The sequence below is a fragment of the Emys orbicularis genome, chromosome 2 (assembly GCF_028017835.1).
Source record: "Emys orbicularis isolate rEmyOrb1 chromosome 2, rEmyOrb1.hap1, whole genome shotgun sequence".
Classification (NCBI taxonomy): Eukaryota; Metazoa; Chordata; order Testudines; family Emydidae; genus Emys; species Emys orbicularis.
In genome coordinates, this window is record NC_088684.1 from 179,115,825 (window position 1) to 179,260,003 (window position 144,179).

The 144,179-nt window shown below is 46.2% G+C and overlaps 1 protein-coding gene across 5 annotated transcripts; it reads right to left on the reverse strand.

Moving 5' to 3' along the window:
* Positions 1-36,039: 36,039 nt before the first annotated feature.
* Positions 36,040-108,929, reverse strand: TGFBR1 (transforming growth factor beta receptor 1). Of its 5 annotated transcripts, XM_065399370.1 has the most exons (9): positions 108,889-108,929; positions 92,751-93,002; positions 90,440-90,682; positions 75,390-75,620; positions 63,518-63,685; positions 52,546-52,702; positions 43,027-43,151; positions 40,783-40,913; positions 36,040-36,453 (listed from the first exon to the last, which is right to left on the reverse strand). In XM_065399370.1, the coding sequence occupies exons 2-9, from the start codon at positions 92,890-92,892 to the stop codon at positions 36,328-36,330; spliced, it is 1,323 nt and encodes a 440-aa protein (XP_065255442.1). In that variant the 5' UTR covers positions 92,893-93,002; positions 108,889-108,929; the 3' UTR covers positions 36,040-36,327. The 5 variants fall into 5 exon arrangements, with proteins under 5 accessions (XP_065255442.1, XP_065255439.1, XP_065255438.1 ...); XM_065399367.1 differs by lacking the exon at positions 108,889-108,929 and having other exon boundaries at positions 75,390-75,479; positions 90,440-90,667; positions 92,751-94,435; XM_065399366.1 differs by lacking the exon at positions 108,889-108,929 and having other exon boundaries at positions 90,440-90,667; positions 92,751-94,435.
* Between the last annotated feature and the right edge of the window lie 35,250 nt (positions 108,930-144,179).

Below are 144,179 nucleotides of genomic sequence, written 5' to 3' on the forward strand. Positions count from 1 at the left end.
GCTGTCCGAGAGGAGGTACGCTAAGTGCTGCATTAGGGGGGCTCTGTTGGTGAGTATCTGAGTGTCTGTTGCTGGGACAGTTTGTCAGTTTGACCCTGTACTTGATTGCTGGCTTGTTTAGTTCTAAAAGTGTGAATTGGGAGTGCATTGTTCCAGGTGGGCCTGACTGGTGTATAAGGGCAGTCAGCAGCGAACCAGCTGAGCTGCGAACAGCAGAGGCTAATAGAGGGAGTTTGCCTGGGAGCTGTCTGAGAGGAGGTACGCTAAGTGATGCATTGGGGGGCTGTGTTGGTGAGTATCTGAGTGTCTGTTGCTGGGACAGTTTGTCAGTTTGACCGTGGGCTTGATTGCTTGCTTGGTTTGTTTGAAACGTGTGAATTGGGAGTGCTTCGTTCCAGGTGGGCCTGACTGGTGTATAAGGGCAGTCAGCAGCAGCCTCTGCTGTTCGCCGCTCAGCTGGTTCAACAGAGGGAGTTTGCCTGGGAGCTGTCCGACAGGAGGTATGCTAAGTGCTGCATTAGGGGGGCTGTGTTGGTGAGTATCTGAGTGTCTGTTGCTGGGACAGTTTGTCAGTTTGACTGTGGGCTTTATTGCTTGCTTGTTTTGTTTGAAACGTGTGAATTGGGAGTGCATTGTTCCAGGTGGGCCTGACTGGTATATAAGGGCAGTCAGCAGCGAACCAGCTGAGCTGCGAACAGCAGAGGCTAACAGAGGGAGTTTGCCTGGTAGCTGTCCGAGAGGAGGTACGCTAAGTGCTGCATTAGGGGGACTGTGTTGGTGAGTATCTGAGTGTCTCTTGCTGGGACAGTTTGTCAGTTTGACCGTGTGCTTGATTGCTTACTTGTTTTGTTTCAAAAGTGTGAATTGGGAGTGCATTGTTCCAGGTGGGCCTGACTGGTGTATAAGGGCAGTCAGCAGCGAACCAGCTGAGCTGCGAACAGCAGAGGCTAACAGAGGGAGTTTGCCTGGGAGCTGTCTGAGAGGAGGTACGCTAAGTGATGCATTAGGGGGGCTGTGTTGGTGAGTATCTGAGTGTCTGTTGCTGGGACAGTTTGTCCGTTAGACCGTGTGCTTGATTGCTTGCTTGTTTAGTTCTAAAAGTGTGAATTGGGAGTGCTTTGTTCCAGGTGGGCCTGACTGGTGTATAATGGCAGTCAGCAGCGAACCAGCTGAGCGGCGAACAGCAGAGGCTAACAGAGGGAGTTTGCCTGGGAGCTGTCCGAGAGGAGGTACGCTAAGTGCTGCATTAGGGGGGCTGTGTTGGAGAGTATCTGAGTGTCTGTTGCTGGGACAGTTTGTCAGTTTGACCGTGTGCCTGATTGCTTGCTTGTTTTGTTTGAAAAGTGTGAATTGGGAGTGCTTTGTTCCAGGTGGGCCTGACTGATATATAAGGGCAGTCAGCAGCGAACCAGCTGAGCGGCGAACAGAGGGAGTTTGCCTGGGAGCTGTCCGACAGGAGGTATGCTAAGTGCTGCATTAGGGGGCCTGTGTTGGTGAGTATCTGAGTGTCTCTTGCTGGGACAGTTTGTCAGTTTGACCGTGTGCCTGATTGCTTGCTTGTTTTGTTTCAAAAGTGTGAACTGGGAGTGCTTTGTTCCAGGTGGGACTGACTGGTGTAAAAGGGCAGTCAGCAGCGAACCAGCTGAGCGGCGAGCACAGGGAGTTTGCCTGGTAGCTGTCCGAGAGGAGGTACGCTAAGTGCTGCATTAGGGGGGCTGTGTTGGTGAGTGTCTGTTGCTGGGACAGTTTGTCAGTTAGACCGTGGGCTTGGTTGCTAGCTTGTTTAGTTCTAAAAGTGTGAATTGGGAGTGCTTTGTTCCAGGTGGGCCTGACTGGTATATAAAGGCAGTCAGCAGCGAACCAGCAAACAGCAGAGGCTAACAGAGGGAGTTTGCCTGGGAGCTGTCCGAGAGGAGGTACGCTAAGTGCTGCATTAGGGGGGCTGTGTTGGTGAGTATCTGAGCGTCTGTTGCTGGGACAGTTGGTCAGTTTGACCGTGTGCTTGATTGCTTGCTTGTTTTGTTAGAAAAGTGTGAATTGGGAGTGCATTGTTCCAGGTGGGCCTGACTGGTATATAAGGGCAGTCAGCAGCGAACCAGCTGAGCGGCGAAAAGAGGGAGTTTGCCTGGGAGCTGTCCGAGAGGAGGTACGCTAAGTGCTGCATTAGGGGGGCTGTGTTGGTCAGTATCTGAGTGTCTGTTGCTGGGACAGTTTGTCAGTTTGACCGTGTGCTTGATTGCTTGCTTGTTTTGTTTGAAAAGTGTGAATTGGGAGTGCATTGTTCCAGGTGGGCCTGACTGGTGTATAAGGGCAGTCAGCAGCGAACCAGCTGAGCGGCGAACAGAGGGAGTTTGGCTGGGAGCTGTCCGAGAGGAGGTATGCTAAGTGCTGCATTAGGGGGGCTGTGTTGGTGAGTATCTCAGTGTCTGTTGCTGGGACAGTTTGACCGTGTGCTTGATTACTTGCTTGTTTTGTTTGAAAAGTGTGAATTGGGAGTGCATTGTTCCAGGTGTGCCTGACTGGTGTATAAGGGCAGTCAGCAGCGAACCAGCTAAGCGGCGAACAGCGGAGGCTAACAGAGGGAGTTTGCGTGGGAGCTGTCCGACAGGAGGTACGCTAAGTGCTGCATTAGGGGGGCTGTGTTGGTGAGTATCTGAATGTCTGTTTCTGGGAAAGTTTGTCAGTTTGACCGTGTGCTTGATTGCTTGCTTGTTTTGTTTGAAAAGTGTGAATTGGGAGTGCTTTGTTCCAGGTGGGCCTGACTGGTATATAAGGGCAGTGAGCAGCGAACCAGCTGAGCGGCGAACAGAGGGAGTTTGCCTGGGAGCTGTCCGAGAGGAGGTACGCTAAGTGCTGCATTAGGGGGGCTGTGTTGGTGAGTATCTGAGTGTCTCTTGCTGGGACAGTTTGACCGTGTGCTTTATTGCTTGTTTGAAAAGTGTGAATTGGGAGTTCTTTGTTCCAGGTGGGCCTGACCAGTATATAAGGGCAGTCAGCAGCGAACCAGCAAACAGCAGAGGCTAACAGAGGGAGTTTGCCTGGGAGCTGTCCGACAGGAGGTACGCTAAGTGCTGCATTAGGGGGGCTGTGTTGGTGAGTATCTGAGTGTCTGTTGCTGGGACAGTTTGTTAGTTTGACCGTGTGCTTGATTGCTTTGTTCCAGGTGGGCCTGACTGGTGTATAAGGGCAGTCTTAAGTGCCTATACACAAATGCAAGATGCCTGGGAAACCAGCAGGGAGAATTGGAAGTCCTGGCACAGTCAGGGAACTATGATGCGATTGGAATAACAGAGACTTGGTGGGATAACTCACATGAGTGGAGTACTGTCATGGATGGATTTAAACTGTTCAGGAAGGACAGGCAGGGCAGAAAAGGTGGGGGAGTTGCATTGTATGTAAGAGAGGAGTATGACTGCTCAGAGCTCCGGTATGATACTACAGAAAAACCTGAGAGTCTCTGGATAAAGTTGAGAAGTGTGAGCAACAAGGGTGATGTCGTGGTCGGAGTCTGCTATAGTCCACCAGACCAGGGGGATGAAGTGGACGAGGCTTTCTTCTGGCAACTAGCAGAAGTTGCTAGATCACAGGCCCTGGTTCTCATGGGAGACTTTAATCACCCTGGGAGAGCAATACAGCGGTGCACAGACAATCCAGGAAGTTTTTGGAAAGTGTAGGGGACAATTTCCTGGTGCAAGTGCTGGAGGAACCAACTAGGGGCAGAGCTTTTCTTGACCTGCTGCTCACAAACAGGGAAGAATTAGTAGGGGAAGCAAAAGTGGATGGGAACCTGGGAGGCAGTGACCATGAGATGGTAGAGTTCAGGATCCTGACACAAGGAAGAAAGGAGAGCAGTAGAATACGGACCCTGGACTTCAGAAAAGCAGACTTTGACTCCCTCAGGGAACAGATGGGCAGGATCCCCTGGGAGAATAACATGAAGGGCAAAGGGGTCCAGGAGAGCTGGCTGTATTTTAAAGAATCCTTATTGCAGTTGCAGGAACAAACCATCCCGATGTGTAGAAAGAATACTAAATATGGTAGGCCACCAGCTTGGCTAAACAGTGAAATCCTTGCTGATCTTAAACGCAAAAAAGAAGCTTACAAGAAGTGGAAGATTGGACAAATGACCAGGGAGGAGTATAAAAATATTGCTCAGGCATGCAGGAGTGAAATCAGGAAGGTCAAATCACACTTGGAGTTGCAGCTAGCAAGAGATGTTAAGAGTAACAAGAAGGGTTTCTTCAGGTATGTTAGCAACAAGAAGAAAGTCAAGGAAAGCGTGGGCCCCTTACTGAATGAGGGAGGCAACCTAGTGACCGAGGATGTGGAAAAAGCTAATGTACTCACTGCTTTTTTTGCCTCTGTCTTCACGAACAAGGTCGTTCATGGAGGATGGTGTGGACTGCACTCTCAGCAAGTTTGCAGATGACACTAAACTGGGAGGCGTGGTAGATACACTAGAGGGTAGGGATCGGATACAGAGGGACCTAGACAAATTAGAGGATTGGGCCAAAAAAAACCTGATGAGGTTCAACAAGGACAAGTGCAGAGTCCTGCACTTAGGACCGAGAATCCCATGCACTGCTACAGACTAGGGACCAAATGGCTAGGTAGCAATTCTGCAGAAAAGGACCTAGGGGTCACAGTGGACGAGAAGCTGGATATGAGTCAACAGTGTGCTCTTGTTGCCAAGAAGGCTAACGACATTTTGGGCTGTATAAGTAGGGGTATTGCCAGCAGATCGAGGAACGTGATTGTTCCCCTTTATTCGACATTGGTGAGGCCTCATCTGGAGTACTGTGTCCAGTTTTGGGCCCCACACTACAAGAAGGATGTGGAAAAATTGGAAAGAGTCCAGCGGAGGGCAACAAAAATGATTAGGGGTCTGGAGCACATGACTTATGAGGAGAGGCTGAGGGAACTGGGATTGTTTAGTCTCCAGAAGAGAAGAATGAGGGGGGATTTGATAGCTGCTTTCAACTACCTGAGGGGGGGTTCCAGAGCATGGCTGCTCTGGAACCCCCCCTCAGGTAGTTGAGGATGGAGCATGGCTGTTCTCAGTGGTGGCAGATGACAGAACAAGGAGCAATGGTCTCAAGTTGCAGTGGGGGAGGTCTAGGTTGGATATTAGGAAACACTATTTCACTAGGAGGGTGCTGAAGCACTGGAATGCGTTACCTAGGGAGGTGGTGGAGTCTCCTTCCTTGGAGGTTTTTAAGGCCCGGCTTGACAAAGCCCTGGCTGGGATGATTTAGTTGGGAATTGGTCCTGCTTTGAGCAGGGGGTTGGACTAGATGACCTCCTGAGGTCCCTTCCAACCCTGATATTCTATGATTCTCTTCTCAAGTTCCCCTCTAGGCTTTCCTTGCTGCTCTGAACTTCCTACCTCGTTCTCATTCCTGTTGATACCCCAGCTGGGCTGTATCACCACTGAAGTCTGGCTCTTTAGGGGGAGGTACATAGTCCCTCACAGGTAGGGCTCATTCTGTAATCAGTTTAGCTAAGCCCCAGGCTGTTCAGCCCAGGGGGAAAGCACCCTGTTACAGGCCTGCTCTGCCCACTCCTATTGTTACTGGGCTGGGGTCCTTGCTCCCCATTTCAGACCTGGTTTCCAGAGGGGCTGAGTACACACAGGCCCCACTGCCTGGAACTGGAGTTTGCTTGTTCTGGTGACTCTGACATTCAGGTCCTTCATCATTCAGAGGCTGACAGGTGTGGTGAGGGGGCTGGAGAAACCCCACTGCTGATTGGAAGGAGGTCAAAGAGTTGGGACTCTGGGAGTTGAAGGGTTCATTTGTTCTGCTGCAGGAAGTGGAGCTGGGGAGCGGAGATGCCATGATGAGACTGCACGATGCTCTCTTCATGGCTGAGGGGCTGGAGCCTCCTGCCAGAAGTGCTCTCAGGAGCCCAGGTTCGAGGACATCTCTGGGGAGCCTCTTGCTAGGAGCAAAACAAGGGTGGCATGTTTATGGAGACATCTATGTCCCAGGGCTGGGATGCAGAGATGGGGGAAGCTCTCAGCCAGGCTATGTATCAGGGATCCCATTTCTCCCCCAAGAGACCCACACGCCCCAAGGAGTAAATGGTTCTTACCTCCACAGAGGAGCGGGGTCTTACATCTCAGCCTCTTTAAGACCCAGCACTGCTTGGTCTGATAGGACAAGATCCCCATTGCTCCCTAAGGTTGCTCAGCTGCAGGCTGGGCCCGTGTGGGAGGCTGTAACACATCCCAGGGCCTGGAAGACAGCTGGGAAGGAGGCTCCTATTCATTTCACACCCAGAGACCCTGTAAAAGGGCCAAGGGGAGAATAAAGGGCAGGAGGTGAAGCTAGCTCTGAGCCTCTGTCCCTTCTCCACCTCCTCAAAAGTGGGGTTTTCTGAGTTTCAGCTGGGCAGACGGGCTGTAGCTCTGATATAAAGGCCCTTCTGCACAATATGGGGCAGGGAGAGCTCTGCCTGGGCGCAGGGGGAAATGGGAGTGAGGGGAAGAGCTCATGCCCCAGATGTAGGAATTTTGGGGCAGAGGGAAGGACCCTGCTCCACAGAGAGAGGAGAGAGAGTTTCTGTCAGTGCCGGGGGCTCCATTTCCCCTTCCACTAGCTCCCCATTTACAGTGAGACAGAGCAGTACCTGCAGCAGAGAGAGGGAGTTGCTGAACTTGGGAGGGGAACCTTTCAAGGGCATCAGACGTGGCACAGACCCTGCAGTGCCTCGGGCACCTGGCGCAAGTGCCGGATGATACGGAGCTGGTGCATCACATTGGCCGTGACGTCGTCCTGCTGTGAGGGAACGAGAACCTGTCACAGACTCAGATGCCCCCGAGGAATCAGGGGGGGATTAACGGCACCTGGAACCAGCAGCATTTCCACCCAACAGCTGCCCGTATCTGAGGGATGAATTCACTGTCCTGATCCCCAGGATGGAGTCTTGTTGTCCTCCCTAGTGTCCAGCCCAGGTGAATGGAGCAGATCAGCAGCCCCTGCTGACTGAATCCTCCCGTTCTCTCTAGAGCGGGCCCAGCCCTGCCAACAGCAGGACAAGCTTCCCCGGCTCATGTGCCTCAGCTCCTGCCTGGTAAGTTGCCATCACCAGTCAGTCCTTGGCCTCCCAGGCTGCCAGTGATGGGAGCAACTCTGGATGGTAATTCGGGTGACACAGCCCCATGGCCACTGAGAACTGGGTGCGGCCCTGTGGGACAGGAGAGGCTCGCAGAAGGCACTTAGGGGACTCTCCTGCACCTTCCCAGGAGCGATAGCACTGTGTCCTAAGAACATAAGTCCGTGATGAGGTAATACTTGTCATTAATTAGCCTTGCTAAAGTGCTGGGTTGGAGCTGCTCTGGGGACAAGCTGGCTCCCTCCTGCTCATGGAGGTGAATTCATCTCTCTTCCCAGTAGCACCTGCTCTCACTCTCATTCCGTATCAGGATCCTTGCTCCCAGGCCAGCGAATGGCAATTAGATGGGAATGAGGTCCCGGGCCCCGCTCCAATCTCCTGAGTCTAATGCAGCTGCTTACCTTGTCCCCCATCAGCTGCTGGGCTTCCCCCAGGAGGGAATAGGTGAGGAGTAGCCCAGCCTGGCTGACACGCAGCAGGTAGTTGTGGATGGCCAGCACTGCCGTCCGGAGGAAGAATCTTCTCTGCCCCTCCGATAAGAACTTTCCGAAGACCTAAAACCACCAGGACATGAGGCTTTAGCAGATTCCCCAGAATCAGGCTCCAAATCCTGGCACTAGAAGGGCATCACCCTCTAGTGGCCCCAGGAGGCAGCCACTGCAGGGGACCCAGCCACCCCCACTCCCTGAGCTGTCTCATGCCCTGGCAGAGTGTCCTTACCTCCCCCATGCTGGCTGTGTTCCTGTAGCCCAGGAGCCTGCTGTCCTGGTGCCAATCCCAGCACCACAGATCTTCGGCCTCATGAATGGTCAGCCCTGGGAAAGAGAGAGACACACACACACACACATTTGTCATTCTGGTTGCAGTGTCTGTGTCCTTCCAATCCCACTGATTGCTGCACAGTGGGCAGAGTCCTCGCTGCATCCCTGGCCCAGTAGAATTGCAGGGGGGTGGAGAAGAACAGAGAAAGAGACAGAGAGAGACTCATCCTCCAGCTGGGGTCAGTCTGAGAGAAATTGGCTGGGGTCCCAGTCTCACTCTTCTATCGGGTGCCATTTCCCAGCTGGGTTCCTTACCCCTCTGGTGCAGCAGCAGCTGGTAGAGCTGGTAAATCCCCGCCCTGGCCTGCCGGCTGATGTCCTTGGCTGGGTCACCAATGAACAGAGCCAGCTGTGCCACATGGTGACCCATCCTGGGGAATTCTGCTGAGTTCTAATGGAAGGGAGAGGGAGAGGGGACTCCATCAGCATTTTCCTGTCAGCTCCCAGTCCCCCCTGGCCAGGATTCTCCTTCCCCTCAGCAGGAGATGCTAGAGGATAGGAGCTAGAGCTAAACCCTTAATTTTCTCTGCCTGCAAGGAAGCCTGGAGCACAGGGATGTGGGCAGGGCCCTCCATGAGGATTTGCTTCCCCAGCTGCTTCAGGATGACAGGAAGACATGAATCTGGAGCATGGTCCCCTTAAAAACCCAGAGTCACCACTTACCCAGGAAAAGAAGAACTTGACTCAAGCCAAGCTTATTCTCTGCTCTGGCTCTGACTCTGCCTCCCCGAGAGGAACACCCCCCTGCAGCAGCAGAACCTACAGCCCATCGGTGCCAACCCACCTACTCCTGGAGTCAGGAAGCTGGGGTCAGAGGTCACTTACATCAAATTCAGGGAGGGTGATGGTGAATCTGAGCAGGGCCGTGCTGCTCCTAATGGCCCTGGCTCTCTCCTGGGACACCCTGGATGGTGTGTCCTCCAGATGGCAGTGTGGGGGAAGGAGGCAGGTCAGGATCAATGGGCAGGTGCACGTGCTGTGCAAATGAGCCCCTCCCCATCCCCAGGGGGCTGAGACATTGTGTGTGGGGTGGAATATCTGAATCACTGATCACAGAGATTTAGAAGGGGATTGTTGCCCCCAAGATGATGCTTCTATCCTGCAGGTCACAACTTGTCATTGTCTCTCTAGATTGGGACAATGCTCGGTGTCGGGGCTGGTCCCTTGATTCCTGAACAGCTCAGCAGGAAGGAGACAGACCCTTCCCTCCTCCCTGGCTCTTAAGTCCTTGGTTGGATGAAGGGAGTGAATGTGAGCACAATCCCCCCAGGAATCTCAGGGCCTGTCGGAGAGAAGGGCTGATTTCCTGGAGTCCTCCTGTTTCTCTAGGAAGGAGCCTGTGCCTCTTCTCTGAGGACCATCTTCTGGATCTCACAGGAGGGGTTCAGAATCTCACTCCCCAAGCCAGCCAGGGGCCCTGTGGTTAGTGCTCAACAGAACCAGGCAGAGCTCTGGCTTGAAGTCCCAGCTCCTTCCTCTGTCCTTCAAGGAGAAAGGGTCTGACACTGCATTGTACTGACTGCCCTGACCAAGGACAGACCACCGGGGGCCCAGCTAGGAGGAAAGACTGGAAAATGGATCTAAGAGTTAAGGTAAAATTGCCCCCACCCCTGTCATCGGGCTCACCTCCAAGATGTAGTGGAGCCTGTCGGAGTTTGGGGACTCTGCCAGCAGGTTCCCCAGCATGGCATCCAGGAGGTCTGGCAAGACGCTATGCAGATCCTGCAAAGCAAGGGAGAGCCATGGGTCAGAGTTAGGAAAACTGGGGCTACACAGAGGGGTCTCTGGGAAGCACTGGAGAGACCCCCAGACACATATTCTGGCCTCTCTCATTCACATCCCACTACAGGCAATTAGCAAGGATTCGTGGCAGGGTGACAGCTGGCTCTTCAATCCATGACATTAGCATGATCTACCTGTACTGGGGTGGTGTCCTTCTCTGTGCCCAGGGTGAAGACGGCATGCAGGGCAGCTTGCAGGAGGTGCATCTCTAGCTCTGGTTCCAGGGCAGGTGTCATGGTGCTGGCAAGAGAGAGGAGCTGGTATTAGACTGTGCAGTGTGGGGGTGGGACTGGCACCAACGCGGACGTGAAACTGCAGGAAATAGGCACAGGCTGGCAAGAATGAAACTGAAGCACTGAGCCAGGGAATGACAAGCCCAAGGCCTCACAGACAGACAGGGTCGGGGCAGGAATAGCGCCTGTTCCCTGGACTCTGCTGCCTCTCCTGTATCTGATCCAGGGAGTGAGACTATCCCCAAAGCCATTGCAATGTTACTGGCATGAAAAGAACAGCGCAGCAGGGAGAGAGGGAACCTTCCCAACACCTCTTCCAGAGGAGCCACCCTTGGGAGGTGACCTGGGAGTGGGAGGGGCAGTGACTGAGCAGCACCGGGTTAGGGGAGCCGGGTCGGGTGGTCTCGGTACCTGAGATTGCTCACAGAGATCAGGGAGTTGGCCAGGATGGCGCTGGGTGGAGAGTTATCAGGCAGCTCCTCAATGAGCTCCTGTGAGACCCGAAGGAGACAGTGAGATTTGGGCCCCACTGACACTTCCCCGTGAGGAGATTACACAGCCAGCGCCCCACACATCCAGCAGGATTCCCCCACCTGCCTTCTGCTCCTATTTTTTCCTGTCCATCAAACATGTCCCACTCCCAGGATTCCTGCCCGGCTTGGTCCCATTCCCCTTCTTCCCTCCTGCCTGTCAAAACTGCCCCCATCCAACACCATCCCAACTACCAAGCTGGGACCATCTGATTCCTTGTCCCCCAGCCTCAGCTGCCCCTCCAGCCCCACGATTCCCCCACTAGTGACAAATTTCAGAATTTATCCCATCTCTTCTTCCCAGTCCTCAGCCTCAGAAATCCCTGCCCTCTGCTGCCCCCTCCAGCTCCACCCAGCCCCCATCCATTGTCCCGGGGAGATCCCTGCCCATCCCATGTCTCTCTCCTTCCTCCAGCTGCCGGACACCGTGTCTCACTCACCACAATCCTCTCCATCACAGCTGCCTTGCAGCAGTGTGGCTCCAGCATGTCCTGCCCTCTCTGCTGTGCAGCGAGACACACAGGGTGGATGGCGTGCAGGAACCTGAGCTGCTGGGCCTCATCCTGCACCCAACAGGAGTGGGATTAGGGGAGAGAGAGCCAGTTAGCCAGGGACCTCCCTGCCCCACCCACACCAGCTCCAGGGCTCAGGCCTGCATGGGGGATAACGGGGACCTACCCATTATCCAAATCACCCACGACTCCTACACAAGCAGGGTCAGGAACTGGGACAGTGCCTGTTGGAGGAGGAGATCCTGGCTGGTGTGTGACAAACACCCTCATCTTGGGAGTCCCAGATCATGGAGGAGAAAGGTCCCCATTAAGAGTGGTGGATCATTAGGGACAAGACCCTCTGCAGGGGGCTGGGAACGTTTGTACCTTTTCTCGGCTCTGCAGCTGCTCTTGGATGTTCTTGAGAGCAGCTTCCTCTGTGGCCACATCCACCCATTCTTCCTCCTCCTCGTCCTCTGAGTCCCTGGGGGTCCCTGCACCAGGGACAGAAGAGGACAGGGTGACTCCTGCTGCCACTCAGGGGAAGGACGGGGGTGGGGAGAGCAGGGTTAATGTCCCCACTTCCCAGCTCAGGGACCCAGGGCACATCAGGCCCCACACTCCCCCCTCTCAGCAATGCGCCTTCAGCCCCCAACAGCTTTAGGAGCCCATAGCAGAGAGCGCTGTCCTGGACTCCCTAGGAGGTGTCTGCCCCCTACCCTGGAGCATCAGGGACCAAAGTGGTAGCAGCTGCCCCCACTCCCCAGTTTCCCTTGCTGCAGGGGCAGCTGTGTGACTGCTGCTGGTGTCAGTGGGATTCGCGTGGCTCAGGCCAGATATCTGGTAGAGCACCTGAGCCCAGGGTGTTCACAGCCCCGTCCTCATCCTCCCTGAGCCCAGCCTGGCTCCTCACCTGGAACAAAGCAGCAGTGCCCATCAGCCTCGCTGCTGCCCGAGTCCCAGGCACTGCTGCTGTCTCATGGGGAGCGGGCCGAGCTGCTGTGCTGGGACAGGGATCCTCCACTTCCTGCCCTGGAGAGGCTGGAAGGTCCTCACTGACCGGGCAGGGCGATGCCTCCTGCTGGGAATCAGGGATGGGCTCCTGGGGCCGCTGCTGTCCACACAACAGGCCCCAGAGCCACCCTGCCCAGCTCCCCTCCTGGGCTGGGTCCCGCCTGCCAGCTGTATCCTGGGCCAGCTCCACTGGGGCCTGGCTGCTGCCTCTCCTGCCTCAGTGCCTGCGCTGCTAGCAGGTTTCCTCTGCCAGAAGGCTGGGCACTTCCACCTCCTGTCCCGGCTGGGAGCTCCTTCCCCGCCAGTGGGGGTGGAGGGGCCCCTCTGCTCCTGGGGAAGGTGGCAGCTGCTTCCCTCAGGCTCTGGGGCCACCTGCAGAGCCTTCTTCCTGAACATCCTTAGGAGCCTGGCCATCCTGGAACCAAGCGGGGAGCAGGCGTGAGTCTGGGGTCAAGGCAGCCTCTCACTAATTGGCCTTTTCGGTCCCTCCCCATCCCTGCCCCAGCCAGAGCCGCTCCTCCTCCCCCCACAGGGGTGCAGGGAGTGCAAGCTACACACATGGGCAGGAGTTCATTGCATGATCTGCTCCCAACGTTCCCCCTCGTCATCCCTGGTGCTGCAATAACCGGGAACTCCTCCTTTTCGAGCACTGGGGTCAGTCACAAAGACCATCGGTCACTTTGGACAAGCAGCTCCCTCCTGCCCTTCCAGGCCACACTCTCCCCCCCCCCCCCCTCCCAGGCTAGAGAAGGAACAGAACCCAGGAGTCTGGACTTCTCCTGGGAAACCATTCCCCACATCAAAGTCCCTAAGTATAGCAAGCCCAGGGCCCCCTCATTTCCCATTCTCAGCAGCTCACAGGGTCTGGCCCAGCTCAGAGCCTCTCAGCCTGGGGAACAGTCTCCCACAAGGGAAGGGCTGAGAGCCCCATTGCTGGGACCTTTCCAAACACACTGGAGACAGCTCTGGAGAAGCTCCTCCCCGGTCTGAGAGCGAGGGGCTCCTGGGGGCGGTTTGCAAATCCAATCTCCTTTGGGAGAGATTCTCTCCCCCTCTTTCTGCCTCTCTCCAGACAGACAGGGGACGCCACAGAGGAACCCTAATGCCACTCACTTGCTGCAGGTGATGGAGCGATGGATGGTGGATGTTCAGAGTCACCAGCCGTCCCTCGCCCTCCTCCTCACTCTCCAAGCCCAAGGCAGGCTGGAGAGGGTGGTGACCTGAGGAGTTACCCTGCCCAGCCAGCAGGCAGGGTGATGACACTGGGCGATCGACTGGCTGCGAAAACAAGAGTCTGTCTCATTGCCAAAGAAGGGAGAAACTCGGCCAGCAGCAGTGGGTGCAGAACACTGCCCTAGTGCGGGGGTGACAGCGCCTCCCAGCTCCTGACATCCCGGCACTTCACACACCTTCCTGGAGCCTCCCAACCCCCCTGGGCTGTAGGGACAGGACCCCAACCCTACTGATGGGAAACGGAGCTTGAGGAGGGGAAGCTACTGACTCAGGGTCACACCAAGTGTCAGAGCCATGGATGGGACCCAGCAGTCCTTATTTCGAGGCCCCTTCACTAACCACTGCTGCACACTCCCTCCCACAGCTGGCCATTACAACCAGGCCCTCATGTCCGGTCCCCCTGCCTTTGAGAGGGAGTGTGCTCTGCTGTAGTGACTGGACCAGGGCATTGGGAGGCAGGACTCCTGGGTTCCATTGCTGGTTTTCCTATTGACCTGTGAGACTTCGGGCAAGTTGCTCCCCCTCTATGGCTCTGTCCCCAGCAGTCAAAAGGGGATTTAATACTTTCTCACTAGTGTAAAGTGCTGAGAGAAGGGCCCAGCCATGGAGTTTGGCTCAAGGAGACCAATTCTCCAATTTGTTAAGGGTGTTTTGAATTCCAATCCTGTGTTCCAAAGTGCTTGGCGTTATTTGCAAATTTTAGAAGCATACTCTCCACTCCATTTTCCAAATCATTAATGAGAATATTGAATAATACCAGACCCCGGACTGATCTCTGCCAGACCCACTAGGTACACCCTCTCCGTTGGACAGCCAAACATGGAGAGGGACTCTTGGAGTATGGGCTTTCACCAGCTGTGCACCCACATTATACTAATTGCATCTAGACCACATTTCCCTAGTTTGCTTGTGAGAATACCCTATGGGACTTTGTCAAAAGCCTTATTAACATCAAGATAGATCACATCTACTGTTTACCCACCTCCACTAGGCCCCTAACCCTGTCAAAGAAGGAAATAGGATTGGTTTGTTCTTGACAAATCCATGCTCACTAGTCCTGATAACCCAATTATCCTATAGGTGCTTACAAACTGATTGTTTAATCATTTGTTCCAGTATCTTTCCAGGCTTTTAAAGATAGGTCCTTTCTTCATAGAATAGAATATCAGGGTTGGAAGGGACCTCAGGAGGTCATCTAAGTCCAACCCCCTGCTCAAAGCAGGACTGATCCCTAAATGGCCCCTTCAAGGATTGAACTCACAACGCTTCTTATTAATGGATGGGAAGATGATCTTTTTCTGGGATCTCAGAAGAGAACTGGTGCACGGCACCTGGTTTGTTAAGACTACAAAAATTGAGGCAGGAACCTCTTCTCGCCTCCTGACAAAGAGCCCCAGGTGACTAAAATAGTGGGACTCACATCCCTGAATGGGCTTTAAAAAGACAATGGTTAAAATTTGGTCCTGAGCATTTCTTGTTTCCACAGACCAGCCATTTTAGCAAAGTTTAGAATTTCTTGGCCCTCAACACCTGGAAACACCCCTTTCTCCTTCGCAGAGGGCTTTAACACCCAGGCTCACTGCTGCCCGGAGTTAGAGAATTGTCCCTATTCCCATGGGACAGATGGGGAGCCTGAGGTACAGAGAAGGGAAGTGACCTACCCAAGGGCCTACACAGCCAGGTGGTGGCAGAGCCAGAAAGAGAAGCCACCAGTCCTGACTCCTGTTCTAACAGACAACAACCGCCCAGAGGCAGGGATAGAGCCCAGGAATCGAGATGGTGGGGAAATTTCTGTCAGGAAATCCCATTCAGACTAAACCAGTTTGTTTCTTGAAATTGTAACAAGTGGGATGAAAATTCTTTGCAAAAATATTTGTTTGCAAAACAAAAGCATCTCCTGTTTGTCACGGTGTGTTAAATTGTCTTGTCGCACACAAAGAGGAGACACTTAGATCTAGAAAATTAGATGAGATGCTTCAGTCTGAGCTAAGTAATTGCTGCTCTTAACAATTTCAAAATAATAAGATACAAATAAAATAGAACCTTCCAATTATTATATTATGTTATAATCTGATATGACTCAACGTGATAGGACACCTCATATTCTGCACTGCTCCTAGTGACACCCTCCAATGGATCCCCATCCTCCACCCACAGTGAGGTATGTAGAAGAGGATTGACAGAGGGAGAAGCTAAGGCTGAGAAAGGAGAAGTGACTTGTCTTAGGTCACACAGCCCGTCAGTGACAGAGTTGGGAATAGGACCCAGGAATCCAAACTAACCATCACATCTTGAATTTCATACATCAAATGATCAGAAGAAAGTGCTCTCAAATAAGCTCCAGACCAATGACAGTGCACAGTAATTATTCAGCAAATATTTTAGAAGAACTGGAATGTTAGAGAGAATCATGAACTGCTCAGAGACCATTAATGCAGAGAAGCATCAAAATTACTCAAACATATGACTGGTTATGACTTATTTGCTTGGTCTTAAAAGAGAACAACAAGGACCTGAGTCTCCTCCCTGTCAATAGCCCCCTGCTCAGCCAATCAGGGTAGAGACTGAGGGGCGGGAGGCTGAGCGTTCTCACCAAATAGCCCAAAGGATGGCCAAGATCACCGGTGGGGGTCACTATCAGAGCACGATCTCAGCCCCACCTTTTTGGGTGGGCCTCCCTCCCCCTCTCACACACACACACCTCTTGGTGGTGGGAGGGGAAAGGACAAAAGAAGCAAGAGAAGAAGAGAAAGGAGGGAGGGATGGAGGGAAAACAAAAAGGACAAACCTCAATGTCCCCGGTGATTCTAAGGGACAAAATTCTAGGTGGGGAAAAAATTCTTCCACCTTAACCTAGTGTTTTCCATGCCTAGAATTCAGCGGCACCAGGTGGATCAGACCAAACAGGTTCCAAACTGCTCAGAGGCTCTTACCTTCTAAACAGGGATGTCTGTTTTTTAGTAAAACCAGTAAAAGGAAAGGAGAAAACTCTGAAGAGGTTCCCCCTAGCACTCACACACGTGAACCAGAATTCTCTCTGTCCTCAAGGAGAGACCTCGAGAAGGAGACTTGCTGAGGCAAAGCCACAGGGATCTCTGAGGTTTCCCTAGCCCTGCGCCCCTGTCCTGCCTGACTGATGTCAGCATCTCTCTGTGAGGTCACCACCTCCCCACCACCTTTGACCAATAGGCGGAGGTCCTGAAAAAGGCCCTTGTGATGTCACTGCCACACCCACCCCTCTCCTGCAGTGCTGATGTCCTGTCCCTGGCCAGCCACATTGGATGTTTGAGCTACTCTGTGGATCACCCCCCTCAATGAGTGTTCATTCTAGGAAGCAAGCCGGCTACACAGTAAAACATCAGAGGCTGCTCCCCATGCTACACTCAGTTTTTCATCAATTAGTAGACTTCATGGCAAGAAGAGACCATTAGAGCATCTAATCTGACCCCCTGCATATCACAGGCCTCCTGTGTAGCACAATAGCTAGTTTTTGTCCAAACACATTCCAGAAAGGCATCTAGTCTTCATTAAAAGACATCAAGAGATGGAGAATCCACCACTTCCCTTGGTAGTTTGTTCCTGTGGTGAATCATCCTCGCTGTTGAATTTTTGTGCCTTATTTGTAATATGAATTGGTCTCTTTTCACCTTCCAGCCATTGGGTCTTGTTATGCCTTTCTCTGTGAGATTAAAGAGCCCTTTTATACCCAATATTTTCTCTCCATTAAGGCACTTCAACACTTCTATAAAGTCACCTTTCCATCTTCTTTTGATAAGCTAAACAGGTTGAGCTCTGTCAATAGCTCACTAGAAGGCATTTTTCTCCAGCCCTCAAAACATTTAGTGGCTCTTTGCTGCCCCAGCTCCAATTTCTCGACATCTTTTTTAAATGCGAACATATTCCAATATTAGTCTCACTGATGCTGTGTCACCTCCCTATCCTACTCACGGCTCTGCTCATACGTCTAATGATGGCTTTAGCCCTGTTCACCACAGCATCACACTGGGAGCTCATGTTGAACGGCTTGCCCAGTATGGCCCCTAAAAACCCTTCAGAGTCACTGCGTTCCTGGATACACTTCCCCATTCTGTAGGTGTGGCCGGCGTGCCTTCAGGCTAGCTATAGGAGCTTGCATTTGGCTCTTATCAAACTTGTTTTGTTTGAATGGGGCCAGCTTACCAAGGGATCCGGATCGCTCTGTATCACTGCCCTGTCCTCATCAGTAATTACCACTCTGCCAGCATTTTGTCACCCACCAATGTTATCAGCAGCGATTTTATGTTTTCTCCCAATTCATTGATAAAAATTATTTTAAAAAATTAGTCCTTGAGAGCCTCTTCAGACCCCTAGTATCCAGTACCTATACCTCACAGAACAGTGAGAATAGGCCATCCAGCCCTGCTGGTACATAGGGGATAAGCACACAACAAACACACCTTTAGGAGCGGTTTTGTCCATAGACTCTGAACATCATGTGGGGGTCAGCAGCTTACACATGCACTACAGACCTGTAGTGTAGACAGGTCCCATCTGTGTCTCGGTTTCCCACCCTATACAATGGGGAGAACGAACAAAACATTGATTATCTCTATTTGATAGTTGGGGAAACTGAGGCACCCAGCGGTGAAGAGACTTGCTCATGGTCCCAAAGCCAGGAATAGAAAATGGCAGGTCTCCTGGGACTTAGCCCCAGTTATCCTGGCCTCGCTGCTCTAACTTTAGTCACAGCCTCCATGTCTCTTCCTCCCTGTTCCTTAACCCCACATCACTGCAGAAGAAAGATTTTCTCTTAGCCAGCTGGCTCTAAGGCATGTGGATGTCGTTCCAAAAGACGTGCTCTGGCTCAGTCACATGTCATGGGTTGACTGAGGGAACCACTCAGTGACATTCTAGGGCTTGGGTTATACAGCAGGTCAGACTAGATCAGGGGTTGGCAACCTTTCAGAAGTGGTGTGCCAAGTTCACTGTAATTTAAGGTTTCGGGTGCCAGTAATACATTTTAACATTTGTAGAAGGTCTCTCTCTATGTCTATATTATATAAACGAACTATTGTTGTATTTAAAGTAAATAAGGTTTTTAAAATATTAAAGAAGCTTCATTTAAAATAAAATTAAAATGCAGATCTTATCAATTTAGTGTGATCCTTGCCTGGGATCCTTGTCTGGGGTTCCATCCACCAGCCCTGCTCAGCCCGCTGCCGGTCTGGGGTCCAGCCGCTGGCTCTGCTCAGCCCGCTGCTGGTCTGGGGTTCCATTCACTCAGCGGCAGCGGGCTGAGCGGGCTGGTGGTGGGCTGAGCGGGGCCAGCGTGGGGCTGAGTGGCTCAGTCCGCTGCCAGTCTGGGGTTCCGGCCCTGCTCAGCCTCCTGCCGGCCTGGGTGAGCAGAACCTCAGGCTGGTAGAGGGCTGACGGGGGCCGGCGGCCGGGACCTCAGACCAGCAGCAGACTGAGCCACTCAGCCCGCTGAGCCGCTCAGCCCGCTGCCGGTCTGGGGTCCCGGCCACCGGCCCCGCTCAGCCTGCTGCCAGCTGAGTGAATGGAACCCCAGGCCAGCAGCGGGCGCTGAGTGGGGCCGGTGGCCGGGACCCTGGCTGGCAACGGGGCAGCAGCCGGAACCCCAGAGTGGCAGTGGGCTGAGCCGCTGAGCCCGCTGCCGCGTGCCATCAAAAGTCGGCACGCGTGCCCTAGGTTGCCTACCCCTGGACTAGATGGACAGAATGGTCCTTTCTGACCTTAACATCTATCAATCTGCATTTTCTGCTGCTAGGAAGATAACTCGGGACCTATTTTCTCTCATTCACTTTCAGTTGGAATAATTTAAATCCAGGGCAAAGGATTTCCTCTTCCATTGTGTCTTCAACATCTTTGAGAGCAAACAGTTACTGTTAGCCCACAGGTTTCCAGTTTCAGCCTGTCCCAGGGTGAGATGGCCATTAAAGCGGTTGGAGCTCAACTGAACCTAGCCCAGGTTATGCAAACTCCCTAGGGTGAAAGGAATAAGTGACAAGAAGCAGCATGAGACTAGGACCCAGGCCAGCTGAGAGATATAAGGGCAGCCTGTGTTCAGCCAGGAGAGAAACCCCAAGGGGAGCAGGCATGGGAGAGGCTTGGATAGTCCTTTGAAGGTCAGGGACAAGCCAGGAAGGGACCAGGCTGAGCACTTAGGACAGGGCTCTGGGAGGGAAAGACAGGGAAGTTTAGGTGATGGGGCAGATAGTCCAATTGATTTAGGCTCCCAGGGCCAGACACCCAGAGTGAAGGTGATTGTCGGGGCTTATGTCCTTCTTGCCCAGGGTAGATTTGATAGTGGAGAAGACTGATGCCCTAAAGAGAAAGTGAGTTAACTCCAAGGTCACCCAGTGAGTTTGTATCACAAATACATATTCGGAAGGATACAATGGAAACATGGATTTTCCAGTCTCCCATTTCTAGGAGTCCCCAGGGCTAAGGTAAAACTCCTGCTGCCCCTCCCACCTCTAACATGTACTGGAGTTTGTGTGTCCTGGGGGTTGCTGTCAGCAGGATCTAGAGCACGTCATCCATGTTCTCTGGGCAGGCCTTGCTCAGAGCCTGCCAGCGGAGGGAGATCATGGGTCAGGGTTATGGAACCTGGGGCTACACCGGCCAGGGTGACAGCTGGCTCTTCTATCCTTGCCCAGGGCAGCTCTCTGCAGAGGGCCTGGTGCACAGCAGGGTATGGAACAGCCAAGCTGCTAGGGATGAGAGCTGGACTTCCTGGCTGAGTCCGGGAACCAAAGCACAGCCTGAGGAAAGAAAGGATTGCTAAGGAGGGACATGAAGGGAAGAGGCTCTCCCCACCATTTCTTAACCTCATGGGCTGTTCTCATGCTCTGCCAACCCCATCTCTCAGCAGCTCCAGCTATCCGAGGGAGCAGGGACCAGAGGCCATCCTGCTCCTGGGACAGAGGCGGAGGTTGATGTTCCACCTGCATATGGGTGTTGTCCTTTCTCATGCCCACGGTGAATACACCATTCAAGGGAAGCTCTCAGGACATGCGATTCCAGCTCCAAACCAAGGGGCAGCTTCAGCTTGCTGGAAGGAGACTGTGTACGAGATCTTGCAGTTGAGGGGTGAGACAGGCACTAACATGGGCATGGACATTTGGGGAATAGGGCAGAGGCTGGGGTGTGGCAAGAGCAGAGGATCAAACACTTTCTGAATGTGGGTCAGGATTCTCCCCACTTCAGAGAGGGGGAAAGTGAGGCACCAGGTGGGAGCGGGACCTGGCCGATTTAGCTGAGCCTCTGAATAATCGTTACAGCGAAAATATACAAGCTATTAAGTGTCAGAAGAACATTCATCAGGGAATTGGAGAGTTCAGGGCTGACTGGAAAAGGTGCAGTATATGGCATAAATCGGTATGTGCTCTGCCACCTCACTACTCTTGGAGACAGGGGTACATCTCTTGGACAGGGGTTAGAGGATCTTTTTCTCAGACACACAACTGTCAATAGTTTGGAACAGAAACCCCATCTGCTATTTTGCTCACTGCCCCTGCCACAAACTCCACCCTCCAACCATTGTGAACCAGAACCAGGAACACCATTCCACTGTCATGTCTACATGGACCTGTGCACCTGCAGACATTGCAGTTGGCACATGCACTGGTGATGGCGCTGTGACGTGAGCTGGATGAACCATCCAGCTGGCCCACATATCCAGAATTCTCTCCCTAAAGCAATCGGTCCTGCCTCCTGCTCCTCCTGTCTTCATCCAGGAACCCATGGAGCAGTATCTGTTTATGGACCGTGTCCCTCTCCTCCTTGGTTCTTTTGAAAGAAAGGTGGTTTTTGCTCCTCCTTGCCCGTCTCCAAAAGCTCCTGCATGGTCCTCCTCCTTCTGGCCCACTGCTGGTCACTTGTAGCACCCGCAGTCCCAGGCAGCAGGCTTGGCCCAGCAGGTGTGGAAGTGTCTTCCAATGGAATGAAACAGAGGCTATATTCATTGTATTGCCATGGGAGGGGGGAGAAAGAATCCCCCACTTTGCTTTCTGTCTGTCCACAAAGCCATGAATTGCAACGTTGTGACATGCTTCTATATCACTCTTTCATAAATTCTCGTGTACACTCCATCTCACTTCTGTCCTTGGAAGATTCACACATGCACACCCTATGCAGGTGTGTGACAGGGTTGGGACTTACCACCCGGCGCCTCCGGCTGGTGACTTCCGGGAATTAGCTCAGTCCAGTGAAGCGCCCTCTTCTGGTGGTGTCTCGCCCTTGGTTGGCGTCTGAGCCCACGTCGCTCTCCAGCTCGCGGCGTCCTCTTCAGGACCACTGCCCTCCGGCAGTGCCCCTCAGTCCATCCACACCCCCTTCTGGGACAGACTGACTGCTCCCTTCCTGAGCAGCCATTTTATAGGGCAGAGCCGGGCCTTGATTGGCTGTCTCCAATCTGGGCCCCGATTGGCTCCCAATTAGCTCTTCTCTAATTGGCTGCCCGGCTGCGCAGGCCCACTGGCCTGCCGCAGCCCCCACTCTCAGGGAGTGGGGCAGTCCGCCCGACTACAAGGTGTGTCAGTAACACTCATTTTATTTTAAAACAGCACAAAAGAAATTAAGAGGCTGGATCTGGCTGATGCAGGGAAGGCTGAAGTCCTGTTTTGGGGACATTTACCAATACTGACTCTGACTTTGTTTCATGCTCCATGAAAAACTTCCAAACATCACCTGCCAGGAAATGAAGGAAATCAGGACCCAAATTAACACACTTTTGGATTAGAATGCAGCCTTTTGCAGGCAGCAGAGTGGATCCTCACCAACCCTCCTCAAGCAATAGAAAAGCCAGGACCACACAGGGCAAAAGAATGCCTGCTGCATGGAGCATCATTTAAAGCTGACTTCCAAGGAGTTAAGGAGAAGCCAGGATAAAAAAGGATTCAAAATTCACATTGTTACTGTTGGATGGGATAAGAATTTGCTACTCAAAGTATGCATCTGTAGCATTAGATCGCGTACCCAAGATAACAATAAGCTCCCCTTGCAAAAATAGGCCCTCAGGCCTGCTAGGCCTTTTAACCATGGAGCAACCATGCTGTCAAGTGAAGCGTGGCCAGGTTGGGATGGAGAAGGCATCCCCTCTCCTGGGAAAGGAGAGCTGGGCGGAGCGGCAGCCTCCATGGGGGGGCCGCTAACAGTTGCAGAAGGGTCCCGTACCAATGCTGGCAGGCCCAATCCGGGGCTATGAGGTCTCAAACCTGTCCCGGGGAAGAGAGGCTGTGGCCTCTAGGGAGTCTAGCAGAGCCCCTATGAAGTGTATGAGCTGAACTGGTACTAACATGGACTTGGCCTCGTTCACCACTAGGCCCAGACCTGCGCACCTACTGTGGAATACACAGGAGCAATCACTCGAAGAAGAACCTTGGTTCATGTGATCATGAGTTAATTCAGTTTAAACTAAATCGCAGTGTTGGGTAAAAATCTGTTTTTGACCTGTTTTATGTAATGTCCATTTTGGATTAGTAAAAGGACAGCTAAGCCTCCATCTTGGATACCCTTCTCCTCAGATGATTTAGTGCCCTTTCAGCCTTTTTCAAATCAAGGAGGGGAAAGGTCAGGGCAGTTAGAGTCATGTGACAGCCATAATCTGCCTAGCAACTGCAGGTTATTTAGTGAGTGGCACGCCTGTCACTCGGGGCTGTCCATCTGGGTGGCAGCCAGTGTCCCACACAGTTCAGCTAGCTGCAAGGAGCCCCAGAGGGATCAAGACTCATAGGACTTCAAATTCTTGGTCTCTATTAACATACTTGCACTCAACTGCTACACACCATTAGTGAGCACATACTTGCGCTGGACGACGAGGTCAAGCAGAGACTGTGTGGGCAAGCACTGAAGACCTACCTAAGGGAGAAGATCTGCCCAGAGGGCCTGTCCAGAGGAAGAAGAATACCCAGTTCCTGTTTGGTGTCCAGTGCCCCTGATTTTCACCACTATCCCTGTCGGTATCCTGAGTTTTTGTCATTGTGTCCCTGTCCTCAAGATATGGTATTGTAATACCCATTGTGGTTTCCTCTGTTTTACATCCATAGGTTAAGGGGGTTTAAGGGCTCTGGTAACTGTTAACAACCAAGTGTGTCTTGCTTATGTTGTTTATTGTCTGAAGGGGTCCTTGTCTAGTTTAATGACTAGTGGCATAATAAATACATGTATGTTACATCTTATTCTGCCTCTGTCTTAATAAATCACCCGATGATAGATGCAGGAGGGGGTGGGATCTGCAGACAGCCCATCTTCTGATTTGTGTAGACCATAGTTAAACTGTTTTGGGCTAACAGCAGGATGAACAGAAATAGATCTGCAACAAGGATCCTAGATTTCAAAAGAGCTAACTTTTAAAAATTAAGGGAATTAGTTAGGGACATGGACTGGACTGAGGAACTCATGGATTTGAATGTGGAGGCATCTTGGAATTACTTTAAGTCAAAGTTGCAGAAGCTATCTGAAGTCTGCATCCCAAGCAAGGGGAATACATTTGTAGCTTCTTGAACCTTCTCCACAGGAGGCTCTGGCAAGCGAGTTTGGTCTTGCGTTAGTACCAGGAACAATGTCCCAAGTCTCTTGCTGAGGATCTGGAGGGAGGAGGATCTAGAGGTAGGAGGAAATCCTCATGGTTTCCAGTAAGACCATGGGTAGGGCATGGAACCCCAACCTCTACCAGAGATTTGAGTCTCTGGACCAGTGTGGACCCTCTGTTGTGTACCAGAAATGCAGCCCTCTTAGTGAAGGTGAACAATGCTTTCAGTCCCAAGAGCGAGGGGCAGAAGAGCCTACTTCTGGCTCCGAAGGTGAGCCTTTGTCTCCCTATCAGGGAGGTGCCAAACCACTTGATGCCGAGGTCTGCCGGTGTGCCTCTGGAGATGTAGGCACAGGGGAGAGCATGCTGGGCTTGCCTCTTGATGGTACTGGGCAAGAAGATGCTGGATGGACTGGAGTAGACCCAGGTAACCAGAGATGAACAACCCTCACAAGCTGCTTATCCACTGGTACCGGACGAGTAGACTCCTGTGCCGCCAGAGAATCTGGTGCCAAAAGTCACAGTAGATCTTGCACTGCAGCGTATGCCTCCGGTATTGTCGGTACCAAGAGGGTCTGCTGCTGCTACATCAAAGGGGTCAGTACTGTGGACTGTACTCCAGAGCAGTCAGTCAGTCTCAACAGCATCAGCTATCAGCACCGGAGTGTGCCTCCTCTCTGAAGACACTCTACCTTGTTTCCCAGCATGCTTGCTGGTCAATGGTGCCAGGGACCTCTAGCTTTTATAATATGAGTCCTTTGAAGCACCGGGCTGGTGTTTCTTTATTGGCACTGGAGAAGAGAGCAGCGCCAAGACTCGGCAATGTCTGGACGAGCATTCTTTACAAATGTAGATATGCTTGGTACCCACTCCAAGCAGACAGGTTCCAGAGGCAGGTACAGGGCAGCCTCCATGAGATGGTGATGAAGTCTCATCTCTGTCTTTTCTGGTTTAGGGCTTCAAATCCCAGCAGATCTGGCACCTGTCCCAGATGTGACCCTTGCTGAGGCACTTTAAACACTGAGAATGAGGGTCACTCACCAGCATGGATGGAGGTTTAAAGCTTGGAGACTGAGGCATACCTCAGTAGAGGGTGTCAGTACCCAGAACAAGTGAGAACCAACAGATCCACTAAACTACACTATAAAACTACAAAACCGAATGCCAATTATAAAAGATGAACAATTTCTTTGAAATGGGAGAAAAACACTTGTAGAAGCAAGCCAGTATGCTCTGACTACTGACCATGGGTAAGAAGGAACCGAGGAGGTTGTGGGCAGCTCCACCCTTTATATCATTGTGTAGCAGCACAAGGCAGCAGAGGGCACATGCGCTGCCCTGATGGGTATCACTAAGGGAAAAATTTCCAACATTGGTGCCGTGGACACGCACACCTGAAGTGGAATGGACACATGCAGTCACTAGAAGAACACCCTGCTCAGCACCCTCAAGACCTGGGCAGGATCATGTCCAGCATGGACCAAATCTGAAGAGAATTAAGTTAAATACACTGGTCTACAATTTTTGAGAAGTCGTCTGCTTCAGAGATAAAATGTGCTATTTATTATGTATTTTGATGTGCTGAATTCAAATATGACAATTAAAACAACTGATTGGCTATTGTTTCTAAGATATTTAAGTTTTTACATTTTATGTCTATGTATATTGTGTAGATAGTAGAGTTTTAATCATAAATTGTAAACCTAGGTCTTTTCATGTGTTTATGGTTGCTTTACATGATAATATTTCACCTGTCCTGTTTATGTAACACTTTAAAAATCAGCAAAAGGGTTATATAAATAAAATTTATTATGAAACAAAAGGCAAAAAACTATTATGTACATAGTTTAGTCCTATTCAGTGTCTACTCGGCGCTTCTTGGCTTGTCTCTTGTATTCATTAAATGGAGCATCTCTTGTCACTGTCCAGCAATAGTCTGCAAGCACTGATGGGCTCCATTTGCCCTGATAGCGTTTCTCCATTGTTGCAATGTCCTGGTGAAATCGCTCGCCGTGCTCGTCGCTCACTGCTCCGCAGTTCGGTGGAAAAAAATCTAGATGAGAGTGCAAAAAATGTAACTTTAGTGACATGTTGCAACCAAGGCTTTTGTATGCCTTGAGGAGGTTTTCCACCAACAACCTGTAGTTGTCTGCCTTGTTGTTTCCGAGAAAATTTATTGCCACTAACTGGAAGGCTTTCCATGCCGTCTTTTCCTTGCCACGCAGTGCATGGTCAAATGCATCATCTCGAAGAAGTTCACGAATCTGAGGACCAACAAAGACACCTTCCTTTATCTTAGCTTCACTTAACCTTGGAAATTTTCCACGGAGGTACTTGAAAGCTGCTTGTGTTTTGTCAATGGCCTTGACAAAGTTCTTCATCAGACCCAGCTTGATGTGTAAGGGTGGTAACAAAATCTTCCTTGATTCAACAAGTGGTGGATGCTGAACACTTTTCCTCCCAGGCTCCAATGACTGTCGGAGTGGCCAATCTTTCTTGATGTAGTGGGAATCTCTTGCACGACTATCCCATTCGCAGAGAAAACAGCAGTACTTTGTGTATCCAGTCTGCAGACCAAGCAAGAGAGCAACAACCTTCAAATCGCCACAAAGCTGCCACTGATGTTGGTCATAGTTTATGCACCTCAAAAGTTGTTTCATGTTGTCATAGGTTTCCTTCCTATGAACTGCATGACCAACTGGAATTGATGGCAAAACATTGCCATTATGCAGTAAAACAGCTTTAAGACTCGTCTTCGATGAATCAATGAACAGTCTCCACTCATCTGGATCGTGAACGATGTTGAGGGCTGCCATCACACCATCGATGTTGTTGCAGGCTACAAGATCACCTTCCATGAAGAAGAATGGGACAAGATCCTTTTGACGGTCACGGAACATGGAAACCCTAACATCACCTGCCAGGAGATTCCACTGCTGTAGTCTGGAGCCCAACAGCTCTGCCTTACTCTTGGGTAGTTCCAAATCCCTGACAAGGTCATTCAGTTCACCTTGTGTTATGAGGTGTGGTTCAGAGGAGGAGGATGGGAGAAAATGTGGGTCCTGTGACATTGATGGTTCAGGACCAGAAGTTTCATCCTCTTCCTCTTCCTCGTCTGACTCAAGTGAGAATGATTCTGGTGCATCAGGAACCGGCAGTCCTTCTCCGGGGGGTACTGGGCATATAGCTGATGGAATGTTTGGATAATGCACAGTCCACTTTTTCTTCTTTGACACACCTTTCCCAACTGGAGGCACCATGCAGAAGTAACAATTGCTGGTATGATCTGTTGGCTCTCTCCAAATCATTGGCACTGCAAAAGGCATAGATTTCCTTTTCCTGTTCAACCACTGGCGAAGATTTGTTGCACAAGTGTTGCAGCATATGTGTGGGGCCCACCTCTTGTCCTGATCTCCAATTTTGCAGCCAAAATAAAGGTGATAAGCTTTCTTAACCATAGTGGTTATACTGCGCTTTTGTGATGCAAAAGTCACTTCACCACAAACATAGCAGAAGTTATCTGCACTGTTCACACAAGTACGAGGCATCTCTGCTCACTTTAGCTAAACAGAAATGTGTCCCTTTGCAAAATCAAACACTGACAAATAAGAGAGCACGACACTGTATGATTTCTAGAGCTGATATAGGGCAATTTGTTCAGCAGAGTGATGTAAGCTTCGTTATGATTGCATCATCCATGACTTCTAGGAATAACATGATGCAATTCATATCATGTATCACACAATACCAGCTTCATTCATTGTTTTGCCTAAAAAGCAAGTACTGTCCAAACCCAGTCATAGATTTATTCATAGATCCAGTCAAAGATGTATTTTAGTCATTTCTGGTTTAAATTGAGATCCCTTCCCTTTATAACTCACTTTTCCTCCGCCATTCCCAAGTCAAGGGTCGTATATACTGACCCAATAGCATATCTTGAAAAATAGAGCCAATCAACAATTTTAAGCATCATTTTCGTTCTCAGTGACCCAAAATTAGTAAAGTTTGACTACATTTATTTCAGAAGCATTTTGGCTGTAGAGCAGTGATATTAGTAAATCTCTGACCATGTGCAAACTTCAAAAAGGGGATGCTAGAGCTTCAATGTAAAGGGCACCAGATTTTCCCCCCTCGCTTCGTTTTCAGCAATTGCTGAACCACTTCAGCTGAAATTAAAATATAAAAATAAAGCCTGAGGCAGACAAATCCAGCATAGAAAACTTCAACCCAAATGGTTGGAGTTTACCAAAGTTAAGTCTTATAATGGGAAGCGTTGGGCAATCTTTATACTGTAATATTATGCCATACAACAACGAATGGTGTAGCCTGTCTAGAATACTATGTGTGATATTGGTTACCCTCAGTCAAAAAGGATACTTCAGAATGGCAGGGGAAGGGGTTCAGAGAAGAGTGATTTGAATGATCAAGTGCCTGGAAAAACTCATGAAGGAAGACTAAGGTCATTTACCTTAGAAAGGAGTCAAATAGGGACATGATAGAAGTATATAAAAGTCAATGGAAAGCAGATGGGGAACATCTTTCTTCTATTAAAAGACAAGGACATTCAATTAAAAGGTGGGAATGTCAAAGGAAATACTTTTTCACACAATGTGATATTAAGCTGTGGAACACATTGCCACAGGAAGTTGAGGTCAAGAAGAAAACATTTACTCAAAAACTGCTCCACTTCAGGTGTGCATGCGCCTCTCAAACCTCTGGATTGGAGATTTGTCAGCCATGTCTGTTCAGTCCACACACCAAAGCTATATAGGGCTATGTGGGAGAACCACCTTCAGTTCCTCGTCTATCCAAACTTCCCACAGAGAACAGCCTGACGCAGAAGGGAAGAGTGGGTAGTGGAGCACCCATGCGGGGGGAAGGTAAATCTCAAAAAAACAGGGTTAGTACACTGGGTTAGTAATCTTTCTTCTTATTCCAGTAGTGTCTCTGTGCATGCTCCACTTCAGGTGACTCCTAAGCAGTAACCCCACAGGGAGGAGGGAGCGTCAGAATTGAGTTCAGAACTCAAGACAGAATTGCGTTACCCAGTGCTACTTTGGATCTAGTGGCATGGATCAAGGCATAGTGCTTAGAAAATGCATGTATTGAAAACTATGTAGCAGCCTTACATTACTCAGATACTGGAATGTTTTTGAGTAATGACATGGACATTGCTTGCGACCTGGTAGTATGTGCTATCATCCTGCGGGGGAGGGAGGGAGGGAGGGAAGGTTTGAGGACCAGCTTCATAACAAGCAACAATACAATCTGAGAGCCACCTCAACAGTCTATGGGTGGAGACCGTGGACCTTTTGGATCTATCTGTGATGGAAACAAACAGTCTAGGTGACTTCTGAAATTGCTTGGTTCTATCTAGATAGAAGGCCAAGCTGCTATATGACCCAGGAGCTGTAGCCAGTTCCTTACTGAGGTATAAGGACTCCCTAGAATGGTACTTACCAGATTTAATAAGGTTATGAATGGGGAGGTAGGCCCTGGCTATCAATGAATTCAAGGATGCCCCTACAAAGTCTATTTTCTGTAGAGGGGTTAATGTGGATTTTCTTACATTGAGCTGAAGATCCAATTGCAGGAAAAGGGAAAAGTCCATCTAAGTAGATGACAGTACTGCTTTGTACCATGGACTCTTGATCAGCCAGTAGTTGAGGAGAAAACTATAGAATTGAAGTGGATGAGATCTCTGGACAGTTTGTGATTCTGATTGCTTGATAGTTTCCCATCTGGAATTGCAGGGTTGTGGGTGAGCAGGACTTAATTGGAGTCAGGTGTTCTCATTAGCCTGGAGCAGCCCCTGCTCTGGTCAGTCAGGGAACAGAAAACTGTTAATCCAGTGGCCAGTATATCTGCCTTCTGCTATTCTGCTGTACCCAACTGGCCTGGGCCTATCACACCTCATAGACAATAGAGTTTATAGAGTCCTGATCAAATCTGGGGAGGTTTGCTCTCACCAATCCAAAGACAGATTCCTGTCAATGCAAGCAGTGGTGCACCAAATACAGATCCAATGATGACAGTGCAGATACACTTGCGGCTGCTAGGCTTCATTACTGCCCACACCAGTTCTGACTTAGGATGGTCTGTCCTTCAGCAAAACACCAGATGAATGCGTAGTGGTGATTCTACCTCATGTAGCAGATCTGAGCTGGTGAAAGGAGCCCAAAAACATGTGGGGGAAGAGTACCAAAGAAGTCCGAGCACTTTCGGGTCATGATCATATGGGGTAGACTTGGATAGCATTGCTTACCCAGTTTCTTCGTGGCATCTACCTCTAGAGAATTAGGTGATAGGTGGGAGAAAAATAATTCAGAGTCATTGGAGGGAACATAGTATTTTTTATCTGCCTGTTTGCAAGCTAGCAGAACCATAGCAGGTGTTTGCCAAACAGTCTTTGGGGGGCCGTTAATAGGTAATGCAACTCTGGATGGTGTTGCTGATTGTAAAATGAAAAGCAACTTGTGTTGGAAATCCTTGAGCTCAAGAGGTATTTGAAGAGTATTGTCACCCATTCTGAGGTCCTGAAATTGCTGGAAATCAGCCATCCAAGACAGTTGACAAGGAACTGAGGGCAGTTTGCCTGTGCAGCCTTATAAAGCCTCAGTGTGCAGCATGAGGATGTAGAGGGTGCATGTGTGAGCTGAATGGACACCGCTAATGAAAAAAATCTGTGATCGAAGGCTCAAGAGGTACATGCACAGGTGAAGTGGAGCACCAAAAGGGACGCTCAAAGAACCTAACAATATTCAGGAAAGGGATTGGATATTTATATTGATCAAGAATATCAATTGTTAAAATTAGGAAAGTTTAGAAGCAATATTAAATCTTGTGCTTCAGGGCATAAGCAAATTTCTAAAGATCAGGATGAGACCTCTGCAAGAGGGAGGTTATCCTACATCTGCCAACTCCAGGATATGCCTTCCCTGAAGTATCTGGTTCTTGCCCTTGTCAGGATTCTAAACTAGATGATTTGGGTGTGATCCAGTATGACAATAACCATGTTTCCATCCTGACAAGAGAGGTCACTTGAGTTTGGGTAGTAGTTTGATTTTAAGAAAGTGTGAGAAATTTCACAGCTGAGAGGCAGGAATGTAAGAGAAGTTCTTAGTTATAAAATTGGGGCAGGGAAAAAATTATGGAGTAGAATGGATTAATAGGCTGTGGAGGTGGAGACCTAAAGGCATACTTAGTTGGCTATCCAGCCTCCTAGTGTTTTGCCATGTATTCTGAATAAAATTCTCCCTCGCCCAAGCTTTTCTCCTGTGGTTGCACCTATGTTCCATCTCTCCAAGGTGGAATATTTGTTTATAAAATGGGTTTTGTAAAGCAACAATCCATTAGAACATCCTCAATTAAGTTAATTAGAATTACAGTTTGGGAACTAGTGTATGTAATACTTATTTGCTTCCCAGGGAAGAAAGTTAAATCCCTATTTGTAGTGCTTGCAGTAAGCCAAGCAGTCCATTTCACTTTTGAGTGTGGTAGACCTTCTACTACAGTGAGCTAACAGCCTGGCCAATTTCCTCACTATTTCTTGGACATAGTGGAGAGTGGCAGCCTTCCACTCAGCCATTCATCTGCAGCAGACAAAGCAGCAGGGCGCATACTCTTTTATCACTGATATAAGGTACTTAAGATCAGTTATGCTGGTGGAGATTCAGGAACCCCCTCGTTTCCCTTATGCCATGGTGTGGAGTGGTTGGCACAAGCATTTGCAAGCCACCTCTGCCACTATTATACCAGCAGAGATTTCCCCTACAGAAGGGGAATTCTCCACCAACTACCTCCCCATTTTATACCACTTACCGGGCATAGAGTGGCCATAGTAGATCAGAGCATCCTGCTCTCTGTAACTATTATATTTACATAATGTTTCCACTTTTTCTCCAAAAGACAAGACACAGCTCACTTATCTACTTTGAAAAAAGTAATTTATTTTCATTGCTTTAAACTTTCTACTGTAGTGTTAGCACTTAACATAAGCATCACTCTTCTACTTTCCTATTTACAATCCATTGTACTGTATACTCTACCAATACAATACATAATTTTCAGAAATGTAAGGGAAAATGCACAAGTTTGTAAGGCTTAAAAAAAAATGAAACTCATCTGTACAGGATTCTCAAGTTTAACACTGAAAATGCAGAATTTATACAAAGCATTATTCTACACAGCTCTGGAAGGGCAGATGCTACATTGACAAAGCAGCAACGAACTTACAGAAATACAATAAAATACAGAAAATAAAGAGTGCATATTTTGAGCATGAGAAACAATACAGTTAGTACCACTGAAGTTGTAAATTTAGCAATACCCATATTTTCTAGAAACATGTAATTGCAAACTTGGAGAATGTTGTGAAAAATATTAAACATTATATACACAATGAGGTAAATGTACCTTGGTCTTTTAAGAGGTAACTTAAGTTTAAAGCAACTGACATTGAAGCTTTTCTTTTACATGTATAATAATTTCAACACCCTCGTAATCATTTCAATGGCACAATATAAACAAGGAGCTAACTAAAGAGAAGATTTCATGGCACTCAACTCACAATTATTTTGTAAAAAAAATAAAATAAAAAAATAGCCTCTTACTTCATTTGATAGCTTAAAGTCCTCACAGAGTCAATCCCAATGTCATTATCCCTATATACAAAGTCCGCATTAGGATTACAAGTGAAAATAGTTTAATTTGGGGGAGAAAGAGTGCGAGTGCTGAACAGACAGCTTCTAAAATGTCCCAGAATTCCAGCTTTCAAGGTTGGAGGGTCCCTGAAGAATTCCAGTATCCCAAGTGGGACTTTTCAGTCTTTTCAGTACCAGTCTGTTTCCAACAATCCTCCTTATGTTTGTCCATAGCTGTCTGGCCACGTCTGTAATCTGAAGTGAGGCTTTAGTGCTACTAATATGCCAATTTAATAAATGCATGAACCTTGAAGAAATGAATGTATAGTGTATGTATATTTACAATAAACATTTGCATCAGTATTTCTTATATCAAATTGTTTTGGTATACCCTTGAGATGATATAAAATTAATATTTTGAATGCTAAAATATTTTGGTCCCCCTGGATGTCCCAGAGCAAATCTGGTGATTTACAAGCTTAGTTTAAAAAATATTAATGTGCGCACATATATGATTTTTACACAGGTAACATAAAAAGCTGCATGTAATATCCAGACACACCCAATTCAATAAAGGCGTTCAGACTGTATAATGGAAAAACACAAGAACAAAGCTTAAACTATTTGTGATGTCATCTGAACCCAAGGTACGTACAGGCTTATTCACAATTTTTCTGTTGTGCATTTTATGATATCATTCACGTTTGTCCTCAAAATAATCTTAATTAAAATTGGACAATATATCAATCCACCTTCTTTTTGCAAATTTCCACTACAAAGTGTTGAAAAATTCAGAGGACAAATTTAGAAAAAAATGCAGCTTTCAAAAGAAAGCTATGGTTAGTAGGTGGGGAAGACAATGTTATCTATATATCTCAGTGTGCAGCTGACTGCAGCAAATTGCCTGCTGCAATCCTGTGTATCTGGCTCTAGTTCTTTTAGCTTGATAGTATTGTATTTTTTATAACACAGAAGTGTGTAATATTTTCTAAAATCATAGCTGTGAAATGTATCTATTTCACTGCTATTGTAAAGGTCAGATAAAATATGGTTTCACGAAAAATAAACCCTAAAATCACCTATCCCCAACTATCAAATCCCAAAATACAGATTACAGAATAGAAAGTTGTGGACACACCTGGTGGGTACTCCATAGTTAGCTTTGCATCTAAAATGTGACAAATACCTTTCTCTCTAAAATAGGCAGCCAAACAGTGTGAAATATCACCCAGGGTTAGAAAATTCAGAGGGTGTAAGAACTATGCAACTTTTTACTTGGTTTCGCCTCAAATTTTTTAAATGGGAAGTCTTTGAAATTTGGTTCGGGCTCTAATTTTTCCCATGGTAGTCCTACTTTGTATTGTTGACCAATCTCTTAAAAATATATCACATATCTACAAAAAACCTGCTAAAGAGGTGGATACTGAATAGATCTGATGCAATGGATAGTTTGTTTTTTAAATATTGTATTTAGGGTTATTTTTACCTGTTCCTGTTATAACTGGAAGTTGATGTGCCGTGCACCTAAACTTGATTGATGAGTCCAAGTCCACATAGACACGACTGATTATGCATACAAACCTCACTGACTGATTATGGCCAAGTTTACACAAATTTGATTGATGGGGCTGAGGACATGCCAGCCTGATTGGTTGGATGGGGCAGGAATATGCAAACTTCAAATCTGTGTGTGCTCAGATCCAATCAATCATTCTCCATCAGGAGCTTCACTTTTCTGCCAGACTTTATCCTATAGCAGAAAAGGGGGTTCGCGCTCATCAGCTGATAAAATATTCAGTCAGCAGTTGCACTTCTATCCCCATACCAGGAGGTCTACAATCCCCATTTTATTTACACTTTACCCCCAGTTAAGCATTACAATACCAAGAAACAAAAAACGAAAGCAGTTAGGGTTGCTATACATTGCACAATTCATAGCAGACACCTCAGAAAGCAAGGCAATTAAACCTTATGCCACCCTAATAGTACATATCCTCTTCTCCTTCACTCACAGGCACAATACACCTTCCTCTTACTACAGCTAGCATATATCACAGAGCAAGCAACACAACTTTACTTGCAATTCTAAAATCGCTTCTCCAAATTACCTTTTCTCCACATAGCTACTTCTACTGGTGAAAAATTCCCTAAGCAGGCATATGAAGGCTTAAAGGGGAACAGAGTTAAAATTGCAGTGTGTGGTGTACGATTAAGGTGTGTGAGTGTGACTGAGAGATGACTCTGTGTGTGTGTGTGTGTGTGTGTGTGTGTGTGAGTGTGTGTGAGAGAGATATGTTGTGCATATAGCAATCCTTTTTTTTTTTTTTGTGCATTAGTAAAGTTAACATTAGGCAAATGCCTGCTACCCAAGCAGATATTTGTAATGGTTAAAAACTTAGTTTCAGGACAAAGATTATTCTCCTGATTTCCCGCTCGCCCCCCATGCGTTTAACAATTTTAAGAGACATTCAGACAGGTAGTGATACAATCTGCATCTTAAAAGTTTGTTAAAATCCTGTGAAAAGATATACCTGTTGGAGATTTGAAGGTTGAGTAAATCTGTGCATATTTTTTTCAGGGTTCTAATGACAACACAAACTATCTTTGCTCTTGTAGTTATAACAAGGGCACCAGAACCTTCTGGTGTGTGTATCCAAAGTCTTGCAGCTCACCACTGTGTGTATGTCACATACACACAGTATATGCATGTATAATTTGAGAGCAGCTTTTAACTTCCTAATAAAACAAGCCCAAATATTACAGTTAATCATCTCTAATTATAGATAAAGTTAATTCTTGTCTTTGCAAATAATACTGTTCAAGAAGAAAAAGGAAAGACTTTGAGGAACTGAAAAGTAAATCTCTCAAAAATGACTTCAAAGAGTAAAACTTCTTTTCTTTTATCTTAAAAACCTTTAGTCCTCTTGCTAGTGTAGACCAGACCTTAGATAAGAGTATGACAAACATTTTAAGAGTGCCAATTCATTAAAAAAAATTCTTATTCGATATAATAATTAGAACTTATTACATGTGATGCACAGTTCTAGAACATAACACTGAATTAACTAACTTGCATACCATTTAAATTCATACAGTGGTTTAAGAATCAGATCTTGGTAAAAAAGTTATTCCAAGAATGATGCAGCTACATGCCAAATAGAGAGTTAATTATGTCATTAAGCAAAGGAATAATTCCATTTTTGAACTCTGTTTTGAAACCACAAGTACCATAAACTTTGTATGTTCCTATTGATTTGCATTATAAAGACTCAGAAGTGGCACTTACTGGTATAGTACAATCTATTTTGAAGGCAATGCAATGTTCTGAATAAGTGAAAGCACAGTAACAGTATACAAAATATAGTTGCATAAATTATGTTCCCCACAAGTGAATGAGGTCATTTTTGTAAATCAAGGTAGGTGTCAACAGATGTAAGCTTAATAGCTAGAAAGTTATACTGCAATAATACATTCAAAACCTGAATCAAAGAAAAATTTTGCAGTGGTTCAGAATACTCAGTTGTACCAACCACAAATAAAATCACTTAAGAACCCTCAATGCACTGTATACAATGTAGTGAACCAGCTCCAAAACCTTAATGATCTTCATGTCTTCAGCACAGTTAATGAAAAGTTAAGACCAGTAATCAACTTTTAAAATAGAGTTACATGTTAATAAAAATAAAGCTAGACTACACAATGTTTTGTAATTGTCCTGGGAAAGAGGTGTTCATAGTGCACAAAAAAGACCCAAACAACTGTTTACCATGTTCACAGAAATCCCGGGGCTAACAACTGATGTTCCTATAAAGTATCAAAAGGCAGCAATATCCTTCTGTTCCCTCAGTGAGGTAGAGCTATTAACCTTCTGAACATGCCACCCAAATTCAGCTATGGATCTTTAAAGCGCTCTTCAGTAGTAAATCCAGGATTACATTTTTATGCCCTCCTGTTGGCTGAGCTGTGATAATGTTTTCTTAATGCGTAAAGCTGTTAGCCTGGCTGCTCCATTGGCATACCAACATTCACGCATAATTTTGGCCATTACTCGTAATGCCTGTAAAAAAAAAGAAAAGAAAAGAAAAGGAAAAAAGTCTATACATTTCTCTATCCCTGAATAATCATCCTTATTGTGCCTTAGACTCTTAGAATTCACATTTCTGAAATTTTTGTCATTGGTGCTACTGTGATATGCAAAAAAGTGTGTTGTGGTGGGAAATCCAGATTCTCATTTTGTTTAAAAAAAATAAAAGGTCTCTAAAAAGTTCTGAGGTGAACTGTAACACTCGTTTCAGTACACTTATTAGGCTCATATGCAGAATAATAAAATATTTATGAAAAATTAGCTTGCCTGGGAATTGTTCTCTCAAGTTCTGTATTAGATATGTACTTCTGGTGTTTTGTGCCTCCAGTTGAAAAAACTCAAGAGAAAAACATTCATATGTTACCTAGAACTGTCATGTGGGAATATATTGTGTTGCATGCTATTGAAAGACTAATTAATACCTTCTTTTAGTTATCAATTTAGGAGAAGTCTGCATGGCTTCAGAATACTCCATAATTCAACTCAAGGGGGAAAGTTATTCATGCTCTTTGTTTAACAATGTTCAAGAACTACTGCAGACATTTTATCCTTTCAAAGAAAGTCATCCATTTTTTGAGATCAAAACTGAATAAAATTAAACTATCATCCCCTTGTAGAGTTAAGTTCTATAAAAACAGTCATGTTATAAAGTCACATAAATTTGAACCTTAGCCAAGACCTATGACACCAGAAAATGAACGTCTGTAAAGGGTTGAAACTGCAGTACTAAAAAAAAAAAAAAAAAAAAAAAAAATGCTGGTCCAATGGAAAGATGGCGATAATCCTTATTCCCAAGTAGTACAAAAACTCCTGAATCATTGTTCCCGGTGTGTTATTTAAGTCAGAATGCCATGGCATCAAGGTGCTAGATGGCCCAGAAATACCAAACAGAAAGATCCCACTCAAGTAAGAAATGATTACTTACCTGTACAGTCACTATGGTTCTTTGAGATGTGTTGCACATACATTCTACTTTATGTGTGCATGAACCCAGTGCACTCAAGCCAGAGACTTTTGGTCAGCAGTATCCATTGGGGCAGCACATGCACCCTGAGTGTCCCTCATGCCTCCAACCACAGCCTCCAACTAATAGCCACAAGCAGTGAGAAAGAACTGAGGTGGGATCAGGACAGTTCTGCCCTTTGTGTCTTCAGTTGAAGGCATGAGGACACTCAGAGCACATGTGCTGCCCCAATGAGTACTGCTGACCAAAAAAAAGTCTCCCACTTGAGTGCACACACCTGAAGTGGAATGCGTATACACAACTCATCTTGAAGAATCCTAGATATTCTAGCTTTACAACCAATATATTCTAGAGGGCATGGGGGAGTGGAGAATACATAGAAATAAAGGGCTTGAAGGGACCTCAAGAAGTCACCAAGTCCAGCTCCCTGTGCTGCAGCAGAACCAAGTAACCCTAGTCCATCCCTGACCGGTGTTTATCCAACCTGTCTTAAAAGCCTCCAAAGATGGGAATTCCACAGCCTGCATTGGAAACTCATTCCAGAGCTTAGCTACCCTTATACTTGGAAATTTCTTCATAACATCTAACCTAAATATCTCTTGCTACAGGTCTACTTTCTATGCCAGTCTACAAAGGAGGCAAATGTGGTTACGCTCAGTGTCTGTATTACTAGACAGAAAATATCGTAATGGCATTATATAACTCCATGGTACACCCACACCTTCAGCGCTGTGTACCGTTCTGGATGCCCCATCTCAAAACAGATACATTAGAATTGCAAAAGGTACAGAGAAAGACAACAAAAATGATCAGGGGTATGGAACAACTTCCATATGAGCAGGGCTTTGGAGCACAGCCCAGAGCTGGAGTGTGGAGCAGCGGAGCTGCAGGTTTTTGCCTGGAGCTGGAGCGGAGCCGGAGCACAGCTCCAAAGCCCTGCATATGGGAAAAGATTATGAGAGACTGGGACCTTTCATCTTGGGGGGGGGGGGGGGAAGAGGCATAAGGGGAGATACAATAGAGATGTATAAAATCATGAATGGTGTGGAGAAAGTGAATAAGGAAGTTTTATTTATCCCTTCACATAACACAAGAACTAGGGATCACTCAACAAAATTAATGGGCAGCAGGTTTAAAACCAACATAAGGAAGTACAGTACTTCATACAATGCACAGTCAACCTGTGAACTTGTTGCGAGTGGAAGGCCAAAATAATAATGGATTCAAAAGATAAATTCATGGAAGATAGGTCCATCAATGGCTTTTTGCCCAGATGGTCAGGAACACAACCCCATACTCTGGGTGTCCCTAAAACCTCTGACTGCCAGAAGCTGGGACTGGACAACAGGGGATTGATTACTTGGTAATTGCTTTGTTCTGTTCTTTCTTTGAAGCATCTAGCGTTGACCATTGTTGGAAGACAATACTGGGGCTAGATGGACCATTAGTCTGATCCAATATGGCTAGGATGACCAGATGTCCCATTTTTAAAGGGACAGTCCTGGTTTTGGGGCCTTTTTCTTATATAGGCGCCTATTACCCCCCACCCACTGTCCCGTTTTTTCACAGTTGCTATCTGGTAATCCTAAATATGGCCATTCTTATGTTCTTACTCATAATTTAATAGTTTTGAACTGTAGGAGGTAGAGTACTCAAGCTAGAGCTTTAAAATATAGTCTGGAAAATATTTTTTGGTAAAGGTGATACACTTAGATTACACAGATCTAAGTAGCAGACTTCAAAAAAACATGGTATTGCTTCTAAGCTTTTTACCCCTCCATGCCAATCTCAGTTTACTCCAATCAGTATAATGTCTTGTGTAATTTAATTTGTAGTACGCTGAATTTCAAATTTGAGGCCACTTAAAATAATTGGTTTAATATCAGACTTTTGCATCAGCACTAAGTAAATGTTTGACAGTTGAGTAGGAGACAAGGAGGCTTTAAGCATCCAGGAAGGCTTGACATTTTAAATTAATGTCACTCAACACCTACTGAGATGAATGGGGTTAGCTCAATGGCTCTCAAACTTTTTTACTGGTGACCCCTTTCACATAGCAAGCCTCTGAGTGCAACCCCCCTTATAAATTAAAAACACTTTTTTAGATATTTAACACTATTATAAATGCTGGAGCAAAGTGGGGTTTGGGGTGGAGGTTGACAGCTTGCGACCCCCCTTGTAATAACCTCATGACCCCCTGAGGGGTCCCGACCCCCAGTTTGAGAACCCCCAGATTAGCTAAATACCCTCAGACTTTGGGCTTGTCTACACAGGCATACTCAGGAAAATTAAGATGAATTAACTAAAGGTGTAAAGTTAAAGCGCATTAAACTGACATAGATAATCTCATTCAGATGTAAAGTGCCCTTCATTCACTTTATCCTACCTAAGACCTGGTCTACACTTAAAATTTAGGTCGACATAGCTATGGCACTATGGGGTGTGAAAAATCCACACCCTAGTGCAGTACTTATGCTGACCTCATCCCCAGTGTAGTTGCACTTAGGTCAACGAAAGAATGCTTCTATCAACTTAGCTACCGTCGCTTGGGGAGGCGGTGTTCCTACAGCAACAGAGAAATCCCTTCCACTGTGACAGGCTGGATCTACATTACAGGTCCTTAGCTATACCACTATAATCCCCATAGTGTAGAAATGGCCTTAGTGTACAGAAGGCTCTAGTGTTTCTTCCCTGCATTTTTGCCACCATGTCACTGTTGTAAATCTGTCTACATTAGGACATTGTAACACAAAAGAGACCCAGAGAATGGAAATGAATGATTTCCATTATATCATATTTGGTGTTTTATACCTTGAAGACTGCAAACTAAGTACAATCAGCACAGATTATTTTCACTCCTTGGTTAATATTCTGGTAATTTGCCAGACATTTATATGGTCCTGCAATTGTAGATAAAAATTGTCCTCTGGAACATGTGTTATTCAGTTTCTTATATTTTTAATTAGAAGTAATGAAATACATTTGTTGATCTGCAGTGAGGTTTCCTGGATAATTTTGTTTTGTGTCATTTGCAGTCACACATTAATTTCATGGACAAGTAACTTTAGCCACTGTTCATGGGAAGGGCTCTGAGAATTCTTTTGTCAAACTAGCCAGCCTTGGTAAGACAGTTTTAAATTTTTGTGCATAACCACATCCACTGACCAGCATCATATAATAAATTCATAATTATCACAAAGCCACTAAAGTTCTCTCAGAGGCACATATGCATCTCCATCTACAAAAATCAAGACAAAAAACTGATTTAAATACTTAAAATATAAAAGCTGCAGTTTTCTTGAATTATTTTAGTTTTTTGCACTTTTAGTAATACTCACCTCACAACTTTGCCATCTGTTTGGAATATTGGGTCTCAGCTTCTGCTCACAAACAACTTTCCTCATTTCTTCAACTGAAGGATCTGAAGGGACTAGGTCATAGTATGGTAACTGGTAGTCTTCATGTATTCCTGTAGTTTTGATTGAAGTATTTAGCATTTCTTTTTGTTTAACACCACAACTACAGATTTTTTTTGTTAACTCATTCTCAAGGGTGTTTTTTTTTTTTTTGGGGGGGGGGGGCTGATATAACTCAGTACTTATTTTATACAGTACTTTTAAACGTCAGATTTAAAATCTCTTTACAAAGGAAATAAATATTATCCAATTTTACCAATGAAGTGATTGACCAAGCTCACACAACTGCCTTAATTTAGTGCTTTGTAACTTTTTCGTAAAATGTTTACAGGCTTGTGGAAATTGTGTCTTCCTGAATTTGAACAGAAATTGGTTTCATCAGCAATGAAACAAATTAAAGATATTCATAAAAGCTTTTAAAAACAGCTTAATTTGCGTCTGATCTTTTCATTCAGTATATTACCACATCTACTTACAAATAAGTGAATCACAAAACATAAACAATTAATAATACAGGTTGCAATTTACATGGGACAACGTAAACAAAATGCAAATTCCATTGCAAGTACCTTTGCCCATTTTCTTTGTTTCTATTTTAAAAGTTTTATTTGAAAAGTGATTCTTTAAAGAGCATGACTGATGCTGTTCTAGGCTTAAACTGAAAATGTGAATCCCAATACAAGAGCAACTATAACCACCCTCCAATATTGGGAGAGTTTTCCATATTGCACTTGAAATACTTAGGAATAAGTCTTAGTACTGTGTGAGGAAGAGCAGATGTACACTTCCCATTACTGATAGACTCCTAGACTTTAAGGCCAGAAGGGACCATCAAAATCATTTAGTCAGACCCTCCTGCACATCGCAGGTCACAGAACCTCACCTACTCCTGCAATGGGCTCATAACCTCTGGCTGAGTTACTGAAGTCCTCAAAATTGGATTGGAAGATTTCAAGTTAGAGAATCCACATTTACGCTAGTTCAAACTAGCAAGTGACATGTGCCCCATGCTGCAGAGGAAATCAGAATCCCCCCCTGCCCCAGGGTCTTGGTCAATCTGACCTGGAGGAAAATGACAGTTAGACCCTGAGCATATGGACAAGACCCACCAGCCAGCCACCTGGAAGAGAATTCTCTGTAGTAACTCAGAGCTCTCCCCATTTAGGGTCCCATCCGCAGCTGCTGGAGATATTTGGGAACAGCAGATTGCTTAAACTGGCATATGGCCAATCTCATCATACCGTCCCCTCCATAAATTTATCAAGCTCAGTCTTGAAACAAGTTAGATTTTTTTGCCCCCACGACTCCCCGTGGGAGACTGTTCCAGAACTCCATTCCTCTGATGGTTAGAAACTCTAGTCTAATTTCAAGCCTAAAATTTGTTGAGGGCCACTTTATATCCATTCGTTCTTGTGCCAACATTGGCCTGTAACTGAAATAAGCCCTCTCCCTCCCCGGTGTTTATCCCTCTAATGTTTTTATATAAAGCAATCCTATCTTCCCTCAGCTTTCATTTTATTAGCCAAGCTTAAGTCAAGTCTCCTCTCATATGGCAGGTTTCTCCATTCATCTAATCTTCCTAGTACTCTCTCTGCACCTGTTACAGTTTGAATTTATCTTCCTTAAAGATGGGAGACCAGAGCTGCTCACAGTGTTCCAGAGGAGATCTCACCAGTGCCTTTTACAACTATAAAAACACTTCTGTCTCTTCCCGAGATGATTTGTGTCAGAAAAATTGCATTTTAAACTAGGTATCTGAACATTACCTGCACATATCCTTACCAGTGCAGTCAGTCCCACACTTTCAAGGGCACCAACTTTGCCCTTTTTCTATATGACTTTTGGGACAAATTCTGCTCTGGTATAAGGAGGGGTGGCTCTCAATTTCAAGAGGAGTTTCTTTTACTTACTCCAGGTTTAGCCATATATCATTTACAGATAAGCCCTCGTTAAGAAACTTGAGAGGTGCTCATTATTTGACACTAGTTGACTGAAGCAAAAGATAAAATGGTTTTAAAAACTAAGTATAAACCATGGAAAGTATGCTAAATTATGTAGTATAACAAAATGATTGTGGAAAACAGGTATGCAAAACTGTTCAGAGTCTTCAAACAATCAGTACAAAAACTTATGATTTAATATGCTCAATTTAGGATTGTCACGTACCACCAATTGAACATCGCCGTGCTATTTCCCAGAACACTAATCCCATCGCATAGATGTCGGCTCGCTTGAATGACTCAAAATGTTTCATATTTATGGAATCATCTAGGACTTCAGGAGCCATGTATCTATTAAAAATAAAAGAACCAAAATATCTTATGCCATAAAATGCATACTGCACTAAGCTTTTTCAGTATTTCTTCAGCTCCAACACATTGAACAAATCAGCTTAACAGAAGTCAATAAATTAGGAAAATTATGACGTACTACTTAAAGAGTAGAATTTTCAAAATCACTGCATGTTGGCCTAATTCTGATTCCATTAAAGTCAGTGGTAAAATTAGGCCAATCCTGAGTGCTTTTCAATATCCCACCCTATGTCACGCACCAATCGGCATGGCCTTGGTACAATGAAAAGCACTTCAGTTACTTCCAGGTGTCTAACATGTGACCCTTGAGGCTTGTGTTTGTGGTCCTCAACTGTTAAGATTAATTCCTGTATTTGATTACAAATTGAAAATATGTTCAATAGCTTTATTCCAGCAGGTGAAAGGAGGCAAGAAGCAAAGCAGCTTCTGAGCTAGTGCCATTTTAGGAAGGGGAATTGATAGCGAGACAGAAAGCTGGAGCCATAGAATCTTCACAAGGGGAGGGAGAGCAAGCAACACAGTGGCTGCAATATCCAGGAGAGACACAGAGACAGGAGTAGTGGCAGCAGCAGTGGATCTGTGGGAGAAGATAATTACTTTTGAGGAAGGGGGCAGGTTGAAGGACAAAAGAGAGGAATTTTGCATTAGGGGGCATTCCTAAAGAGCATGGGGAAGAAGGGAGAAACATGGGAGTTAGAATATGTTGCTAGACATGCTGGAGGCAAGAGATGCTAAAACCCTGTGGGCTGTGTTGGAGGGAGGCATGGCTGGGGACTGCTAGAGAATGGAAAAAAGTTGTTACTAGCCATACAGTAACTGGTTCTTCGAGATGTTGTGATCAGCGTGGATCAACTGTAGATTCACATGTGCCTCACACGCAAGATCTGATTTTTTTGCATACTGATATTCATTGGGGCCACATGAGGGTATACAGAGCAGAATGCAAGGGAGGATCAGGGCCAATGTAGCAGAGGACTCTAAAAAGAAGGGGTGGAGGTTGGATCATAGGAGCCACACTGACATGTCAAAGAACCACACTTATAGGTACAGTATATGCCAGTGTGGATCCTCCTCTAGGTGACTGGCAAGTAGTAGCCCCTCAGGAATGAGGAATATCAGCTGCATCATTTCAACAGTGCTAATAGTACTGCTTTCCCATACTTGCCATCTATTCTAGCAGCTAAATCCAATGCATAATGCTTGACAAACGGTAATGGGTTACTCCATGTCATCTCCTTGGAGATCTCAAATTGACATTTTTAAACAGGCAGAGGATAATTGCTTGAGTTCTGGTGAAGTGCCTTGGTTTGCAGTGGAAGAGGTACACCAGCCAAATAGTAACAGCAAGATACACTGAGTTATCCATTTCAATATCCTCTGTGGGGACATTGGCTTAACTTTTAGAACACCCAGCTATGGCTATAAATAGCCAGGACAAGAGTCTGAACGATTTGGTCCTGTCAACATAAAGCAAAGTCCCGGGTGCATTTAGTGTGTGTACTTTTTCTCCCTGTGCCAAGTGTATCGTTGGAAAGAAGACAAGCAGGTTGAGTGACTGGTTTAGATAACAGACCATGTTAGGAATGAACTGTGGACATGATCTCAGCACCACCTTTTCTCTGTGGAATGCAGTATGTAGGATTTGGCCATAAGTGCCTGAAGCTCATTCACTCTCCTGGCTGAAGTAATGGCCATCAACAAGATAAGGGGGAGGGATAGCTCAGTGGTTTGAGCATTGGCCTGCTACACCCAGGGTTGTGAGTTCAATCCTTGAGGGGGCCGTTTAGGGATCTGGGGCAAAAATCTGTCTGGGAATTGGTCCTGTTTTGAGCAGGGGGTTGGACTAGATGACCTCCTGAGGTCCGTTCCAACCCTGGTATTCTATGATTGTCTTCAGAGTGAGGTGGTGCAGGAAGCAGTCAGATTCAAACGGAAATGCCAGGAGTCTCAAAAGTACTAGATCAAGGTCCCAGACAAAAATAGGTTCTTCTGACCAGCGAGTAAGTATGTATCATGGAATGAGAAAAGGGAGCACAATTGTACAGGTATCTGGCAATGTGAAATTGTACAAGGTACACTGTAACAGAGCTGAATGAGAGGCATGTCTTTTCAAGTGCAGTAAGTAGTAGGGGATCTGAGGTACCCAGGCCTGGACCAGGTCCAGACAATGCTAGGCTGTCCACAAAATAGAGAATAGTTTCAACTTCAATGAGTAAGTTCTTCTTAAGAATATTTTCCTCCTCTGAATCAGGATTTTGGGGATTCAACCAACCAACAGTTGGACCATCAGGTACATCAACTTTAGGCTAGATGAATTATCTGGCCATGGTGTTGTGAGAACAGGTCTAGGTATTCTGGGAGTTGGACTAGATGGACACATGTAGTAGGTCAGAATCAAAACTGCCTCAGTCAGTACAAAGCTACAAGAATGAGTATGGCCATGTCTCCTGATTTTGGAAGTCACCCTAGGGAAAAGGGAAACTTGTGGAAAGGCATGCAAGCTGCCTTCAGACCACTGCAGAATCAAGGAGCCAAGTAACAACCGTGGGATCATATAGAAACAAAAAAGTTCTGGCACTTGGACTTTATATCAGTGGTAAACACGGTGGTTCCCCAATGTATGATTATCAGCTCTAATAGACTTCCACAGCAACCACTTTTAAGTGGTGACTGACTGCTCAGAGAGCCCACCACATTGTTGCTGATGCTCAGGAGGTGAAGGGCCATTGGTGTTATACTGTGTTGGTGACACCATGTCCAGAGTTTAAGGACTCCACAAACAGGAAAAATGAGCATGTGCCTCCCTGCCTGTTTATGTAGTGCATCAAAGGTGTTGTCCATCAGGAGCTGAACTGTGAAGTTTTGAAGCACAGAATGAAAGGTAATGGAGCCTAGCCTGATGACTCTGAGCACTAACACATTGATGTCCTACCAGGTCCAAGTCCCTTGTATCGGTTACTCTTGAGGACACACACACGCACACACGCACACACACACTATTTCTAAATTCTGCAAATTTTGTCAAATAAATGTGGAAGCTCCAGCATGGCATTGGGGAGCACAGGCCTCTGGCTGCACAGAGGTGGGAGATCACTGTGCAGCTCCCCCCAGGAAACCGAGTCTCAGAAGTGAAGCTGCACCCAACCCTGACACAGCGCAAGGACTGGGCCTGCCCCAGAAACACCCGAGGGTCCTGCCCCTCTGTTCCAGGTGTACACCAAGTGTGGGCAGGCAGGCTCAGCAAGGCAAGATCCAAGTGTGCTAAGTGTGGGGGGGATCCAGGTGTGGGGTAATCTGGGTGCGGGCGGCTCAGTGGGGGATCCAGGTGTGTGCGGGGGGGATCTGGATGCACAGGGGCTTGTTGGGAGGTTCTTGGTGCAACAGTAATGGGACTCTGCAGGGGGGTCCAGGTGAAGGTGGTTCAGGCTCAGTGGGGGAGGTCTGGGTGTGGGGGAAATAGAGCTTGGCAAGGGGGTATGGGTGTGGAGGGCTCAGTGGGGGGGGTCCAGATGCAGCTGGTTGGGACTTGGTGGGGATGGGATCTGCGGGATGGGAGGCTCGGCAGGATGGTCCAGGTGCAGGGAGAGTGGGGCTCATCGGGGTGTGTGTGGGGGGAGGCTCGCTGGGAGGGTCTGGGTATGAGGGGGTCTGGATGCACAGGGGTTGGGCGGATTGGGGAGCAGCTCCCTGTACAGGGATCCCTCCCCCTGCAGCTGAGGAGCAATGGGTGCAGGAAGCAGGTAAGGGAGTTTGCAGAACTTCCTTCAGCTGAGGGAGAAATCTGGGGGTGGGTTGGACCTGCCCCTGGATGCTGTACAAAGGAAGAAGTCGTCCCGTCCTCCCAGCACAGCCAGGACTAGCAGCTGATCCTGGTACAGGGTAGGAGCCACCAGCTGGATCTTCCCCAGTCCCGCCTCCTGCCCCACAGTGATTTACCTCTCTGCCAGTTTCCCTGGGCCCCTGAAACATACTGCTGGGGAGAGCTGCATGACCGCTCTTGTGGCTTACCTTTGCTTCCCAGTCAGAAAGTCATTTTTCTGTGGGGAAGCAAAAGAAATCTGCAACGGACATAGGGTGACCAGACGTCCCGATAAAATCGGGACCATCCCGATATTTAGGTATTTGTCCCGTGTCCCGATCGATCTTCGGTGGGGACGCTGCACTCCGCTTCCCCCCCCCGGCAGCACTCGGCTGTTCTCAGCTTTCCCCCCCCCCCCCCTCTCCTCTGACTGCCGGCAGCACTCAGCTGTTCTCGGTTGGTTTTTTTCCCCCCCTCTCCTGAAAACCAGAGGCTGAAGGTATGCATAGCTAAGGGAGGGTGCATAATCTCCTCTGACTGCCCGCAGCACTCGGCTGTTCTCAGCTGCTCCCCCCCTCCCCCCCTCGACTGCCGGCAGCACTGGGCCACAGTAGGGAATTGGGAGAGGGAGCTGTTTGTGTCGTTACACCGGCAGCACTCGGTTTTTGGTTTTTTTTGCTCCGCCGGTGACCCCCCCCCTTGTGTCCCGATATTTTCTTCCTGTCATCTGGTCACCCTAAACGGACATAAATTCTGCGCATGCACAGTGGTACAGAATTCCCCCAGGAGTAAGAATGGGCTCCCCAAAACTGTACCTGGAGCATCCATGATTAAACTCCTTGTTGAGAAGAGGGTAGAGAATGGTACTCTTCCCCCACATGTTTTTGGGCTCCTTTCACCAGCTCAGATCTGCTACATGAGGTAGAATCACCACTACGCATTCATCTGGTGTTTTGCTGAAGGACAGACCATCCTAAGTCAGAACTGGTGTGGGCAGTAATGAAGCCTAGCAGCCGCAAGTGTATCTGCACTGTCATCATTGGATCTGTATTTGGTGCACCACTGCTTGCATTGACAGGAATCTGTCTTTGGATTGGTGAGAGCAAACCTCCCCAGATTTGATCAGGACTCTATAAACTCTATTGTCTATGAGGTGTGATAGACCCAGGCCAGTTGGGTACAGCAGAATAGCAGAAGGCAGATATACTGGCCACTGGATTAACAGTTTTCTGTTCCCTGACTGACCAGAGCAGGGGCTGCTCCAGGCTAATGAGAACACCTGACTCCAATTAACCTGCAAAGAGTCAGGTGAGGCCATTAAGCTAATGTGACCACCTGACTCTAATTAAGGCCCTGCTGATACTATAAAAAGGGCTCACTCTAGTCAGGCAGAGGAGAGCCAGGGGAGAGGAAGTGTGGCTGAAGGGCTGGTTAATGAAGACACCCTCAAGTTATTGATAAGGGAGCCCTAAGGTAAGGGTGAAGAAGGGAGAAGCAGGAGAGCTGTGGGGAAGTGGCCCAGGGAAATGTAGCAACTCTGGCAGTGAAAGGTTGGCTGCCAACAGCTGCTACCATTAGGGTCCCTGGGCCGGAACCCGGAGTAGAGGGCGGGCCCGGGTTCCCCCCAACCCACCACTACAGGAACACCTCCTGGGAGGGGAAGTCAGGTCCCGGTCAGGACAGGAGGCTAAACTGTTCTAAAACAAGCCCTAGGGACAACAGACTGTGGGAGTTCTCTCACCAACCTCCTTGCTGGCTTATGATGAAAAGGGCTCAGTAGACTGTAACCCTGGCCCTAGAGAGAGAAGGGCTATGTGGAGGGTCACAGAGAGCCACTGAGGCTAGCATATACCGCCTAGAAGGGCAGGACCCACGGGGACAAGGTCAGAGCTCTGCCACAGAGGGAATAAGACTTTTTCCATAGTTCACCAGGAGGCCCCACTGAAAAAATAGGGAGACGGTGTAACTTTAGGTATTCTGCATCCTCTTACTGGGTGGGCAGATGTGAATGCGTTTTCTGAGCTGTGCTGCTACTACTGCTACGCATTTTGTGAAGACTGTTGGTGCCATGGCGAATTTCAACAGCAGAACCTTATACTGGTAATGGTTGGGCCGCACTGTGAATATTAAGTACGTCCTGAGGGCTGGGTGGATGGCTATGCAGAAGTAAACATCCTGCAAGTTGAAAACCATGAACTGTTCTTGATCTTGGAGACTTTAAATGAAATGGAGGCAAGCATTACCATTCTTAATCTGCGGCAACGTATTCGTTGAGTCTCCTCAGGTCTAGGCTAAAAGAGAGGAAGACACTCCCCACGTCAATTCTTTTTGAGGATAAAAGGAAGAATTAGGAGTAGACGATTCTTCCCCTGTATTCCCACAGTACCTCTTCTATGGCCCCTAGATGAAGCAATGAAATCACTTTTGTTTGTAAGTCTCTTTTGAGAAGGGCCCCTGAAGAGCAGCTGGCAGGGAAGGGGGCAGTGAATGGAACTGTATAAAGTAGCCTTGAAAAGTGATGTCCAATACCCACTTGTTCATTGTCATAGCTACCCAAGCCTCGTGGAATGGGACAAGGCAGTTCCTGAAGATAAGCACAGCCTATAGGTCAGCTCCATTGTGGCTCTTAACACAACCATCAATTTTGCTGAGCCAGAGAGCTGGATTAGTCAAGGAGGCAGATGATTAGCATCCACTCACCTAGTTTTCTTCTGATGCTGGTATTCTGACAGTCGACCCAGGGGTAAGGAGAAGTCCTTTGTTTTTACTGGGGTTTACATTTGTAAGGTTCTCTGTAAGGAACTGGTATGTCTTCAGGCTCTGTAATGTGGCTGTTGAGTCCTTGAGAGAATGGAGCACTTACTCTGTTCTCTGGCTGAAGGGCTTAATTCCCTAAAACAGCAGGTCCTCTATTGTGTCCTGTATTTTGCATGGCATGCCTGGAGCCACGAGGCTCATCACACAATGATGGCTGTGGGCATCAACCCTGTAGCCATATCAGAACAGTCCATAGCCACCTGTAGCGACATTCTCATGACCATCTGTCCCTCACCACTGGTGATTCCATCTAGCAGTACTTTTTACCCAGGACCAAGATTAAATAGAACAAAGTCCTGCACCAGTGTAAATTTCTTCCCCTGAAGTAGTTTTCTAATCTAGAGAGTAAGAAATTAAAATAGATCCCTAATCCTGAAGGCCTCTGAGAATGCACATTCAAAGGAATATTATAAACAAGAATAAAATAGCCTTGGTTCAAGGGGGAATGGATGGATAAAACAGTAATAAAGATTTCTGAAAGAAGAATAGCAACAATAAGATATGTGCTGAAGTTGGGTGCTTTCAGTCTGGAGACTTGTATAACACTGATGGGATAAACCTGAATTTATGCCATGTCAGTCTTTTAGTAAAATATAGAATTAACTTTGTGTGGCTCTTCTGTGGTTCCAAGGAGTAGGAATTAATGTTGAACTGTATAGGGTTGATAACATGTTACTAAAGTTTTAGGCCTGATAAGGAACAAAAGACTTTGTCTACACTGGACAGCTTTTTAGCTGTAATTCAGAATTAGACTAGCCCCAGCATCATTAACAATGAGGGCAACTGTAGCAAAGAATGGAGTAGAGCTTAATTGTCCTGTCTACAATTCTGCTGGCAGCACTGTAACCATGTTGGTCTCAGGATACGAGACAGACAAGGAAGGTGAGGTAATATTTTATTGGACCAAATTCTGCTGGTGAAAGGGAAAAGCTTTTGAGCTACACTATGTTCTTCTTCAGGTCTGGGAAAGGTAATCAAGAATGTCACAGGTAAATACAAAATGGAACAGAGTGTTGCAGCAAAGGTGAATTATGACTAAAGATTTTAACTGCACAGATGCAGCCAAAGAGAAATGAAGTAAGGTCACTATTAAACGCACATTTTTTTTAAAGAAAGTAAACCCCCAGTTTCCCAACCTGGGAGGTGGGTTCCTAAAGGAAGAGAGAGAGCATGCTGGCCTATACATTTCAAACCTACTCCCTAATCAGAGGCTAGAGACCATTGCCTTTCCCAACCTCATGGTATTCGGTATAGGCAACTTTTCATATTTCCCTCACAAGATATCTGTCCAACACCACGTTACAGGCTAGATACCCTACTCTGCACCATTCACTTCCTATATTTGGTCAGACAACTATATTGCATATTTCAGGCTGATGTCAGGCACCAACTTTCTATTTCCATCCGGCATATACTACCCTATATACCCTTACTGATTCGTCTAAAATAACTCATGTATATGACAAACTGAGACTGGATGGAGGTTATATCATTATACAATAGAAGGCTTTGTGATCGTAATTCACACAAGAAGCCAGTTAGCTGGGAATACAATCATAGAAGTGTAGGACTGGAAGGGACCTCAATATGTCATCTAGTCCAGCTCCTGCACTCAAGGCAGGACTACGTAATCACTAGAAAATTCCTGACAGTTGTTTGTCTAACCTTGTCTTAGAAACCTCCAATGATGGGAGATTCCACAGCCTCCCTAGGCAATTTGTTAAAGCGCTTAACTACCCTGATAGGAAGTTTTTCCTAATGTCCAACCTAAACCTCCCTTGCTGCAATTTAAGCCTGTTGCTTCTTGTCCTATCCTCAGAGGTTAAGAAGAACCATTTTTCACCTTCCTCCTTGTAATAACCTTTTATGTACTTGAAAACTATCACATCCCCCCTCAATCTTCTATTCTCCAAACTAAACAAACTCAATTTTTTCAAACTTCCCTCATTCGTCATGTTTTCTAGACCTTTAACCATTTTTGTTGCTCATATCTGAACTATCTCCAATTTGTCCACATCTTTCCTGAAACGTGGCGCCCAGAACTGGACACAATACTCCAGCTGAGGCCTTATCAGTGCAGAGGAGAGTGGAAGACTTACTTCTCATGTCTTGCTTACCACACTCCTCCTAATACATCCCAGAATTATGTTCATTTTTTTTGCGCGCACAACAGTGTTACACTGTTGACTCATATTTAGCTTGTGACCCACTATAACTCCTAGATCCCTTTCTGCAGTACTCCCTCCTAGGCAGTCATTTCCCATTTTATGTGCGCGCAATTGATTGTTCCTTCCTAAGTAGAGTACTCTGCCTTTGTCCTTATTGAATTTCATCCTATTTACTTCAGACCATTTCTCCAGATCATTTTGAATTTTAATCCTATCCTTCAAAGCACTTGCAACCGCTCCCAGCATAGTATCATCCATAAACTTTATAATTGTATTCTCTATACCATTATCTAAATCATTTATGAAGATATTGAAGAGGTGCTGATCTCCCAATACCCAGTACCATTTGCACAAATTTTTGCAGTGCTATAGACACACAGAGACCCAGACTGAGCAAGGCTCTTAAGCATGGAGTAGTTCCATTGACTGGAAAGGATGGGTGTGGGGGAAGCCCTGCCTGCCGCAGACAATTTTGTAGGCTATTCGTCATACTGCCATTCAGACCCATGACTATCAATTTCTTACACAGAAAGGAGAGGAAGACACATTTTGAAGAAAAATAATTTGATAAGTATGTTAATGATTTTACCTTTTTGTTCCCACTCTGTGGTTTGGGGCAATATCAATTGTATCTGTAGCTGAATCATGTCTCACTGCCAGTCCTAAATCCGCAATACAACACGTTCCATTCTTTTTTACCAATATATTTTTTGATTTCAAGTCTCTATGAGCAATGGCTGGTTTTCCTGCATAGGAGAAGGGGGGAAAAAAGGGTAGAAGAGGTAAAAGTCCCAAAACAAATCCCTACTACTAACTAAAGAATGTTTCAGAAATCCTCTACTACATATTCTCACCTGGGTGAGGAGCTCAAGATTTTGAGGTTATGAATCAAAGTATCACATTTGTATCTATAATGTGAAGGGTTGACGTGGAGTTATAAATGTAAGTTTCATTTAAACCTGCTTGAAGGAAACAGAAGGATGTGCTATATTGGTAGAACAGCAGTGATCTACATATGTGAAATTTGTAGGTTAATATAATCACTATATTCTAGGAATTTAGCAGTGATTTGTCTATAGCTGAAGGGGGGGGGGAAGTACTAGCTAGAGTCACACTTTCATCTTTGTACAGTTGTGACTACAAAACAATAGCTGAGTAAACAGAACAATACATTGAACATCACTGGAGGTTGTTTTGGAAAGACTATTTATATGAATTGAGCAGCTAATGCGTAACAAAAATGGTGTAATAAGCTAATGTCTTTGGTGTAGCAACAATTTTTTTATACAATTGTGCCTTCTAGGTACTACCATAATACTATATGATAACAGAAATGTTGAGACAGCACTTTCATTCTAAACTCCTGTGTTTAACTACTTATAACTTTGAGCAAAGATTATCCTTTGGAATGACATTACTTATAAAACTTAGTTTCAAAGCAGAAGCGTTTGTTTACCACGAACCCCACAAACAATTTCAATGTTCATCCAAGCATAATTAATAGAGATCTTTTTAAAATGAAAGGAACTATTGAAGGAAAGAACTGTTGTCTATCAATGCCTGTAAGGGCTTGTCTACATGAACATTTAGTTTGTGCTAAGCTACACAGTGTGAATCTACCCCAGTCTAGTCTGCCACACACTGAACTGTCTGTGTGAACCTTGCTGATGAACAGTTAGTATGCTTTAATCTACTCTGCTCTGAAATGGAAATAGATGAAACCACACTAATGAACTGTTTGTCCATGTGGACCCTGTTGACATGCACTGCTAGTGCATGGCAGAAGCAGACCCCAGCTTGCAGTGAACTAAATGTTCACATAGACGAGTCCCAACCTGCAGTTAAAGGAAACTGATCTTGTGAGATATATGTCTGCATGATCCTAAGGTACTATACTTGTTCAATGCTGCAGAGGAAAGCAAAAAGTACCAAGGCTCCCTGCAAGCATGTCCCAGAAGAAGATTCCTTCTAAACTTTCAAATTTTTCCATCAGTTTAAATACCATAGTTAAGGTTATAAACCTATACAAGTCCCAAGATAATGACGACATCCAAATCATTCTTTTCTGTGAATGCTGATCCACTTATTTTAAAGCACTTTACACATTCAAAAAGCATTACAATCAATCTTTACTATATACCCTTCGCTGTTGATACAGTAAGTAATTAATCACATTTTACAAATATGAAAACTAAGGCTGAGGTATAACTTGCTCAAGGCCACACAGCAACTCAGTGGCACAGCCAAGACTAAACACTGATCAAATTCTGGAATACAACATTTTGTTGAAATTCTAGCGGAAGCCTTCTACATAAATAATTTTCACGGAAGAGAGATTGAAATTAGGTTGGATTGGATTTTTTTTTGGTAAAACCCCAATTTGCAACTTCTGTATCTTCAAAACATGATAAACACCAGTACAAATATTTACCTAAAACAATTCCCTTTGGGTAGTGCCTATGTTTTGCCCGTAGCTGCCAAGCTCACAGCAGGACCAATATGCTGCAGAACTATCTTCACTTATATGAAGCCTCATTGGTCTCTCCTGTTCTTTCTAAGGCACATAGGTTAGCCTCTTGAGGATTGAATGCTTTAGGTATCTGGGCAAAAATTAATGGGCTGTGGTGTACAGGAGGTCAGACAAGAAGATCTAATGTTTCCTCTGGCCTTAAACTCTATGAAACAATGTAATTTAACTTCACACCTTTAAATTGTAATAACTTTCCTGAGTCTCCCTGTGTAGATAAGCCCTTATAGCTCAGACAGTGTCTGTAGAGCAGTGGTAGGTAACCTGCGGACCGTGGGCCACACACAGCCCATCAGGGTAATCTGCTGGCGGGCCGTGAGACAGTTTGTTTACATTGACTGTCCACAGGCATGGGCGCCCGCAGCTTCCAGTGGCCGCAATTTGCTGTTCCCAGCCAATGGGAGCCACAGGAAGCGGCGGGAGCCACAGGAAGCGGCGCGGGCCACAGGTACGTGCTGGCCACCACTTCCCACAGCTCCCATTGGCCGGGCATGATGAACCGTGGCCACTGGGAGCTGCAGACAGTCAATGTAAACAAACTGTCTCGCGGCCCGCCAGCAGATTACCCTGATGGGCTGTGTGCGGCCTGCAGGCCACAGATTGCCCACCACTGCTGTAGAGGAAGAAATCAGTGTTGAGCAACTTTCCTGACACCAAAGCCACACCGCTCTGCTATTATCTTATGAAGATACTTTTTCTTTTCTCCACTTATGGAATGTGTTATACACACAACACTTATAATGGAAGTCTTAATTAGGAGTGAAAAGAAATTGAGACCAGTCTGAAATATAATTTCAGGATTTTGTTTTCCTTAGATTGTGGCTTATGTCTTGTATCCTATGTTCAATAAAATATTTGAAGAATGTTCTAGGATTTATGAAAAATCCAACTCCTTACGAAATACTGAAAAATCAGCTCCTTTTGCTGCTAAGAATATTCTTTCTCCAGATAAAAAGAAAAAAAAGGTTCCAGAGTAACTCTTTTTCTGACAAGTAGGTACTGCAGCTAATCTCTCTCAAAATAAAGAACATTTTAAAGTAAACTCTTATGTTTTGAGACTTGAGTCACAGGCCTGTAGCATTTTGGCATATAAAAAAAAAGATTTTTGTTATGAGAAAATTCCCCTCAGATCTGTTACATATGGTATCGACATTTTTGAACACTTTATTGGTTTTATTCCACTCACTGAAGGTTAGCATGCACCCAGTGCACTTGAGCTGAAGAATTTTGGTCAGCAGTATCCATCGGGGAGGTGCATGAACCCTGAGTGTCCTCATGCCTCTAGTTGAAAGAATAAAGGGCAGGGTCACCTCAACAATTCTCCCCATCCAGTTCCTTTGCACTGGAATCTTGAGGATACTAGACTACAGTAGCAGCAATGTAGTGTGTGTGTCATAGAATGTGGGTACACAACACATCTTGAACCATAACTACTTTACAGGTAAGTAACCATTTCTTTGAGTGTTTGTACATGTATTCCACTGTAGATGCCTCCCCCAACCAGTACACCTTTGGTGGCGGAAAATCAGAATCTATTTGAACTGTCTTACCAAAGTTTGCATCAGCTCTGGATGCTTCAATGATGGCATAATGTTGAGCAAACGTGTACCAAAGACTGAGCTGTTGCTTTACAAAAGTCTTTGACTTGATCATTGCTAAGAAAAGCCATAGAAGTAGCTTGAGCCCTAGCAGACTGCACAGTAATCCTTGCTGGTGGTGTCACCTTTGCTAGGTCATAACAAATCCTGATGAAGGCAGTGATCCAGCTGGAAATTCTTTATGATGTTACTGTCTGGCTTCTCATTCTCTCTGCATAAGCTACAAAGAGTCTTAGTGAGGATCTATCAGTTTTCTCCAGTCTATATAAAAAGAAAATGCCCTACAAATATCCAGTGAGTGCAGCTATCATCCCTGAAAGCATGTGGTTTTGGAAGAACATTGGTAAATTTAAGACACTGGTTTAGGTGAAATTCAAGACCACTTTTGATAAGAATTTGGGGTGAGGCCTTAATGAGAGCTTATTCTTGTTAAAAAACACACTGTATATGGGCATGTGACATGAAAATTTCCCACAATATTTTTGAGAGATCTTACTAAGTAAGTTTATGTATCATTGTGGGCCATAGATTATATGTAATTCCATGGGGGAGGGGGACTACAGCTCCTGCAAGAACTAAGAACAGCAGAGGGTGAGATTAGGCAAATTCATTCACTTTGTAACACCTTCAGAGAAGTACCATCACCTGGACAGGTTCACATGCGCTAGCTCAAACTGGATTCTCCAGAGACCAGACAAGGAAAGCACTCTTGGATAAATATCTTGAGTTTAAACGACTCAGGGCCTTCTTTCTGATCCAACAAATGGACAGAAAGTTCTGTCCCAGGAGGAGGGGAAGCAATCCTTGCAGAAGGATTGGAAGGACTGACACTGATCCAAGCCCTCGATGGAGTTGCAGGGGGTGAGGGCACAGGGATGATCGCTGGCAAGCTATTTTATCACGTGTATAGGGTTGGAGGAGAGGGGGTTGGGGGGAGGAAGAGAAACAGTTTCTCTGCAAAGCTTTTATGTGGAATAAATATGTTTGCTTAGAAAGTGCTGGGTGATAATTACAGCTGTTCATAGCTTGAAGAGAAAACAGTGCACAGGCCTGCACAACATGCGGCCCGGGGGCTGCATGTGGCCCGCGTGGGCTCACTGTGCGGCCCACGGGGGGGCGGGGGGGAGTAGGCAAGCGGTGGGTGAAGGAGGGGGGCTGAGTAGGCAAGCGGGCGGGAAGTGAGCAGGCGAGCCGGGGGAGGGGAGGCTGAGCAGGCGAGCAGCGAATCGGTGGCTGACCTGTTCTACTGATCTGGTCTGGCTCCCATCCCCTCTCCCAGGGCCAGCTCCAGGCACCAGCAAAACAAGCAGGTGCTTGGGGCTGCACATTTCTAGGGGCGGCATTCTGGCGCCAGCCATCATAGGCGCCGACTCCGGGGCATGAGGAAAAAGTGCCCCCGCCGCCCCAGCTTGCCTCCGCTCCGCCTGATCCCCTGAGCGCGCCGCCGCCACTCCGCTTCTCCCCCCTCCCTCCCAGGCTTGCCGCGCGCAAAACAGCTGTTTCATGCAGCAAGGCTGGGAGGGAGGACAAGCTGAGCAGCGGGGCGCTCGGGAGAGGCGGCGGTGGTGGAGCGGAGGTGAGCTGGAGCAGGGAGTGGTTCCTCTACCCCCCCCCCCGTTACTTCCTGCAACCCCCCACCCTAGCTCACCTCCGCTCCACCTGCTCCCCTGAACGCGCCGCTTCTCTGCCCTCCCTCGCCTGAGAGGGAGTGGGGAGAAGCGGAGTGGCAGCACACCCTGGGGAGCAGGCGGAGCGGAGGTGAGCTAGGGCGGGAGGTCATGGGGGGCCCGCAGGAAGCAATGGTGGGGGGGAAATGCGGCACACCGGGGGAGGAGGCGGGGCTGGGGATTTGGGGAAGGGGTTCGGAAGGGGTGGCGTTGGGGCAGGGCCGGGGGGCACAAAAAAGGGGGGAGGCAGCCAATTTTTTTTGCTTGGGGCGGCAAAAATCCTAGAGCCTGCCCTCCCCTCTCCAAGGGTTGCAGCAGTCTGGAGGTGCCTGCCTTCCACACCTTCCTCATTCACACCTCATTCATTCAACAGGGCAATTGATTACAAAGTGGGGGGGAAGATCTTATTCTACTCCTAGCAAAAAGACATTTTTCTTTTACCTTATACTACCTTAGGGGCCCGCTATAACAAATTACCGAGGTTCAATACTGCTGTTTTGGTGGGGTGGCGCTGGGGAAGGAGGATTTGTTTCTGCAGGGCAGGTGGTGCGGGGGTGTGTGTTTCGGCAGCGCTGTGGGGGTTGTTTCCGTGGGGGGGGGTGTTGTGTTTTGGGGGGCTGGGTGGTGCGGGAGGGGGTTGGCGGCTCTCGGGGGGTTTCGGCCCTCAGCTGTTTTCTTTGGAGTAATATGGCCCTCGCCGCTTTACGAGTTGTGCAGGCCTGTGCTAGCACATAGTCTGGCTTATGGGGATATTACAGTGTATGCAGAAAACTGAGCATCGGGGGAAAAAGCCCTGGTCAAGAGGGAGAGTGACATGGGTCTCTATCCAAGCGGTGACAGCTGATTAGCTGGGAGCTTAGAGTGGTGCCATTGGTGGACCACGGAGGGGAAATACAAGAACACTTGCCCTGAACTGCAACAGGGCTATTGAAGCTTGCAGCTCTCCCACTGTTATTACAACTGGAAAAGCTGTCTTAGGTGATAAGCAGAAGAGAGAACACAAGGCTAATGGCTCAAATGGCAGTCCCATAAATCCTGCTAATACCAAATTAATGTCCCAGGAAAGAAGAGATTCCTGTTAGTGAGTAAACCCTTATGAGGCCTTTTAAAAATATTCTTACCATGGGATGGGAGAACATTGAACATGCCTAGAGAGGAGGGTGAATGCAAAAGATGGCTGTCCGGTGAGATTAAAACAAAAAACAAAAACCCTCCAGCCTTATTTTAACATAACTTGGACCTGCACTTTGACTGGAGACTGATGGGTGCAAGTGGAACATTTTTCCCACTTAGTTATTAAAGTGGTTCTACTTTTGACTCTTGCTGCTAGTGAGGACATTTATGTGAACACATACTCTCCAATGCAGTTAGACACTCATCATCCACATTGAGATGGAGACTGAAGATCAGGGTGCACAATTTAGTCATGATTCAGAGACTGTCCTTGAGCAACAATAAAGTAATTGGAGGTTGTAGTGATAGGGTTAGAAGATCAAAGAATGAATAATGCCGTGGCTATCCCAGGGCTATTAATCATTCCAGTCGGTTATGTTTCAACTTTCTGATAACGCTAATAATCGTACAGTACTTCTAGATCACAGGGAAATAGGAATACATGTGTTAGTGACCCTGGGTTCTGGCTGGCCCTGGAGCAGAAGTGACATTTTGTTTTCTTGGTTGCAAACAGATCTATGTTGGGGAACCCCTATTTGTTGAATATCTGCACTACTTTGTTTTTCAGGACCATTTAGGATTTTCAACTAAGTACCTCCTGAGGTGATCCACCACCATGTTCTGCACGTCAAGCGACATGAAGCTTTGATAGTGCTGTCGTTCCAAATGCAGAAGTCCCAAACTTGTGCCCAGAGGTTCAATTTTCTTGATTGCAGGGTAGTTCTCAGACCCCTCCCCCACCACCAGTCCCCCTTTTGGGTATGAAAAAAATATCAGGAGTAGAAACCCCTTCCCACGTGCTGTAAAGCAATCTCCTCTACTGCTCTGAGAGCTAGAATACACTGTATCTCAAAGCAGTACCATCTCATGAAAATGGTCCCTGAATAAGAAAGGGGAAGGTGGGTGAGGTAGGGCAAGGACTGAAATTGGATTGTGTATCCCAGTACCACACACTGTCTGGAACCATCAATCAATGGTTATGGAGTTCCAGACATTGAGGTACAACATGTTCCCCAAAGAAGGGGACAGTCACATTCTGGGGTGCAATCCAGAGCAGTGAAGAATTGCCACCTCTTGGATTTACAAGTGCCTCACAATCCCTTGCCCCTCCGACTCTCCACCTGGGGTGGCCACAGCCAGCAACAAGCATGGACTCTAAGTTCTGGGCAGACCTGGTCCAATGCTTTGGATCCTGAAGCCTGCCTGTAACACCACAGATTTCTCTTGGCTTCCACCACCCTTGGTTAACAACTGGTATGGTGACTCCACACACTCCTCAGCCCAGTTTTCCCACAAAGTGAAAAGTCTAGCCCTGCACTGGAACAATCAGAGGGATATTAAGGTTCATTGCCCTTTTAAAGGAGTCAATATTCAACAGTTTGTTACTTGAATTGGAGCTACCAAACAGTTCAGTTTAAATGCAGCACTGGATTGGTTTAGATTAAAAACAAAACAGAAGATAGGTTTTTAAGTCAATTCAAGTAGAAGGTAACTTAGAAATGGTTACCAGCAAATAAAAGTGAAAACATGTATCTACATCTAAAACTTTATCTAGCAAGTTTCGGTTCAAGACTTTATTTAAGATGGCCTTTTTCACCCCCAGTCTTCCAGCAGGATTGGTGACTGATCCGCTCCTCGATCAGGCTCTCTCCCAGAGGCCCAAAGGTGCTGGGGCCTTTATCTTCTTCGGTCAAAGAGATAAAGGGGCAGAAAACCTTAAGTTTATAGTTCAGTGAACCTGTGAAGTAGATTCTTCTGAAGGTTAACCCTCAAAGTAAAGTTTATCCAATGAGGAAGGCAACATGGAATCTGGTGGTGAACAAGGCTCCATGCTCTTTTTCGTCACACACTTGTGTTTACTCAATTGCAAATTGTTTGGTTTCCTGCCATCTCCTTCCACAGCTGTCTTGAGGACCCTATTTACTACTATATGTAATTGAGGTAAACACAGTCCTTTGTTTAGGATAGATCTGTTTAACAACTTTTGCTAAGGCAGGGCTGTCTGCTTTTGAACATGTGCTAACTGTACCACAGGGGGAGAGAAAGGGGCAGGATTTATAACTGCATATAATTTTGCTACATACATTTCCTTATTATATTGACTAGCAAGTTATTAATTTTCAAAATAACTCAAGGCATATTTTGTACAAATATTACTGCAATACTGTGTAGGGTGTGGTGCTTTCAAATCACAGACAGATAGGGAAGATCAAAATGACTAGAGCTCTGCTCTTGCTGAAGCAGTCAAATTGGCTGCCTTGATGTTGGTGGAGCCTGATGGGTAAAGCCTGTTGATGCAGAAGCCTATGACTTTCTTAGTAGAAACTTATCCTGCTTTCAAGGAATCAGCTTTCCTAGGCTGGAAGCTAGGCTGTCAATGGTATTGAGGCCTATGCTGCCTTCTTTTGGGGCTGAGGCATACATTCTTAGTAACCTTAATGTTGCTCTCGATTCTTTATGGCGTGTAAAGCCTCCTCAGTCTTCTTGCTGAAGAGGTGGCACCCATCAGAGGGCAGGCCCTCAACAGTGGTTAGGGCTTCCCTTGGTATATGTTGTGTGTGGAGACAAAGACCTCTGCATGGTAAAAATTGCCATGGATCTGAAGGCTATAGCTGCTGCATTGAGAGCTGACTGCAGTCATGTCCTGGCTACTAGCTGGCCTTCAGTGACAATAGATTTTAAACTCCTCCTCCATACACTGTTCAGTAAAGCCCAGCTAATAAAGTCATATTTCAATAATAAAGTCTGTTAGTTAGTGATTCTCATTTGGAGGCTAGATGCAGAATAAGTCTTCCTCCCAAAGGAATCAGTCCTCTTTGGCTCCTAGTCTTTTTGTAATGTCCCTGCTTCGACCTCTTGTTTTCTGCTCCCACCACCACAGTACCTGGAGCAGGATGACTAAAGAAATGGCATCTGGTGGCAACAATCCACTTTCTTTGAAGTCTGTGCCGGAGAAGCTTGGGATGGTCCAACAATCCTTCATTGATGGTTAAAGCTACTCAGCCAGTCCCAGTTGTGTGTAATCTAATCAACAGTCTAAGGTTTTCTTGGGCAACTTCTGCAGGAAAAATACTCCTCTGGTAAGGCTCATGTGGTGCCAGTAGGTGTACCTGGAGCCCTTATATTTGAAGGTTTCAGAGATATGAGTGGCCTGCATAGGAAAGTCTGGTGCCAACATACAGAGTAAGTCTCTGGCTCCCATAATTGCTGGAGGAGTTGACGGTACCCAGTGGTTTCTGTGCTGGGGTCATTTGTACCTGAAGAGTAGATAGTACAGTAGGTACCTGCTTCATCAGTACCAATGCCAATGAGCCAATATAGATGGTACTGGCAAGCAATGCTGTAGTGCTCTTGAAGTTAGCTTGGTACCAAACAGCTTCTGGGGTACCATTTCAGCTGAGGTACAATGGTGGAGTCCCCAACAGGTGTGTGAGGATCCTTTCTGGATCTTGAACTACCCTTGAGCTCTGAAGAGCTGGATGTCTTGGGGCCCTTAATGACTGTCCCAAGGACAAAAGACCAGTACCTCTTCTCCCTCTATCAGAGGTTGAGGGCTTCAGTGAAGGAGCAGCTGAGTAGAAACAGCTGCCAGAGAACTTCTAGGAGGCAATGCACTTCACTTATCTGTCCAAGAAAGGCTTGGATTGGTGGTCAAGCATATATTCCTCTCCATGAGTAACCCCTGAGACAGGAGTCTCTTGATTTTGAAGTCTTCTTACAAAAAGATAGGAAAACTGAACATCTGTCCACAACATGGTCATCACCTAGGCAGATAAGGCATCTAGTATGCTCATTAGCAGGCAGGACTTCCTTACAAGACAGACAGTTCTTAAAGCCCAGGGACTTATGCATGACTATTTGGTAGCAAGTATCACTCCAGGAACAGAAATAAAAAAAAAGTCTAAAAGGAGAACAAAGGAAACACTATAAAAGTCAAGGCTAACTACATACTAACTCACTATTCACAGAAGAAAGTGAGCATATCAGCAGCCCGTCTTGTGCTTTGAGGCATCACTGGAACTTGCAACCATGTCTTGTGAGAACAGACAGAGGGAGGTGGACAGCTGTCCCAACAGGTACTACTGACCAAAAGCCCCTAGCTTGGGTGCACTGGGTGTACATGCTCTTAGAGTGAAATATATAGACATACAAGCAATCTAAGAAGAACCGGGATACTACATAAGGGTCTTTTAGATGTTCTTAAAAAAAAAAAAAAAATCTAAAAACACAAAAAACACCCCACTCAAACAGCTATTAAACTAGTCACATTTTGTTGCCAGATAATACATGATCTGCAGATTAATTTACAATTTTAAGAAATTGTCCACTTTTGCAGATGGATATACCTGCACAGCTGGTGTAAGAGGATATACACATTCAGCTTAATCCCATTACCAAATATAACTACACATTTGTGCAACAATTCAAATGATACCATATCAAGCAGCAGACAAACTCAAATAGGGACAAGGTCTTCAATTGCTAGATCTTTCCTATAATTCTCCTGATAATTTTCACTATGGAAATAGGTCTCCAAATGCCCCATTTCCTTTTAGGATCATAAGGTCACATGAGACACAACCCTTATAAAGTTACCTTGTGTGCCAACAATCTCCATGTGAAGATGTGCAAGTCCACTGGCAGTGGACAAAGCTAGTTTTATCATTCCTTCCACAGTAACGGTATACCTGTTTAGGTAATCAAAGAGTGATCCATGCTCATGATAATCTGACACCAACCAGAGCTGAGTCCATGTACCATTGTCTGCAAAATAAGATATTAGATGTAAATAAAGTTGCCCAGCAAACCAAATTGCTTTTTTTAAACGTACCAACTATAAAAGTTGGAGTTACATTTTATAATGAGCTCCATGTAATCAGATCATTATGTTTTCTATTTTTATTCCAACAGTGCCTGAAGGCCTCCTACAAGTGTTGGAGCCTTCTGTGCTAGACACTGAACAAACAGCATAGAAGACAGTCCCTAACCCAAACAGTTTACAATCTAAAAGACAAGACAAATAGATATAGGCAAACAAAAAAGTAACTTGCCAGAAGCACAGTACAATTTTTTTCCTCAGTTTTTTCCCTTTGTATAACACCCCCTCCCTACAGTGCCGGTGCATCCACTAGGCAAACTAGGCAGCCGCCTAGGGCGCCAAGATTTGAGGGCGCCAAAAAGCGGTGCCCAAAATGTCTGGGATGCTCACCCGCCACCGGCTAAATGTGTAACCCTCTTTGATCAGCTCCGGCCGGCTGGGAAGTGATGTCATTCCTCCTCCGGCAGCCGGGGGCGCTGCGCTGCTCCCTGCTGCCCTGTCTCTTCCCCAGGGCCCAGCCCTGAGCTCTGCACGAAGGCCGGGGCTGCATTCACCGGCAGCAAGAAGTACAGAGACCCGGCCCCAGCCGCGCCGCCGGTGAGTGCTGGGGGGTGGTTCCCCCGCCCCCCCAAGCCAGCCCTGACTCCCGGGAGGCCTGCCCCCCCATGGAAGCCGGTCCCCCCCCCCCACACACAGAAGCTGAGCCTCCCCCTCTGCTCCCGCCTCCCCCACGGAGGCCTGGGGCACCCCCCCACATGGGGGGGCTGCGTAGGGCCCAAGAATATCTAGGGACGGGCCTGGTGTACCTACCCACCCTGCCCTCAGCCAGCCCCACACCCCCGTCTCCAGCCAACCCTACACCCCATCTCCAACCAGCTCCGCATCCCCTGCCCTGCCCGAAGCCAGCCCCTGCCGCACCCCCGTGCCCGAAGCCAGCCAGCCCCACACCCCCGTCTCCAGCCAACCCCGCACCCCCTGCCCTGCCCGAAGCCAGCCAGCCCCGCACCCCCGTGCCCGAAGCCAGCCAGCCCCACACCCCCATGCCCGAAGCCAGCCAGCCCCACACCCCCATCTCCAGCCAACCCCGCACCCCAGCTCCGCATCCCCTGCCCTGCCCAAAGCCAGCCAACCCCCGCACCCCCCTTTCTCCAGCCAGCCCCTGCCGCACCCCCGTGCCCGAAGCCAGCCAGCCCCACACCCCGTCTCCAGCCAACCCCGCACCCCCTGCCCTGCCCAAAGCCAGCCAGCCCCGCACCCCTGTGCCCAAAGCCAGCCAGCCCCACACCCCCATGCCCGAAGCCAGCCAGCCCCACACCCCCATCTCCAGCCAACCCCGCACCCCAGCTCCGCATCCCCTGCCCTGCCCGAAGCCAGCCAGCCCCACACACACCCCATCTCCAGCCAACCCCTGCTGCACCCCCGTGTCCGAAGCCAGCCAGCCCCACCCCCCGTCTCCAGCCAACCCCGCACCCCATTTCCAACCAGCTCCGCATCCCCTGCTCTGCCTGAAGCCAGCCAGCCCCTCACATGCATCTCCAGCCAACCCCTGCCACACACCCTGCCCCAAGCGAGCCCCACACCCTGTCAGGTTATTCATTTATTTTCATTAAATATGTAATCTAAATAATGAAAATAATAAATTTCCAAGCCGAATATGTATTAATTCTAATGAACAATGCCATATTATGTAGTATTCATTTTTGCAAGTTTATAATAAGCGATGCTCCGGGGGGAGGGGTGGGGGTGGGAGGCGCAAGGTGGAAGTTTCGCCTAGGGCGCAAAATATCCTTGTACCGGCCCTGCCTCCCTACCTTGCCAACTTCCCCTGCTCCCAGCTGCTAGTCAAATTTCTTCAGTCCTTGCTCATCCCAGTTGTCCTCCTTCCAGTTGTAAGCAACAGTCAGCCTCATTTTGGGAGACAAATCTCCAAATTATAAAAAACAAGCAAAGATCTGCTTTCTTGGCTACTTCCTCTGCCTGCAACGAGGGCACACGTGTACAAGCCTGATTCTCATCTCAGGAGAGGCAGGTGGCTCACATGGCCCAAGTCTGCCATTATATACTGATTAGTCTTCTCCTCCCACATCCACTCCAGACAGTAACACCAGTGCAAATAACAAGATTCTGGATTCTACTGACCACTCAGTCCATTCTCAAGTTGAGATTTCCATAAGAGGGGGGAGAAAAAACAGAAAAATAAACAGCAAAATATGAGTGGAAGGGAGCTGAGGGGGAAAAAAAATAAAGGCCATTCTTACAATTAACATTCCACATTCCTGGGACTTCTCTCCCCTATTCTAGAAGGGAGAAGGGTTTACAGACAATGAAGGGACAACATGTATTAGTATCAAAGGATTAAGAAATGGCATTCCCTTTTCTGAGAAGGCAAAAGCACATAGAAATTAGAACACAGAACTTGGAATCAAGCAACCTGCTTGTTTTTTTTAATCACTGCCACTGGCTTGCTTCATGACTGTGGGCTAAACAGTTCTACAAGATGGCGATAATGCACACTCACTTTTCTCAGACCTAGAGATGACATGCACTAGGTACGTGCAAATTTGCCACAGATTTAGATCAGTGGACACCAAATACCAGGAACCTCAAAGATTAAAAAATAAACACAGAAGATACAGTATGAAGGGAATTCAGAATGTGAAACTTTAATCTTCAGTCTTTCACTGGAATTTTTCTTCTTTTGACCCAGAGAGCAGAAACATGTCAGTTGCAAGACTTTTTGTTTTTAAAAAAGACAAAGCAATCCTGCCATTGAATAGGCTTCCCTAATGTATTTAAAATAAAACAAAAAACCCTCTTTTAATAGTGGGAGTCATTCAGATACTTTATCCTTATTGTAAAACAAGCCCCTTTCTCTCCTTTAAAAAAAACAAAAAAACCCTACCATTCCTCAACATATTCCTATTATGGCAACCATACTCCGCACTACCTTTCGAGTATAAATTCTGCGTGCTAAGGACTCTGTACATGACATATGTATAATATACCTGATCTTAATTCAAAAAGCATGGTAAGAGGGAAAGAAAGGCAAGAAAAGGAAGGTCCTTAGTCTTTCAGACATGCTGATGAACAGGACCTTGAAAGGATTCAGTTTCCAAAGAACAAAACTGAAATCTCAAGGAAAGGTACCAAAGTCTACAAGATTCTTAGAATCCTCTGCGGATATTAAGGGAGGCCAGAGGTTTTTGGCTTTCTATGAGATTTTAAAAGTAGAAAATCTTCAAATAGAGAAAAAAGGAGAGAGCTGCATCTGCGTCAAACCCACCAATTTCTGCTAGCGGAAAACAGTGAAGTCAGATCTTGCTATATTCATGCCAGTACCAATGCCAACAAAGCTCTTGGTCTATGGTACCAGGGACAGTTGAGGTCCAGTCTTAACAAACGTTACACAAATGTTTGGTAGAAAAGATATTAGAAATAATCAGACACCATGACCCTTCAAAAGATGGCCAAGAAAGCTTCCACCAGTTCTCTAGTCCTTCACTAAAAACGGAAGACCATACTCTTGAGATGTCTATTATCTCTAACCCACGGGGAAAAATTGCTGTAGACAAAAACTTTTGTGCAGTCTTTACACACTGTTTTAAGGAATGCAGAGGTTCATCTGTATTTTCATTAAACAGGTTGGACTTGTTGAAGAGGAGGATCCTGAATGGTGCGCCACTGCCAAAATATGTGGTGAAGCACAATGGAATCCATCATCCACTTATGCTCTTGAGAGAAGTGCCTGCTGACTATCCACAGTCACATTCTAAGCTCCTGGAAGGTAAGCGGCTGTGAGGACAATCTGATTGCATATGCACCAATTCCAAAGCTTGACAGCTTTGGTGCAGAGAGTCCCTCCTTGTCAGCAGATATAGAATATGCATGACATGTTGTCCTTCGTGACCTTTATGTGTTTGCCCTGTTCAATGGTAAAAATTGGAGACTGACCTATTGACTGCCTTGAGTTCTAGGTGGTTGATGTACAGAGTTTCCTCTTGAGGTCCACCTGCCCTGGGCTGTGTGGGTGTCCAAATGTGCTCCCCAATCTAACAGGGATGCATCCATCGTTATAACATTCTTCAGGGAATGGTGGGCAAAAAAAAAAGGACTCCTGCACAGATGTATGGAAAGCAGTGCATTTAGACTATATGCTCAGCGACTAAACAGTCCTGAACCACCTCTGAAGGCAAAGTAGTCGCAGTCTTGCATGGTCTATAATGGAACCACCAGCTGCTATGTTCCAACAGCTGAAGCCAGTCCCTGACCCAAGTTTGAGGGCTGATCTGGATTGTGTTGACCATGTCAGATAGGGCCACAAATCAATGCACTGAGAGGCAGACCCTGGCTGCTATTGAACTGAGCTAAGCTCCTATTAATTCTAACCTTCGTAAAGGGGTCAAGGTGGATATTTCTGAATAGCCAACTGTAGGCCCAGTTTGAGGAAGGTCTATGGCCTTGCAAGTTGCTAGTGAAGTGTTTTACTTGGAACAACTTTTCAGAAGCCAATCATCTAGGTAAGGGAATACCAGAATTCCTCTCTGTGAAGGTGTGCCTCTACTATTGATAAACCTTTCTAAGAGACCCTTGGGGCAGATGAAAAGACAAAAAGAAGCACCCTGTACTGACTGAAAATAGATCATGACCCTTTTGTGAGATGGATGGATCGTTATATGGAAATATACGTCCTGAAGGTTGAGGGCTGAGAACCAATACCCTTGCTCCGGTGATGGAATTATTCCTGCAAGTGTTACCATTTCGATTTTTTGTGCCTCCACAAAGGTGCTGAATAGCCTTAAATCTAGAATGGGCCTCCAACCGCCATTATTTTGGCACCAGGAAGTATCTGGAATAAAACTCCTTCCTTCTATACTGCCGGGGAACTGGTTCTATAGCACTCAAGTATAGGAGAGAGTCTATTTCCGGTCTTAGAAGGTGCATGTGAGAGGGGTCCCTGAAGAGGGACAGGGCAAGATGGTTGGCAGGTGGAAGAGAAGTGAAGTAGATGAGTACCCCATGGAGAGGATTTCAAAAAATGCAACTTGCCCCTAACGATAAATTCCCAAGCTTGCCACAAGTGTTAAAGGCAGTTACTGAAGGGAGGGAAAAAAAGGTGAACCATTGCAGTTGGTATAAAAAGAGTATGGTAGCACAGGACCTTGATTAGTGTGTCAAAATTGGTGCTTACAGGTGGAAGGTTGTGAGGTTCAAGGTCCGGAAGTGAGTGGTTTTCTCCTTTGAAACCTCGGTCTCTTGCATATGGGTTCATATGATCCCTGGGAGCTTGAAAATAGGGCAGGGCAAGATCTCTGTGCGGTCTCGAACTTAAACTTTCTTTTGTGGGTAGGTTTATCGATCCCAGAGAATGCAAAGTGGCCCTAGAGTACTTTAACATGTGCAGAGATTCATCCATGCTGTCAGCGAAAAGTTTAGTGCCATCAAAAAGCAGGTCTTCGACCACAAGGTGGGCCTCCTTTGGAAATTCTGAGAGCTGAAGCCAGGAGGCCCTCTTTAGAGCTATGGCCATAGAAATGGAACAAGCAGCAGTATTGAGAGGACTGCAGAGACAGTAACGTAGCTGGAGGGGTGCAAGGGAAGCCGCTGCTTCCCCTCAGCACATTTTTCAAAAGCCGGGCAGTAGGGTAGCTAGGGGAGTGCTGTTTAGCTGGTTTTTGGCCACCAGCCAATCAGCATGGGGAACTGCTCCTGGAGCAGGGGCTGAGCTAAGAGACCCCACCGGTGAGGTGCAGCCCCACCTCCTTCTCCTTGTGGCACTGTGGCAGTGGCAGGTGTGCTTTCTCTGGCTCTGCAGCAGCAGCACCTAACCTCTCACCCAACTAAAGGCAGCCAGTAGCAGCAGCTGGTAAGTGTATTTCAAAGGGGGTCTTTCTTGGGGGGGGGGAAGGGGAGAGGAGAGACTGGAAACCCCCCCAGGTGGCTGTGAGAGCCAGCACCTGGCTGCTGGTGGGATGGCTGTCTGCATGGCGGGGGGCAGGGGGCTAGGCCAGAGGCATCTCCAAAAACATCCCCTGCACCCCCGCAGCACAGAGAGACAGAGTACCAGCCCCTGCCGGGCAGCTGGACCAGGACAGGCATGGGGGGGGGAGGTGCGTCTCCTGTGGGGTGTGGTGTCCCTGCTTGCCCTCCCTGCCCAGAGATGCCTGCCTCTCAGAGACAGTGGCCATGTAGCGCGCTTGGTTCCCCCTCCCTGGCATCTGGGAGACTGCCTCTTAGGGGGTGAGAGGTGAAAGGGAAGAGGCAGTGGGGTGGGGTGGGGTAGGAGAGGAAAACTATCAGGGGAAATCTTCATAGCAGTACAATCTCTGCTTCGGGGGTGTGGATGGAATTGTCTCCCAAGGGACGACTGGAACTATCTGCTGTGCTCTCTGTGAGCTGAGGGGTGAAAACATTATATGTGTTTAGTCCATGTGCTCTGGCAAACACAAGTCCAGGCACCATGTTGGGGGGCAGGGAGAGGTAGCCTGATTTTCCCTCTCCTATCAGGGGAAAACCTGAATTGTCTCCTAAGCGAAGGGCTTGTCTTGTGATCATGTTGGGGGGGGGGGGTATTGCTGAGTCCCAGGGTTGAGTAATTCTCTGGTGATGGTGGTCATTAATTTATTAATTGTCATTCACTTGCTGCACACAATGGCTGGTGATGGTTGTTTAACATCCACCCAGCTATTTGGTCAAGTGCCTTGTTTCTTGGGAGTTGCCTTCTGTAACTTCTCTAATTTCATCCCACTCTCCTGTGAGTACAAATTCTGGTTCTAAGGACCTGGATCCCATATTGCCTTGCACTGGGATTGGGAATTAGTGCCCTGCAACTCCTCCTATTGTGCCAGTGTAGAGCCTGCTGTTAGTACAGCTATTTGCAGGTGCCCTTGTGTTTAGCTGAACCTTTGGACTCAGTTTAGTGGGGATGGACTCAGAAACTGTATCCTGCTGTGTGGATCCCAGTGTGCTTGTACTGTGAATTTTTGGCATGCACATGTGGCTATAATTTATCTCATTGTGCTGGTGCTACTTCCTTGGTGTGATGATCGTGAAAATAGAGTCCTGGTGTGATGGTGGTCACTCTGTGCTGTTCATGTGAATCTTGCATTTTTGTATGCTGTGTTGGTGTAGCCCTGTTGTTCCCAGGAAATTAGAGCCACAAGGTGGGTGAGGTAATATCTTTTATTGGAGCAACTTTTGTTGGGGAGAGAGAGACAAGCTTTGGCGCTTTCACGGAGTTCTTTCTTCCTGAAGAAGAGTTCTGTGAAAGCTCAAAGCTTGTCTCTCTCACCAACAGAAGCTGGTCCAATAAAAAATATTTTACCTCACCCACCTTGATATATATTACCCCTCCCCCCATATTACCTCACCATTTATCCTAACCTTTCGAGATTGTACCACATTTTTCTGACCTTGCCAATAAGTAGCGCAGTTGCAGAATGATCCTTTACCCGACTTAAACTTATAAAGTCCTACCTGCGCTCTACAATGGGTGAAGATAGATTGTCTGGGTTAGTTTTGCTCTCCATTGAAAGACAATTGGCTACTGAAGTAGATTATAATAAAGTAATAGATAACTTTGCTAGAATGAAGCTTAGACGAAAGAGTCTGTTGTAGTTGCTTCATAGATCATATTGTTTTGATCTTATCTTTGAAATATAAAATAAGTAAATAACACGTGTTATGTTTTGATTTTATATACAATACTGTAAACCTTTTTTATATTTTAAATGCAAAATAACACACGTACTTATAAAACAATATCATTCTTGTGTTTTTATTTTAAGTACAAAACAAATATGTATAACAAATTTAAAAGTATGTAACTAGTAATTTGATATGGCGGCGGGTGGCGCCTTTTTTTATATGTGTTCGCTCCCCGATGTTAGAACCTGGCTACGCCACTGTGCAGAGATATTCTGGTGAGCAGTTGGCCTTCTGCAATAATTGCCTAGAACTGATCTCTGTGTTCTGCTGATAAAACACTCAATAAAGAAGTTCAGCTCGGTATAATCTGTATGTTGTACTTTGCCATCCATGTCTGGTAGTTGGCAATTCTAAATTGTAAAGTAGATGCCAAATATGATTTTCTGCTCAACAGGTCGAAGTGCTTATGATCTTTATCATAGGGTGTAGATATAGTATGGTGCTGCCTTCCACATTTGTTATCCACCTTGACCACCAAGGAGTTAGAGGGACGAGAAAATAAAAATGTTGAGCCCTTAGAGGGGGACATAATATTTTTATCCACTGTCTTGCACATTGGCAAAATTGTGGTCAGGGTGTGCCAGATAACAAGGCCCTCCTGGATTCTACAAAGGTTAACAGGCAGGGGAATGTGAGCAGATGAAGCTGTATAAAGGATATCAGGCAGCTTATGATGTGGTTCTTTAATCTCCTCAAGAGATCTGCAAAGAATCTGCAACTCTTACTAAACTCTGGCGGTTCCAGGACATCAGCAGCCACAGATGGTGGAGGTTGCAGAACTGCTTCATCCAGGCAGGAAGAAGAGATGTTGACTGGTGGAGAGACCTCTTCATCAGCCCGAGTTTCCTGTTCCTCAAGAGGTTTCTTCCTGAAGTTCTGGTCTCCTAGATAGGGAGGGTGATGGAGGTTGTCTATGTCTGAGATGGGTAGTGCTTGAGGCACTAGTTAATTGCTGATGATAGGTCACCCAGTATGGCCAAGTGGGTGGTGCACATGGATTGGGTGGAGACATCCATGGGTGCTGATACCAGCAAGATTGTGGACATCTCTCACAAGTGATTTCAATTTCCTCAGAGACCTCTGGAAAAGAGCTTCTATAGAGATGGAGAGGAGAGTCTTGGACAGATATTTGAGAGACCAAGTCAAGATCTTCAGAGTGATTTAGAAGAGGAGGATTCTGATGAAGTGGTGGAGCACCAGAAGAAACCTGAGCTAAAACTGTCAGTACTGGACAGGTGTCCAGGGATCAGGTGGACATTGGTGCCAAAAGAAGACTGAAGCTGAGCAGTGGTGATTCGGGCATCTTGGACACGGCTAGGTCTTTGGGGGAAAAAATGAAACTCCTGTGGTACTGGAGTGTGGTTAGTATCATGTTCATGGCTTGAGCCGAAGTAATGGTAGCTGAGGGAGCTGATGGTACCGTGAATCTCTAATGCTCTGAGTGGAGTACAGATGAAGCCCATGCGATCTTCTTCAGTACTGAGTGAGTAGCAGTAGAGCTCTTTGTGATGCCCCGTTCCCCTGATGGTACTGGTGGCCTATCAGAGACTGACATTTTGAAGTCTTTAGGCTTAACAGTACCCTGGGTACCTGAGGAACCATCAGCCTCGTGGGTACCAGGTCAGAGTCTGATGGGTGCCGAAGTGGCTGGACTTATCAGCAACTGTGACTTCTTTGAGGCAGATTCCTACCTGGACAACTTTGGGCATGGCCTATGGAAGTCCAAAGAGGAAAACCCAAGACTCCTCTCATAAATGTCCTCGAGGAGTGCGGCTCGGAGACAGTAGAGGTAGCAGACTTATTTGAAGACCAGCATATGGGGGGTACCCTGGCCAGGGTCAGAGACTGGGTGCAGCAAGCTCTTCATCATGAGGAACCAAAATTTGATCTCCCTGTTTTTTCTGGCTCTAGATTTTCATGCTAGACCAAAGGCACTTTTTGGAAACATGAAGTTCCCTGAAGCAAAAGATGCACCAGGAGTGTTCATCACATACCAGGATTGCCTCCCGATACGATAGGAAGAACTGGGCATGCATGCCCTTCCAGTAACAAAGCTCTGAAGAGGGGAGAAACTATCCAGGGGGTAACAATCCTTAAAACTATTAATTTAAAAAAAAATAAAAAATAAGTTTTAAACTACAGCTAGTACTACTACTAAAATAAACTACTATAAGAGCTATGGGGGCACAGCTGAGGTAAACTCAACATGGACAACTGCTAAGACTCAGTCTCAAGTGGAGGCAATTTAGAAGAAACTGAAGGCAGTTAGCCAGCACAGCATTATACAAAAGTGCGGAGCATAAGTAAGTAACACTGCTACATGAAATCTCTGCTCAGAGGCGCAAGCTTCTTTCGGGGGGGGGGGGGGGGGGGAAGGGTGGTTAATGGTTAGATTTATTGACCTTGGACCTATTTTTCACACCACAGAAAATATTTGCAAGCTTTATTTAAAAAAAAAAAAAACTTATTCTTTTTATATATATATTTAACCTTATCATTCTACCTTCTTGTGATGTACTGCTAATGATGAAATATATATATTTATATTTCATCATTAGCAGTACATCACAAGAAGGTAGAATGATAAGAAGGTTAATCTATGTAATTAGTCATGTAGAGGTTCGGACTACCTTGGTCTGAAGCACACTAATATTCTCCCCGCACGCCCCCCCCCAAAGGACTTGCATGTGTTCTCGTAGTTAAAACTATTTTAAATTCTCCATTTCTTTTTCTAAATACTTCTGAATGGTCTGTACTCTTATTATGAGAGGTCCCTCACTTGCAATGGTCTCTTCACCCTTCCAAATTTTAAGTGAATGACTTTCAGATACGTTTGACAAACTGAATGCAGGTTCTGAAAAACATATTGAACTCTAAGCAAACTTTGTACACTTCAGTTTTCCTTAGGGAAACTAATTTGATAGGATATGTTAGGGACATTTTAGTATTTGGTACATTTAGCATCGGGCTTTGACTAGTTCTATGACAACTACGGAAAATGCTATGTTGATATTGCCCATCAAAAGGGGAAAAAAAGAAAGAAAAAAAAAATCTATTCAAGAAAAAGATAGGAACGGTTTGACTTGGGTGTTTTTGCAAGTCTGAGAAGTTAAATGTTAAAATCTTCTAGTAATGCTTTAATAAAATCTAAGTCATATCCGGATTAGGTCTACACACCTTCCCAAAATAGAAGGCTGCCCATCCCTTGAAAGCCAAAACTTCCTTGTCAGTTTTTAGGGTGTGACTTTTACTTAAGTTACAGGAGCTGACTGTTTAATTACAGATACAGTCATATTATACTATATAAAGGAAAGGGACAGCAGAGCTCAACTGGGAGTAGTATACTACTCCATATGTAACTGTGGTAGTAAAATTAAATTAAAAAGGAGTAAATCTTATTCGGGGGAGTAATTGCTTAACTTGTCACAAGATAAGGAGGAGTGGAGGCTAAACAGCTTGCTGGGAGTGCAATGAATTGTTGATGCAATCATGGCTGTTGTACAGATGAGTTTTGAATGTAGCAGAAAGTTAGAGCACAAAAATATGCATATTGACCATATGACAAGCACATTTACAGAAATGGTTCAGTAACTATATAAAACTGAGTTGACTTGACAAGACAATTCCATTTAAATTAGGCTTAGTATGTCTGTGTGCAGGTTATACATAGTGTGCGCTGCCTAGTTTTGAGATCTCAGTCAATTGTTTGTTTGTTTGTTTTTTGAGGTAAATTGTATGACCAGTCATTAAAAAGTTACATAAAACAAATTTCATAAAAAACTCACATGTAATCCTCAATTACACTTGCAGCAACCTTTCCACAAGCATCAAAGAACATGAAATGTCCAGAAAGTGGCATTTGTATTTTCAATTCTCGTGAAGAGTTTGAAATAGGAGTACATATATAATCAATAAAAAGTGAAAAGTTATCAAAAGCTTACTAACCTTTATTGTCTGCCGCTATAAATCCAAGGATATTTTCATGACGTAGCATAACAGTTTGATAAATTTCTGCCTCACGAAACCATGAGCGTTCTTCTCTTGAAGAGAATATCTTCACTGCAACTTCTTCTCCTCTCCATTTCCCTCGCCAGACTTCTCCAAAGCGACCTTTCCCAATGCTTTCTTGAAGTATGATAGTCCTTGCAATTGTTCTTTGAACAAGTAAAGGTAGACCTAAAAAAAAAAAAAAAAAAAAATTGAGCTTAAGCTCGCTCAACTGTTAATTGAAAAGATCTGTTGCTTATAAAGCAACAGATATATAGTGCTTGCCTTGATTAGTTAAGAGCTAGGGATAAACAACAGTCCTCCTCACCTTACTTCATACATAATCTAAATTAGGAGTTCAATTCTTTTGGAAGATCGGTCCTTTTAAGACAAGCCTTCCTAAACATTTATTTGTTTGGCAACCTTGAAAATACGAGCAATTACAAGTACCAAATGATTAAATCAAATTCTAAAGATGGATTTGTAACAAATACAGTAAATGTGAAATTAGTTTCCTTTGAGTTTAAAGTTTTGAACTATTCATGCGTTATTGCATTCTACATTAAATGTAGCCACCCGGGAAGACATTTGGGCATCATTCCGAAAAGTGGTTTTAAAAAAAAAATAAAAAAATGCAGCGATGCATGAAGAAAGAAAAATCAAAAACATACCATTGCATTATTTTAAAGAGTGATTTTATGAAAAAAAAATACACCCTCATCTATCAAGCTCCATTTCTAGTCACTCTGCCACAAAACAAACTTTAGAGACATTAAGAAACTCATTTATGAGCAAAGATGATACAGTGGTTAGAGTCCTAGCCCACTCCAGCACAGCCTTCCTATGTGCCCTTGGACGAGTCACTTAATCTTAGGTTTCACTATATGCAAAATGGGGATAATAGTTGGACACCTCCGAGACAAGGAAGTAATTACTGGTATCCCTTGCCAATTTGACTGGTTAGCCCATTTTCAAAGCCTACTGGGTTATTTTGGTTAGCGGGAGAAATTAATGATTGGTCAGGGGTTTTTTTTTTTTATTATTATTATTATTTTTAATAAACACACACAACCTTGTTTATTTACAAAGAATGCAGGAAGTCTTATATCCCTGAATACAACTGGAATAATCAAACAGCAGGAGACAGTTGCTTTGCTCACAGTTCCAAGTCTATTTCCAACCAGCACTTCACCCAAAAGCTCTCTGCATTTTATTTTTGTTTGTGTCAGGATCATGCTACCAGAGTTTCTCCAGCTGCAAGGCCACATCCACACAAGTGAATTCAGAGTGGCACTGCTGTACTGATGATGCTGTGCCGCTATAAGATTGCTTGTGTAGCCGCTCTATGCCAACAGGAGAAAGCTCTCCTGTTGAAATAAAACCACCTCAATGAGCAGCGGTAGCTATGTCAGCAGGAGCAGCTCTCCAGTCAACGTAGTGCCGTGCACACTACCACTTATGCTGATAAAATTTATGTCGCTCAGGTGGTAGTGTAGACATGGCTAAGGCTTCCTTGGGCACGTCTATACTGGCAGAGTTACAGCACCGCTCAGAGAGCGCTGAAGAGAAACCGCTGTTGTGTGTTCACACTGTCTGCTGCCTGTGCAATAGCATGTTCACACTTGTGGCACTTGCAGTGGTATTCAGAGTGGTGCACTCTGGGCAGCTATCCCCCAGAGCACCTCTTCCTCTTCTGCTGCTAAGAGTTGTGGGAAGACGGAGGGGGTCACGGGGCATCCTGGGCCATGTCCCAATGCCTCGTGATGCATTGCTTCGCATCCCAGCAATCCCTGTGCTTCCATCCACATTTGGTGCCATTTTTCAACGGTTTCTGTATTGCGCGCCCTGCCTCTTCAGGCTGCAAGAACAGATCCCGAACTGTTGACCAGTATGCTGCTCGCTATGACCAACACGTCACAAATGGCAGTGGAGTTATTCCTTAAACTACAAAGGCAAGAGGAGTGCGACATTGATCTCACCATGTGTAGTAGCTACGACACGAGATTGCTTGCGGCATTCATGGAGGTACTAACCACAGTGGAATGCCGCTTTTGGACTCAGGAAACAAACACTGAGTGGTGGGATCACATCATCATGCACGTCTGTGATGATGAGCAATGGCTGGAGAATTGCAGAGGAAAGCCACATGGGAAAGTCATGGGACTGTGTGATGAGCTCGCCCCAGCCCTGTGGTGCAAGGACATGAGAATGAGAGCTGCCCTACCGCTGGAGAAGCGAGTGGCGACTGCACTGTGGAGGCTGGCTACTCCAGACTTCTACTGATCGGTAGCTAACAAGTTCGGAGTGGGAAAGTTGATGTTGGACTTGTGTTCACGGAAGTGTGCAGGGCCATTAATCGCATCCTGCGCCAAGAGACCGTGACTCTTGGCAACGTACGTGACATTGTGGATGGCTTTGCACAAATGGGCTTCCCTAACTGTGGAGGGGCAACAGATGGCATGCATATTCCAATTATGACACCAGACTACCTAGCACATTAATTGCAAGGGGTATTTCTCAATGGTTCTCCAGGCACTTGTGGTTTGGAAAGGTGCATGACACACACATCTTTCAGCATACTGGCCTGTTCAGGAAGCTGCAAGCAGGGAATTTCTTCCCCGACCAGAAGATCACCATAAGGGAAGTCAAAATGCCCATTGTGATCCTGGGAGACCCTGGCTACCCCTTAATGCCGTGGCTTATGAAGCCATACACAGGGCACCTTGACAGCAGCAAGGAGCAGTTCAACAACAGGCTGAGCAAGTGCAGAATGACTGTGGAGTGTGCTTTTTGGCCCTTTAAAAGCCCGCTGGCGCTGCCTCTATGGGAGGCTGGACCTGGCCAATGACAATACTCCTATGCTTATATCTGCGTGCCGTATGCTCCATAATATTTGTGAAGGGAAGGGTGAAAGCTTCACTCAGGGCTGGACCACAGAGGCTCAGCGCCTGGAAGGCAGAGTTTGAACAGCCAGAGACCAGGGCTATTACAGGGGTGCAGCGCAGGGCCATAAGGATCAGGGATGCCTTGAGGCAGCAATTTGAAGCTGAAAGCCACTAATATTTATTGCTATGCTCCGGAGTGCAGTGCTTATAATGCTAGGTGGTGATTGGTGCACAAGATGTGGGTTTAACATAATTGTATGTTGCTTTGCAGGGCTCATTTTGCTTTCAATTAATAGAACAAAGATTGCTTTCAAACCAACACAATTATTTTATTAAAAGACAACCACCGGAGGAGAGAGAAACAAAAACAAAAACAAAAAATCAGCACTGAGGGGGACGAGGGAAGGGAAGGTCCCAGGAGGAGGAGGGGTCACAGGACAGCTAAAGATTTGTGTATGTCCAAGTATCATATCCAACCTTCTCCTTTGGAGTACAATGCAGCAGGTGCTGTACTTCAGCAGGGCCAAACTGCAGAGGGACGGGTGTTGAGTGCAGTGGGTAGTGCGAGTCTGCAGTGCTGGACTGTGAGGGGGAGGAGTGGAGCCGCGGGTATAGACTGGAGCCAGGAGGTTGATAAGAGTGTGTTGGCGGTGTCTGGGGGGCGCATGGGAAAGAGTTTTGCGACAGCAGCTGCAGGGGAGGGCGGGTGCAGAGCTGCTCGGTTTGAAGAGCTAGTATCGCCTGGAGCGAGTCTGCTTGGCGCTCCATTTAGAGCTGCTTTGTGGCTTCATTGTAGCATGTCATGTTCTCCTTCTGGTCTCTCTTCTCGCTGTCCCGCCACTCCTTCAATTCCTGTTTCTCAGTGGCGGAGTGTATCATATCACCACGCAGGAAGTCCTCCTTAGATCTTCGTCGCTTTCTAATGCTGCGCAGCCGTTCAGCTGCCGATAACAGAGAGGGAGGCTGGGCTCCCAAGGTCATCTCTGAAGTTTAAACGCAACATTTTACAGAAGCAGTGTTGTCTGCAACACAGAGAACACGGATTCAGTGATTTAAAACACAGCCAGTACTCACACACCTGTCACTAACTGGCTGACCCCAGGCAAGCACATATGAGCCACAAGTCCCCCAAAATGGTGAGTAGCCCCAGGATAAATCACTCTTCCCTGACCCTGCTGTACACAGGGCACATAGCTCTTGGGGAGAGCCAGCACTGGGGGGTAGGTGGGGGGGGCTGATAATCATTCCTGTCCCCACACTTTCCACAGGATGTGATCATTAGGGAAGATATCTTGCTGCTGAGGGTGAGCACAGTGGCACGGGAAAGTTACCATTAATGGGGCAAGAAACAGAGCAGCTCCGCCGAAGGACCTGAGGCAGCAGATTGCCCAGTATCTCCATGAGAGTTTCCCGGAGATCTGAGGCAGATTCCCATGAAGTGAGGGAGTCAGTCAACAACCTGTTCCACCGCTCAGACTAGGCAGGTGGTGGGAGACAAGCCTGCTTTCTGCAACCCTCCTTTCCCCCCCCCCCCCAACTCGCTTCAGCAATTCCCAAACTCAAATCCACTTACCAGGGGCCTCCTCTCCTGTTTGCACTTCGCCAACATCCAACAGCTGTACTGGCTAGCCTCCTCCGGGGTAGGAAAGAGCTCCTGGCTGCATGCATCTCGGACCTCTGAGTCATCCTCGGCCTCTGGGTCCCCCTTCCTCTCCTCATGCAAGATTTCTTCCTCCTGGCTCGGTCCACTTTAGACTGGCACGCGAGCCTCTGAAGCATCCAGTGGCTCTTGCAGTGGAAGTGGGGTCACTGCCGAGTATGGCGTCCAGCTCTTTGTAGAACCGGCAGCTCGTGGGCGCAGCACTGGAACAATGGTTTGCGTCCCACACCTTGTTCCACAGCTCCTTCACTTTGACCCTGCACTGCAATGTGTCTCGGTCATGGCCCCTTTCTGTCATGCATCATGAAATCTGCCCATAGGTATCATAATTCCTGTGGCTGAAGCACAGCTAGGACTGGACACAGCTTCCTCTCCCCAAATGCTGATAAGGTCCAGCAGCTCAAAAGCTCGAAGGAGGGGATCGCCTGATGCATGGAGCAAGCATGGCCACCTGGAAAGATGTGCCGAGACCACTGCACACGTCACCGAGCAAACAGGAAGGGGACTTTCAAAATTCCAAAGGAATTTATGGGGTGGGGATGATGGTTGGTCACTTGAGGGCAGGGCAGTGGAGTTTAAACCGATGACTAGAGAGGCAAGAACAGGCATTGTGGGACACCTCCCAGAGGCCAATTGCAGCTCTGTAATTGACCACAATGTCTACACTGGCACTGAAAGTTGTATGCCTCTCGTTGGGGTGGGGTTGTGGGTCTTTAAAAAAAAAAAAACAAAAAAAAAAACACACACAGAGTGCTACAACTGCGCAATAAGTGGCTTGTCAGTGTGTACACCTTGGGAGTTACTGCGCAGTAAAGCAGCTTTCTGCGCTGAAACTTGCCAGTGTATACAGGGCCTCTGTTTCTTTTCTGTGCTCTTTTGGCTTCTTTCACATGCAGCTGCAATCAAATCAATCCTCAGTAAAACCCCTCTGCCTCCATAACTCAGTTTCTGATTGGTCTTGCACGGCCTGTGTTTTGAATAGTGGCTTCTATTGTTTCAGCTATCTATTCCACAAAAGGAGCTTGATTGTCTTCTTACCTTTCTCCTGACTGATAGCTATTATGCCCAAAAGCATCAATGAGGGTTAATTCTCCCCACCCCATCCCTGCATCACACCCACCTGTGAATTCTATCTAGCATCCTGAATGACCCATTTCAGAAACAGAAAAATGTTTAATCTTGTATCAGTTATAATTTGTAATTATATACATAGCGTTTGTCGAGACTTTTCATATCACTGGCCCAAATTGGTTTTATTCTCAGATCGAGTTTCTCTCCCTGCCCTATCTGACAAATGTGTTGTTTTGGAGAAATCTGTTAACTGGAATGGAATGGCCAGTCTCCATCCAAATGAGGAATCCATTACTGTCACTGCTTTTAAAACTTCAGTTTCTACAGCTACAGTCTCAGGGGACATCTACACGGAAATCCCTAATCTTGATACCCTCTGATAGTCCTTATGAATAACATTGATTAAATCCTGGGACCTGACTCTATCCTACACACCACTTTGTTTGTGAGAGTCAGTACTGCAATAAGGTTCCTCCAAGATTTATTCAACTTTGGTCTCCTATCCTTTCTTCTAGGATCATGGAATGAACCCCTCTTAAAAGTTTCTCCATATGACCTTATTCATAGAATCTTTTCATTGCATCAGTGGCTATCGTCCCATTTTTCCTAGCAGAGGTGTGAGCTTTTTCAATTTCGGATTGTAAGGTTTCTGTGTAGTCCAAATTCCTTTGTTCCTCTTCAGTAATTCCATACAAGAGGTTTGTGGAGATCCCTGGCTCATACCAAAACATGAGGAGTGCTGGGGTCCACTTTGTAGTCATTGACTGGTGTTCTATAAGCCATCACAAGAAATGAGATATGTTGGCCCAAATCCCTTTGATAATGTTCTACAAAAAAAAAAGTTAGCCAACTGAACTCCCAAAGTTCAACTGAACCTTTCCAACATTCCAGCAGATTGTGGTTGTGCCGGAGTGGTGCAGGTATTGTGGATCCCTAAAGAGTGTCACAGCAGATTTGAGAAGCTCTGTAAATTCTTCACTATATTTGGGTTCTCAGGTGAGTTGCTCACAGACCAAAAGAGAAACTTTGAATCCATTCACTAGAACTTCTGCTTCTTTCACAGTCTCTGGGCTCTTTATTGGGTAAGCTTTATTTTGTGAAGTAGTCTATGGCTACCAACAAATACTGATTGCCTGAGACATAGTTGGGCCTCTAGCAGTCTATCAACAGCAGTGCATTCCACTGGTGCAGAGAGGCTCTTCTGGTCTTAGGGGGATCCTTCTTTACAATGCATGAATCACATTTCCCCACACAATTTTCTGCATCCTGCCTGCATTTTACTGAATAAAAGCATTCTCTTAGCTTGGCTATGGTCTTTGCAACCCCAAAAGGTCCAGCAGTTTTAGATGTTGGCAGTGCTGGTATTTTGGTCCCAGGATAGAAGAGACTGAAGGTGAGCGAGTTAGAAGTTGGTCCAATAAAGGATACTGTTACTGAAAGACAAGATTTCAAGCTTACCCAGAGTTCTTCTTCAGCAGTTTGAGAGCCATTACAACCTCAGAACCTCCTTCTTCAATGTATCTGGTACAACTAGCTGATACCTGTATCCATCATGCCTGGGCTTCTCCCTCCCCCCAACCCCATCTCATCTTTAAACTCAAAGCTGTCTCACTGGACCTGAAAACTTTCACTGTGGCATTTTGAGGGGATACTATACTCCACGGTGGCTGCATGTGCCAAATGATTTTCCAATCACATACTATTCCAATATTGGAATTCTCTCTTCGGGAAGCCTTGAATTCATCTCCTCCTTAGCATACACATTCCCTTGAAAAGCCAATTCCTTGCTATACTGCTTGGGGCAGCATCTGTAATCAACCAAACAAGACATCAGCATTACCATGCTAGAGCCCAGACCTGTGCGTCACTGAAATCATAGTACTACAGTTTTGCCAAAGAGCCCCTTCATGATTCCTGAATCTGAAAAGCCATTGCAGGGATGCCTGGTCTGTCTGTACATCTGTGATTGTCTGGAGAGTTGGCCTGTTCTGCATAGCCTCAATTTTCTTCATCAGTGGAAATGCCCTCCCTTTACTGATTGTGCGCCCAACCTAAACTTTTTGAAACAATTTACATATCTTTGGATTCAGTTTTAGATACAAAGCTGTAGGCTAATCACAGGCCCTTTGTAAACGTATCAGTTTTTGTTCAAAGGTTTTAGCCTACACCAGCATATCACCTAAATATAACAAAACAGGATGAGAGACGAATGCCATCCAATACCCTCTCAAATGTGGCAGGAGTATTACTTAAGGTGAAACCCACAACTTTATACTGCCACAGGCCTTGTCCTGCTGTGAAAGCAGTTTTCTCCTCTGACTTTTGGATCCATTTGCACTTGCCAATACATACTTTTAAGATCCAGTGTGGAAAAAACAAATTGAACATGCTACAGCATCAGGGTATCATCTGTTCATGAGTGGATGGATAAGAATCCTTTAAAGTGACTTCATTTAGTTTTCTATTGCCTACTTAATCTGGTGCTTTTTTTCCTTAACTAGAACAATGAGTGAGGCCCAAGGCCTGGGTGAAGGCTCAATTATGCCTTCCTGATATATTTCTTAAGTGGCCTGTAATGCCTCTTCCCCCTTTGCCATTGATAAAATTATGTGGTTTCATCCAGTATCAATCTGGTGCTGGACCAGTGCATTACAGCCTCATTGTTGGATTGGGAGAACAAGTCCTGATTCCTAAACAGAAAATCTTAAGACTGTTCTGTTGCTCCTCATTTAAACGTGCAGCACTGTGCAATAACTAATCCAAAAATAATCCTGAGAGCTCAATTTTATTCCTTTCCATTTTACAGGTCTGTCTCATCTTACGCTGGGGTTACGTTCCGCAGTCAGCGCCTAAAGTGAAAATCGCTTATAGTCAAAATTACATTGAGTGTAATGGCGGGTGGAATCACCCGCACTACAGAAACAGTATTTAAATTGTTATTTTTCTCTTTTTTGGGTTTTTTTTGTTTGTTTTTGCCAACTGCATAAAGCTGAAATCGCACATGTTAAATGCACCCAAGATTCGACAGACCTGTATAGTTTTCTTCCATGCCAGCAGTTACTACAGCCACTGGTTCATGTTTTGTAACCATAGCTCCTTTTTCACTATTTGCAGCTTTGTCAGAAGCCATTCAGCGAGTAGTGGAGGATCCATACTTTACACCCACAAGTACTTCAGCTGCTAAGATTTCCCTGAAAATCTGGGTCTCAAAAACAAAGCTACCACATCAGGTAGTTGGTCATGGTTTCTGTCCCTGGAAGCAGGACAATTTGTTCACTGCAAGCCAATTGGCTACAAATTATTTGCTTCACCTGGATCGCATCCGTAAAGGGAATTTCCATAGATTGGATTTTCAAGACTTTTCCTGGCATCTACTAGTCATTGAAATGCACACAGATTATTAGCTCATCCATTATCTTAACTACAGAGGCTTCAAATTTTTAAACCCAATCCCACTCCCTGCCCTTCCCCCTCCCATCTTTGGACCTCTGCACATTCCCCAGTCACTGCCTTTGGCAGAGACCAATTTGGTGGTGGTTTTGATCCATTTCCTAGGCTTTTTAGTGAGTATGGTCTAATAACTTGTTAGACTAGACCACTATCCCAGTGCATTTCACTGATTCTATTACATACTGATAGCCAAACTCCCATTATTGTTGTTGTTAAACTGCCTAGAACTAAAGAAGATCTGAGGCTGATCCTTGTACCTCCCTCTTGATATTCCCTATCTTGCAAACTAGGTGAGAAGCTTTCACTGGTGAACGTCTGCCCAGCTTCTATTTACAACAATTTTTTTATGGCCAAAGTCTTTCACACTAACTCCCCTCGGCCATCCCCCCACATTTATCTAAACAGTCTCCTTTAAGTCTTGCATTATTGTCAATTTCCCTTGTTTTTCACACCAAATTTATCACTTTTTCATAATTGTTCAAAAATGCCATGAACCAAAAATTAGAATCTCCTTTTCAGTCAGACAGAGTAGAGAGCAGTACTTACTAGGCTCCTGGCAATTAGTTTCCATCTTCCTCACTAGTGGCTGCTTCCTCTTCTGGTACACTGCTGCAAGGAAAGAGATTTGAGTTCCATGGAAAATGCCACAGCTGTGAAATGATTCTGGCCTCCTTTCACTTATCTTTATCTACAAGTCCAACTCCAGCTGAGCATCTATAAGCTGATCCTGGAAGTCCTCATTGCCTGGATATGACAGGAACACAAGCTTCTGTGGGTCCTCTGCCAGTTCAGGAGTCGCCGCTTTTCCCTCTTCTTCTAGCTCTTAGCTTTGAACTGGCCATTTCAGATTGATGGCTGGCTCCAAACTGCATATCAAGGGTTAGTACTAGAACTGGGTAACTCAGCCTCTTTTCTGAGAGAAGTTCTGCAGCACCATTGGAGCTGGCTGCTAGAAACCTCCCTTTCTGTTAGCTCTCCCAGCCACTTGTTTGAGCTATGATGTTGAACTGAGGCAAAAAGCCTCCCAGGGAGTTTTTACATCAAAACTCGTTTCAATTCAAATAATGGGGATTTTGCACTATTTTACATCATCTTCTCCTCTCCTGAGCCCACCAGCATCTGTGGCTTACAAACAAGGTAGAAAATGTATGAAGATATCCAGCCTTATTTACCAAAATCTTCTGGCTGGCCCAATTCCACATCTAGGTAGCTGCCTTCCACTGCGATCTGTGACACTTATTTCATAGCTCCTTAAGTCCTGGCTGCAGCTCATCTGGTAGTAAGTTCCAAGTTGGCCAAAGCTTTCCTGGCCTCCTGCATTTCATGGAAAACCTTTCGGTAATCTCAATCCAATTTGCCATTCCAGACTAGGAGAATTGAAGATGGCTTGGACTTCTGCAGTCTGTCCAGACCCAGTAGCTGTTGCTCCAGATTTCCATCTCTACCTGCAAGTTCTCTCTCAGCTCTTTTGGAAAATTGCCACATACTCCTTTAACTCCTTTGGCAAAGTGTCCAGCCTTTTTTTTTTTGGGGGGGGGGGGGAAGAGAGGAGGAGGGTTAAGTTTCCAGTTCATGTTTAACTTCCTTTTGGCCATCTGATTTCTGCTACCACTGCCATTATTTGTTCCATTTTGGTTCAACAGGGATATCAGCTCGCAGTTTCTCTCCTGGGAAACTGGATCCCAATCCTGCATCAGTGTGACCCCTTTTAAACTGAATGCTTAGCCAGTTTTGGGAATCTTGTACATTTTTTCTATTAGGAGGAGAAATTGATGGAACCAGGTATTTCTTTGTAAATAAACAAGATTGCATTATCCCTTTTCCCTAAACACAACAAGAATCAAAGAGAAGGAGACAGTTTCTTTGCTCACAGTTCCAAGCCTCTTTTCTGCCAGCACTTTACTACCCCCCCCCCCCCCCAAAATACTCTACTTTGTCAGGGTCTCACTACCAGGGCTTCTCTGCTTCCCCCCCGGTGCTTGTGGTGTTTCTCTGATACACACACACCTGCAATAAAAATGAATCCTCAGCAAAACCCCACCACCCAAATAGCTTGACTTCTGACCATTCCTGCATGGCCTCTGTTTTGAGCCGTGGCTCCTACTATAAAGGAGTTTGATTGTTTCTTACATTTATCGTGAATGGGGGTGATTATGCCCACCAGCTTCAATGTTTAAACCAACATAACTGTATATTTGAGATTGTGAGGCACTCAAATACTGGATAATGGGGGCCATAAATACAGTTCAACTGGTCAGATTAAACTAAACAGGCTCAAAGGCAGGATAATGGGACAGGATAGTGGCATTAAAAAAAAAAAAAAAAAAAAAAGTATGACCAGTAAAAAGACGGAAATCTGGGTGTGCCTGTTACCATTCTCAAAATGCAAGAACACCACAACAAGTTTAAACACGTAAAGAGTGGAACTCATTACCACAACATTATCACAAGATGCCAATGGCCTAGTAAAAGTCGAGAGGATTACAAAAGTATATGGACAATGAGAACATCCAGTCACATAAGTTAAGGGATTCTACAATGGTATAGTCTCATACTTAGGGCATAAAGCACCCAGAGTTGGGGGTTACCAGGAAGCTTTCCCTGTTAGAGAGTTACTCCATAATTGTAAATAGGAGACTTGTTTGCCCCTTCCTCACCCATCTGTTATTGGCCATTGCTCATTCATGATAGTAGACTAGATGCTCTAGTGGTCTGACTCAGCATGGCAATTCTGTGTTCTTATGGATGAAACCAGAGGAGCCATATGCAAATCTGGGAGCCACTGAGCAGTTCTCATGTATATTCTTGTTCCCAAAAGCAAATTAAAGTCTCTCTCCTGGCACCAGTCCCTGGTCTTTCAAGGGTTAAGTTTGGCACCAGAAATCCATGTGAATATTTTCAACATGGAAAAAAGACCCAAAAAGGTAAGTGAGGCAGAAGAAAAATTGGAGGGCTGTTCCAGATCAGTAGACAGTCACTCTATGGGAAGACCAATTAACAGTCAAAATAAAATTGGCCTTCATGGAGTGACTCTCTGCCAATCCAGAGAGAGCTGTGGGGAAGTAGCAAACAGGAGAAGAACAGAGGGAGGGATAGCCCAGTCAAAGCAACTGGAATTATAGAAAGCCAACATATTAAACATTGATACCACGGACCAAGAGATTGAAAAAAAAATCTTTATGGTTCTCTCCACAAGTTTTTGTTCTTCTCAGCCCACAGATTCCAGAAGATAATAAGTTTAAAACAAACTCAGAAATACCCAAACTGATGTAGGGTTTGGGATTTTTTTTTTTTTTTTTTTTTTTGGACAGCCATCTTGACCAAACTAACTTGGACATTTATGGGTAAGGTCAAAATGAATGTGTTTTAATATCTTATTTTACGCACGTACACACACACAGTCTATTTGCAATTATACCATGACTTGTATTTTAAACTATTATGAGAATTAAGCATAAGAAAAGATTTAAGTGACCTAGTCCAAGCAAACTTTGTAAAGTTAAAATCCAAATGAGCTAGCAGAATTTGATAGAGATATGCACTACAGTCCCAAAGATGATGTGCTGTTTGCCCGTAATTGTAGCCTTTTTATGATAACATCAGAGAAAAACATCTGGGTTTTGATGTTGCAATTAAAAAATACTCCCAAAGTCTGTGCTACACTAGGGCTCCCCTGCAGCTCAACCAGTAGTCATACAGGTGAGCATATCCAAAAAGATGCTTCTTCAGATATGGAGTGACGTAGAAGGAATCTGTAAATTTCCAGAAACATCTATTCTTGCTCCACTCATCAATTCACCCTCAAACAATACACAGGCACACTTGCAAATCTTAATAGATTATTAAACATGGCACCTTCAAAGAGCATGGATATATCAAATCAACTTCTAATCAATTAAAATAATTTTACATTAAAAGTAGTAGTTCTAGCTTTCAATTAGTTTCCATTCTCTGTATATCCCTGCTAACAAAGATGAAAAATGATTCTTTACTGATACTGTCCTTTTTCATTTAGCAGACACCGCTGTGTGTGCGCGCGCACACACACACTAAAAGGAATTCAACACATTTTAAGTATCATTTACATAGATATTGAGACCAAGATGTGATCCTATGTTTTTGAATAAGCACAGTTTTGGAAATAGCATTCATTCATTAACTGCTGCTGGAGTGCCAAGAGTGGAATACAGAACTTTGTGTAGGAACATAGTGGCTCTTCCCAGACTCATTTGAAAACAAAAGAGAAATGAGTTATATATGCCATGAAGCACATAACACTCTGTAAACTTTCAAACATTTAACTTGACAGTCAGTACAGTTTTCAATAACTTCAGAATTTCAAGTTTTGGAAGTCATTTCAACATGAAGAGCAAATCCTACTTCCTTTTTACCTAGATGAGAAGCCTCAACCCTTACATGAGCATAGCACCTCTGAGGATTAAAGGGTAATTCAGTCTCCATGCTCACAGTCAAACACTGGCCTCCCCTGCTGGAGCTGCCAAAAAGGTACTGAGATGTCACCTGCTTATTTGAACTATATTGAAATAGAGCAGACTCATTTCATACAGATACTGGATACGAATAATTTTTTTCCCTACTGACCTGGCTGAAATTTGAACTCGTGATTTTTTTTAAAAAAAATTCTCAGTAGCAGATTAGCACAGAATTTTTATTTTGAAATGTTATCTTGAGAAACACTTCTACACAAGAGTGGTACGTTTGTTTTAAAAGTTCAGTGTATTTCTGATCAATTTATAGAAGGAATTAGAGTACAGTTGTTTCCACCAACAAAACAGTTAAATATATTTAATGCAACAGAAGGCTCAGGTGAGTTCCAATATCATCAGGTACCTTATTCTTCTAGAAGTACAAATGGAAAAAGTGATCCATATCATAAAGACATCACCCCAACAGGATTGCCTGTGAGGTTAGAGAGGCTAAGACTAAATGAGCCTATAGACCACGACTCTCATCCCCTAGAAATGATCTTCCTTCAAGTCGGAGCAGAGACATTGATAAGTGCTTGGGTAGAAATTCTGCATTATTGCCCTCCATGCCAAACCTATTCTATACATAAAGAGACATTCCCAGGATTGTCAACACACCACCTTTCACAAGTAGCAAGTTCTCTAAAATATATTAAGTGGTACTGGAGAGACAGTGCTCCTGAGAATGTGCTCTCACAGCAACAACTGATCAAACAATCATTTTTAAAATTTAGTTGTGTTGCTATTTACACCATCAGAATTCAGAAGTGCAATCTATTTTCTAATAAAGATGTTCTCTGCCTTGATGTTATTTGGTAATGTTTCTGAATGCTGAGTCAAATGAAAAATTGATCAGGAGATTCAGACATAACAACATCACTAACTCATCTAGCGCCTTCCCCTAGCAAAAAGTTAAAAAATATTAACCCTTAATCATATGAAACACTAAAAGTAATTATGGAAGATTTATTCCAAATTAACTCATATGCAAACCTGTAAAAAAGTGACCTCTCTTACTCATTTCTCATATAGATATTCATATATCACATTTGAAAGTTTTCAACTACAGATTTTACTAGAGTTTAAAGATTTAGGCCATATCTACACTACAGCTGTTAAGCGGCATAGCTACAGCTGCATTATTATAACACCATAGTATAGACACTTCCTATATTAACTGAAGGGGTCTCCTCCTCTCTCACCCCCCCGCCCCCCCACAGATATAGTTAACTCACCTCTCCGAGAGGCAGTAGCTAGATTGACCAAATAATTTTTCCATCCATCTTGTAGCATCTGCACTGGGAGTTAGGTCAACCTAACTACAGTGCTCAAGGTGCAAATTTTTTCACAGATGAGAGACATAGCTAGGTTGATCTAGGTTAAGTTTAGACCAAGCCTGAGTCACATGAAGCAAGACTTTCATCAACAGATTTACAAGTATTTGAAATAAATTACCTGACCCAGAGCCAGAAGTAGTCATATCATAAATTAAATCTTTTAAAGTAGTTCCTTCTGATATAAAAGGGCGATCCAATGAGGGATCTTCTTCACTTGGTACACGATGATGAATGACAGTACGATTATGGCAGATATACAGAATCAACATTAGTGAAATGCAAACAAAACAGACTGGTCCAGCAATGATAGCTGCCAATTCCACAGGTCCCAGATTAGAAGAGGATTCTCCGGAAGTAGGGACTAAAAATGGAGGTAAAAGAAAGAAAAGTAATGTTACTATTTTGTAACAGCAAATATGTTTTTAAACAAAGGATTCATTTTTTAGTATTTGTGGCAGTATATTGCATCGGATAATGGTCTTTGAAGAATTCTTTTAATGCATTTTGTTTCAGTAAAACAACACTGAGTTAACTCAGCTCTTTGAGAGTCATTGGTATATATTATGGAGACTGAAGCTACATACATTGAAGTACAGGGCAGTTAGAAAGATTTATACACACATTTGATGCAAGCCATGAAGCATGATGATACAAGAGACTTAAGTACTTCTATACTTAGTGGTTTATTTCTTGATCTACACCTTCAAAATAATATTTAGGAAGTGTGGTGGATGCTCTGGTCTGCCCTCATAGAATCAGAATCGTAGTTCTGGAAGGGACCTTAAGAGGTCATCTAGTCCAGCCCCTTGTACTCACAGCAGGACTGAAGTATTATCTAGACCATCCCTGACAGCTCTTAAAAATCTCCACCTTCCTAGGTAAGTTATTCTATTCCAGTGCTTAACTAAACCACCCTTTCAGCAATTTAAGCCCATTGCTTCTTGTCCTATCCTCAGAGGTTAAGGAGAACAATTTTTCTCTCTCCTCCTTTTTAACAATCTTTTATGTCCCCTCTCAGTCTTTTCTTCTCCAGACTAAACAAACCCATTTCCCCCCCTCCCCCAAATCTTCCCACATTGGTCATATTTTCTAGACCTTTAATCATTTGTATTGCTTTTCTCTGGACTTCCTCCAATTTGGCCACATCTTTAATGAAATAGGGTGCCCAGAACTGGACACAATACTCCAGTTGAGGCCTAATCAGCGTGGAGTAGAGCGGAAGCATTACTTCTCATGTCTTGCTTACAACACTCCTGCTACTACATCCCAGAACGATGTTTGCTTTTTTTGCAACAGCGTTACACTGTTGATTCATTTAGTTTGTGATCCACTATGATCCCCCAGATCCTTTCTGCAGTACTCCTCCTTAGGCAGTCATTTCCCATTTTGTGTGTACGCGCAATTGATTATTCATTCCTAAGTGAAGTACTTTGCATTTGCACCTATTAAATTTCATTCTATTTACTTCAGACAATTTCTCCAGATCATTTTGAATTTTAATCTTATCCTCCAAAGCACTTGCAACCTCTCCCAGCTTGGTATCATCTATAAACTTTATAAGTGTACTCTAATTGAGGAAGATATTGAACAGAATGAGACCCAGAACTGATCTCTGCGGGACCCCACTTGATATGCCCTTCCAGCTAAACTCTGAACCACTGATGATTACTCTCTGGGAACATTTTTCAAACCAGTTAAGCACCCACCTTATAGTAACTCCATCTAGATCGTATTTTCCTACTTTGTTATGAGAAGGTCATACCAGAGCCTTACTAAAGTCAAGAGATCTCACATCTACCACTTCCCTTCCCCATCCACAAGGCTTGTTACCCCTGTCAAAAAAAAGCTATCAGGTTGGTTTGACACCATTTGTTCTTGACAAATCCATGCTGTTACTTATCACCTTATCTTCTAGGTGTTTGCAAATTGATTGCTCCATTATCTTCCAGGTACTGAAGTTAAGCTGACTGGTCTGTAACTCCCCAGTTGTCCTTATTTCCCTTTTTATAGATGGGCACTGTATTTTCTCTTTTTCAGTCCTCTGGAATCTCTCCCGTCTTCCATGACTTTTCAAAGATAAATCGCTAGTGGCTCAGATATCTCCTCAGTCAGCTCCTTCAACATTCTAGGGTGCATTTCATTAGGCCCTGGTAACTTTAAGACATTTAACTTGTCTAAGTAATTTTTAACTTGTTTTTTCCCCTATTTCAGCCTCTGATCCTACCTCATTTTCACTATGTTAGACATTCAATTGCTACTAACCTTTTTGGTGATAAACAAAAAGTCATTTAGCACTTCTGCCATTTCCACATTTCTGTTATTGTTTTCCCTCCCTCATGTTTACTTGTACTCAGTTTAGTTTCCTTAACCTTTATAATGAGCTTCATTGATTTTGTTGGGGAATTACTTTAAAAACCAAAAACCTTTACCTGGCGTTGGAATTTGAAGTTCTCCTTTATTGCAGTAGTCTGTGACACAGCAGTAAGGCCTAGTAACAACTCCATTCTTTGATGAGAGGGCACAAACAAATGGCCTGTCTCGTGGAATCAGATCAACTTCTGCTATGCACATACTATTGTGTATGACTCGGTCTTGAGCCCGTGTTACTGAGGCAAAGCAGAGCCCATCCGTCACGCATGTAAAGTTGTCTTTTGTACAAAGATGGCAAAAACACTGTAATGCTGTATTAAAAGAAAAGAGGTTGCAATAGTTATGTTAAGCAACGTTAGAACTATGAAACTGTCAAATACTAAGTGGCAGAAACATTTTCCTCGATGCCACTTTTCGAAGCTATGTACTGCATCATAACACAAAATTCAAATATGATGCCTCTTAATAGGCTAACAAAATAAGGGAGCGGGAAAGAGGATTAAAACAGGAAGCTTGCTTCAACTTTGACTATGTATAGATGAACAATCTCCACACACACACACACACACACACCCCAAACAAAATAACCACACCACAGATACATTCAGGTCATGGGTGTTGGAAGTTTACTAAAAAAATAGAAAGGTGAACTATTTTGAAGTTTACTGTAACGTGTACTACAACAATGCATCACCTAAAGCATTAAGAACCCAATCCTGTTGCTTCTGAAGTCAACAGGAGTTTTGCATTTGTTTCAATGGAAACAAAAGCACATCATTAGTATGGAAGATCCACCACGCAATGTTAGCCACATGTCATGCATTAAAGCAACACTGTATTTCCCAACAGTTTAAAGAACTTTAGCCCTTGGGTGGGGAGCATATAAAGGCTTTATCCAATTCCCATTTAACTCAATGGGATCACTCCTTTTGACTTTAATGGGAGTTAGATTGGGTCCTCGCTGTGAGGCTACAGAAGGAAACTTCCATATCTAGAGTACAGGCACTACAACGGCACACCTATAGTGCTATAGTTATGCTACTATAGCACCAGTAGTGTAGACAAAAGCCCTTTCCCCCCCCATGTAGTGGTAGATAGTTCGACTGAAGCATATGTACACACCTGGGGTTAGGTTGGCATAACTAGGGCACTCAGGGCTGTGAAATTTTCAAGAGCCTTCAGAAGGAAGCCTACTATGTTTATGCATAGAAGGGCTATAAAGGGAAAAAAGTGCTATTGACCAAAAGACAGCCAGCTAAAGGAGAATTCAGTATCAACATCCCTCTCCCATCTATTTCTTGGGAGCGCATGAGAGAGAGAGCGTGCCCGAGTGAGCGCGCATGCACGCTACAGGTTCAAGTTTGTGCCTCGGATAACATTTCTCTTTAGGTCCTCCCAGGATCTTGCCAAGGAACTCCAGCAAAAAGAGGTCCGTGAGGAATTACTATTTCAAAAGTAAAAAAGTTTAAGTTTGATGCCATCTGTATAAAAAGACACAGTGAAGGACAAAAACAAAGGATCTTTGCTTGCGAGCACACCTTTAATGAAACATGCAGTTGTCTCAATTACATCAGTTAGTACAAGTGAAAGCTTAAAACATTCATGGACAAAATCCAAAGGGTAGAAGACACACCAAGTAGTAATGAAGAGCAGGGATAACCAGAGGTGATAGACAACTAGAAAAAACTGAAGCACTGTGCCTTGAAGTACACCTCTACCTCGATAGAACGCTGTCCTCGGGAGCCAAAAAAAAAAAAAAAAAAAAAAAAAAAAAAAAAATCTTACCGTGTTATAGGTAAAACCGCGTTATATTGATCTTGCTTTGATCCACCCGAGTGCGCAGCCCCATCCCCCCGGAGCACTGCTTTACCGCGTTATATCCGAATTTGTGTTATATCGAGGTAGCCGTGTATTCCTCACTTCTCTTCAAATGGTACACTCACAATGTTTAGTTCTGAAGTGTAAAGTATGAAAGAATTAAAGTAAATGTATTAAAAATTACGGGACTGGAGGAATTGATCATTCAAGATGAGAATAACTAAGGACCCAATCTGATCCTCTGCCCATGGATCTCATCCCACCTACATGGAGGGATTGCTGGATGCTTCCATGGCAGTGTTCCCATCTTCCCCTGAACAGCACAAAGAACTTTGGGTGGTAGGGGGAGATGAAAGGAGAATTAGATGGAGCAGTGTTCCCTTCTCTCCCTGCCTCTCCCTCCCCCAAGCCCTAGAGATTTTAAAGGAATGGTAATACAGAGTCTGGGCATTATCTTTTCCACCAAACTTCTTCCAAGGTAGGGAATCCCGCTTTAAAGGGAGTCTCATGTGCAGCCATGGAAAAGGGAGGCCCTATGGTAGGAAAGAGGGGAATCTGAGGATGCCCTGAAATCCATGGGGGTTAGCCCTGCAGGTCAATCCAAGGGAAGGCTTACAGTATGGCAAGAACTCTGTTCAGATTGAGAAACAGGGCCGCCCAGAGGATTCAGGGGGCCTGGGGCAAAGCAATTTCAGGGGCCCCTTACATAAAAAAAGTTGCAATACTGTATTCTCGTGGGGGCCCCTGCGGGGCCCAGGGGAAATTGCCCCACTTGCCTCACCCCCCCCGGGCAGCCCTGGGAAAAAATAAACATTTAAAAGCCTTCCGCATCTCGGCATCCTCAGCATCAGCTAGTGCTAAAAGGCACGGAAGCTCATTAAAAGGGTTGGACAAATTTTCCGTCAAAACTTTTTTTTGGATCGAAAAGAAATCGTTATTCACCTTCTTGTAACGGTTGTTCTTCGAGATGTGTTGTTCATGTCCATTCCAAGCAGATGTGTGCGCGCCGCGTGCACGCCAGCCGGAAGATTTTACTATAGCAGCGTCCATAGGGTCGGCTCCGGCACCCCCTGGAGTGGTGCCCTCATGGCGCTGTATATAGGGGCCAGCCGACCCCCCTCAGTTCCTTCTTGACGATACTCCGACAGAGGGGTAGGAGGGTGGGTATTGGAATGGACATAAACAACACATCTCGAAGAACAACCGTTACGAGAAGGTGAGTAACGGTTTCTTCTTCTTCGAGTGATTGTTCATGTCCATTCCAAGCAGGTGACTCACAAGCCCAAGTCTAGGTGGTGGGGTCGGAGGTCACTGCAGACTGGAAGACTGCACGGCCAAATGCAGCATCCTCTCTGGCTTGGTGCGTGATGGCGTAGTGCGCCGTAAAGGTGTGGATTGAGGACCAGGTGGCCGCTCTACAAATTTCCTGCGTCGGGACGTGGGCCAGGAACGCGGCTGAAGAGGCCTGCGCTCTTGTGGAGTGGGCCGTGATAGGCGGGGCTGGTATATTGGCCCGACTGTAGCACTCCTGGATGCAGGTTCTGATCCAAGCCGAGATGCGCTGTGATGTGACCGGGAGCCCTTTCCTACTGTCGGCCACGGCGACGAAAAGTTGGGTCGACTTCCTGAAGGATCTCGTCCTTTCGATATAGAACGCGAGAGCCCTGCCAACGTCCAGAGAATGCAGCCTGCGCTCCCCATACCGAGGAGTGCGGTTTGGGATAAAAAACACAGGGAGAAAAATGTCGACCCATGTGAAATGTGGAAACCACCTTAGGCAGGAACGCTGGGTGCGGCCTGAGTTGGACCTTGTCCTTGTGGACGACGGTGTATGGAGGTTCAGATGTTAGAGCTCTGAGTTCCGATACTCTCCGGGCTGATGTGATAGCCACCAAGAACACGATCTTATATGAGAGGTATAACAGCGAGCATGAAGCCAGCGGCTCGAATGGGGGCCCCCCGTGAGGACACACAGGACCAAATTGAGGTCCCAAGCAGGGACAGGTTGACGGATGTGCGGGAACAATCTGTCAAGGCCCTTAAGGAATCGTCCAACGAGTGGGTTCGCAAACACCGAGGTCCCCCTGTCTCCAGGGTGGAACGCGGAGATTGCAGCAAGATGTACTCGAACCGACGAGAGAGTTAGTCCCAGATGTCTCAGATGTAGTAAATAGTCCAATATGAGAGGGACCGGGGCGAGCAAGGGGGCCTGACCCCATTGTGTAGCCCAGAGGGAGAAGCGCTTCCACTTGGCCAAGTACGTGGTCCTTGTTGAGGGCTTCCTGCTGCCCAACAGGACTTGTCTGACCTGATGAGAGCATCGTAACTCCACTGGGTTTAGCCATGGAGCATCCAAGCTGTAAGGTGGAGCGACTCCAGGTTCGGGTGAAGGAGGCGACCGCGATCCTGCGTGATCAAGTCCGGTAGTTGGGGCAACCTGAGTGGAACCCTCGTAGACATGTGTAGGAGAGACGTTTACCAGTGCTGTCGCAGACACGCAGGCGCTATCAGGATGAGTCGAGCGTGATCCCTGCGGGCCTTGAGGATTACCCTGTGAATCAAGGGAATCGGGGGAAAGGCGTAAAAAAGCCCGTCTGCCCAAGAAAGGAGAAAAGCGTCTGATAGGAACCCCTGACTGCGTCCCATGAGGGAGCAGAATTGACGACACTTCCTGTTCTCGTTGGAGGCAAACAAGTCCACCTGGGGATGACCCCAGAGTCGGAAAATTGAGAGAACTATATCCCAGCGGATAGACCACTTGAGGCCCTGGAACGAGCGGCTGAGGGCATCCGCGAGCGCGTTGTGCGTGCCCGGGAGGTAGGATGCTGTCAGGTGAATTACATTCTGTACGCAAAAGTCCCATAATGCGAGGGCCTCCTGGCAAAGGGGAGAGGAGCAAGCACCACCCTGTTTGTTGATATAAAACATCGTTGGAGTATTGTCTATGAGGACAGAAACGCACATGCCTGCCAGCTGGGACTTGAATGCTATGCATGCGAGGCGTACCGCTCGCAATTCCCTGACATTGATGTGCAGTGACAGATCCTCCCGCAACCAAAGACCTCGCGTTCTGAGGTGGCCCAGATGTGCACCCCATCCCCGATCCGATCCGTCCGTTACCAGGGATAGGGAGGGTTCGGGGTCCAGGAAAGGAACTCCCGCGCAGACCACCCGCCCGTCTAGCCACCACTGAAGGGAGTCCAAGACCGGCGGAGGTAACGTCACCACTGATTCTAGGGAGTCCCTGACTGGCCGATAAACCTGTGCCAACCAAGATTGGAGTGGGCGCAGTTTGAGCCTGGCGTGTCTCACCACGTAGGTACATGCTGCCATGTGTCCTAGTAATTTGAGGCAGCTTCTTACTGTGGTGGTAGGGTAACTTTGGAGGCCGAGAATGATGTTGGATATAGTTCGGAATCTGGCCTCTGGGAGCTATGCCGTGGCTTGTGTCGAGTCCAGAACTGCTCCTATGAATTCGATTTTTTTGAGTTGGAGACAGTGTGGACTTGGCCTCGTTGAGTAAGAGGCCGAGTGAGCGGAAGGTCTGCCTGATGAAGACCACCTGAGCCTCCACTAGTGCCTTGGTCCTGCCCTTGATGAGCCAATGGTCCAGGTAGGGAAATACCTGGATCCCGTGTCTGCGCAGGAAGGCTGCCACGACTGCCATGCACTTCGTGAAGACCCTTGGGGCTGCTGACAGACCAAAGGGCAGAACCGTAAACTGAAGATGAGCATTGCCCACGAGAAACCTGAGGTAACGCCTGTGCTGAGGGATTATCGCGATATGAAAGTATGCGTCCTTTAAGTCGAGGGCGGCATACCAGTCTCCTGGATCCATGGAAGGAATGATGGAGGACAGGGAGACCATGCGGAACTTGAGTTTCCTCACAAACTTGTTGAGACGCCACAAGTCCAGAATAGGTCTGAGGCCCCCTTTCGCTTTCAGAATTAGGAAATATCGAGAGTAGAAGCCCTTGCCCCGTAGCTCCTGCGGAACCTCCTCCACTGCTCCTGAAGCGAGGAGAGGCTGAACTTCTTGAAGTAGAAGTTGCTCGTGAGAGGGGTCCTTGAAGAGGGACGGGGAGGGGGGCTGGTGGGGCGGGAGGGAGGAGAACTGGATAGAATATCCCTCCTCTACCGTGCGCAGCACCCAAGCATCCGATGTGATCTGGGTCCACGCACGATAGAAGGGGGACAGGCGTGACGAAAAGGTAAGGTTGGACGGATCCAGGGTTCTGACTGGGAGGTCATCCTCGACCAAGCCATCAAAATGGTGGTCTAGGCCCCTGTGTAGGCCTTGGTTGGGCAGATGACTGTCCGAAAGGCTGCTGTTGTTGCCTCCTCCTGCCCGTTCTCGGCCTTCTGCGCGAGGCATCCCCTCGATTTTGAGGCTGGTACGGTCGAGGGGCCTGCGGGGCCTGAACTGCCTACGCTGGGTAACAGGGGTGTGTAGGCCTAAGGAATGGAGGGTGGTCCGCGAATCCTTTAGGCTATGGAGCCTCTTATCAGTCTTTTCTGAGAACAACCTCGTGAGGGAGGCCGGAAACTTGAAGCCAGGCCCCACGCCTCATGACCACACCAGTTGCCAACATGTGTGAGGCTGAATCGGCCGCGTCCAAGGCCGCCTGGAGGGAAGCACGGGTAATCAATCTTCCCTCTTCAACCAGGGCCGAAAACTCGGTTTGTGAGTCCTGTGGGAGGAGGTCTGTGAACCTAGACAAAGCCGAGCACGTGTTGTGTCCATACCGGCTCACTATGGCTTGCTGATTGGCAATGCGCAACTGCAAGCCCCCCATTGAATATACCTTGCGCCCGAACAGGTCCAACTTTTTAGCCTATTTTTAGGAGTAGCCCCCTGGAAACCCTGGCGTTCCCTCTGGTTGGCCGCATCTACCACTAGGGAGTCCGGTGGGGGGTGTGTATAAAGATGTTCATACCCCTTGGTTGGAACAAAATATCGCCTCTCAGTCCTTTTGGCCGTAGGGGCCAATGAGGCTGGAGTTTGCCACAAGGTGCGGGTTGTGTCCGTAATGGTCTTTATGAGAGGTAGGGCTACCCTAGACGGACCTGACGGGGCCAGGATGTCAATCACGGGATCTGGGTCCACCTCGATCTGCTCAGTCTGTATCGAGAGGCTCTGGGCCGCTCAAGTAAGGAGCTGTTGGAGGATCCTATTGTCCTCTAGGGCCGGTGCCGCTGAAGTTCCCGCTACTGCCTCGTCCGGAGATGAAGAGGAAGATGTCCCATGCAGGGGCCCTTCATCTACCACGTTTCCCTCTGTGAGGGCCTGCGGCACACGGTACTCAGGCTGCGCGGCCGGTGCGGGCTCAAGATGCAGCACCGCGGCCGGTACCGGGGTCGCCACCGAATGACGAGGAGTGCTGGACAGTGCCTGCGCTGTTGGGAGCAAAGTCCCCGTCGGTGCCGTTGTTTGACCAGGGGGTGCCGTGTCCCCTTGTGGCACACTCCTGTCAGACGGCGGTGCCGGTGGCGGTGGCATTAGCGGTGGGGCCGCAGACATTGAGGAAACAGAAGCGGTTCGTGAGCGGGGCCCGTACGCCTGACCCACTGACTGATGGTAGGCCCATTGCGTCCAGAACGGCCACTGTGGGGGCGGTTGCTGATGCTGATGCCACTGCGGTGGGTACGGGTGAGTACTCGTACGCGAGGACGATCGCCTGCTCCTCGATCTGTTAGAGCGGTACGAGTCCGCCTCTGAGTCAGAAGTCTCCGAATATGAGAACATAGGAGGCGCGGTACCCACTGTCGCCGGACGGGATGCTTGTACCGGTGCTGCTAACGTGGCGCGGCGTGGAGAGCGCATCGCCGGTTTGCCCCTAGAGTGGTAATGGAGCCGAGCGGTAGCCGGAGGTTCTCTGCACTGGTGCGGTGACGCCGACACCGGGAGGCTCAAGAGGTCTGATGCGGCCTTGAACGCCTCTGGCGTCGATGGGAGGCGCACCTCCTCCATCGTGTCCGGGGATCTATGCCTTTCCGGACTCGACCTTGCCCTCTCCGGGGCGGGAGTCAACGGGATGGCCGGATGGGTCTGCAGCGCGAGTTGTCCTGTAACACTCGTGGACGGCGCCGGACCTTTAGAGTCCCAGTGGGGAGATTGTTCCCTCAGCGGCCTGTTCTTTTTAACCGGCACTGGCGATGGAGAGCGGCGTCTTGTAGAAGATGGTTTCTTATGCGCCAACTCTCTCCGGTGCCGGGGTTTCGGGGCCTTGGCCTCACGACTTATCTCCGGTGCCAGGGCACTGCGCACCGAGGATGAAGTGCTGGGTACCGGCTCAGAAGGCCCGGGATCCAATTGCGGCCACAGTGCCGCCTCCATTAGGAGGACTTTAAGTCTCTGCTCTCTATCTTTGAGAGTCCTGGGGTGAAAAGCCCTGCAGATAGTGCACCTATCCCTTTGATGGGTCTCTCCGAGGCACCTTAAGCACGAAGAGTGCGGGTCACTCTTCGGCATAAATTTCCCGCAGTCCCGGCAGAGTTTGAACCCTGGGGACCCGGGCATGCCCCAGCGGGGCGACGAAAAAGTGGGGACAACCCCCCCCAACTAATCTAACTAGCTAACACTAAACAACAAACTAACTAATTAACTATTTACAAGAACTACAGAACAGTGCCACAATTGCTGAAGAGCAAGCGAAGTTCCAGATAGCCGTCACCGGCGATAAGAAGGAACTGAGGGGGTGGGGGGTCGGCTGGCCCCTATATACAGCGCCATGAGGGCGCCACTCCAGGGGGCGCCGGAGCTGACCCTACAGACGCTGCTATAGTAAAATCTTCCGGCTGGCGTGCACGCGGTGCGCACACACCTGCTTGGAATGGACATGAACAATCACTCAAAGAAGAACTACCTGTTTTTTAAAAGCAGAAAGAAAATCAGACAATGTCTGCTTTCCTTCAAAATTTGTTGTTGTTTTTTTTTTTTTAATTGAAAAACTGAAATTAGTCTGCCAAAACCTGAACATGGATGGGGTTTCAGAAGAGTGTGGCCAAATAGTTGCTGCTTGCTGTGTTTGATTGTTTAAAAAAAACAATAAAAAAATTCTGCTTAAAAAAAATCCAAAACTTTTGAACCACCTCAGCTTGTGACCAAACGCCTGAGCCCGTCCAGTCAGAGATTTTTCCAGGTTTCTGATACTCTGCTGGCTTCTTTGACTCATATCTGTCTCCATAACTTTGGGTTCATTTAGGTTAGAACATAAGAATGGCCGTACCGGGTCAGACCAAAGGTCCATCCAGCCCGACAGTGGCCAATGCCAAGCTCCCCAGGAGGGAGTGAACCTAACAGGTAATGATCAAGTGATCTCTCTCCTGCCATCCGTCTCCACCCTCTGACAAACAGAAGCTAGGGACACCATTCCTTACCTATCCTGGCTAATAGCCATTAATGGACTTAACCTCCATGAATTTATCTATTTCCTAGAGACTGGCTCCATGGGGTCCCTCACAAACTGGAGACTGTTACTGTGGGTTTGTCTTTAGTATAGCTTATGTACATACTCCACGAACTGAGCATTTGAGCTTGTTCCAGAATCTGGGATGAGCCTATGTTGTGAAAACTGAAATGCTCAAAATAGCACATGCATGTGAATTAAATTAAATTGCTAAAATTAAATTAACCCAGGGGGTCTCAAACTGGGGGTCGGGACCCCTCAGGGGGTCATGAGCTGTCAGCCTCCACCTCAAACCCTGCTTTGCCTCCAGCATTTATAAGTGTTAAATTTATAAGGGGGCGGGGGGGTCGCACTCAGAGGTTTGCTATGTGAAAGGGGTCACCAGTACAAAAGTTTGAGAACCACTGAATTAACCCCTCTGGAGCCTCAGGGAATGGGGGTCTCCCTTGGTAGGGTTGGGAAGGAGATAGGTGGTGTAGGATATTGCTCTTCTCATGTGATCCCTCCCCCATGGCTCTCTTGACTATCACTGTTAATCTAAAGTGGCTAATTTTAAATGAAGCTACCCTCCCGACATGAATCTCCCTATGGCACTGAAATTAAATGTAGACTATAATTTGGCATTTGAGAAGTGAAAGGGATGGTAGCCCTAAGGGAAAAGGTAACAGCTTGGCTTTTTGTGTTAAATAGCTGTCTGCAAGCCTCAAACTGCTTAATGAGCTTTAGGGTAGGAAAGGCTGTGCCTCCCCAAACAGCCTGGCCCTGCCCCCTATCCGACCCCCACCCACTTCCTGCCCCCCGACTGCCCCCCTCAGAATCCCCGACCCATCCTGCTCCTTGTCCCCTGACCTCCCCCGAGACACACCCCTCCACCACCACCACCACCCCAGGACCCCACCCCCTACGAACCCCCCAACTCCTATTCCCACACACACACACCCCCCCGAGTCCTGACAGACCCCCGGAACGACCATGATCCAACCCCCGTTCCCTGACCACCACCCCTTCCCGAACCTCTGCCCCCCCCCATCCATCCCTGGGACTCCCTGCCCCTTATCCAACCCCCCCCAGCCCCGGCCCCCTTACCATGCCACTTACCCCCCTCCTCCCCCCTCTCCCAGAGCCTCAGCGCGCCGCGTCCAGGAGCAGCCCTGGACAGCGCTGCAGCGGCGTGGCTCCAACAGGACCTAAGCTCCCGCTGCTCGGCCGCAGCTTGCAGCCCCGCCCCCTTACCACGTGGCTCTGAGCGGGAGGAGCTCAGGCCCCGCTGGAGCCATGCCACTTTAGCTCTGTCCAGGACCTGAGAAGGGAACCCCAACAGCTTCCAAAAAGGCCACTGATATGACCCTGGTCCAAATGTGAGCAGACCAAGGGTCGTTGTGGTATGCTCAATGCTGGAGCTGAGGCTGAAATCAGGGTGGGCAGGCACTGCACACAGGCTGCTGGATGTGTCCAGGCTGACATGCACATGAACACTTCAGAATCTGAAGAATCCACTCCTTCAGACCCTGGATGTGCTATCCTCATCAATACCAGAGAAGCAGGCTCAGATTCTGGAAAAGGGGATACCAGCGAGATCATCTGTGGCTTTCCTAGACAGCACCATTTTAATCAGTACACTAATTGTCAAATCCAGTAGTCCCCCATGGTGCAGAGGGTAGCTGTGAGCGTTGGTACCTTCAGTGCTGGTGCCAAGCGAGAATCGTGAATTGCAGGGAAAGGCAGTACCAAGAGATACAACAACTCTCTCATAGCCACAAACTCCTCAGGAGCAGAAAGCATTGGGAAGTCATTCTGATTTTGTGGCACCAGGATCTGAGGCAACAACAGTGAAGCAACTCCCAAAGTGCCTGATCTCAACAGGCCTGACCTGGGCTCTGCAGTCAGTTGATTTCCTGTTTTGAGGCTCATTCTGGGGAGCGCCTCCTTTCTGAGCCCAGCTCCAAGTCCTTGGTAGAGCCTCCGATCTTGAGGGACTGCTACTGAGTCCTTAGATGACATGCAGTACCTCTTTGGCATGAATTAAATCCATCCATCTGTCTTGGACAGCCATAGCAGGAAGAGCACTGCTGACGGATACAAAGACACTCCATACCCAGACTGGGGTGTGTGTGTGTGACTCTGATGGAGGAAGGAGCATGATTCCAATAGCCCGTACTTCAGTCTAAGTGCCCTGTTCTTTTTGGATCGGGACTTTAACCTTTTACAGCTAACTGCACCTGTCCCTATCGTGAGGCTCTCCCAAGCATGTAAAGCAGCTGGGGTGTGGGTCACTAACCGGCTCTGGCTTGCCACAAGAGTCTGAAGCCTAGAGAATGAGGCATAACTCCAGCACCAAGACCATTATCAGGAGGAAATGTCAAAAACCATTATTAAAAAAAAAAAAAAAAAAAAAAACCACCCACCACACACCCCGCACACCTCAGCTAAGCCAAAACTAACTACTCTACACCAATGGGTACAAACTATAATATCTATAATGAGATAGAGAAGATACTTGCACAGGCAATAGAAAAGAACCAAGGGGGAGGGGAGGTCGGAGGCAGCTCCACCCTTTATGCCTATGTACAGTGCATAAGGCAAGTGATACCAAGTGATACCGCTTTCAAAGTGAATTTTGGGTGGTGACCTGACTACCTAAATCCTGTCTAAAAAGGCAGTCAGCCCTTCTTCCTAGGCTCTCAAAGCATTCTACGAACTCAGCAAGACTCACCATCCTTATGAAAAGGGTAGTTATCTCTATTTTACAAATAAGAAAACATGCATAAAAGTTACCATGGACACCACAGGCAGCAGTAGTACTGGGGCCTCAGCACCCGGACTCTAATCATGTGGGACAGGAAGCTCCAGAGCTTCCTCCTGGGGCCAAGCTTTTAAAAGTATCTTAGAACAGAAGCAGGACTTCACAAACCAAGTTGATAGCACCAGGCCACTAATCTGGATTTTTAGTTTTGCCAGGAATTGAGAACATGAGGGAGAAAAGGAAAGACGGCCATGGTGTCTAAAGGAAAGGAGAATGTAGCAAAATTACACTAAGAAAAATTCTTAATTGGAGAAGAAAAAAAGGTTATCAAGGGCAATAATTTTTAAAAGATAAAGCAGAATAGGGAAGGGAATTAGTAAGTTTTATAAATAAAATATGCAAGATGAAAACGAGGTATGTGCAAATAACGACAGCCAATATGAGCTGCAACAGTGTTTAAGTGGTGAACTCTTTGGGGCAAGTATTGGTCCCCCCCCCCTTTTTTTTTAATTAATATATATATATATATATATATATATGTATATATATATATATATATATATAAATAAATAAATAAATAAATAAATAAATAAATAAAAATAGAGCTCCCATAGAAATCAGGGTATTTATAACTTATGAAAAATGACTTACTGAAGGTCATAAAATATCTAAATTGACAGCCCTAGGTATATCATACACAGGACAACTTTCATAATCTGACCCATTTTATACTTCTTTCTCAGCCAAAACTTCCAATGAAAGAGCATTTCTCCTAAAGAATAAGTACAGAATAGAACTGGTTTACTGAGCCACTAATTGTAAATGTTAACAAGTTATAAGAAGTCACTCAGAGGGTTCCAACTAAAGAGGAAGAAACATGGTTTTCTTTGCAGTGCCAATGCCAAGAAATGGGTCATCCAACTTCACAATTAACTACTCGCAAGACAGCGTTCAAACCAGATAAATAAATGATCTGAGGTCTTGTTTCTAACTTGATATCTTACATGTAAAATTATTCTGTTTTCATCTGTGTTTTTGTGAACCAGAAGAAAGTTAAACTTTAAAAACAGACACCCTTAGTTCTGTTATGTTTCTTGGATTGCCTCTATGAAAGAAAGCAATAGCAAGGTGTCTTTAAAAACATTTAAAATGAATTTAAAAATTCACACACTCATACTCTTCCATCTGCTTCCCCACACTAATATGGGTTCTCTCCCCCCATCCCCAATAAGCTCTCTAATGGGAGAGATCAGAGTTTTAGTAACATGAATTTATATGTTCTGCTATCACATCTTAAAAACAAAAACAAAACATCTATACCAGTTTTATTTCAAACAAGAAAAAGATAATTCACTTAACTGCTATGTGTGGTTCCTAGATTAAGTCTAGGCAAGACTAAAAAGAAAACAGTTAGAAAACAACTTCTTTTACAGGAATATTTCTATTGGCACTGTTGCTGAGGGATGTGAAAAGTACACCCGAATGACAACACATTTGACAAAAAGCGCCGGTGTAGACAGTGTTTCAACAGCGGGAGACCCGCTGCCGAAGCTAATGCCCCTCATTTGGGGTGATTTTATTGTGTCATTAGGAGAGTTCTCTCTGGGTGACAAACAGTGGCTACTGCAGCCGCACAGCCACACCACTGTAAGGTGCGCAGTGTAGATATAGTCTAAGTGATAGCCCAAAGTTTGAAAACCAAATCTAGTACAAAACAGACACAGGGTTCAATTCTTAGGTTTAGTACTTGTATAGGACTAGAGCAGGGGTAGGCAACCTATGTCATGCGAGCTGATTTTCAATGGCACTCACACTGCCCAGGTCCTGGCCACCGGTCTGGGGAGGCTCTGCATTTTAATTTAATTTTAAATTAAACTTCTTAAACATTTTGAAACCTTATTTACTTTACATACAACAATAGTTTAATTATATATTATAGACTTATAGAAAGAGACCTTCTAAAAAGGCTTAAAATGTATTACTGGCAAGCGAAACCTTAAATTAAAGTGACTAAATGAAGACTTGGCACACCACTTCTGAAAGGTTGCCGGCCCCTGGACTAGAGTGTCATTATGGCTGACCTCCATAAAAATTACATCATAGGCAGATTAACTCTGAAAATTGTACCTTCTCTGCAAGTGATCAGAAAGCATACATACAAATGTTTTCTACTATCACTATCTTTTCTTGATCATTCAGCACACATTAATGAAGACGGTGACTTAGAAAGATCCCACTTTCTACAGGATCACTTAATGGCTCAGCTGAAACAGAATGCCTGTCACTTAAGCACTTATCAGCCTGTATGCCCAGGGAAAGGTTCAGAGCTCAGAGTGGTCGGTCTTTCTGTAAATATTGTCTAGCAGATAGAATTATTTTCTACATAATGTAAACTTGAAACAGGCACAGTTAAGAAGATTAAGTTGCTCAAAAGCTGCTATGTCTGTCCAAGAAAGCCAGAAGCAACAAGGTATTTAACTTCATGCTTTCTTCATGGCTTCCATGTCACAAAACCTTCATTTTCCTCAAATTAACTTGTCCTCATTGTGCAAGACAACTTTAGGCAGAATACAAATTACACTATTATTGCTCAAGGTTAAGTTTAAGATGTTACTCATCTTCTGCAGAAAAACCATAAACAATTTAGGTAAAACCCAGACTGTAAGGCAGGTCTCAAGAGTCACATACCACCTAACACTGATTGCAAAAGAAAAAAAGTCTTGAAGCTTTCCAAGTTTCAATTTAAGAAAAAAAGTGTAACAAAAGTTACAAAATGTATGCAATATACTAGAAGTATTGCTTTTTTGCCTAAGAAGTAACTCAGTAAAATAAAAAAAGAAAGACTATGCATATGGATTTTATATATGTATGTATGTATGTATGTACGTACGTACACACACACACCCCTTTGTGTTCATTATTGTAATTTGCTGGGTTACAGAAAGCGGGTATATGAAGATTATGTAACTAAGCAGGTCTATGGCTGTTAATAAATATCTCATTGTTAAAACAAAGTACCACTACCAAACATATCACATTTGCTATTTGGAGAATTCAAGGCACAATTTTGCTATTGTCTTTAGTTCCCTAAAATCACAAAGCAGCTCCTGCAATATCCTTCACATATATTGTTCTGACATGAGATCTACCGCAGGAGTCTGCTGGGGGAGAGAGAGAGAGCCCAAAGAGCCAGGTAAACATTTTAGTATGCTGTACTTATTTATAAAATGCGTATTTTGTACCGTGTGGGAACAAATATAAGGAGCTTAAGTACAAGGCACAGATTTGCAACTTAAACAGTATTTAACCTAAACAATCACCCAAGCCAGATCTGATCTGATCACATATCTGGTGTGCATGAGCACATAATACCAGCGTATTGCAAGCGGATGTCTAACTGAGCTAGAACAAGTGACTCTACTTCAGGAGACTCAAGAAAAAGTGTTTTTACCTTCCCTAGCTGGAACATGCAACATGTAGTTCCACCGCTGATGCTAACTCCCCTCTCCACATTTGTAAATCACATTGAAACAGTTACATTGTGACAATAAGCCTACAGCACATAATGGATTTTCCCCGTTTCGGTTACAAAGACGGGATACCTCGGAAAGGAGGCGGAAGTTTTCAGGAAAGACATTTTATCCAACTGGCCCAAGTCTTTATATCAGGGTCAAAGGGTCTGCTCCAGCCACCCAAACCCCAGATCACGAGTAGGGAACGAGAGCGAATGTTGCCAGTGCGGTCACAGCCGAGCCGGGTCCAGCACCCCCGGGCTCGCCAGACCCCATCGGCCGGGAGCAGAGACGCTGGGGGCAGGCGGCTCCTTTCCGCGGCGGTGGGTCAGGACCGGATGCAGCGCGTGACGTGAGGCGCTCGCGGCGCTGCCCCGGGGCCAGGGGCGCAGATAGCGGGTTACAAGACTGCGGGTGCAGCCGCCAGAAGGGGACGGCCGCCGGCGCGCTCGGTGCCCTTTTCACCCCGCTCCCGGACAACGGAGGGAGGAGCCGCTGCGGGCCCCCCCGGACCCCCGCCATGGGATCGGCCCGGCCCGGCCGTTTCTCAACGGCATCAGGGGCTCCTCGCGGCTGCTCTGCGCGGACCCAGAGCTGCCGGGCTCGGCCAACAAAGGCAGGCGAGCTCCGGGCTCCGCCCGACCGGCCCCTGCGCCATGTTGTTGAAAGGAGCCGGCGGGGACCCGCGGAGCCGCCTCCCCGCCCCGTTACTCACCCGCCGCCCCCGGCAGCAGCAGCGCCGCGGCCGCCAGCCAGAGGAAGGCCCAGGGCCGCGGAGGGGCCGTTAGCTCCATGGCGCCGCCCGCTCGCGCCGAGGTTCAGCCCCGCGTCGTCCCCGCCGCCGCTTCTCAGACTCACTCGCCCTTGCGGCCACTATATAATGTAGCTGACACACAGGCGCCTTCTGATTGGCCGCCCCCGCCCCTAGCCCCGCCTCCTAGGCAGCTGCAGACATTCCGAACAACAACAAGAGTCTGGAGAATACAACCGGCTCGGCGCGAGGCCAAGTGGGAGGGGCGGGGAGCGCGAAACGGGGTGAGTGACACAGGGGAGCGTCTCCCTCCCCCTGGGCGGGCGCGCGCGCGGACAAGGGTCCAGCCAGCCTGTCCCTCCGCTGTGGGCCCGGCCGTAGGGCACGTGCGGGGGCTGGGGCGCTTTGCGCTCGGGCGGAGTGTGGACGCGATAGAGCCACCTCTGCCCTGTCGCTCCCTCCTGCTCACACGGACCGAGGCAGGGAGCTCGCTCCGCCTTCAGCGTGAGCCAAGGGAGCCAAAGCCGGGCCTGGTACTGGGCAGTGGAGCAGGGCTGGAGGCTGCCCTGGGAACACGCTGAACAGAGAGGGGGGAGAGATTATGCACACCCAGCAAGTAAAGCTTTCAGCAGTGCTCGAGCACTCTCTAAACAGGACAGCACCCAGAGAACTTTCCCCCTAACGTAGGAAGAGCCCAGCATCATAGCAAATCAGATTTACAGAAAGCAAGGAAATTCCTGAATAAGTCCTTGCAGCCATACATCTATCACTGGGCATTCTTTTGTAAATCTTAAAGTATAGAAGGCACCAGGTAAGGTTATAATTAGGACCTACCAAATTTACTTCCACCATTGAACACAAAAAACCCAGTGACCAGCTCTCAGGCACACTTGAACTTGTCTTGAAAATGCTGCAACATCGAAGAGCTTATCTCCACTACAACCTTAAACTGAGTATTGCCACTACCTAAGGCTATGTCTACACTACAGCCTACGTCAGCATAAATGTGTGGGAATAAACCACCCCCCTGAGGGACCTAAGTCACACCAACATAAGTGCTCGTGTGCACAGTGCTATGTTGGCAGAAGAGCCTCTCCTGCCAACAGCTTCTGATGCTTGTGGAGGTGATTTTTTTATGTTGACGGGAGAGCTGTCTCCCGCTGGCATAGAGCATCTTCACCAGATGCAGTACAGCTGCGCCACTGCAGTGCTGTACGTATAGACATGGCCTAAAGTTTCATGCACACACAAAACCTCTTAATTTGTCAGTGTTTCCTCTAATTTTTCACACTCATGTGCGGAATAAATTTTGCTATGTGCACATAACAAAATTCATGTGGCGGGGTGGGGCCGAGGGGTTCGGAGTGTGGGAGCTGGGGCCGAGGGTTAGGGTGCAGGGGGCTGAGGGCTCTGGTTGGCGGTGCAGGCTCTGGGGTGAGCCTGGGGGATGAGGGACTTGGGGTGCACTGGGGCTCCCCAGGGCTAGTGGGGAAGAGAGTACTCCCCCCAGCTCTCTCTCCCTGCAGCAGCACCTGGGCTTGGGGGGAGAGGCACCTCTCCCCTGGCCACAGCAGGTCCAGGGCCTGTGGAGAGGCATCTCTCCCCACTGCAGCCCTGAGTGCCTGCATAATGCTTAATAGGCAGCTGCACGGGCACACAGCTTAGAGGGAATTTAGGCTAGGTCTACACTACAGGGGGCGGTCGACCTAAGATACGCAACTTCAGCTACGTGAATAGCGTAGCTGAAGTTGCGTATTTTAGGTCGACTTACCTGGCTGTGAGGACGGCGGCGAGTCGACCGCTGCCGCGCCGCCGTCGACTCCGCTTCCACCTCTTGCCGTGGTGGATTTCCGGAGTCGACGGAAGAGCCATCAGGGATCGATTTTATCGCGTCTTCACTAGACGCGATAAGTCGATCCCCAATAGATCGATTGCTACCCGCCAATTCGGCGGGTAGTGAAGACGTGCCCTTAGATTTGAGTGTAGTGCTGCTTTTAACTCAAGTTGGCTGACCATCTGTGGTATACGCTGACCCTCCAGTGAGGGCAACGTGTCAGCTGCTAATAGGGTGCAGGCTCTAACGTCACTCTGATGCTGCTAGTCCTCCATTTCCTTCCCCAAGCTCCACCCCTGCCTCAAGTTCACCCAGAAAGGGCAGACAAGTTCTCCCACAAATCACTGGGGAAGAATTCATACATTTATCTAACTTACTGCAACACAAAGAACAGTGTTATATACTCCGTAAGTCTTAGCGCCATATACAAGAGAACAGCGCCACCAGCAAGGATGCAGCAGCTCAAATATTATTTCAATGTGACTGTTTTTGCTCATGCTAGACCAGGGGTTCTCAAACTTCATTGTACCGTGTCCCGCTTCTGACAACAAAAGTTACTACACGACCCCAGCGGGAGAGGGGAACCAAAGCCTGAGCCCACCCGAGTCCCACAGCCCGAGGCAGGAGGGCCAAAGCCTGAGCCTACCACCCCAGGCAGGAGGGCTAAAGCCAAAGCCCAAGGCCTTCAACCCCAGGTAGGAACCTGTAACCCGAGTCCCGCCACCCAGGGCTGAAGCCCTTGGGCTTTGGTCCTGGGCGGTGGGGCTCAGGCTTCAGTTTTGGCCCTGGGCAGTGGACTCGGGCTTCGGCCCCAGCCCCAGCAAGTCTAATGCCAGTCCTGGTGACCCCATTAAAAAGGGGTCGTGACCCACTTTGGGGTCCCAACCCACAGTTTGTAGAAAATTGTTGATGCTCGCGACCCAACGTAGCTGGGGATGAGGGGTTTGGGGTGTGGGAAGGGCTCAGGGCTGGGGAAGAGGGTGGGGGTGAGGGCTGTGGTGTAGGGCTAGAAATGAGGGGTTCAGGGAGTGGGAGGGGGCTCTGGGCTGGGGCAGGGGTTGGGGTGCAGGAGCGGGTCAGGGCTCTGGGCTGGGGGTGCAGGTTCTGGAGTGGGGCCGGGGATGAGGGGTTTGGTGCAGGAAGGGGTTCCAGGTTTGGGGGGGCTCAGGGCTGGGGCATGGGATTGGGGCACAGGGTTGGGGTGCGGACTTACCTCCGGCAGCTCCCAGTCAGTGGTGCAGCTGGGGTGCAGAGGCAGGCTTCCCGCCTGTCCTGGCACCGTGGACCGCACTGCGCCCCGGAAGCAGCCAGCAGCAGGTCCTAGGTGGAGGCGTGCAAGTGGCTCCGCGTGACTCTTGTCTGCAGGCACCATCCCCCTCAGTTCCCATTGGCCAGTTCCTGGCCAATGGGAATGTGGAGCCGGTGCTCGGGGCAGGGGCAGTGCGCAGAGCCCCATGGCCCCCCAGCCTAGAAGCCAGACCCACTGCTGGCCACTTCCGGGGCGCAGCGCGGTGTCGGAACAGGTAGGCACTAGCCTGCCTTAGCTGGGCAGCACCGCCGAGGGGACTTTTAACATCCCGGTCGGTGGTGCTGACCAGAGCAACCCAGTGCCTGACATGCCGCAATTCAGTACTGGGTCGTGACCCTAACTTTGAAAAACGCTGAACTAGATGTCTCGTTCAAATAGCTGTTTCGGCATTCTGCATTTTCTTACAAGCTCTCTAGTAGTAGGAAGCATACAAACACTCTGCACAAAATCATGACTACTTTAACAATTTAAAACTATGCACTATTTATTCATTCCTTCTTTCCCCTTCCCCTTCTTTCATAGCAACCATCACTATAGGATATAAACATCCAAATTGATTTTTTTTTTTGCTGAGCAAAATTCTTTGTACTCTTAATATCATTAAAGAGAAAAGTTAGCCAACATCTTTACAATCTGACATAAGTTATAATAAGCCCATTACATTCAAACAGAAACTGTACATAATGATCAAATTTGATAGTACAAAATACATTTAGTTGTCCAAATATTAGACATATATAAGGAATTGGTTGACCCTCTTTTAAAGTAATGTGTTTTGCAAAATGGACACTGCAACATTACAGCTTGTTCTCACTGCAAGGTTTTTTAGGACAATTGTTCCAGGATTTTGTCAGGACAACACCCTATCCTCCCCCATTCTATGGCTACTGCAGCACTCAAACTCCCTTTTTTCCCTCCATTATCTTCCATCCACCACTATTCCAGCACTCAACAGGTTTTCCCCTTTCACATTACTGTGGCATAATTTTTCTCATTTCTGTTCCTCTTATCCAATTTACCCATCAATCCAGTACTTCAATTCCTTCACACCACCACTGGTGTACATAGTGGCTTTGCTTATCTACACCAAGGGTTGCAGCAATGCAGCTACACCAATAGCTGTAACTGGGGCAAATCCCCAATCTAAACAAGGAGTAAGAGTGGTTGGTTGATGGTGCAAGGGCCCTGAGCCTAGTGGGCTCTTCCCATATTACTTGGGACCCACACCAAGGGAAAGGAGCACCAACCAGTTCTCCAATTTCCAGTTAATATATACACACACACACACTCTCCTTACAATGAATTAACTTGCTCCCCCCCATAGAACCCAAACAAATTATGTCCGTCCTAAACACACCCCTTAAGATTCTGGGCTTCCATTTTTTCCTCAGCTGCTCTGCTCCCTCATTCCCCTTTTGGTAACTGGGGAAAGAAGCTGGGAGTCTCATCTCCCTCAGGAGTGGATGGGGAGTAGGAAACAGTCTTCACCACAACTCTGGGAGAGCGGCAGCATTAAAACCAGAGAGGAGGAGCTTCATGTCTAGCTGGGTAACCCTTCACAGCCCACGCATGTCTGACCCTTCTGTGGGTAGGCAGGGGAGGGGAGTCATATTTGTGAGGGAGAAAAAAAGCTCCTAGCCATGTACAGTAACTCCTCACTTAACGTTGTAGTTACGTTCCTGAAAAATGCGACTAAGTGAAACGATGTTAAGCGAATCCAATTTCCCCATAATAATGAATGTAAATGGGAGGGTTGGGGGGTTAGGTTCCAGGGCAATTTTTTTTGCCATACAGTACAGTACTATACTTGGGAGGAGTCCCCGCCTTACCCCACACAGGCACAGCCCACTGGCACTAGAGACAATGAGACAGGCAAGGAGGCTGAAGGTGCTGTAGGCTAGGAGAAGCACGTTGCGCAGCGGCAGCTTCCCCTACTCTGCAAACACCAGGGGCGGGGGCTCAACCCTCGGCCCACCCACGTCCCCCTCTCCCCCAAGCCTCCACCCTTAACCCGCCTCTTCTTCCCCCCCCTTCCCCCTTTACTCCGCACGCCATGTCCTTGCTCCTCCCCCCTCCCTCCTGCCTGTGGCAATCAGCTGGCTTGCGACATTCAGGGGGCAGGAGGGAGGGGGGAGTAGCGAGGACTCGGTGCGCAGGCTCCTGCCCGTGGCAATCAGCTGGTTTGCGGCGTTTGGGAGGCAGGGGAGGGAGGGGGAGCCTGTGTGCCAAGTCCTCGCTCCTCCACCCTCCCTCCGGAATGCTGCAAGCCAGCTGATTGCTGCCGGCAGGAGGCGGGGGGAGGATGGGAAAGGCGCTGATCTGCGGGTTCTGCCAGCGGGAGGCACTGTGGTGGGGCATAGAGGAGCTGATGGGGGGCTGCCAGCTGTGGACAAAGCAGGCAGCCAAACGACATTATAGCGAAGCATTGCACAACTTTAAATGGAGCATGTTCTGTAATTGAGCAGGGACATAAGATTGAAACAACGTTAAGCGAGAAGACGTTAAGTGGGGAGTTACTGTACAGCAGTTTTGATTGTTTGCCTTTCCTCAGAAGGCAGGGGTGTGAGGAAAGACAACCAACCACAGCAGTTCTTTATAGATTAAGAAGTCTTTTTCACAGACCTATAGGATGGCCTGTAAACCTTTAGTCTATGGAGAAAACTCATACAGCTGGCAGTCCTGATATTAGATATGTTCTTTCAATCACTTATCTCATTTAGGACTGATACAATCAACCACTTTATTTTGGATCTTACAGAATGATGCACATTTACTTGAATTTTGTTTTTGCCAAAGTAACATGGCATTGAGATACTCAATACATTATGCAATTTCTAAAGCTAAATCAAATGAAAACTTTAAGAATGCATAAACTTCTCACCTTCAGAATGTTACATAGCACTTCTTCACCTGGAGTAATAAATATTGTGCTGTAGCATCTTCATGGAAAAGTTCCCTCTAAGCCACTTCCTCTTTACATTTAATCTTTCAGTCTTTCCTCCTTTCTTTAGCTTATACTTGACTCTGAATAATGCGGTGTGATACTGTGTGTTAAGGATGCTATATAGGAATCAATAATACTAGAATTGTAATCACTTCAAGAGCATACTAATCAGGGGTGCTGGAACAATTTGTATAGTGGGGTGCTGAGAGCCATTGAACTAAACTGTAAATCCTGTATATGATGGAAACCACTTCAAGCTAGGGGTGCAGCAGCACCCCTAGTTCCAGCACCTATTATCCTAATTCTAAACAAGTTTAGTATAAATAAACTAATGCTAGTTACAGGATGATGTGATTGTTTTCATCATCTGCTAGTGCAATTAAAACCTGAGGAGAGAGAGAAAACTTACAAGTTTTTTGGAAGCAAGGTCAGTGGCTTGCATTTGGTCCAAATAGGAATCAGAAATGTAAGTCTCAACCTAAAAAAATAATTGAACATACAACATGATTAGTAAAGCAAAATGGCAAAAACAAGATACGCTACACAATAAAATTGGTCAGCCATTTATGCCAATATCTTGCTATGGGGCTCCTGAAATGATTCTAATAGAAAGAGGAAAGTCCTTTTCCAAGATTCAATGCCAGTTGTTTCAGAGACACCATGTAATCAGAGACTCCCGTACTATCTTGTGGTAAATTTCTACTGGCTTCTAGAAGCTTCCCTACTTTTACTCATTCACAAGTTAACAGGGAAGATCCATAGTAATTTTTAATTCATTACCATTGAATTTTACTTACCACTAATTTGGTTTCTCCCTAGTCCCTATTATCAGTTTTTGACATTGGGTACCTCTTACCAGCAGATAGAGAAGAAAGAATTTGTGACTTCAGTTCCATATAAAAGATTCAGTTCTGGTTGAAGAAATTAGCTCAGGAAAAGAGTATAGTAAGGAAGTTCACATGACTTTACAATTACAACCAATTGTAGAAAGAATCAATGTGAAGATGTAGGGGGAAAAAGATAAGAAAGACCATTCAGGCTGCCTGGTAGTGATGGACTCAGATCAAAGATATTATTTAAAAATCCTTTTCTGGGTTGCTTTCCTTAAAATACAAACACTAAACATTTTTATCTCTTGGCTTTAAGAATGTAGGACTAAGGAAAGCCAAGATAGCAGGAAATTTAACTAACTCTGGACACTGAAAACTACAAAATAATACCTATATTTAGTAGATATCAGGGCATATGTTGTCTCAGAGAATTCTGAAAAGTCAACTTGACTGCAAGATGCAGAACTCACCTTCCAAAGATAAGGTCTGTACATTTAGTATCAGAGCAAGAGGGCGTTAGTGTCATGAAGCCAAGCACTCTAAATTAAGGAAGTCTCAAGTAAAATTTCCACTGCAATGTTAATTGACCTTGTTGTACATCCTATTTTATATGAGGCATTGATAATTGATTAATGCATAAAAGTTGTATTTAACAAGGAATACAGGAAGATAAAATACTACATGTCCGGTGTGGCCAAGTTAACAGGAGAAACCAAGTTTCTGAATATATAGCATTTTGGGTGCTTGATTTTGCCAAATTAATTTTACATGAATGCTAATTTTTTTTGCATTAACTTCATTGCTTTATAAAAGAAAAATCCAGAATTATTTGACTTTGCAAAGTTTATGAACACTACCTGATTTGTTTCATTAGTGCCTAAAACAAGATTCAAATCTGAATAATCCAAAATCTGCTTAATCAAAGCTCTCAGTTACTGGACTGTCAAATATGTCCCAAGGTTGGACTGAAACTCAAGTCCTTCAGAGAATATTGGTCTGTGAATCTTCTCAAGTACTTAGTTCAGAACAACTGACTGGGCTGCTCAGATAACTGTCTCCATCATTTCCCCCAGCAAACTATCAGCTCTTTCATATAGAATGAGCCAGACCTTTTGAGGTTTCCCCTCCTTGCACAGTTCTTTGGCATCTACAGCTAACAATCTCCTTACTCCAAGCTAATGGATTTGTGAAGCTGTTAAGATGCTGTCAGTTCCTTAGTCTGCTTCTAAGCAGCTTGCTGTATTTATAACCTACAATGACCCTTGCTCTGTAGCTATTAAGCCATTCCAGCTTACAGGCTTCTGTTTCAGCTCTGAGCTTGTAAATTCCTATAACCAAACTACAGTAGAGATTGATACCTGCATATGCACATACACTGTATCCAAGTTTAGTGCTTTATACCATTGAAAGCAGGGATTACAAGCTTTTAAAATCAGTATTGTTTGTAACTCTCCTGGAAGTAGCAAGGTGGAAAGTTTTAGCATAGCCAGGGCCCAAGTGTTTTGCTTCCACCATTGTTACTGCCAATAGTGAATTACAGTTCCAGTTTATTCCAGTGTAGGTACAACATCTGCCTGGGGTGGACTCCAAATCATAGGAGTAATCAAAACGGACAGTTAGCATGTGGAGGAGAAGTGGAGGCGAATATGCTGAGCTCAAGAAGGCTTGGGCTCTGATTTTAGCTATCCATTAGTAGGCTTTATGTGCCTATGGTAACCCTGAGATTGCACTAACAGCTCAATTCTGACCACGGTGAAGGGGAACCTTCTTAGAGTAAGTGGCTTCTATCCAAGAGGGGACACTTTCTGTCCTATGGGATATAGCTTATAAGCAGTCTGGATCACCATCCAGTCAAAAGCAATCTCAGTACCAGGTTATTACCAGACTGCCTGGCTCAATACCAGGTCAATGCTGGAAACAGTTTTCAAGGCCAGCTAAGTAGCTTTCCCACACTCTTCTAGTAGCTTCAGATTAGACCTGACTATGATTTTAGAATTTCTGAAGATCCAACAGCAGTGGGTACATCCTACAAGAATTTAAAACCTCCTTTTGGGTTCAGTCCTTTCAGCAGCACAGTTCATACATTCCCCAGTAAGAATAACTAGGCCCACAATCAGAGAACAGAATACCTTTCTTGCACTTGGCAAGCTTATTGAATTTTAAGTTCTCCTTCCATGGCAGCAGGATTCAATAAATCAAGTGCAGAACACAGGGAGATCTCTGGCTGAAAGGGAGCAGAACCAGAGTAGCTCATAGGAAAGAGGATGCACAGCCCCTATTACATTAAACCCCTAAGTTCTGAACTGGACTGAACATTATCCGGGATCCTGTATCTGTGTCTCCAACAAGCCATAGCCAGCTTTGGAGCTAATACTGCAGGGTCCTGAAGTCTGATTGATGCATCTAAGCTTTTTAGAGCTAGAGCAAAACCAGCAGCGTTTTTTTTTACATTGAGGTTTTTTTGTTTTTTAAAAGCATCCCTCAGCCTGGGTTCTAAAGTACTTTAACAACATTTTGTACAGCTATATATGTCCATACTGGAGGGAAGAAGGATGCAGTCACCTACCATTAGCACTGCCTCCTAATGACAGCTAACTAATCCTATAACTTGGAGGAAGAGAGGAGACACTTCCCTCTTATTGGCAAAAATATCTAATTCACCACAGGTGTCTCAGCCCTGCTATCCTGCAATGCCTGCACTCAAGACAACATGCAGCTGTGCTCATTCTTCTACCCACAGAGAGAACATTAACTCTCTCCCAGCCAACCCTAGGAAGGCCCAGATCCTTAAACATATTTAAACTTTCACTGAACTCAATAGGATGTAGGTGCCTAAATACCTTTGAGAATCTGGGCCAAAATCCTTTCCTGAAATTTTTACCCATGTCAACAACCTTTACTACTACTGTCCATAAGATTTTGTTAATTTGTCTGCAAACCCTAGCTAGGCTTGGCAGTATTGCTTTTCAGTGGTTCTGTGCTTTCAGAGATCACAGGCTGTTTCTGGGCAATTGCTCATGATGGATTTCTTGTGTGGGGTTCTGGAAGGGTCTGTTTTGTCACCCTTTCCATTTTGTGTGTACATGATACCTCTGTAGGCGAGTGCAAGTTAATCTGAGTTTAGGTGTTGTTGATACTCAGAGTGATTTCTCATTTTCATCCAACCCACATAGCAAGGTGCCTGTGTTTACCCAGTACCTAGTCAAGAATGAAATTTAGGTGAGAGCAAGCTGATTAAGGCGCTTTTTGGAGAAAATGGGGTGAAGTTAATTGGTAAGGGGAAGGATATTAAAATTAAGGTAGGGGTAGTTTGTTCTGCACCAATTTTTAAGGGTACCCTACCTTTTCCTCAAGTACATAAATTGAGGGGGTACACAGAGATCCTTTTTTTCTCCAGTAGCAAAGAGTACCTTTATCCCTAAATTTCATGACAGTAATCCATGCTATTGTCATTTTTAGATTGGATTGCTACAATGTGTTCTACCTGGTGCATTTCTTGAAGACCCTTCAGAAGCTACAGCTGGTTCAGAGTGAGGCTGCTTGCCTGTTTCATGTCATTTATCAATGAGAACATATTGCTCCAGTATTTCAACACCACTAGTTTCCTATTCGTTTGGTTCTGCGTGTAATTCAAGATACTGCTTTAGTCTATAAAGCCCTATAGGACTTCAGTCCTGACTGTCTAACAAATCTAATTTTCTCTGATTTACTACAGTAATTAAAAGATCCTACAGTGCTGAAGCTAACAAGGGGGTAGGCAAATGGATGAGATTTAAGCTTGCAGAGGCAAGTTAGTGATAGAATATTTGTGAGGTGGTGTCTCAAATCTAGAAGTTGCTTCCAGTAGATGGATCCCAAATTTATTAGTTGTTGTGGTGGAGAGCAAGGGTCTCTGTTGGGGACTGTCTCTTTGTTCTTCTGTAAAAAAGGTATATTTATACATGTTTATTATATAATTTTACCATAAGCATTTGGAATTTTTTTTAAATCATGGCCCTAGAAAATAAGTGAATTAAAGAAAGGATCTTCAAAATGAGTGACAGCTATTGTAGTATACACATACAAGACATCTAACTTGCATTCTTACTATAAGGACTAGAGTATTTTGAGGCTAGAGTGAAATTATTCCTACCTGGCATTTCTCCAGTATGGCTACGACAAAGGGCTGAGTCCTATTTTCCTTAGAGTACAAACATCCTTCAGCAGGCATTGCTCATTATTGAGTCACTTTGCACACAATATATTCAGGTCTTAACAGCTCAGACCAAGATCAAAACGGAGCAGGATTTGTCTGAGCCAGGATGCTTTGGATGTTGAAAGTGTCCTAGCCTACATTTCTGTCTGGTGCCAAAAACCTGTGAATACTTTAAAATATGATATCTTGTGAACAATCAGGGATTCATCCAATGATATTCATCATCAGGAATTCTACCTTGGGGCTGGACTTCATTACAATAAACAAAATCATTCCCAAAGTTCTCAAATCCCCATCAAGTTCATCCAGGCCTTCCCTGCTTAAAGCCCTTTCCCAAAAACCTCAGAGTCCCTTTCTATGGTCTTGTGTCCCTACTTCTCTACTCATCTCCCTCCCTGAGTAACAACTTCTTTATGTGATCCTGCTGCTCTTTATATGACAATCATCTCCTCCTTATCCAGTTGGTTCTACTAATTAAATTATGCACCCTATCCCAGGTGTGACAGGCAGGGCTCATTGGACAGTACTGGTTGGCTCCAAGCCTGTAGCCTTGAAAGGGGTAGGCCACCCCATTATACCCACAGATCAGGTAAAATCTCATGCATGTATCTGAAAGAGATCCTTTCCACAAAGAATACTTTTTGACACAGAGAAAGGTGTTTGAGTGTGGGAGCTAAGAAATAAGAGGCTCTGCTCTCACCCTGTTTTACTGAGGTCATTTACTATTTCTGTGCAATTCACAACTTTGATTACTAACCAGGGCTTCAAATCCTTACTCTAGGAGGCAGGCAACTATCTTTGCTCCTTTTTTACAAATAACTAAGCAACTAAGTTACAAGTGACTAAAAGGTTGCACAAGGTCATTTCAAGCACAGCTGGGAATAGACTACAGGAATCTAATATGATAGACTCAACTCTCACCCACACTGCTTTTCAAGCTAGATATGCCAAACCTGTGTGCTTGGTTATAATCTCTATAACTAGTGCTGTCCCCACAAGACCAGCTCCCAGAGCCAGGAACAAGCCCCTAAGAATCTGGATACTCAACATCCCACTGCTGTCTCACAAATAGTTTTGTAATCCAGTGAGAAAGCATGTGGTATGTGACCTTTAGTGGCTTGTCCACTTAGATTCAAAGGCCAGAAAGGAGACACTTAGAGCATATCTTTTAGAAAAACATCCACTATTAATTTAAAAATTGCCAGTAATAGAGAATGCACCACAACACTTAGTAAATTGTTCTACTGGTTAATTTCCCTCACTGTTAAAAATGTATGTCTTATTTCCAGTCTGAATTTGTCTAGCTTCAACTTCCAGGCACTGGATCATGTTACACCTTTCTCTGCTAGATTCAAGAGTCCATTATCAAATATTGGTTCTCCATGTAGGTACTTGTAAACTGTAATCAAGTTGCCCCTAAATCTTCTCTTAAAATAAATAGATTGAGCAACTTCAGTCTATCACTATAAGGCATGCTTTCTAATCCTTTAATTATTCTCATGGTCTTCTCTGAACTCTCTCCAATTTATGATTATCCTTCTTGAAATGTAGACACCACAACTGGACACACTATTCCAGCAGCAGTTGCACCAGTGCCAAATAGAGGTAAAATAATCTCTCTGTTCCTACACAAAGATTAACAGCCTACTTTCCCTGCAAGTTGTTTATTCAGCTCAAGTAGACAAGATCAGTGCTGTACCTCTGAAGTTCCTGGGTTCAAACTCTGCTGACTACCCAAGTAGGGAAAAAACTGTGTGGTCATGTAAATGAGTGGCACTAAGGTTTCAGTCGGGCTCTACAAGAATCTAGTGTCTGATAACAGAGCTCATTGTAGGATTGGGGGCTTAGATTATTAAAACTGAAATAATTTTAAAATCCCATGTTCTTGCGCCTATTTATGGTTTTTGTTTCCTTTTTTCATTTCTCAGAACTTGGGCAATGAAAATCTTTGAAGGCAGCTTCACTTTCGTTTGTAGTTAGATTTACTTTCAGGTTCCCGATTCTGCACCATCCAGGTTGCAACTAAATTTTGGCCAAATTTGACTTGACAATTATCCTTTTAACTTTTCTCAGCAGCTCTAGCTCCTTGGATGTAGAAAAAAGGAAATGCATATGATCTGAGCAGCAAATAACACCAAAAATAGTCTCAATATTTTCTGCCATGGTGCTGAAAATATGTTGTCAAACCATTTTCAAATCAATTTCAGCAGGACCCATTGCTGACAACTTGTCCTTTTGCTTGTGTAGATGAAACCTTAGTTTTACTTTGTGTATCACAACGAATAATTCCTCTTCCTCCTTGGTGTTAATACTCTTTAGCTATTTGTGTACTTTTATCATATCTTCTGTTCGTTTAATCATCTCTTGGGGAAGTTATACTTGTGTAACTTCCCTCCATAAATCAGTCCCTTCACCCCCATCACCATTTTTGTTGCTCTTCCCTGAACTTCCTCCAGTTTGTCAATATATTTCTGGTAAGGTGGGTTGAGATCCTCAAAGGCATTTAGCTCCCAGCTACCACTGAAATCAATTGGAGTTTGGCACCTACATATCTTTGAGTATCTTGGCCATGGTGGCTAAAGTTGAATGTAATATTCCAGGTGCAGTTGCATCATGACTTGATTGCTCAGTGACTTGATAGCTTTTGATACACAGGTCAAAAATCAATGGCCTTGTTGGAAGCCATATCACACCATGGCTTATGGCTACTGAGGGCAGGAGGCACTGGGTGAAGGTGGTGCTTGGAAGATTACAGATCCTAAAGTCATTGGTACTGGTCTACTGTAATAATTCTTTATCATGGCAAATCATGAAACATTGGAACTTAAAACATGGGTGTCACTTTTTATATATATAAGTATTTTTATTATTGAATGTTAACTACTGTTTATGTAAAACTTCTCATGAATCACAAACTTCAGGAAATGTTGATATTTATACTTTGGTTGTGATTTCCTCTCCTAATAAAGTCTGAAAGGATGTTCAAGTCTCCTGCTGCTGCTGATGCCATAAGCATTTCCTGTTCCATACTGAAGTGCAACAACTAACCAGTGACGTTAGAGACACTGTCAACTTAAACCTGGCTCCAGTCTTAAATGTTGCTAAAACAAGATCTTTACATAACCTAAAACCCAATAGAAATGTGTCCATGAAACTTTGGAACCAAGTCCAACATCAGTGGAAACAAGTGTCAAGAGTTCTTCCTGCAACAGTGCTGAAAATGTTTTCATCACATCCATACTAGTGAATAAACTGTTTTCAGCGCTAGTTCAGTGGGAGCCATTGCTGAAAATGGGTCTCTTAAGTCATGTAGAGAGGGTTTAGAAGTAATAGGATGAAATCAAGAAATGGAAAATTTTAACTGAGTATAAAAAAAAAATTCTTGACAGTACAGGGCTGAGCCTCCCAAAGGAAGTGGTGGAAATGCCACCATCTGGAACATTTAAAACCAAATTTGACAAAAGATTTTAAAATGTAGGGTAAACGCCTTCACAGACAAGGAGATAAAGTGCAAGTGCATGATCTAATATATCTTTTTCATTTGTATAGCTTCCATTTGATTGAGGAACTCTAGTAGTCTTGGCATGAGCTTTGTCATGGATTAGAAGTGATTATGAGACTGAAAACAAAGAATAGGAATAAATGGTCAATTTTCATTATGTCAAAAGATTAATAATTGGGTGTCCTCAGGTTCCATTCTAGGGGCACTTTTATTTAATATTATAGAGTGACAGTAGCCATTCCATATCTAAAGTTGAAGCTAGCTCATTAAAAGTCAAACTTTCAATACTCCTCTTACTTCCCCTAAATAAGAAATTGATCTTCCTGATATGTTAACTACTGCATCTCATCCCAATGTAGTTTTTTTTCTGGGAACTTTGGTAAAGATCAGACAAAGAGAGCTTTAAAGTTACGGTATTTTGAAAATGTAGCTGTAATGTATTTTTTTCAAAATTATTCTAATTTGTTTTATTTTTTAATTCCTCAGCTCTCCAAAATGGCTTGAAATAGAAACACCCAAATTGATTTGTTTTGTTAGCCTTCCTGAGGAGAAATGCCTTTGAATATTTTGGAGCAGGTTATTGTGAAATGGGAGTAGATAAGATCTAAAAAGTTTGTAGATGTATAAAAAGCAATGTAGATAGTTAAAATATTTATAAGTTACAAATACAAAAACTACATTGAAAACATTAAGTTTGCAAAGTCAAGCATTCAGGAATTAGGAAATGCCAGAATTAAGGTTGCCTGTGCAGGAAAATTAAAAAGAGATGCTGAGTTGAAAGAAGATCAAAGCATTGCCATTCACATACAAGGACGAGATTATGTGACAGTTGAAGTCTGGCACCATAAAACATGTTACAGAGGCTACGCAAGATTTTTGACAAAGTTAGCAGATAAGGATAAGCCTATTTGCACTGAGCAGATGTACAGGAAACCCTACAAGATTTTCTGAGCCACTATCATCCAACAGAGGCTCGTTGTAGACCAGGATGTTTTGCGGATAACAAGACTGATCCAGATTTTCATTGAGCTTGTAAAAAAAATCATAAGGATCTTGAGGATCATGCTGCCTGGTATGGCTCATGACTGTGAGTGCCTACCTCAGAGCAGACTGCCAAAAACAGGACAGACGCCTCAAACTAGTGGTATGTTCTATCACAGCTGCTGGCTTTTAATTTTCTCCGGGGGTGCTCAACCCCCGCGCAGCACCAAGCCCCACCCCAATCCACCCCTTCCCCCAACTCCCCACCCCCGCCCCACCTCTTCCTGCCCCTGCTCCACCCCCGTCCCCGCCCCACTCCACTCCACCCCTTTCCCCAATGCCCCCTCCCCTGAGCGGGCCCCGTCCCCACTCCACCCTCTTCCTCCCAGCACCTCCTGCACTGTTGGAGTTGGAGCCTCTTGAGAGTGGGGGAGGAGTTGATCAGCGGGGGCTGCAGGTGGGCGGGAGTGGGGGGCAGGAGGGGAGCTTGTCTGTTGGTGGGTGCTAAGCACCTGCTATTTTTTTCTCCCATGGATGCTCCAGCCCTGGAGCACCCATGGAATCGGCACCTATGTTTTATAATTAGATTTCACTAACCCAGTAATAAATGTGAACTCCTGGATCACTGTAACCAGTCTTACCACAAAAAAACAACAAGGATTCCTTGTGGCACCTTAGAAACTAACAAATTTATTTGGGCATAAGCTTTTGTGGGCTAAAACCCACTTCATCAGATGCATGGAGTGGAAAATACAGTAGAGAGGTATAAATACACAGCATATGAAAAGATGGGAGTTGCCTTACCATCTGATGAAGTGGGTTTTAGCCCATGAAATCTTATGCCCAAATAAATTTGTTAGTTTCTAAGGTGCCACAAGGACTCCTTGTTGTTTTTGCTGATACCGACTAACACAGCTACTCCTCTGAAACCAGTCTTACCATGGAGTCACAAACAGTTCCCTTAAGGCTTAGGCTTTCCAGTCTATCTTGCCACTCAGCTAAGTTGGACTTAGGCTTTGTCTACACTGGCAAGTTTCTGCACAGTAAAGCAGCTTTCTGCGTTGTAACTCCCGAGGTGTACACACTGCCAAGCCACTTAGTGCGCAGAAACTGTGCAGTTGCAACGCTGTAAAAAAACCACCCCGATGAGAGGTGTAGAGCTTTCTGCACCGGGGGGGGGCGGGGGTACAGTGCCACGGTGCCAGTGTAGACACTGTGGTCGATTACAGCACTGCGATTGGCCTCCAGGAGGTGTCCCACAATGCCTGTTCTCGACTCTCTGGTCATTGGTTTGAACTCTACTGCCCTGCTCTCAGGTGACCAACCGTAAGCCCCAGCCCTTAAATTCCTTCGGAATTTTGAAAGTCCCCTTCCTGTTTGCTTGGTGCCACGTGCAGTGGTCTCAGTGCATCTTTCCAGGTGACCACACCTGCTCCACACACCAGGCGATCCCCTGCTTGGAGCAGTGCCAAGCTGCTGGACCTCCTCAGCATTTGGGGAGAGGAGGCTGTCCAGTCCCAGCTGCGCTCCAGCCATAGGAATTATGATACCTATGGACAGATTTCATGATGCATGATAGAAAGGGGCATGACCAGGACACACTGCAGTGCAGAGTCAAATTGAAGGAGCTGCGAAACGCCTACCGCAAGGCGTGGGAGGCCAACCGCTGCTCCAGTGCTGCATGCATGAGCTGCTGGTTCTACAAAGAGCTTGATGCGAAACTTGGCAGAGACCCTACCTCCACTGCGAAGGCCACTGTGGATACTTTGGTGGCTCACATGCCAGTCGAGAGTGGACCAAGCCAGAAGGAAGAAATCTTGGCGAGGATGTGGAGGGGGAGGGGGACCCAGAAGCAGAGGATGACTCGGAAGTTAAAGATGCATGCAGCCAGGAGCTTTTCTCTACCCTGGAGGAGGCTAGCCAGTCACAGCTGTTGAAGCGCAAACAGCAGAGGAGGCCCCTCATAAGTGACTTTGATTTTGGGAATCGCTGAAGCGAGCTGTTGGGGGCAGGAGGGTTGCAGAAAGCTGGCTTGTGTCTGTATGATGCACATACCACCACATGCCTAGTCTGAGCAGCAGAACAGGGTGTAGACTGACTCCCTCACTTCACAAGAATCTGCCTCTGATCTCCACAAAACTCTCATGGAGAAACTGGGCAATCCACTGCCGCAGGTTCTTTGGCAGAGCTGCTCTGTTTCTTGCCCCATTAAGGGTAACTTTCCCGCGCCACTCTGCTATCACGGGGGGGACGGACCATTGCTGTACACAGGCGAGCCGCATAAGGGCCAGGGCAGAAGCTGCAGTCTTGGAGAACCCCCTCCCTTGATTCCCTGCTCACCCACAGTGACAAAGTATCTTCCATAATGAACATAGCCTGTGGAAAATGTGGGGACAGTAATGGTTATATGGCCGCCCACTCCAGTGCTGGCTCTCCCGAAGAGCCACGTGCCCAGTGTACAGTATGGTTCTGGAAAACTGATTTCCCCTGCCCCTGTGATTACTCACCATTTTGGGGATCTTGTAGCTCATGTGTGCTTGCCTGGGGTCAGCCAGTTAGTGAAAGGTATGTGAATAGGGGCTGTGTTTTAGACCACTGATTCAGTGGCCTCTGTGTTGCAAACAATACTGCTTCTGTAAAATGTTGCATTTTGGCTTCACAGATATGACCTTGGGAGCCCAGCCTCCCTCTTTGTTATCGCCGGCTGAACAGCTGCGCAGAATTGAAAAGCAGCCACAAAGAAGTAAAGAGGACTTTCTGCATGATGTCATGATGCACTCTGTGGCCGAAAAACAAGAATTGAAGGAGTGGTGGAACAGCGAGAAGAGAGACCCAAAGGAGAACGTGGTGCGCCAGAAAGAAACCATGGAGCAGCTCTTAAACATTATGGAGCACCAGTCAGACACACTCTAGGCGCTACTAGCACTGCAAACCGAGCAGCTCCGCGCCCGCCCTCCCCTGCAGCCGCTGTCGCAAAACTCTTTCCCATGCGCCCCCCAGACACCGCCAACACACTCTTATCAACCTACTGGCTCCAGTCTGTACCCGCAGCATTGCACTCCTCCCCCACAGTCCAGCCCTGCGTACTCCCAGTACCCACTGCACTCAAAACCCATCCCTCTGCAGTTTAGCCCTGCTGAAGTACAGTACCCATTGCAATGTACGCCAAAGGAGAGGGTTGGATATGATACCTAGACATACACAAATCTGTAACCGTCCCAGGACCCCACCTCCTCCTGGGACCTTCCCTTCCCCCTCAGTGCTGATGTGTTTTTTTGTCTCTCTCCTCCAGCTGTTTTTTAATAAAATAATTGTTTTGGTTTGAAAGCAATCTTTATTCCATTAATTGAAAGCAAACAGAGCCCTGCAGAGCAACAGGCAATTTTCTTAAACCTTTGTAGTGCATCATCTGCACCAATCACAATCACCTCTTAGCATTACAAGCACTGCACTCCCAAGCATAGCAACAAATATTAGTGGCCTTCAGCTTCAAATTGCTGCCTCAAGGCATCCCTGATCCTTATGGCCCCGCACTGCGCCCCTCTAATAGCCCTGGTCTCTGGCTGTTCAAATTCAGCCTCCAGGTGCTGAGCCTCAGCGATCCAGCCCTGAGTGAAGCTTTCACCCGTCCCTTCACAGATATCATGGAGCGTACAGCACGTGGCTATATGCATAGGAATATTGTCATTGGCCAGGTCCAGCTTCCCATATAGGCAGCACCAGTGGGCCTTTAAATGGCCTAAAGCACACTCCACAGTCATTCTGCACTTGCTCAGCCTGTTGTTGAACTGCTCCTTGCTGCTGTCAAGGTGCCCTGTGTATGGCTTCATAAGCCACGGCATTAAGGGGTAGCCAGGGTTTCCCAGGATCACAATGGGCATTTGGACTTCCTCTATGGTGATCTTCTGATCCAGGAAGAAAGTCCCTGCTTGCAGCTTCCTGAACAGGCCAGTGTTCTGAAAGATGTGTGCGTCAGGCACTTTTCCAGACCAGCCTGCGTTAATGTCTGTGAAACACCCACGGTGATCCACAAGTGCCTGGAGAACCATTGAGAAATACCCCTTCTGATTAATGTACTCGGTGGCTAGGTGGTCTGGTGCCAGAATTGGAATATGCGTGCCATCTATTGCCCCTCCACAGTTAGGGAAGCCCATTTGTGCAAAGCCATCCACAATGTCATGCACGTTGCCCAGAGTCACGGTCTTTCAGAGCAGGATGCGATTAATGGCCCTACACACTTCCATCAACACAAGTTCAACGGTTGACTTTCCCACTCTAAACTGGTTAGCAACCGATCGGTAGCAGTCTGGAGTAGCCAGCGTCCACAGTGCCATTGCCACACGCTTCTCGTGTCCTTGTGCCTCAGGGCTGGGAGAAGCTCTCCACACAGTCCCATGAATGTGGCTTTCCTCATCCGAAAGTTCTGCAGCCACTGCTCGTCATCCCAAACATGCATCACTATGTGATCCTACCACTCAGTGCTTGTTTCCTGAGCCCAAAAGCGGCATTCCACTGTGGTCAGCACCTCCATGAATTCCACAAGCAATCTTGTGTCATAGCTATGACACGTGGCGAGATCAATATCTCCCGCCTTTGTAGTTTAAGGAATAACTCCACTGCCACTCGTGACATGTTAGTGAGAATGAGCAGCATATTGGTCAACAGTGCGGGATCCATTCCTGCAGAACGAAGAGGCAGAGCAGAGTTCATAGTACACAAACCGTTGAAAGATGGTGCCAAATGCGGACAGAAGCACAGGGATTGCTGGAATGTGAAACAATGCATCATGGGTCATTGGGACAGGACCCAGGATGCCCCGCTACCCCCTCTGCCTTCCACAACTCTTAGCGGCAGAAGAGGAAGAGATGCTCTGTGGGATAGCTGCCCAGAGTGCACCGCTCCGAATACTGCTGCAAGTGCCGCAAGTGTGAACACGCTATTGCGCAGGCAGCTGACAGTGTGAACACAACAGCGGTTTCCCTTCAGCGCTCTCTGAGCGGCGCTGTAACTGTCGTGCTGTAACTCTGCCAGTTTAGACATACCCTTAGCGATAAGTGGTCACTTACATCAAAAAAATCACAAAATAGTCAAATTGCTCCCAGACCCAAGAGACCAGTCACTTACCCCAGATCAATTTGTATCTTAAATCTTACACCAAAGACTCTGCCTGTTGTTAGGATATAGCTATTCAGGCCTATCTGCAAAGGCCTATACTTTAAGAATTTAGGTGTATTCTTATCACTAAGCTAGTTATAGAGGTATAAAAGAAAGAATCAAAATCACTGTCGGTCTGTGTAAGGGCCTTCTCTTACTGTGACAGTCTGAGCCCTGTTCTTAGGCTAAGACTTTGGCTAAGCAGCAGAGGCAGCCATAAACTGGGAAGTGTATGGTCACATCCTCACATTCCAAACTAGTCACATTGAAATAAGGTGCTATTGGGCTGTTAGGAATACAAGGAATCCTGTCCTGATATTCCTATCACCTCCAGAGAAAGGGAAAAGCCTAAAAGATGTAAAAGGAAACTTAGTTTGATAGTATCCTGCCTGGCAATAACTCACTTATCAATAGCTGGGATGTGAATCCTCATTTCTGTATTGTTCTATCACTGTAGTCTCCACTTCCCTATTGTTTATCTGTATAATCTCTGTCTGGTTCTGAGATTGTTTCGGTCTGCTGTATAATTAATTTTGTTGGGTGTAAACCAATTAAGGTGGTGGGATATAATTGGTTAAATAATCATGTTACAATATGTTAGGATTGGTTAGTTAAATTTCAGTAAAATGATTGGTTAAGGTATAGCTAAGCAGAACTCAAGTTTTACTATATAGTCTGCAGTCAATCAGGAAATAAGGGGGGAATGGGAACAGGGAATGGGGGTGGGGGAATTGGAATCATGTTTCGCTAAGGGGGGGGGAATGGGAACAGGGACACAGGCAAGACTCTGTGGTGTCAGAGCTGGGAAGGGGTACACTGGGGAAGGAAACTGGAATCATGCTTGCTGGAAGTTCACCCTAATAAACATTGAATTGTTTGCACTTTTGGACTTTGGGTATTGTTGCTCTCTGTTCATGCAAGAAGGACCAGGGAAGTGAGAGGGTGAAGGAATAAGCCCCCTAACACCTGTAGTCAATTCTGTAATAAACTAACTAAAGGTTTATTAACTAGGAAAAAGAAATAAGAGAGTTAGTTACAGGTGTGACAAAGCTCTGACCTTGTCTTAGTGGGTCCCGCACTTCCAAGTGGATTATGCTAGCCTCAGAGGCTCACTGTTACCCTCCATGTAGCCCTTCTCTCTCTAGGGGCAAGGGTCACAGCCTACTGAGCCATTTTGATCATAAGCCAGCAAGGGAGGTGGAAAGAAGCAACCCTCCCTCACACAGTCTCTGTTGTTTCACAGTCTCTGTGATTAATCAGGGAGAGTGGAGCCTGGGTCTGCCCTCTACTCCAAGCTCCAGCCCATGGACCCTAATAGTAGCAACTTTTGGTAGCTGACTTTTTGAAACAGGACGACTACAATTTCCTGGGCCACTTCTCCACAACAACCCTCTCCCCCATTTCCTCAACATCTAGTTCACCCCTACCTCACGGCCTCCTTCCTTGTGCCTGAGTGGGTTTGTACTGCTCAGTTTCTCCAGCAGTGTGGTTTCCTCCTACCATTCTTGACACAGGCCTCTAACTGACTAACTGGGAGGCTTTTAACTATTTCCAGCCAGCCCTTGATTGGCTTCAGGTGTCCCAATCAACCTAGCTGTCTCCACTGCTTTCTAGAAGGATCTTAATTGGCCCCAAGTGTCTTGATTAACCTGGAGCAACTGCCATTTGGTTACCATGGTAACAGGGATTTGTTTAGCCTGGGGCTACTATACCTGTTTCTCACTACTTTCCTATAGCCATCTGTCCTTGCCCCGTCACACAGGTTAAAGCAAGCAAGCATGCATAAAAACACAAATGAGTTATTTATGGAGATATACCTATCTCATAAAGCTAGATGGGACCCTGAAAGGTTATTGAGTCCAGCCCCCTGCCTTCACTAGGCAGGACTAAGTACTGATTTTTGCCCCAGATCCCTAAGTGGCCACTTTAAGGATTAAACTCATAACCCTGGGTTTAGCAGGCCAATGCTCAAACCACTGAGCTATCCCTCTCCCATTTATGGGTCCTAAAGATGACAGAGATATAGTAATCTGTCAATTCAAAATGTCTTTCAGGGTGGACCCAGGGATAACCCCTGGGGATCTCTGCCTTAGTTTAATGTCTCTAGCACCATGAGAGTTCAAACAGCTAAGGGATGATGCATTTTCTTGTGGCCCCCTTTTTATCTTTTACATTTAGCCTTTCAGTTCAAGAGATGAGCTCCTTTGCACATAGCATTGCCAAGGTGTGATAGCGCCATTCCCTAATCCTTTGTATCTTGATGTTCCTTAATGGCCCATTTAATCTCGATAGCCCTTCTTAATGGGGGATGGGACAATTCCAGAGCCTGAGTTCACAAGTTCAGAGCAAAAATAACAGGAGTACTTGTGGCACCTTAGAGACTAACAAATTTATTAGAGCATAAGCTTTCGTGGGCTACAACCCACTAAATTTGTTAGTCTCTAAGGTGCCACAAGTACTCCTGTTATTTTTGCGGATACAGACTAACACGGCTGCTACTCTGAAAAAAGTTCAGAGCAAACATTTTCAAAGTTATAAAGCAAAACTTACATATTTCCTTATAGCGTGGAGTACGCACATTACAAGTGAGATTAATGCATGCATCAGCTTACAAGCATTTCATAGAGTCTGAACAATAATTACATTCTTATAAGACTAATACCTATTATGAATAAAACTAAAATACCGGTGAGCTGGTTTGGTTCCATATATAAGTTTGTCAGTTATTAGCTAACGCCTACGGCCTTGGACAGAGCTGGCACTTGGTTTACCAGCATCACACACTCTGTATAGGCAGACATTTTCATAATCATTTGGGCACACTTATGGTAGAGACAAATGGAAATGTACACATCACAGCGTTTTTCCAAGACTCATGCCTTACAGCTACAATCAATGTTACTGAAGAGAAGCCTGTTTTTAGAAATCCTGAATATTTTTGTATTACAGGGGTGACAGACTGAAATATCATCTGAAACATGATTTCCCTCAGTTCACTTTTCATACACCACACTGCAAGAATGTTAGTGAGATGGTGTACACTGACACGCTGTCAACAATAGACTTCCTTATCAATTAGAGGCATGAACAGATACAGAAACAACTCTGAGTGAAGAGGAGTGAATTCATTCTCAACCACAAGCTGATCTACCATCCCATACATCAGTGGTCTCCAAAGTGGGGTGTGCGCACCCCAGGAGGTGCGCAAGATGATCCAAGGGGGGGGGGGGGGGAGGAGCGCCGCCGGAGCGAAAGGGCGACGCAGCAGGAGGAGCGCTGCTGGAGAAAAAAAAAGGGGGGGGGGGGGCGGCCGGAGGAAGCGAGCGGGGAAGCTGCCTCCCCGCCAGGCAGGGCCACCCGGAACACAGGGGCTTTAGGGGCTGCAGGGCCCTGGGCTAACGGGGCCTCGGGGCCCTGGCCTGAAGCTCTAAAGCCCCTTTCGGAATGCGGCCCGGAGTCCTCCGGCCCGTGGAGAGCAGGGGCAGCCGCACAGCCAGCGGCCGGAAAGAAGCGGCGTTTTCCCCTTCAAAGCCGGCTGGAGAGAAGCGGCGCTTTGAAGGGGAAAGCGCCGCTTCTCTCCAGCCTCTGGCTGCGTGGCTGCCCCTGCTCCTCCTGAGTCCTCCGGCCCATGCTCACAGGGCCACATTCCGAAAGGGGCTTTAGAGCTGCAGGCCAGGGCCCCAGGGCCCCCTTAGCCCAGGGCCCTGCAGCCCCTAAAGCCCCTGCGTTCCGGGTGGCCCTGCCTGCCCCGGGGCAGGTGGGGGGGAAGAGCAGCTCCCAGAATCGCAGCCATGGGAGCGGTGCTGCGCTGCACAGAGCTACCTGCACACCCCCTGCACCAAACAGGAGCTGCCCCAGGTAAGTGCTCTGCACCTCCTGCCTGCCCCAGCCCTGAGCCTCCTCCCACACCCCCACCCTGAGCACCCTCCCCCACCCTAACTCCCTCCCAGACCCTTCACCCCACCCTGAGCGCCCTCCCCCACCCTAACTCCCTCCCAGACCCTTCACCCCACCCTGAGCGCCCTCCCACACCCTAACTCCCTCCCAGACCCTTCACCCCACCCTGAGCGCCCTCCCGCACCTTAACCCTAATCCAGACCTTCGAATCGCTGTATCACAAAGTGTTAAACCAAGATTTTCAGAAATAATGAAGCATATTCAATCACATTGCTCTCACTAAAAATATTATTATTAATAATAATTTTTTTTGTGAGAGCAACAAGGTTTTTTGTACAATTAATAAATAAGATAAAAAATATTTTAAAAATAGTGTTTATTTCATCTTTATCTCATCCTTTTTTAATTTTTATTTTTTGTGAATGTTTTATAATGTACATAATATATTAGTACAGTAGTACATGTATATAATTTATACATAAATAAATATACCTATATGGGGGGTGCGTGCTCAAAAATTTTTTACTGATAGGTGTGCATGATCAAAAAAGTTTGGAGACCACTGCCATAGATCACCAACAGTAAGTACACCAGCTCCTGATGTGCAGTCATGGAGGATTCTGTAGAATACCACACTGATCTCATTGGATGACAGTCCTGGAATGAGTTGCTCCTGGCCACCATCAATTAATTTAACTGTTGATGCTGCAAAGTCTGTTGTTCCAGTTGAACTTTACAATTTGATGGCCTGAATTACTGGAGCATCAACATTGGCTGGTTATGTTGATCTTCCAGATGACGTGGACCTTAAATTCATATTACTTTGCCAAGACATTGTTTACTTTGCATCCAGGGGTTGAAAACAGATGCATAAATCCCCTTTCCTTGGATTGATATCAAGTCATTTGACCAGGATCATCTCAAGTGGTCTCCATACTAAACAAACTGGGACATTGTGCATCTTCTAATATAGTAATTAGCCATGACACAAGCCTTGCTCAGCTACATCTTATTAAAGGTTCTGATGAGGTTACACTGGGCTTTGCAAAGAAGCCTCCAACAGCTCTAGTATGGGACAACATTGCTTTTGGAGAAGAAACCCTATAAAGGCAAGGCACCACCCACCATACAAATGGAATAGTGCCCCAGAGACACATCACTGAATCAATCCCAACATCAGGCAGAATGCCACTGCTAAAAGCAGTGTGTTCTCTTAAAGCACTTCCTGGTTTTGCGATAGAGCAGTACTGTCAGAACAAGAGGCAAGGTCCTACAGAATCTGAGTCATGATGCACATGTCCTATTAGAGGCTTACAAGTGAAGAACACAACTGGAATCAGCACTGAGAACAGATCTGGCATATATTTTTATCAAGACTCTCTATGGTGACTCATGTACATTTCCTAGCTGGACGAGTTTTCATACTGCTCTTCAATGTGATTGTACTCTGGAGAAGTCAGCTATCCATTATTTTCTAATCACTGGGGCACCACAAGAGAGATGTCTACTATCTACACTATTCTGAAACAAAGTATTGATACAGATGATCAGCTTGAAATTAAGCATGTCGTCTTGGTGGTCAGAAAATATGAAGTCTTTGTGCAGCGGAAGAGCAAAGAGAACACAACATTTGCCTTCTGGAGCTCTTACATCACCATGGTGCAAATCTTTCCCCTTTTTGTGACAGTAACCCATGAGTCTGACTAGGAATTGCACCTTTCAGCTATCCACTTCATGATGCCCTGGTTCTTCTCTTACAATCAGGTGAACTATGCCAAGTATCTTCCTTCATGCTGTCTGGAAGTGATGAAACTACCCATCACTCCCCACCCCCCAGAATGTTACACAGAACTCAGCGCTCAAGGACAGTGGGCAGTCCAATGTCAAACTGGATGTGGATTCTCTTCAATTGTATGTGACAAGGCAATTAAACAAACCTGCAATAAAAGATTCAAAAACAAAAGGTGGCTTGATTGGATTGACTCAAAATCATTCACTGGTTTATCACTGGATTTTGTCACAACCTGAGAGAGCTGCTCTAACAAGACAGTATGAAGTATGGCAGGCATGACTCCAAGAAAACACAAGAATCTCGATAGAACTAGAATTCAGAATGATGAGACAGCCATAATGACTAGTTTAGGCACTACTGAATGCATGATCAATCCTTTTGATGTGTCTCAAGATGGACAAGTATGTTTAAATTCAGGTGTTGTTTCCACCAGTGAGATTACATATGACTTGCTTGCTGCTCAAGAGAATTGTGAAATTTCACTAATAGACTTCTTGAACCAGGAACTGCTTTCTGCTATTCAGGACATCTTTTCTCCTATCAAAAGCCAGAAATTGAAAACATTCAGTGATCAAGTCAAACCCAAAAGAAAAGCAAAAGTAGCTGGCAAAGATGTGATTCTTTATAATGACAACAAACTCTTGGCAAGACTTCTTGTATTAGGTCAAAGTAGGTAAATTGATCTCAGGGAAAACTTGTCCTACCATTTGGGAGCAGTTTCCTACCTTCTTGCTAGCGCTGACGGTATTCTGATAAAAGCCGACAAATCAGGTCTGATCTATTTTCTTTGACCTAAAGGTGGAGCATGGCTTATTGACCATGTTCCAGAGAATGGTACAATAATCTTTGATGGAATGGCTGTCATCCAAGCACTACATGATGTTCCTTCAACATTTGTTGAGTTTTCAGATGCCATTTTAGTGTACATGATTAGACGTGCAAGACAGTACAAATGTACTCATTTGGATTTTGTCACAGATCAGTATCCTGATGTGAGCATCAAAAAATGTGGAATACTCATGCTGAGCAGCTGGTGGCTGCCAAACTGTACAAATTTATGGAAAGGACTAGAAAATCTGAAGTCAGTGGAACGAGTTTCTTTCTGATGGCAACAATCAGGAAGCACTTCAAAAATGTGTGTGCACCCTGTGGAGGGATGCAGATTTGCAAGCTATAGGCAAGGACATCACTCTCTACATAACCCATGGAGAGGAGTCTCACTGTGTGGCTGTGCAGAAGGGTTCAGTGACAGTCACAGCTGTTGATTAATTAAGTTGTGACTATGAAGAACGTGACACACGTAGATTTCTTCATGTGAAACATGCTGCCAAGGATTAACACAATGTGATCATTAGGAGCCCTGCTGCAGATGTTGCACTCATAGGCATCAGTCTTAAGGCACAACTGCTAGTCAACTTGCATTTCTTCACTTGTGTTGGGAATCAAAGCCACTTTATTAATTGGAGAAAGTCACTTCAACTGTAGGCCCAAAGGTCTGTACCTCCCTTATTGGCTCCATACATTCACAAGATGTGATTCTACAAGTGTCTGTTATAGGAAGGGAAAGAAAAAGGCATTTGCTATGGCCTCCGAGAATGAATAGTTCCTTGATGCTTTCACAGACTTTGGGAAAGACTTCATACTTCAAGACTCAACATTCCTTATGCTTGAGAAATTTGTGTGTCATCTATATGGCCAAACTTTATCACAGGATGTCAGTGATGCCCAATAGAAGGTGTTCTGCCTAGCATAATCTTCACTGCCTGGACAGAGCATTACACCAACATGTGATGCTCTGCACCAACACAGCAAGTGGGTAAATTACCAGGCTGCTATAATGAGGCACTTTCTTGTTGACAGGATGAATGCTTCTTTCCCTGTTGGCCAGGGATGGCATGGAACAAGGAGCTTACCATCACCTGGATGCAAGAAGAATTTAAAGAAAGTTTTTTCTAATATCTAACCTAAGGCCTTGGCTACACTTGCAGCTGTACAGCGCTGTGAGGTAAAGCTGTCTTCGTACAGCTGAGTAGGGAAAAGCGCTGCAGTCTGTCCACACTGACAGCTGCCAGCGCAGTGGTGTGGCCACACTTGCAACATTTGCAGCTGTGTTGGGAGCGGTGCATTATGGGCAGCTATCCCAGCATTCATGTGGCTGCAACGTGCTTTTCAAAACGGGGGGGGGTGGGGTGGATTGTGACAGGGAGTGTGGGGGGAGAGTGAGTGCTTTTTGGAGCGTGTCAGCTCTCTATTTTGCAAGTTCCGAACTTCCAGCCCCCTGCTCATTCATTCACTCACTCAAAGCAAGCTGCAAACTGTTTGCTTTTCTCTGTGGTACGAGCTTTGAAACCGGCACTTCCGCATTCCTGCAGCCGGTCACAACAATGGAGAGGATTGGCCACTTGACAAGGTGATTAGTACAGCGCTGCAAGCGTTTACACTCACACCCGTGAGTCGTAGCCACTCCGCTGCAGCTGTTATTCCTCTCGGAGATGTGGAGTACCTGCAGCGGTGTACCCAGGGAGATACAGCGCTGTAAGTGCCCTGCCAGTGTGGACGGGGAGTGAGTTACAGCGCTGGGGGAGGCTTTACAGCGCTGTAACTTGCAAGTGTAGCCAAGGCCTATATCTCCATTTCTGCAGAGTAAGGCCATTATTTCTTGTCTTACCTTCAGTGGACATGAAGAACAGTTGAGCACGGTTCTCTTTATAACAGCCCTTAAGACTGTTATCAGGTGGGGGAAGCTAAGCTGTTTTTTTTAACCTTTCCTCATAGGTCATTGTGATGGGTGCATACCTCTGAGGGGCCAGTTAGGGTACCTGGCTGCATCTGGAGGGAGAGCCAGGCATCACTGAACAAGAGGCTCATCTGAGCCAGAGTAGGCTGGATTATAAACCCAGGAAGTTTGCAGTAGAAAGAGGCAGTAGGGAGAGAGTCTGCAGTTACTCTGTGAGAGCAGAGAGGAGGGAGAATAAGCCCTGGGGTTCTAGCCCCAGAGAAGCTGTGAGGAAAGGAAGCCTGAGAGGACTAGGTAGGAAGTAGCTCAGGGAAAGAGCAGCAAGGGGTAGGACTGTGCAGATCTTGGTTGCTGGTTATAGGGTTCCTGGGCTGGAACCTGATGTAGCTGGCTGGCCTGGGTTCTCATATTAGCCATGAGGTAGTGACACAGGAGTGTTGGAGATGCTAACCAGACAGCTGGTCTGGAGAGAATTTGTTACCCTGGAAGGGAAGGGATCATACAGACCCTGAGTCCTGGAGAACAAGGGGCCATGGTGTGAGGAAGGGGCTGTCAAACCTGAGTGGGGCTAATCCCCAGACATGGCCACAAGGAGGTGCCCCTAGTGGTCAGTGAACTGCTTAACCGTTGTGTTTTCTAAATTTTTTATTATTTTTGAAGTTCTCCTCTGGAGTCTCTCTGATTTGTCTCCATCTTTCTTAAAGTGTGGTGCCCAAGACTGGGAACAATACTACAGGTGAGACCTCACCAGTGCTGAGTAGAGTAGAACAATTACCTCCTGTGCCTTTTACACAACACGCCTGTTAATATAGCCAGAATATTTTCCTCTTTTGCATCTGTAGCACATTGTTGACTCATAATCAGTTTGTGATCCACTATATCCCTTCAGTTGCAGTTGTGTGTACTCAGTACTTCTGTAAGTCAGACCCCCACAGTCTCAAATCAGGCACCCAGAAAATGAGGAACACGTATTTAGGGACCACCTGTGAAAATTCTGATTTTAAATGACCTGTCCAGTATCACATAGGAACTCTGTGGCAGAGGCAGGGATAGAATCTATTTCACCAAGGTAGCATTCAGCTGCCTTAACTATGAGACCACCTTTTCTCTTCCTGCAATCCCATTTCAGCCACTATGCACCTGCCAGCTTCTACACTGAATGAGGCAGGGATCATTCAGACAAATGCCTTCTTTACTACACATCCTGATTCATCCCCAGAGCTGGTGCATCTTACACACTACATGAGGCAGAGGTCTTGTGGTGTGGTATGTGATTTTGTAATTAAAGACTGCATCATAATGCATGTGCACAGGAAACCTTTATGCTGGCATTTCCTAACTTTTTGAGTGCTTGTCTTTGCAACCTAAATGTTCTTTTAATGTAACTTTTTAGAGTGTAATTTCCTAGGTTTTTAAAAAAGCAAACTGAAAAAATAAACAAAGTTCATCATGTAGCATCACATCAGTGGGACTGTGAGCTTCAGAGCACATGCCTCTGCCACATGAGCTAGTGGAGTAAGTGCTAGCAGTAGTAGGTTGTCATCCTTGATGTGGCCCATACTAGAGAGGAATGAAACGCAACAGTTGCCAGTGGGTTTCACAGCTGACAGCAAAGGAATGGTGTAACTCAGGTATCTTGCGTTCCATTCCAAGCTTTGCAGGGGCGTGTGCTTTGGTGGGCACAGATTCGTCTGCTCTTTTCCTCCCAAGCGTGATTCCTTCTGCCTTGTTCCCGCTAACCTGTCCCGATTCCTGCCTGGCCATCAAGAGCCCAGATTTGCTAAGCTTCCTAACATGTTGCAAGGCCCATCTTTCCCCACAGGCATTTTGGGAAGAGATGGGGTGGTTGGGGTTATGGTGAATTTGTGCTAGGATGAATAGTATATGGTTTATCATTGTTATATTGGTGTGGGAATATACATTTTAAATGCTGTTAAGATGCCTAGAGTCAGGGATGGGCTCTTATAATGATTCAATAATAGTTACTATTTGATGAGCCAACCCTTGTGTGTTTCTTAGATCTAAGTAAAGACTAGTCTGTACTCTTCTGTGGTTTAGAATTAGGTATTCTAAAGCCCTGTGCCCTCCTCTCCAAATTGAGGAGTTGTCACTATGTGTGGCACTTTGTATATATAATTCAAACAAAAAAAACCCCTCACAATCTTTTCTGTGACCTGCCCTTCTACTTTGGGGCATCCCTTTTAAAAGGGAGTCCCCTCAGTAGCTGCCACCAGGAGAGGCCCTGATAGTGTGATTCTCAGAAGTGGAAGGGTTATTGGGGTCCCATAGCTCATGGGTCATAGGCAGGGCCGGTGCTACCACTAGGCGAACTAGGCAGTGGCCTAGGGCGGCAAGTGGTTGGGGGCGCCCGGGCCGTCCTCAGGCATAGGCAGCAGAGTAGGGCACCTGAAAATTTGGGGCACCACTGGGTCTTAGTGTCCACCCTATGGACACTAAGTGGTTTTCCTATCCCTGTTCTGACCCTTCCTGCAGGCTCTGAGTCTTCCTGGGAAGGGGATCTAATAGTTAAAGGAAAAAAAGTCTCCAGCCTGCCAGACCTATTAGCACAACACTGAAACTGTTAAAGTGCCATTTAACAGTTTCCAACTCCCAGGTATCTACTGTCAGTTTCTGAAAGTACTGACAAAAACAGTTGTGCATGACTGTAATATTTACTCAGCACATGTAAGTCTACAGGACCTTAGTTTAAAATTTGCTTTAAAAATATTTCATTAGTGAGTTGGTGAAGATTAGAAAATCACATCTCTAAAAAATCCTTACATAGATTTTTAGATGCACAATCACCTCTAGCCTTAAATGCTTGGAACTTCAGACATATGGCTTTTTAAATAAATTCTTCAAAAGACCACCCTTATGTAAAATACACATTTTAATTACTATAGTAAAAAAACTTACTTCCAAAGTCTTCCTGTCCTTTCTGTCCATCCATTTCTCCCTTCATCCCCCGTCCCCCTCCCCCTCCTATTGAAGGAAGCAACAGCCCTTTGCTTCCAGATAGCTGGACATAGAGTTTCCCTTTCTTTACTTCTGACTATCTGATGAATTAGTTTTAAGCAAAATCAGTACCTTAGTAAGATATAAAATCCTTTGTTATGCCTAAAATCTTTGGAAACATATTTTTTAAAGTTGGTGAAATTTCATAAACATGTGTATTGTTATGGAGATCACACACAGTAAATTTGTGTTCCCTTTTTCTAAAAGCAATGAACATTGTTATGAACACACTAAACCTCTGTGACTGATTACTTTAAAATAATGTCTGTTTCAGTGAGTTAAATATGTAGTAATCTGGAATGATTACTTTATGAAGGCTTAAGCGTACATTTAAAATATAAAATCAGCTTAGAAATACTGATTAAGAAAATGTAAAACAGAGAAGAGCTGCATCATGTATTCCATAATATTTAATGTTGTATTCAGCAAGACAGCTGACTCACCCTTACTACAAAGTTTTTGCAAATAAATGTCTGACAAACTTCAGGGCATATCAAAAAACCTGTGACTGACATTTTTTATTCCCAAGTTTAGTGCTTTTAATTAGGTACCTTCTGCATGTCCATTCTGCATGAGGGAGAGGGTACAGGGGTCTCTGCGGGGAACTATGACTCTCCACCACCGTGAGGCGGGCCGGGCGTCTTGTTATTCTTTCTGCCTTGTCCCTCTGCCCCCGACGGGCTGCAATCTCAGGCTGCCATTGGGCATAGGTGCACCAGTTTAATAATACTGCATAGGGCCCCATAAATCCTAAGGACGGCCCTGGGGGCGCCAAAAAGCAGTGCCCTAGCTCGGCAGGGAGGAGCCGCCTTCCGGAGGCACCGGAGAGCCAGAGCGTCGGCTTGCGGGGACGGCGAGCCCCAGCCATGGAGGAGCCGGCGCGGCACAGGGGGGCAGGAGCCCTGGAAAGGCGGCGGTGCCGCTAGCGGGGAGCAGCTGTGCCCCCCCGCCCCGCCTGCCCAGGCTGCGGCCCAGCGCCCCCCCCGGGGGCTTCTGCAGGCTGCAGCAGATGCATGCGGGCAGAGGCCCCTGTGCGCCCCCCAGCTTGCCACGCTCGGGCTCTGCGGCTCCCGGGCATGTGAGCCGCCGCTGGGGCGCGGGGCCCTGAGCCTGCTCTGGGAGGTGCAGCAGCGGCGGCGGCTCACACTCCCAGGAGCCGCAGAGCCTGAGCGCGGTGAGGGGGGACCCAGGGGGGCACACGGGGGGCCTCTGCCCACATGCATCTGCTGCAGGAGCCCCCAGAAGGCAGCTCCTCCCTGCCAAGCTGCTGCAGCGGCCCAAGCCCGGCAAAGCCAGTGAGTGGACTCGGGGTGGGGGCCACCAGTGTGGGGTGGGGAGGGCTCATGGGGGGGGAGCTGTGCACCCTCCAGGGGAGTTCAGGGGGCGGGGAGGGGGGAACCTGGTCTGAGGAGCAGCCCATGGGCACGGCTGGCCCCTGGGCAGGGTGGCCCCCTGGGGTCTATAAAGGCTCGAGATAGAAAGTTGGAGATAGAAATTCCCAGGAATTGTGTGCAGAATTGCATGTGGAACAGGCTGTGACTGCTGGACATTACAGCTGGGTGCAGCTCTGTATGGGACCTATGGGGGAGCAGCAGCAGCTGGGCAGGGAGCCAGGACAGCGAGGCCAATGACAGGCACAAACTGAGCCTGCCTGGAAGCCTGAAAGCATCTATTTCCTTGAATAGAGACTGGACTGGAGTGGGCACCCCAGGCACTAGGCCTGAAGAGCCCTGACTCTTAATTGGACTGCTCCAGGGGCCCAAACATTTACCACTAGCTCTGTTATTCACCTTTAACTGTAACTGTTTAAGCCTCTGTACCTAGGGTATTTTCAATCTTTCCTGACAGCTCTAGTAAAGTATCCTTTCACTTAGCCATGTGTCTGAGTGGTTAACCACCAGGGCTAGTGCCTACAAGGCCTAGCTGCTGAAGTACCTACAGTGCTAGCCTCCGAGTTGCACTACAGCTGGCAGGTGACTAAGAGTTTGGTATATTCTGGCTCTGAACAACCCTAATAGTTACAGGAGTAATCTATGTTGGGTACTAAAATACAATTAAGGGCATTGCACTGAGAAATAAACCAATGATGCACAGTCACATTAACTATGTCTCTAAATGCTACAATATCTCTACTGAAGTCAGAGTCACGCAGCTAGAAGAAAATATACCCTTGTCACACAGCCGCTCTGCACTTCTGGTATAAGAAAAAGCATATTGGGTTGCTGGATTGTTTGTTGAAAATCTTTGCAAAAATGTATAGATTTATAAACCAGGCATCTTTATTGCTAAAAATTAAATTCGTAACATTTGTATTTGGCTGCATGCAGCGTTGCTGGGCTCATGAACCAGGCGGAAAGCCACTTCCTCAGCAAAGTGCATGCCATCCTGTGCAGGGTGACCATACCGCTTCTTTAGTGCACTTGTGTACTTCCTCTGTCAGGCACTGTTTGGGCTAGACTTCATTTGATCTGCCTTTGGATTGCTGACACTTCGGAGGGTTTTGTTGATGAGCCTGTGATCTCTTGATCTTCTATGATTAGAAACACAGCACAAAAGTGCACATAGTCTCACTGCTTGTTTGGCTTAAACCTAAGTAATTTTTTTCCTCTGGAAGTTTCTCTCTCAGCCAAACAAGCAGTGAGAGTATGTGCACTTTTGTGCTGTGTTTCTAATCATAGTTATGTAAGAACAATTAGTATTTCCAAGGCCAATGCTGAATGCTGCCAAGGCAGAGAAGACTAAGTGGAAAGAGATCACACCTCTTCGGGTACGTCTACACTTACCTCCGGGTCCGACGGCAGGCAATCGATGTTCTGGGATCGATTTATCGCGTCTTGTCTAGACGCGATAAATCGATCCCGGATCGACCCCGGAAGTGCTCGTCGTCGACGCCGGTACTCCAGCTCAGCGAGAGGAGTACGTGGCATCGACGGGGGAGCCTGCCTGCCGCGTCTGGACCCGCGGTAAGTTCGGACTAAGGTACTTCGAATTCAGCTACGTTATTAACGTAGCTGAATTTGCGTACCTTAGTCCGAAGTGGGGGGGTAGTGTGGACCAGGCCTTCA

Excerpts from the sequence above, each read along its gene's own strand:
- TGFBR1 (XM_065399370.1), bottom strand. The coding sequence starts at position 92,892 with ATGTGCATAGCAGAAGTTGATCTGATTCCACGAGACAGGCCATTTGTT. Across the intron at positions 40,914-43,026 it reads ACGGCGATGTTCAATTGGTG|GAATACATGAAGACTACCAG; the intron begins GTACGTGACAAT and ends TCAAAACTACAG. Across the intron at positions 36,454-40,782 it reads ACAGATGGCAAAGTTGTGAG|GCATTACGAGTAATGGCCAA; the intron begins GTGAGTATTACT and ends TTTTTTTTACAG.